This window comes from Bos javanicus, chromosome 9 (genome assembly GCF_032452875.1).
Source record: "Bos javanicus breed banteng chromosome 9, ARS-OSU_banteng_1.0, whole genome shotgun sequence".
Classification (NCBI taxonomy): domain Eukaryota; kingdom Metazoa; phylum Chordata; class Mammalia; order Artiodactyla; family Bovidae; genus Bos; species Bos javanicus.
The window spans coordinates 50781639-50925817 of NC_083876.1; the positions used below are offsets into that span (position 1 = coordinate 50781639).

At 39.3% G+C, this 144179-nt stretch overlaps 2 protein-coding genes across 4 annotated transcripts in view; one reads left to right on the forward strand and one right to left on the reverse strand.

Moving 5' to 3' along the window:
- Positions 1 to 35350: 35350 nt before the first annotated feature.
- FBXL4 (F-box and leucine rich repeat protein 4) lies at positions 35351 to 111150 on the forward strand. Of its 3 annotated transcripts, none has more exons than XM_061427765.1 (9): positions 35351 to 35511; positions 55253 to 55370; positions 56016 to 56599; positions 65601 to 65946; positions 75143 to 75387; positions 82063 to 82276; positions 101904 to 101975; positions 104640 to 104952; positions 110593 to 111150. In XM_061427765.1, the coding sequence occupies exons 3-9, from the start codon at positions 56088 to 56090 to the stop codon at positions 110754 to 110756; spliced, it is 1866 nt and encodes a 621-aa protein (XP_061283749.1). In that variant the 5' UTR covers positions 35351 to 35511; positions 55253 to 55370; positions 56016 to 56087; the 3' UTR covers positions 110757 to 111150. The 3 variants fall into 3 exon arrangements, with proteins under 3 accessions (XP_061283749.1, XP_061283752.1, XP_061283750.1); XM_061427768.1 differs by having other exon boundaries at positions 35353 to 35511; positions 56000 to 56599; XM_061427766.1 differs by having other exon boundaries at positions 35353 to 35511; positions 55253 to 55341.
- Positions 111151 to 141083: 29933 nt separating this feature from the next.
- Positions 141084 to 144179, reverse strand: part of POU3F2 (POU class 3 homeobox 2) — a 7435-nt gene continuing 4339 nt past the window's right edge. Inside the window, exon 1 of the mRNA XM_061427769.1 lies at positions 141084 to 144179. This exon is cut by the window's right edge and continues 4339 nt beyond it. The gene's annotated coding sequence lies outside the window, so the exon portion shown is untranslated.

Here is a 144179-nt window from a genome sequence, read left to right on the forward strand (position 1 = left end):
GTCAGTTCCGTGCCTGGTTCTCACCATTGCTTCTGGAGTCTCCTGAATCGCAGGCAAATTCTTTATCATCTGACCCAGCAGGGAAGCCCTGTCTAGTTTGTTTCTCCCTCAAATGCACATGTATGTGCATGTCTATGCACATGGGGACCCAGATGTGTAAGTATCAGCATGTGTGTGTGCATGCATGTACATCTGTACATGCATTTAGCACTTCATGGAATACTGCAAGTCCAAGGGCCTATGTCCAGGACCTTAACAATCCTACTTTTGCACCACTCTTCTATTTCTCAAGTTGGTGATTTTCCATTCGTAACAGAATGCATTTTTCCATTAAAATTGGGCAAAGTAGAGTTCAGTGCCAAACTTGTTAGCCCTTGGCTGTTGGTTGCAAGAGTTTGACCTCAGGTTTTCCCCTTAGTGCCATCTGATGTGTCATGACATTCTGCTGCTGCTGCTAAGTTGCTTCAGTCGTGTCTGACTCTGTGCAACCCCATAGACGGCAGCCCACCAGGCTTCACCCGTCCCTGGGATTCTCCAGGCAAGAACACTGGAGTGGGTTGCCATTGCCTTCTCCAATGCATGATAGTGAAGTCGCTCAGTCGTGTCCGACTCTTCGTGACCCCATGGACTGCAGCCCACCAGGCTCCTCCACCCATGGGATTTTCCAGGCAAGAGTACTGGAGTCGGGTGCCACTGCCTTCTCCAGTCATGACACTCTACTGAACCCAAAAGAGGGGGGTGGACCAGGGCTGCACAGAAGAAAGTCTTCCTAGAGAAAGTGTTGTCTAAGTTAAGGACTGAAGGATGAGTAGGAGTTTGGCTGGGAAAAGACAGAGGGGAGGGAGCGCTTTTCAGGCAGAGGCCTGGGCAAGGGCTATTTTAGAGGTTCAAGAAAGGTATACATTGAAGGAACTTGTGTTAGTTGGCTAAGGCTGCCGTAACAAAATACTGCAGACTGGGTGGCTGCAACAACAGAAATTTATTTCCTCACAGTTCTGGAGGCTGGAAGTCCAAGATCAAAGGGCTGGCAAGGTTGGCTTCCTCTGAGGCCTCTCTGACTTGTAGTTGGCAGCCCTCCTGATGCCTCTTCAAGTGGTCTTTTCTCTGTGTGGTAGCATCCCCGGTGTCTTTTTTTGTGTCTAAATTTTCCCTTCTTATAAGGACAATAGTCAGGTTAGATTAGGACTATGCTGATAGTCTCATTTTAAGATAATCACATTTTTAAAGACCCTGTCTCCAAACACAATCACATCTGAGAAACGGGGAGTTATGGCTTCAACCTATGAATTTGGGGAGGGGAGACACAGTCCAACCTATAACAGAGCTTAAAGCAAAATTTAATATCATTTGACCATTTATGAAAAAGGAAGTACTTGCCTGAATTCTACAAGCAAACCACAGTGTCAAATGCATCAGTATTTTGGGGAAACTCAAGAGAATGCATTGTTTCAAATGGCCCTTTGAGGCTTTCTCCTCTTCCTTCCAAATGGAACTGAAGACAACACTTTGCTCACATGAGTTGAAGAGCTGGGCTTGAAAAATCTCAGCAACTCGATAGGAGAAGTCCCAGGATTATTTTGTTAAACAAACAAATGGAAATCCTTGCTATTTATTTATTTACTTTTTTGTATTTGTCTTAAAATGATTTTATTGGAGTATAATTGCTTTCCAATGTTTTGTTAGTTTCTGCTATACAAGAAAGTGAATCAGCTATATGTATACATATATGTCCTCCCTCTTGAACCTTCCACCCACCTCTCAAGATCATCACAGCACACCAAGCTGAGCTCCCTGTGTTGTACAGCAGCTTCCCACTCTCTATGAGGTCAATTCCAGACAATTCTTTCTGTCACTCAGGGTGAACTGACAACACTATGGTGAATGATTCTTGTCCCAGAATCTGGAGTGACATCAACACAAAAAGACCTGTTGAGCTAGGGTGGCACTGTGTAGAATCACTGTTATTAACATGAAAGGAAGTTCATGCATGTTTAGGGCATGTGTCTGTGTAAATTTGTCGTGAGAAAGGTCCTCACAGGTGAGGTTCAAGGCTTAGCAACACATGATTATGGTTTAGCTCTAAGAGAATGACCTCTGCCTATGCTGTCAAGAGCCTTGGATTCAAGAACAAGTTTTCCTGCTTTCTGTGATGCTTCCCAGGTGGCAGTAGTGGTAAAAAAAATAAAATAAAAAAGCCATCTGCCAAGGCCGGAGACACTGGAGAGGTAGGTTCGATCCTCGGATCAGGAAGATCCCCTGGAGGGGAGGACATGGCAGTTCACTCCAGTATCCTTGCCTGGAAAATCCTATGGACAGAGGAGCCTGGGAGGCTACGATGCATAGGGTCACAAAGAGTTGGACACAACTAAAGTGACTCAGTACGCACCTGATGCTGGCGTCGCTCCTGACGCAGGCATTCTGTGGTTCTATACCCCTCCTCCATCAAGTCATGTCTGAAAGGGATCACAGTTAAAGAGGTAAGGCTGCAGTTACTCCTTGTCCACATCGCCAGTCATAAATGATGAGGCAGTGTCAGAAAGCCATCTTCCTGTGCCCCCAGCCCTGTGATCGTGAGGATAGAACTCTTAATGCGAGGACGCCTGCTTTTGTTTTCTGGGCCTCTAGGCACTAGGCAGTGAAACCGTGCAAAACTTGGAAAGCTCTCGTCTGCATGATTTATGGCTGGAGCCAGTTCTTTATTCCCTCACTTTTATAAGGACCAAATTCCGTTAGAAAACTGGGGGGGAAATCTGCCAATCCTGGGCTATTTTGGGGTTTCTTCATCATCTCTTGACCTTTGATTTGACAAGCCAAATAACAAAATGAAAAATGGGCTCTGTAGTGTTGACCATGATTGCAACCAGAGCAGGCGGGGGAAACAAAAAGTCACACCGTTTGGTGCAAAGGATTCCCAGCTAGCGGCAAAGGAGAAACTTGAGGATTTGTGCACAAAGTCCCAGTAAAGTAAATTATTTTAGGTATGACAAAGTATGCTTCTAATTTGCACCTATCTTTGTGGGATAGAAATGCAAGCTTAAGGAATTGTATGCCATTTTAAGTGGCCGTCTGTATAAGGCACATCTCAAAGGGTAATTTTGATGTCCTTGGCTTCTATGAGAGCATGGCTATAATATAGCTGGTGTTACTAATATCCTTAAGCTAGTCCACAAAGCTAACATTTAAAAATTTTGCTTACCAATGATCCAGATGTTCTTTACTGAGTTGTAATTGTGTATGAACATCAAGGTATTTCAGTATTGTTGACGGTTTTCCATTCTTGCTATATATAAAATGTCTAAATTTGAAAGTGAAAGCAAAGTAATGAGGAAATTTGCAAAGTACAGAAATACATTCCCCTCGTTCCCTTCCTGAATTTTTCTTGCAGGTAAAGAAGAAGGTGCAATGTGCAAGTTAATCTATTTAAATGAAACTGTAGCTTTTTAAGCTTCGAGGAAAACTATTTTTCAGACATTTACATGCATAAACAATTGCCCTATGAAAGCTAAACTTAGTCATACAATCTACCTAGATCTTGAGAACATGCGCATACATTAAACCAGCTCAAAATTAATAAAACTCTCTAAATTATGCATGGCGCAGAGGGTGAAAAAGTTGATAACAGGAACTGCTGTCTGCCTGGTGCTATGAACTTGGTAATGCACAGAGAGCAAGCCTATGGCTATGCACTAGAGAAGATCATAATAAGGTATAATTGTTGCTTGCTCATTTGTTTGAACTCCAAAACTATATCAAATAACACTTAATTATACACATAGAATACCATTACAGCAAAGAACTCGCACTTGAATTGCTCAGCATAAGTGAGGACATTTAATATTATTTGGCTCCAATAGGTGCAAAAAAAGATACAAAGTAACAGCTGCTAATTAATCTGGAGTTCTAGGTTTGCAACCTCAAAAGAAAATCTAAAGAATATTTCCTGGAGTTTGAATATGCAAAGTTTTAACAGCTCCATCTGGTGCCCTGCCCTCTGATTACCCAGAATGTTGGCTGGCAGTTTGAGGGACGCATTTGATAGCCGGCCAAGTTTAAAGGTCTATTGGAGGTAAAACAATGCCCACCCTTTAACAAGAGCGCCATTGTTCCTTAACCATGAAGCTCTCTGGCTTATTTGAATGTCAACAATTCAGAAAAGTTGATGTTTGGAGCCATCAAATAAAATGTTTTTGTGAAACAGTTTATTATTTCAGTGGTAATTATTTGAATCATTCATGGTAAAGGATGTTTGCTAATGAGAGCTTGGCACTGGAAATTCCAGAGAGACTGAATGCTCTTTGTGCTGACAAAAAGACCCAAATCACTGGAGAGCGACTGACTGGACAAATCATTCATCTATGCAAATGCCAGCCGAAATGGTCAGATGCATTTATTACCCTCCTCATTATAGTAAACAAGGCAGGAATCGTGACTGGCAGTTATCAACTTGCCCTGAAGTGTGATTTGTTCTCCTACCACTATTTAAATGAGAGGAAAAAAGGCATGCCACCAGGGGCTTCATTGGTTTATAAAAGAGTAAATGTCACATAGCCCAGTGCTTAAAGACTTTTGATTGACAAATGTTTTATTTGACATATCAAACAATGATGGTTTTCATATCAAATAGTCCATATTTGTTAGCAAAAATCTTAACCCCTTGAAGTTTGGCCAATGCTTTTAGCTCACTTCTGCCAAAGCTTAGAAACTAGAACACAGATGGCAAGTTACATTAAAGGCAATACCAAATATCTCTACACATAATGTGCAAAGACCTAAAAATACTCTGCATTGGGTGACAGAAATGACACAGTGTTTTATCACAACACATATAGTGTAAAATGTTCTTCTGAACTGATAATGCAAATTAGAGTGATGTTGACCTACTTGCACTTACTAAGTATTCTTCTGCTGTTTAGTGCAAGATAAGCTAAACATTAAAGAATTTATACAGCATATGTCACAGTGAAATCTAAATTGTCTGGTGTAACTCTTCTTAAATGTCACAACAATGTCACAACATACTCAGGGTTTCAGGGCTTATAGTTAAAGCCACAGTACCCTCATATAACCTCTAGTTCTTATGTGTTCAAAACTTTTCCCTTCTTGTTTCCTGGGACTTGAGTCTTGTGTGCATTTCCACCCAGCGAATATTTACAAGTATACCTCAAAACACCTGAAACCTGCCAGGCGGATATGTGAGCTTATGGAATCTGTAAATCCAGGTTGTGAGTTGACAAATGCCTCAGGACGGCCTGCTTTCGGGACTTTTAGGATGGTGTATTCTTCCATGTGCTTTCCTTCCTTTGTTGTTTTATTTTCAGCTGTCACCACGGCTGGCAGTGAGGGTCTCCTCTTTCTTAGAACCAAGATGGAACTGTTCATCTTGAAAAGCCAGGAAATGACTGCAATCACGAGAAGAGGTTCTAAACACACCCCAAGCTGTGGTGTGCTCTCCTTGCACAGAATACAACACTAAATTATCGTTTGAGAATCAACTACTGGTTAGTGGTTTTCATTCCATTGTTTTTCAGTTGAGTAAACTGACACATTTTTTGACCTGTATATTATTACCTTAAACATAAAAATAAATTTAAGTCATTTTCATTGATGTAATTTGAGCATCCCAATGAGCGTTTTATTTAAAGAAATAGTAGTGTTCTTCCCTTTAAATGTATGGTTGTAAAAGTAGAGGTTCTCGAGTAAAATCATTCATGTCATCTTGGATCTAAACTTTCTCTACATAAGTATTTCCACTTCTGTAAGATGCAATCACAAAAAGAAAACATGATTATTAGGGGAGAACACTTTGTCCCCAAAGCTGCTGTTTCCTTCTATGTGGCGTGTGTGCTCGGTCACGTCCAACTCTTTGCTAACCTATGGACTGTAGCCCGCCAGACTTCTCTGTCCACGGGATTCTCCAGGCAAGAATACTAAAGTGGGTTGCCATTCCCTTCTCCAGGGGATCTTGCTGACTTGGAGATGGAACCCATATCTCCTGCGTCTCCTGCATTGCAGTCAAATTCTTTACCGCTGAGCCATTTGGGAAGCTCTTGGCCTCTATCATCCCCATCACTTAGGGGTCTCTCTGGGTGATGCACTTGGGAAAAAACTGAGTTTCTTTCTCTGCTTATTGCTTTGGGGGTGAATCTCCTGGGGTGCATCTTTCTGGGCTGCCTGGAGAGTGCATGAGCTCTGATGTGCCCCTAGAGTGGGTGGGTTGGATCTCCAGCCCCTCCTGAGATTGAGTAAATCTTCCTCATAATTCAGGCTGTAGCATGAGGAAGCCCACTGTTGAGTTCATACATGAATGTTTTCGCCTTCAGTAGTTTTATCAGAAATGTTGTCACCTTCCCCTGACTTCTTTTTTTCTTAATCAGTTTTGAACTGGAGGGAGGAGGGGAAATATGTTAATATTAAAGTGCAATAAAGGCCATTACATTAATGAGATTGGGGGAACATATTTCTTCTCAGTGCAAGTGTACAAATGCATTAGGAAAGCTTGGAATTCAGCTGACTATTCAGAGGGGCTGGAGTTGAACACAGAAAGGATAGGAACACGAGAGGCCCACAGGAAACTTTACTGAGGGGTGCTTGGACAGGATGGTGAGACAGGGAAGCCCCTCCCAGCAGGAAACTTCCCAAGATAGCAGCACAGAGTCCACCACCTACAGGGCACGAGGGCCAGAGGGGAAACTGGAGGGGTGCTTGGTGTCTAGTGATGCTCCTCAGCTTCCAGGCGGGGAGTTTCTGAGTCTGGGAGCTATGAAGGGCAACAGTGGAGTGAAGTCTTTTAGAGTTACAGGCTTTGTCTTATTCATGGTTAGCAGATACTGGGTGCAGTTTTGTGGGGTGTGTAAAGTAGGTAGGCTCCAAATGGCTAAAAATACGGTTATGTGGACTCTATTTAAAGCAACTGGATGTGTGAGAATTTGAGTTTGGCGCCGGCTGGCTGATGGTCTGAGTCTGCAGTGAAGTCATAACTTTGGGGCCATTTTAGGTGAATGAGTAGGGGCTGTATCTTGCTCATTGACATAACTCTGACTCCATTAGTGGAGACCTGGGTTCGATTCCTGGGTTGGGAAGATCCCCTGGAGAAGGGCATGGCAACCCACTCCAGTATTCTTACCTGGAGAATCCTCATGGACAGAGGAACTTGGTGGGCTGCAGTCCATGGGATCACAAAGAGTCAGACATGACTGAGCGACTAAGCACACAGCACACAGAGGTAAAAAATACCCCTTTAGGACTAATGCATTAGCCTTTGTTCTCTAATGCCCAGGAATGTCTCTGGGGGTGGGAGTTTGGGGCTCAGGCGGGAGTGCCTATAAAAGACCCAGAGTGAAGGCACTTTTCTCTTCAAATGAAGGCTACTCCTGAAGTCACACTAAGTCATGGCTGTGATTTCCCTTTTCTTCTTTCTGACTGGGAAGCTTCCTGAGGACAGGGACATTTAAACAGATGCCCCTTTTCAAGCTATGATTTTTGCTTGGCTTCCGTTAATGACTGCAGTTCTTCTTTGACATAGAGATTTACATGTGTGAATTTGTCTAATCAAACCTGGGTTAGTCAAACCCTGCCTTTTGGTTTGGAGCTATCATAGCAATTTCTTGTTTGCAAGGAATAATTATAATCTTTGCCACAGAGCTTTCAGCAAAGAGATGGTTTCATCTTGTCTGACAATCACTGCTGATTGCTTGATGCTATGTGTTATATGATGTTGCTGTTCTAGTTTGCTCCCCAAATCCCACCCTCATTTTCCAACTACAAGTTTGTCTTCATCCAGTTGACTCTGCCTTTTGAAATTCTGCCTCCTGAAATGTTAGCCTGGTCATCTCTTCATGATAAGGCTATGGCAGCCTTGTTTATGTTGTCTTTATGCTTTGCCATGTTTGTTTTATAATTAGGAAAAGACTGTAAATGTACACATGGAAAATATGCAGATTCAAATGATCTCATCAGTTGCTTTCTGGTTTCCCTCTTTTTGCTACTGAACTAGGAAAGAGAGAGAGAGAGGTATAATTTCTATACAATGTTGTGTTAGTTTCTGTTGTACAATGAAGTGAAGCAGCTATATGTATACACATATCCCTTTCCTCTCGGACTCCCTCATCTGCATTCTACCTATCTTAAGTCATCACAGAACTGAGCTGAGCTGAGCTCCCTGTGCTGTACAGCAGGTTCCCACCTGCTATCTATTTTATGCATGGTAGTGGATTTATGTGAAACCTGATCTCCCCATTCATCTTACCCTCTCCTTACCCCACTGCATCCACATGTTCGTTCTTTACATTTGCCTCTCTACTACTCCCTGGAACTAAGTTCATCTGTACCATATATTTTATCTCTGTTGATTTTACTTTCAAACTTGTGACTCTTCTTGTCAGTGCAAGATGGTTGCCAAATGCCCTTGGCTACAAGATTTCTGGCTCATGCCTACTCTGGAAAGTGTGGGAGTATTTTTTCCAATGCTGTCCTTTAAACTTCTGACATTTATTTTGATTAGACCAGTTTATATTATGAGCTTGCCTTTGAACCAATCACAGTGATTATGAAGTTTGCCATTTTGATTGGATTACACCTGGGTCTACCCCTTAGGAGTCTTCTCTAACCAGTGACAGTGAGAGCTAAGTGTGGAGAAGGGGTGCATCACTAATCAAAAATTATCCAGGCAGGGTAACAACAAATGTCCACTCTGTCTTTCTGGCCATCTTCATGGGAAGTGACCAAAAGAAGAGTTACTAAAGTCACAATATTGATAGTAGTCTCAGGACTCTCTCAGCAAATATCTGAAACACCTTTCTTGTGTTGGCTACATAGATTTTCATCATGGAGACTTTTGAAAATGATTTAATTTTCCATAAATTTCATATTGTTTAGCATAGAGCACCCTTGAGTTCACTACAGTTTATTTCCTTTTAGCCTTTGAAGTATATGAATACATATATGATCAGCCTAACTTATCTTTGGAGGGCTAAATAACAATGATAAAAATGGTAATTATCAATGGTAGTAAACTCTTTAGACTACAGCAATGATTTCTCCATCATACTTATATTTTTGTTGGAGTGTGGTTGCTTTTCAGTGTTGTGTTGGTTTATGCTGTACAGCAAAATGAATCAGGCAAATGTATACATATACCTCCTCTTCCTTGTTTTTCCTTCTCATTTAGACCACCACAGAGCACTGAGTAGAGTTCCCCATGCCATACAGGTCCCACCTTACTTATATTGTCCAATAAATTATGATAGAAATTTTATGTCACATTTGGAATATTTAGCTAAAATTTTTGACAAGAGAAGTAAATACTTAAATTATTACTATATTAAATTTAATGAGATTAATGCTTAGAAAATGTGGTGTATGTATTCTAGATGACTCTGGGACTAAATTAAAAAGTAACAATTTATTAAAACACATATAAAGTTCTGTAAATCATAGACACCTGCTAAATCAACTATTGATAGACCTATAGTAAGAGAGAGACTGACTATCCAAAAAGATAATGGCCAGGTTATAAATACAAATAAAACTCAGACCCCAAAATCTGCAGCAACCAGAGCAGGAAACCAATACATTATCTGCAGTAACTAGTCTATGAAACCAGCCCACTGTAAGTTAGGCTTGTACTCAGACCACTATCTCCAGTAACCAACCCAGAAAGCCAAACGCTAACCTCTGTAATGAAATGGCTGGGGCGTGATTAATAACTGACTTCCCCAGTAGTTTCCCCAATTGTTGTCCCTACTCTCAAATGAAGATCAATCAGAGAAATATATACTCTTATCCAATCTCACAGGATTTTGAAGCCCCCTGAGGTTTCCCATGCCAACAGTCTTCAGTCAAGGCATACCTGAAAGTTCTTTCCTTTTCTGCTATAAAGTTTTCCCACTCCTCTGCCTGCCTTTGCCTCTCTGCCAGAATGTAAATAATGGTGGCTGACTCTCTTGGTATATAACAAGTTTTTGCATAATTATCCTCTGTTCTCATTTGAATGGTCTTAGTTTTTTCCCACAACAGTTATCTGAGACGTCACACAATTAATGAATGCATGTATCCTTTAGTGTTTGTTAAGCACGCAAGGAAAACTGTAATGCTGCCACTTAACATTTATTAGCTGCATAGTATCAGTTATTTAAAAAATATTTATTACTTCTATCAGGGTCTTCATCTTGGCATCTCTATTTTATAAATGGAACAATTTAAAACTGCTAAATTGAGTAACCTATAATAACTAAAAGGCAGACTAAGAATTCGAACTTGACATTTTCGTTTCACAACTTATCTTTAAACAAACATATAATAGGGATTGTAAGAGAAAAATATAGCTAGAACTAGATTTAATTTTTTTTTTTAAATCAAAATCCAAGGAGAGACAAGATTGAAGTTTATAAAATAAAGAGAAGTATGTTTACCAGGAGCATCCTTTGATATTTGAAAGACAACGTAAGGCAAATGAAAGAAATCGCTATTTTATTTGGCTGGTATGAAGCATATTTCTTAGTTGCTGTGTTCTTTGCACTGGGAAAGGATAATAGGTAAGTGGAAGAATTGTGTACTTAAATGAAAACCAAAGGCCCAGTTCCTGTCCCAGGACTGATCTTGTCTACCTGAGTAACCATGGTCAAGAAACTTCACCTCTCTGGACCTCAATTTCCTCATCTTCTGAAATGAGGTTTCTAACCTCCATCTGCCAGTCTATCGTAAGAATTAAATGAGATAACGTGTGGCATCTGATCCATATTGGTTTCTTTTTTCCTTTCTGTTCATAGTGCTGTCACTCTCAGAATCATAGCTGTACATTGATTGTATAGTATCATCTTTATTGACTTGCCAGTCATCCTTTCCGGATTGTACTCCTCTAAGATAAGCATGGAGTCTTACTCATCATCTCTGTACAACCAGTGCCTGATGTGATACAAACACTCTGCTAGTCAAGGGCTAGTCAAATACAGGTGAATGTGTGATGTGTGATCTGGGACTTCAGGAAGCATATATATATGCTTCCTGAAGTCCCAGATCACTTAGAGAGAGAAAGTAACCTTTATATATATATATATATATATATATATATATATATATATATATATAAAACCTCTTTATATATGTATATATATGTATATATATAAAGAGTAACATGCATGATTGAATGACTAAAAGAATGAGACAAGATAACAAATACTTAAGGGATAAAATGTGTGGCACTGAGTACATTAAAAAAAAAAAAAGTGAAGTTAGGGAACACATAATTGAGAATGAATGAACCATGAGGTAGATCTTGGCAAAGAAGAGGAATTGTGGGGCCAATTTCTTAAAAAAATGAAGTACAATTGTTGTACAAAATTATATGTTACAGGGGTACAATATAGTGATTCACAGTTTTAAAGGTTACACTCCATTTATAGTTATTATGAAATATTGGCTGTATTCCCTATGTTGTATATGTCCTTGTAGCTTATTTATACCTAGTACTTTGTACCTCTCAGTCCGCCACCCTTATCTGGCCCCTCCTTGCTACCCTCTCCCCACTGATAGCCAGTAGTTTGTGCTCTGATCTGCTTATGTTTTGTTATAGTCACTAGTTTGTTGTATTTTTTATATTCCACATATAAATGATATCATACAGTGGTTGTCTTTCTCTGAGGGCATAATGCCCTCCAAGTTCATCCATGTTGGTGTGCAAAGAAGAGGATTTTACTACTAAAAGAAAGGTGCAAAATGTAATGCAAGAGCAAATGCGCATGCATAGAGGTAAAAAGAGACAAAATGTCTTGGAGGAATGGTGAAATATGGTATTAACAAGCAGACTAGCCATTAGGGACTGAAAAAAAAGATTGCATAGTTATAGCCAGATCACATGGGGCCTTCAGTTTGTCAACAGGTATATTTCTGAGTACCTATCCATACCTATGGTTGCAACAGCCTACAGACTCTGCTAAACCCCCTACACCCCAATCCTTGCTGTTTCTTGAACATTCTAAGCACCATCCTGTATTAAGGCCTTTGCTTTTGTTGTTTCCTCTGCCTGAAATATTCTTTCCCCAGACATCTTTTTGGCTGTTTCCCTCACATCCTTCAGGTTTATGCTGTGTCACCACCTCCATGAGGCCCACCTTGATCTCCATATTTAATACAGCAACTCCTCCACCCTGCTTCTTTTCCTAAATCCTCCAGAGCCTCCTCTGCACTTTCTTATTCTCAAAGCTCTAATCATCTCCTCACATACCATAGATTAATTTATTTATTATGCTTATTGTTTTATATCCTTACTCAAGGGTAAACTTTATGAGTAAAAGGTCTTTGTTTTGTTCACAGATGTAGGCCAAGTGTCTGGCACACAGTATCCCCTCAATAAGGACTCACTGAATGAATAAATGAAGAAGTGGAAAATATCCAATTTTACTACAATGAAAACAAGATTGAGGATTCAAATTGAAGTAAATCCTTTGCCAACCAATGTTAGGAATATTGATGTTTTAGCTTCCCAGTTTAGTATTCTGACCACTTTGGTAATACATTCTCAAACCTAAACAGAATTTCAGTATTTACTGAAAGTCACTTGAACTCTATAGAGGTAAGGGTAAAAAGAGAAGGTAATGGAAGGTAATGGTGGCTCAGCGGTAAAGGATCTGCCTGCCACTGTAGGAGACGAGGGTTCAATCCCTGGGTTGGGAAGATCCCCTGAAGAAGGAAATAGGTACCTACTGCAATATTCTCGCCTGGGAAATCCCATGGACAGATGAGCTTGGTGGGCTACAATCCATGGGGTCGCAAAGAGTCGGACATGACTTAGCAACTAAACAATGCTGGGTGAAGAGCCCGAGACTTCACACTGCATTAGTTGATGCAGAACAGGAAACTGCATCAGTGAACTTTGTTTCAAGAATGTATTAAGAAAGCCTGGAGTCTTAATTCCTTTCCTCAGGAACGCAGAAAGGTCAGGAAACTGACAGAAGTTTTTGATCTCCCAGATGAAGTTTCCAAATGTTTTTCAGATATTTAAATGTGGATAAAAGGTCAAACTTCTCGAACAATAAGTTACAATCGGAACTTGGTGCGTTGAACAGTTATACAAACTAAATCACCATTCATCAGGGAGCAAGAGTAATGAAGGAAGAAAACTATGGCACTTAAACCTTGTTGGCACAAATGGCAATTTGGCAGTCAGCTCAATTCTGGACAAGAAAACTTATTTTCCCAATGATAATGGTTGTTGTAAGTATAATGAGACTTTTGTGCCAAATGGAAAAATAATTTAGTCATACAATGAAAATTCAAATTGAAGTTTCTTATTAAAATTAATAATACTATTTATTCCTGTCATATGACACTGGTACTTTACCCAGGAATTAAAGTTGGAAGACAGGAATCATCTTAGCTCTTCCCCATCTTCCCCCATCATACATTGTATTCTATTAACCAATCAACAGAGTTCGTAAGTTTTCTTTTATTTTAGATTCCACATATAAGTGAGATCACACAGTGTTTCTCTTCTGTCTGACTTATTTCATTTAGCACGATGCCCTCAAGGTCCACTCATGTTGTTGCAAATGGCAATATTTCATTCTTTTTTACTGCTCAATTTTGATGGTGACTGCTTGCTCCTTGGAAGGAAAGCTATGACAAACCTAGAAAGAGTATTAAAAAGCAGGGACATCACTTTACCAAGAAAGGTCCGTGTAGTCAAAGCTATGGTTTTTCTGGTAGTCATGTATGGATGTGAGAGTTAGAGTGTAAAGAAGGCTGAGCACCAAAGAATTGATGCTGTCAAAATATGGTGCTGGAGAAGACTCTTGAGAGTCTCTTGGACTGCAAGGAGATAAAATCAGTCAATCCTAAAAGAAATCACCCTGAGTATTCATTGGAAGGACTGTTGCTGAAGCTGAAGCTCCAATACTTTGGCCACCTGATGTGAAGAACTGATTCATTAGAAAACATCCTTATGCTGGGAAAGATTGAAAGCAAAAGGAGAAGGGGGTAACAGAGGATAAGATGGTTAGATAACATCATGGACTCAATGGACATGAATTTGAGCAAACTCTGAGAGATAGTGGAGGACAGAGGTGCCTGGTGTGCTACAGTCCATGGGGTCACAAAGAGTCGGACACGACTTAGTGACCAAGCGACAGTAACAACAATATATTTATATGCGAGGCTATGGTTTTTCCAGTGGTCATGTATGGATGTGAGAGTTGGACTATAAAGAAAGCTGAGTGCCGAAGAATTGATGCTTTTGAACTGTGGTGTTGGAGAAGACTTTTGAGAGTCCCTTGGACTGCAAGGAGATCCAACCAGTCCATCCTAAAGGAGATCAGCCCTGGGTGTTCAATTAGAAGGACTGATGTTGAAGCTGAAACTCCAATACTTTGGCCACCTGATGCGAAGAGCTGACTCATTTGAAAAGACCCTGATGCTGGGAAAGATTGAAGGTGTGAGGAGAAGGGGAGGACAGAGGATGAGATGGTTGGATGGTATTACCAATTTGATGGACATGGGTTTGGGTAGACTCCGGGAGTTAATGATGGACAGGGAGGCCTGGCGTGCTACGGTTCATGGGGTCACAAAGAGTCGAACATGACTGAGTGACTGAACTGAACTGATACATTATATTATCAACAATATATGTATATATACATTATATTATACAATATAATGATTATATGTGTGTGTATGTATGTGTATAAACTTTCCTGGTGGCTTAGTGGTAAAGGGTCTGCCTGCCAATGCAGGAGATACAAGAGATGTGGGTTTGATCCCTGGGTTGGAAAGATCCCCTTGGGAAGGACATGGCAACCTATTCCAGTATTCTTTCCTGGAGAATCCCATGGACAGAGGAGTCTGGCTGGCTACAGTCCATGTGGTCACAAAGAGTCAGACATGACTGAGGACATTCACTATATGTATATGTATATGTATATGTATATATATATATATATATATATATGTAAAATCACTTTTTCTCTCTCCATTCATTCATAGATAATGAACACTTAGGTTACTTCCATGCCTTGGCTATTGTAAGTAATGTTGCAATAAACATGAGGATGCACATATTTTTTCAAGTTAGTGTTTTCTTTACTTCAGATAGATACCCAGAAGTGGAGTTGCTGGATGACATGGTAGTTCTATTTTTAATTTTTGAGGAATCTCCATACTGTTTTCCATAGTGGCTGCACCAATTTACACTTCCATCTACAGTGCTCCAGAGTTCTCTTTTCTCCATATTCTCCCCAACATTTGTTCTTTGTAGAATTTTTGATAATATTCAAAGAGAAGGGGGCGACAGAGGATGAGATTGTTAGATAACAGCGTGGACTCAATGAACATGAATTTGAGCAAACCCTGGGAGATAGTGGAGGACAGAGGAGACAATTGCATAGGCAATATCTCATTGTCCTTTTGATTTGTATTTCCTGATGCCTAGTGATGTTGGGCAGGGTTTCACAGGGGGCTCAGTGGTAAGGAATCTGTCTGCCAAGCAGTAGACATAGGTTCAATCCCTGGGTTGGGAAGATCCCCTGGAGAAGGGAATGGCTACCCACTTAAGTATTCTTGCCTGGAGAATCTCCATGGACATAGGAGCCTGGTGGACTATAGTCCATGGGGTTGTAGAAAGTCAGATATGACCGAGCGACTAAACAACAGGAGCGACAGGAATGTTTGAAAACAGCCCATGTTTTCTTCTAGGAGTTGTTATGGTTTCAAGTTAGTGATTTTTCTTTCCTTTCCTTTTATCACGGCTACACTCTAACTGGGGTCTCTGGCTTTTGTTTCTTGTTTAACCAGGGCCTGTGACTTGTGGCTTTCAGAATAATCTTCTTAAAATTCCTATTCCAACATTCAACTTAATAAAGATGTGTTAGCCCCTTCTAAGTGTAGTCCACCATGCTAGGTGTTACTTCTTTGTATTTCCTACTAGCGAATTTCGGACTAGTGGATTCTCCATCCTTCTCTCATTCAGCCTGGAATATGGGCATCTTGTCAGCTTCTTTCCAGCACATGTCAGTTTTGTCTGAATATCTCTTACCCCAAATCCTTTCCATCCCCACTGATACTATCTTAATCCATTCAGTTTTGCCTTAATTAATGCACTAATCTCCTAAATTGGCATGCATTCTTGTTTCCCTCAATCCTCATTGTGTGCAGAGCAATATTTTAAAAATATAAATATTAGTCTGCCATGGCCCTTGTAAATTTCTTCAATAGCTTCCCATTAACTCCAGGATAAATCCAGCCTTCTTAACATGCATGCATTATGTTTCTTGCTTTGGCCTTGTCTAAAGTTGATATGTTGAGAGTGGGTCCTTAGGTGTTTTTATGAGGGGCATCATTCTCATCTCCTCTCTGTGTCCCAGACCCAAACATTCTGGCTAAGAGAGAGATGGAGCATTGCTAGCCCAGAGCACATGCTTCCTTCTATAGCATCACATCCTGGCCTTACAAAGAACTGTCACTTTTCTAAAGTAGTCTAGTTAAAGATTAATATTTTACTGAATTCCAGAGTAGGAACTGAGAGCAGGTTCTTTTCCTCTAACCAAATGGATTCTCTAAGAACTGCACCTCACCAATGCCAGAGCAAACTCAGACAAGTTTCAGTGCTTCTTTCCAGCCTCCCTCAGACCCCATGAGTAGGGAGGGGCTGCATTTTCAGCCCAGAGAACAGTAGAGGGTTTTATTTTTCATGTCTCCAGGCAAGATGCCGTACTAGCTAGAGGTGATGGTGAGAAAAGAGATTGAAGTAGCATCATCCCAGGAATGATGAAAATGCCCCTTCTGAGCAGAGCCAGTGGGCATTGCCTGTTACTTAAGGATGTCTGGATGAAAATCGCAGTGTTTACACTCTTCTCATGCTAATTGGGTGCAGAACATGTTCTTTTTTTTTTTTTTTAAGTCAACCTGTATGACTGGTGTCCAGTATAAACCCTAAACACCAAGATTCAGTAGACATGCTTTTTTGGGAAACATTTTGTATGTGTTGTCAAATATCATTGCTGGGAAAGTTAAGTGTGTCCTTGTGCAATTCCACTGGAATGAGACATTTAGAAAATTGTGCCTGGTGTTTCCTGGACTTCACCCTATGCACCTTTACCCTTTTCTTGTCTTCTTTATATTTTCTGTGTAATAAATCATAAGCATGAGTACAACGCTTTCTTGAGTCCTTTCAGCAAGACATTCACCCTGACAGTAGTCTTGGAACTTGTGACATGGCTGCCTAGGCATAGAAACCACCAAAGGGTATTTTTAAAAAGTAATCACATGTATATTGTTACCCTGCTTATTTAACTTATATGCAGAGTTGCTGCTGCTGCTAAGTCGCTTCAGTCGTGTCCAACTCTGTGCGACCCCATAGACAGCAGCCCACCAGGCTCCTGTCCATGGGATTCTCCAGGCAACAACACTGGAGTGGGTTGCCATTGCCTTCTCCAATGCAGAGTACATCATGAGAAATGCTGGACTGGATGAAGCACAAGCTGAAATCAAGATTTCCGGGACAAATATCAATAACCTTAGATATGCAGATGACACCACCCTTATGGCAGAAAGCAAAGAACTAAAGAGCCTCTTAATGAAAGTGAAAGAGGAGAGTGAAAAAGTTGGCTTAAAACTCAACATTCAGAAAACTTAAATCATGGCACCGGGTCCTATCACTTCATGGAAAATAGATGGGGAAACAATGGAAACAGACTTTATTTTTCTGGGCTCCAAAATCACTGCAGATGGTGACTGCAGCCATGAAAGTAAAAGACGCTTGCTCCTTGGAAGAAAAGTTATGACCAACCTAGACAGCATATTAAAAAGCAAAGACAGACACCTTTGCCAACAAAGGTCTGTCTAGTCAAAGCTTTCGTTTTTCCAGTAGTCATGTATGGATGTGAGAGTTGGACTATAAAGAAAGCTGAGTGCCAAAGAATTGATGCTTTTGAACTGTGTTGGAGAAGACTTTGAGAGTCCCTTGGACTGCCAGGAGATCCAACCAGTCCATCCTAAAGGAAATCAGTCCTGAATATTCACTGGAAGGACTGATGCTGAAGCTGAAACTCCAATACTTTGGCCACCTGATGCAAAGAACTGACTCATTTGAAAAGACCCTGATGCCGGGAAAGATTGAAGACTGGAGGAGAAGGGGACGACAGAGGATGAGATGGTTGGATGGCATCACCTACTCAATGGACATGAATTTGAGTAAGCTCCAGGAGTTGGTAATGGACAGGGAAGCCTGCTGTCCTGCAGGGAAGCCCTGCAGTCCATGGGGTCGCAAAGAGTCAGACATGACTGAATGACTGAACTGAACTGAATCATATGTTTAGTTCAAGCATCATCTTTTCATTGAAATTTATTGCATATGTAAACAATTTTCATCACCTCTTATAGTTTAATGCCTGGTTCATGGGTCCCCCTCAAAGGCTGTCTTTGCTTCACATACAGTCTTTTCCCCAGTTAGCAGTGGCCACAGTGAAAGGTTGTTTTCACATGAAGTTGAAGCACATCTCATCCCAGCTTTTAAAGGGAGAAAAAAACAAAGCAAAACAAAGCAGTTCAGGAGACTTTTTTTTTAGAAGCGGGCAAAGTACACTGTAGACCCTGCAGTCTTCATGGGCTTGTGTAGCATGATCAGTAAGTACCTCCCTCTTCCTTCATCCTACGAATTGTATGATGAACTCAGCTATAAATAAATATCCCAGACTATAGCACATCCCAGTGTGGTTCCAGGTATGATGAAGGTAACATATTTCTGTCCTGCCCCAGTTTGGGTGCTCTTCTTATATTGAGCTGGATCACTGAATTTTTTTTTCCTCTCTCCCCCACTGATCAGGTCTTCAGTCATCTATGTTAAATGAGCACTTCTCTACACCAGATCTGTGATGCCAGTTCCAGAGAATGAATAGACTTCGCATTAGCAGTTGCTTCATCAATTATATTTTTTCCTGACATCATTTCTTGAAATGCCTGCTGTGGCTGCCTGCTTTTCCAGGAGTGGGGCTTTCATACCTGTGCAGTGCTCTCTGCTCCCTGCCTTGCCTCCCTGTGGTCTGTCTATTCCTACTCTGGTCCAGGGCAGTTACGTGGGAAGCACTTTACATCTCATGCTACATTTCTGGGGGGAGGGAATAGCCAGAAATGGACTGAAACAGGCTCTGCACAAAATGTATGGCGTTTATGATACCTTGTGGCATCTCAGGGGTTTATTGTTTAACCATTTCATACCCATTTTAAGAGTAGGTGATAGTTATACTAAAAATGGATTGTCTGCATTTTCCTAGTTTAAGTGTATCAAAATAAATGCTCTTTTTTCATTACAGAACTATAATATGATTTTCCTCTTTTGATCTATTAATACATTTTTTACTATTGAACTATCCTTGTATTTTTAAAATTAACTTTGCTAGGTCATTCTGTAACATTTAAAAATATTCAAAGTAAACGGGCTTATCTTTTACTTAAGAGTTTTGTGTCAGTTCTTTTAAGGGCAGTTGGTTTGAAGTTTGTATTCTCCTTGTTAGAATGGATGCTAACTTCATATGAGGGAGAGAAACAGTTTCTTTCTTTATCTATGTTCTGGACCAGTTTATATAACATGGAAAAAATTTGTTCCTGGAAAGTTTGAAATAATTCATCTGTAAAACCATCTGCGTCCTGCACATTTTTGAGGAGTAGTTCTGTGACAACTTTATTTTTTCCATGAAAATTGATTTATTTAGATTTTCTACCTCGTCAAGGGCCAATTTTGGTAATTTATATTTTCTTAGACTACTGTTCATTTCTTTCTGATTTTATTATTATAGAGATGTGCAAAGCATTTTCTTGGAGTTCTTTTAATATCCTTTCTGTTCTCTTTTTCATTTCTATCTTTGTGTAGGGGCATTTCTGGCAGCATAATTGCTTCTTGTATGATTGTTACGAGTCAAGTCATTTTTAGATAAATTCTTTAGATAAAGTCCTGTAGAGAACAGTGTTAAGAATTAGAGCTCTGGCTCTAATCGTACTATACAATGTTCATCATAAAAGTAAAGGCAAGGAAATTACAAAATATAGGTAATTAGAAGCAAATATTTATAACTCCATAAAACAAATATTTAGAATAAAATATATATTGCATATATCCCTTTTTGAGAATTTTTCTCTGTGGAATTATACTAGGTAAGTGTTCTTAAAATGAATTCAGAAAGTTTGGATTGAGATTGCTTTTCTCTGTTTCTTGAAAGTTTCCTTGAATCAAAATACAGGTGCTTTTTGTTGATCAGAGTAAGATCTTCTGCCTTGAGAATTCCATTGTGCAGAGTTTTTGAACAGGAAATTCTGGACAGTAGAGTTATTTTCATGATAATTCTATATGACTGATCATAGGATACAAGGGGTAGAGATGAATCTGGAGAGAGAGGCAGAGAGCTTATTATGATGTATCCTGTATGTTATGTACCATCTACAAAAATTTGGGGCTAGATCCTTATAGGCAATGGAGAGCCATTGAAAAGTTTTAACCATTAGTGTAAATGATCATATTGCATTTTATAAATATAACTCTGTTAATGTGAGACATGGATTAGAAGGAAGAAAACATGAAGGCAGAGATATGAGTTATGAAGTAAGTTAGAAGGCAGAAGGGATAGATTCAAACAATATTTAAAAGATGAAATGGCAAGTCTTAAAGACCAATTGAATGTGAAAAGTAGAGTAAAAGAAGATATTTTTAGATTGGTTTCCAGATCACCCATGGCCTGAGTGATTGGGTAAATGATGGCATCATTTGTTAAGGTAATTTGGAAAAGGAACAGATGTTAGTGGGAAGATAATAAATCACTTTGCACATATTGAATGTTCAGTGAATGTTCTACGGAACCTTCAAGAAGAGCTATGTGTGGGAGCCAGCTGTAAAAACTAGTCTAAAATTCAGCAGAGAGGTTTGAGTTGGATCATGAATTTTGGCACGATCAGAATACACTAACCAAAGGTATGAGATGAGTTTGCCTAAAGACTGTTTTGTGGAAGAATGAAGAGGGCCCAGGACCAAATCCTGGGAAATACCAAATTTAAAAACAGTTATATTTAAATATAATATTTCTCCACTCCCTTCCCACATTAGGTCCTCTCTTCTGATGAATATATTTTCAAATTCTGGGGCTCAAAATTTTGAGTCATACCCCCTACTCTCCTCTTGAGTCCCCTCTCATTAAGTGTCTCCTCTCTGTCCCTAACTCTCCATTCTCTCGGCCCCTTCCCTAGGGCCCTAGCATCAGCCACCTGGCAAGAGCCCTCCGGATATCAAAAAGCTCTTTTACCTGAGATTGTTTGGGTCAATGGCTTGTCAATGTTGTTTTTAAGTCTGTTTAAGGAATTATAAAAATACAAACATTCATATACCTTAAGAACCTATAAATTTATACTCATTCATCTTTTGATGTAGCCATGATATTTTCCTGACTGTTGATCCATTTATTACTGTTTTTTATTATCCTCTTGAAGCCATATCCATAGTGAATACTAATAACAGTAATAATAAGTCTTTTTTGTAACACTTTCAATGTAGCAGAATCTTTTTATACCCTTTTAACTCAATCCTTACTGCAGTCTATGAGGTAGGTACTATTATAACCCTATTTTACAGATAAGGAAACTGAGGCACATAAAGGTTTATGCAAATTACCCAAAGTCATAGACGACAAATGGTAGAATTGGAATTGGATTTACTAAGTTTAGCTCTGTAGGTGCTTGATTACTGTGCTGTATTCCGAAAGTGGAAAACTCTTACAAAGTAACTTGACTATAGAATCTTTCTTGATGTTCATTTCCACTGGTCCCTGCCCAGTCTTTTACCTGTCTCAGCCACCCTTAATCCTACAGTGTTTATTACACTCTTCAGTTCAGTTCAGTCACTCAGTCATGTCCAACTCTTTGCGACCCCATGAATTGCAGCACGCCAGGCCTCCCTGTCCATCACCAACTCGCGGAGTTCACTCAAACTCATGTCCATCAAGTCAGTGATGCCATCCAGCCATCTCATCCTCTGTTGTCCCCTTCTCCTCCTGCCCCCAATCCCTCCCAGCATCAGAATCTTTTCCAATGAGTCAACTCTTCGCATCAGATGGCCAAAGTATTGGAGTTTCAGCTTTAGCATCATTCCTTCCAAAGAACACCCAGGGCTGATCTCCTTCAGAATGGACTGGTTGGATCTCCTTGCAGTCCAAGGGACTCTCAAGAGTCTTCTCCAACACCACAAGTTCAAAAGCATTAATTCTTCGGCGCTCAGCTTTCTTCACAGTCCAACTCTCACATCCATACGTGACCACTGGAAAAATCATAGCCTTGACTAGATGGACCTTTGTTGGCAAAGTAATGTCTCTGCTTTTGAATATGTTATCTAGGTAGGTCATAACTTTCCTTCCAAGGAGTAAGTGTATTTTAATTTCATGGCTGCAATCACCATCTGCAGTGATCTTTCCCAAAGCAAGTAGTTTTGTTTTCACAGAAACAACCACTCTCTTTCATTTTGTACTCGGTTAACTTTGTCTTAAAGTATTTAATTAAATAAAACAATAGCAATTAAAGTTCACACACATTTAGTAGCAAACATCCTGACTCTTGGTCAGCAGGCAACTTATCTGGAAGGAGGAGGAGGAATACAAGGGCGTGTTAGAATATGTCTTCCTGGCCTCAGCATCCAGAGATTTGAGAAGCAGCATTGACAGCAGGGCTTAATGAGGTGTTTCAGTTAACAGGGGTCAGTTAAGAGAACTTCTACTTTTTCTCAATTTCCAGTCTCTTGCCATTCTGATCCATTCTGCTCAGGGCTTTCATTCTGAGTCATTTTTCTGAATGGTTATGTTGCTTTCTCGATCAAAAATATGCAGCCATTTCTCCAATGCCATGAAACAAAGTCCTGAGTCCATCAGAAAACCTAAATACTCAGCATGGCATTTAAAATCCTCAGTGATTTATCCCAAACCATCTCTCTAAATACATTTTCCTCTTCCATGAGCCAGAAATACTAACCTATACTGAGCTTGGATTTTGAAAACTCATAATCAATTTTATTAATAATTCCCTTAAGCAGAGTCAGGGCTTTCCCAGTGGCTCAGTGGTAAAGAATCCACCTGCAATGCAGGAGATGCAGATTTGATCCCTGGGTTGGGAAGATTCCTTGAAGGAGGGCATGGCAACCCATTCCAGTATTCTTGCCTGGAGAATCCCATGGACAGAGGAGCCTGGAGGGCTATGGCCCATTGGATCGCGAAGAATAGAACACCACTGTTGTGACTGAGCACACACCCACGCAAGCAGACTCCAGGTTTCTATTAAGTTCTCTGCCCCTCTGTATATTCTAGAAACTGCAATAGCTATAAGGGGTGTAGGAAAGGGTCAGAGAAAGGGAGAAACAAAGCATGCAGGATAGGTTGGTTCTATGATCTCTCCAAGGCTTAGGGGCAGATCTTCCTGGTATGACTACGGTAAAATTTCTGGTTCAAATATGCCCTTCAGAACTTTGCCATTCTTTCCTCCAAGAGGTAGGATCTCTGTTTTCTGGTCATAAATTTGGGCAGGAACTTGTTAACTACCTCTGCAAATAGTATATGATAGAACTGATGCTATATAACTTCCAAAACCAGGGAATAGAAAGGATATAATCTCCATTTGACTCTCTCCTGTAGGATGCTTGCCCTTTGAACTCTGCCACCATATTGTAATGAAGTCAGACTAGCTTTTTTTGGCTAAGAGACCACATGGAGAAGCCCAAGTGGAGAGGAACTCCAGCCCCAGTTGACAGTGTTAACTGCATGACATGTGAGCAAATGAGCCTCCAGAAGATTTCAGCCCTCAGCTTTGAAGTCTTTCAGCTGAGACCCAGAAAGTATAGGACACAGGCAAGTTGACTCCACTATACTCTGTCCAAAAGCCCAACCCACAGAATCTGTGAGCATGATTAACTGTTGTTTTTCTCCATCAAATATTGAAGTAATTTGTTGTATAATCACAGTAACTGAAATAGGCCCTTTGTACAAATAAGTAAATAGTATGTTTAGGGATCCTTGTCTCAGAATTTTAACTTAGAAATGGTTGAAGAAATCCCTTCATTTGAGGACTACTTGCTCAATGTTCTTATCCCCAGCTCCTACTCTCATTTACTACTGGGTTGCACTGGACTGTGAAGTGGTACCAGGGCCAGGACTGGCAGTCTCAGTTGACAGCCCGTCACCCCAGGGCCCTCCTGTGACCCCCTTGCCATCTTCCCTGTGCTCTAAGCTTGTCAGCTGGCTGCCAGCTCAGTATTGCCAGATGATTCTTCTTCCCTCTTGGGCACTCCTTAGGCTCCTAGTCAATGCTGACAATGTCAGTTAATGCCAACCTCAGTCATCTTGGGCCATTTGAAGCTCTGAAATTATTGTGTATGTGCTTTCTAGAAAATCATTCCTGCTTTGGAATTTCTTCACATACTAATCTGCGTTCAAAAACGTTTTCACATCATGGATAAAAAGGAGGTAAAATGATCACAATATGCTGTAAACAAAAAAGCAAAAAAAGGATTGGAGATATTTTGCTTCTCTTGGCAGCTCTCTCCCATCACCAGTGCCAAAATGCTTCCTGCCTCTTTATTCCTCTGCAGGCTTTTCTTCATGTCCTTGCCTTTGCCTGGAAATCCCCAGAATTGTGAGTGAGTGAATGAGTGAAAGTCGCTCAGTCATGTCCGACTCTTTGCGACCCTGTAGACTATACAGTCCATGGAATTCTCCAGGCCAGAATACTGGAGTGGGTAGCCTTTCCCTTCTCCAGCGGATCTTCCCAACCCAGGGATCGAACCCAGGTCTCCCACATTGCAGGTGGATTCTTTACCAGCTGAGCTATTAGGGAAGCCCCAGAATTGTACCTATCTTTTTATCTCAGTTAAAAACTTGTTGTTTATTCACTAAGTCATGTCCAACTCTTTTGTGACCTCATGGACTTCACAAGACTCCTCTGTCCATGGAATTCTCCAGGCAAGAATACTGGAACGGGGAGCCATTTCCTTCTCCAGGGGATTCTCCTGACCCAGGGCCTGAACCCACAGCTCCTGCTTTGCAGACCATTTCTTTACTGCTGAGCCACCTGGGAAGCTGACCAGCTCAAGTAGCCATGCTTGGTTTCATCTTATCCAACTTTATGCTCCCTCAGAATTTTATTAAAAAAAAAGTATAATACTTTAAAATCTTCTTCTTGTGATTAAGATATCTGTACACATGGATTATGTCCTTGACTAGAAAGTGAGTCTCCGTTAGTGTTTATTTCCTTTGCATTTAGCAGAATGTCTTTCACATGAGAGATCCTCAATACAAGCTTGTTGAATTAAATTTCCGAGTTAAATTTCTAAATGACAAGGAACAGTGAAATAATATAAGGTTATCATATTGTAATAAAGTTTATATGATATGCATGTATTTCTTATATATTATAATAAGCTTCAGAAATTTAAAACCTATCTGTCATACACATATATACCAAACTCAAGTCAAGGATCTGTCCTTGACTTGAGTTTGGTATATATGTGTATGTGTACATAAGTATAAATATATATATATATATTTATATATGATATAAATCAGTGTCTCATTTCCTTCACATTTCTGTAAATTATTGTTCTTACTATTGGGGCTTAACTTTGGATTTAATTTCAGAAATGAATTCAAAGGACTTACCTGGGAGGAACAAGGAATTTTAGTGATGGCAAATTATTACACACACCTGGTGTTTAGTTTGGATTGTTGGTAGAAGTGTACTCTAATTATTTGGTTCTGATCAAGAATTAATAAACCCTCACAGCAGCTAAATGTGAAAATTTGACCATGGAAAGTGATAGAAAATATGATAAGAAGAAGCAAGAAAAAATTTTCTGTGTTTTAACATATTTTAACTTTAAGTTAAAAAGTGTTATTAGCATATTTCTATTTCAAAATATTTGCTAGATATATTGAATAGCTTATATTTTGGAAGTGAGATAAACTACATAAAATAATTGCTTAGAACAAGTACACATGAATGAATTGTTCCTTACTAACAATATGATATACATCTTCCATTCAAAGATATTAATATCAATCCTTTCATTATGCAAAATTTTTTCCAGCTACAGCATTTCAATTAACATACCCATCTATTTCCATATGAACAGGGATCTGTGCTAATTTTATACTAATTCCTAAGATGAATAATTGAGATATTGGATGCAATGTCTCAAAAAACTGAATCTTGTTTGGTGCTTGAAGTAACAAGTCCTGAGCCATGAGTTAATCAAGAAAACTATACATAGGTCCTCATTAACATACCAAGAATCAGCCCACCAATAACAAAATCACTGAACATGCACATTTAATGGTGCAAAATTCAATCACACTTAACTCAGTCTGAAAATATCAGTATCTTAATAATTCCTTGTGTTTATATAGACTAGAAACTTTCCTGTGGAGAGAGTGAAGTTCTTTTGCATATCTTTGATTAACCACATTTAAGAGCAGATGCCATTATCCACACTTGACAAAATATCAAAAAGGTGAAGTAACTTAGCCAAGGTCATAGTGCCAGAGAGAGATCTAAATCGCTCTAGACGTCTTGGCTTCAATTAACACTCTCCTGAAGTCAGAAGTAAACAGGACAAAATATATTTCTACACGTGGATGCTTCCAGGATATTATATGGTCTCAAATGGTGCTGTCACCAACCTCTGCCTCCCTCCCAGTGCTATAGGCAATGAATGAGGAAGTGTGAAAAGGGAAGGGGGCACCTGAAAGCAGTTTTGAAGCCTTGATTCTGGAAAAGGATATAAATGGAAACCAGAGATGTATCTATGCATCCAACTACTGTGAGCTGTGACTTGGTCATAAACATTCCATAGTATGATTCAAGGACTGCTGTAACATGAACATTTGTGATCATGGAATCAGGCACAAAGCACTCAGTTATAATACAGACCCCTTTAAAAATGCTGGAGGATGATGGTTGCCATGTATGTGGTTCCGGGGAGCCCCGGATGCTGGTCAGTCATGCGATAAAGGGTAGAGAAAGTGTGAAGGGGAGATGAAATTGCAGAGTTGTCCCAGGCTCGCAGTATGTCTCCAATCCTTCCTCAGATGTTACTTTGAGGCCTGGTTAGTATTTGTATCTGGAAAGAGAAATAAAACAAAAAGAGAGAGAGAGAAAGAAAGAAGGAAAAAATAGAAAAACTCAAAAGTTAGGGTCACACTGTTGTATGGGAGAAACCAATACAACATTGTAAAGCAATTAGCCTCCAATTAAAAATAAATTTAAAGAAAGAAGTTAGGGTTGATACTAGATCTGGATTGGAAAATAAAAGGCATATCTGCCCTCACTCCTCTGTCCTGTGACACTGGAAGGGAAACTCGTTTGTCACCCTGGATTAGATGCTCTTTATAAATCCTTCTAGTTCTATCATTATTGTATCCTGCTTAAATAAAGAGGTTTTGACAATTATAGAACAAGAAAATTTATTTCCCCAATGCTCTAGTCTGTTAACTGCCCTCCCTGAATGCGTGAAAGTGTGGTGGTTCTCTTAAAGGGATAGCTTAAGGCACATAAAGTGCTACAAGGTCATCTCAACAGCAACAGGTAAAACAGCAAGATGTGCTCTGTTTAGATTTGTCAACAGCAAAGCTCACAGAGAACGTGAACTGACTTGATTCAACCCATTTCCAGAAGATGAAGGTATATTAGAATCCTGAAGGAAATAAGGCAGGGAAAACTTTGCCCATAAATCAGAAATAAGGCAGAGAAAACTTTGCCCATAAATCAGCAATTACTGGTAGTTGGTCAATACCACAGGTTTGATAAAATGCCAGAGCCCATTAATGATATGAGACCAGTAAGTCTTTGGTCACAAAGTCACAGCAAGACCTTGCTCAGATTTACCCTGAAGCTTTCTGGGCTTCGAGCTGTTGCTGTGAATAACAAATCTTTTTCTTCTGCTCTCATTTCTGTGCTGTACTTGGACTTGGTAAAAACAAAAGCAGGCCAGAGCAGAACAGCCCCTAGAGACTGACATTACTGGTTGAGAACTTTGACACACAGAAAGCTAAACTCCTCCAGTTCATTCAGTCTTGGCCCATGCCAGAATTGTATCTACAAAACTCTGCTAATACTGGCTGCTGGCTTCCTCAGTTACTTTGCAAGATGGATCAGAGACCGTGTTCTGAGACTGTAGGGATGCCCACTTGTGGCATCACTTATAGATTTTTCTCTTGCATTGACTCTTTCAGTAAAATGAAAATAGAATCTGGACTTGGTTGTTATTATTTAGTTGTTAAGTCATGTCTCGATTCTTTTGTGACCCCATGGATTGTAGCCCACCAGGCTCCTCTGTCCATGGGATTCTCCAGGCAAGATCACTGGAGAGGGTTGACATCTCCTTCTTCAGGGGGTCTTCCTGACCTAGTGACTGAACCTGCAGCCCCTGCACTGCAGGCAGATTCTTTAACACCGAGCCACCACTACTTGGCCTATTCCCAAAGAAATTTAAAACCATCTAAAGGAGTCACACACATGTTTAACAAGATTCTATCCATTCAATACCTTGTTTAAGACTTCAGTCAAAGTTGAGATACTGCTCTGTAATATTGGTACTTGGTCTTGCCAAATCCTCATCATTCAGATACAATATTCGCAAGTGAAACGGCCTAGAGCGTTCTCTTCAAAGTGTAAGTCAAGCCTCAGTAGCATCCACATTGCCTGGGAGCTTGTTACAAGTTCAGAACTCAGGATCCACCCAAAATCAGAATCTATACTTTAATATGATTTCCAGGAGATTCAAATGCTCAGTAAAGTTTGGGAAGTACTGGCATATATGACTTTTACTATTTTTACTACAAATGGTATTTGTCAAGCATTCCCTGAAAAGAATGCCTACTTAGATTCCTACTTACAGTAAGAGGCACAGACAGAACTGAAATAGAATAAACCACCAAACACAATTTCTATGTGAGGTCCAACTCTCAGTCTAAATGAACATAAATGCTTATTAGTGAGAGAATAAATACTGATATTGTCCTTCCCCTCAAATGGCCCCTCCCATCCTCAAAATATGACCTTCACAAAAAGTAGCTTAAAAACCCACTCTTTTGAATTTCAAATACTTGTGTTGTTTCCCTAAGGAGGTACTTTTGAATGATTGCATTAAGTTTGTTTTCTTGCTGCACTAAAGACTATGAAAAAATATTCATTATTAGGGAAAGAGGACATCCAAATATGAAATTAGCTCAAGACCTCTCATCCTACAAAATAGTCCAACACTATATGAATAGCAATCTACTTAGGAAATAGTAAATAAAGTGCTTGGTTCCATAACAGATCGATCCTGCTGACCATTGTTAAATCTTGCTTGGCCCATCTCCAAGATGTTTGTGCTATCCTGGCAGCCGCAGGCATTCTCATGGGGCAGGAGGCCAAGAGGCAGGTGGAAGGGGGACCGCTGCCAGCAGATCATCCTGGCTTTTCACCTCTTCTTTTAATGACTTGCTTTGTGAGTTATTTGATTTGGAGGAAAGACCCCCTACTCTAAAGCAATCAGATCGCTCACCATTAAAGGGTGAAATGATAAACAAGCAAAAAAAAAATAGCAAAAGGATAGTGTATAATAGGGAACTTTATCCTTGGTAACATTTTGAGAAACCCTTTAAAGAGGAAAGTCAATTTCTCCTCAAAACTTGGAAAACTTCTACAATTTATAATCAGAAGAAAGAGAAAGAAGGAAAGCTATTTTTTAAATTTGTTCTCCTATATTTCTTTGACATGGAGGAATTTTTCCCTGTAAGGTACTGAGGATTCTAGTTACAAAATCCCAAACAGTTATAGCATCATAAAGAAGGATACTTAAAAATGCACTTTTAGGGAGCTTCTTGTCAGACGATGTTTGTCCCTTTACACACTATCCAAAAAAGAAACATAATCTGTTGCCTCTATTTTATTACATCATAGACAAATGGGCTTCCTAGCTGGCTCAGATGGTAAAGAATCTGCCTGCAATGCAGGAGACCTGGGTTCGATCTCTGGGTTGGGAAGATCCCCTGGAGGAGGCCATTGCAAAGTATTCCATCATTCTTGCCTGGCAAATCCCCATGGGCAGAGGAGCCTGGGGTCTACAGACAGTAGGGTTGCAAAGAGTTGGACATGACTGAGCAACTAAGCAGAGCAGAGAGGTGAGAGATACCGCTGGATGAAAGAAATGCATCGTCAAAGGGTACTGAGTTTGGGAGAAGCTTTATAATAAAGATTCATCAATTATAAATATTTCATTTTAAATTATGCAGAATAAATTATTCTTGGGGCATGTGTACTCACTATATAGATGACATTATTTATATTAACTTGATGAGGAAAATATTAGGAATCATTGGTAAAAATAGGATATACTTCTTTATGTGCCAATGGATATAACCTAGAAAAAAATTTTTTCATATTTTTCTTTTAAATAAATACACACATTAAGTTACAGGGGGGCCAGGATATTCACACTTGTGCCAGGGCACGAATAAATGAATGAATACTGAGTGTTTATCTGGATAGTTCAGTCCCCCCAAGTCTTCTACTGAGGACAAGTCTTCTACTGAAGATTAAAAACTTTGAATTATATGGAACATTACTACTGAAACTTCAGAAAGTCACATGTTACTTTTGCTTTATCAGTATGGCAGAGAAACTGATCTTTTTCTATTGATTACTATTTCACCCTATGTATAGACCACAGGGATCTGCCTAATGCAGACACACATGGACTCTTTCAAAAGCACCTCCACTTAAAACAGGAGTAAGTTGGAAGGAGAGAGATTGTAGCTTCATTTGGGCTCAGTGGAGGTCCTGACCACAATCTTCATTTTCAAGCTGTGTGTTCCATCTATCACAGAACCATAGGTGTGAAGTTACCTCAGGAAGAGATCTATTTTGTCCACTGCTTCCAGGTGGAGTTTCTCTTTTATTCTCCACCACTGACAATCTTTTATTAACGCTTAAAATTTTAAGTAAATGATCCAAGCTACAGAAGAAAGAACAGTACACGTGAAAACATTAAAAAAATTTTTGGGGGTGTTGCACTGAGTCTTTGCTGTGATTTTCTCTAGCTGTGGTGTGCAGGCTTAGATGCCACATTGTATGTCACTATACCTTAGGGAAGTCCCCTAAAATATTTTTTTTTAATATTTCAAGATATCCCTTCTAGGCCTATGTAAATTGTCTAAAGGTTTATCTGGTTATTTTAAGCCATGTTACTGGTTTGTAATTAGTATTCACTTATTATTGGGCTTCCCTTGTTGCTCAGATGGTAAAGAATCTGCCTGTGATGTGGGAGACCTGGATTCGGTCCCTGGGTTGGGAAGATCCCCTGGAGAAGGGAATGGCTACCCACTCCAGTATTCTCGTCTGGAGAATTTCATGGACAGAGGGGCCTGGCAGGCTACAGTCCATGGGGTCACAAAGAGTTGGACACGACTGAGCAGCTTTCACTTCACTATCAAAGACATTAGCAGTTGTAAGTTGCTGCTGCTGCTAAGTTGCTTCAGTCGTGTCTGACTCTGTGCCATCCCATAGATGGAAGCCAACCAGGCTCTCCCATCCCTGGGATTCTCCAGGCAAGAACCCTGGAGTGGGTTTCCATTTCCTTCTCCAATGCATATAAGTTAGGAGACTTATATTCAAGTCCTGGCTTTGCCAGAAATTTACCATAAGCCTTTGAATCAATTATTCACTTTTTCTAGGCTTTTCTCTCTTCTGATGACAATGGGAAGGGTTAGACTAGAGTGAATTTGAAGGTTCTATTCTGACATTTTGTGAATTTGAAGGTTCTATTCAGACTCAATTTCTGATCTTCAATACATTTTACTAAATATTAATAATATTCATATATTTGCATACTACTTTATAATTCACAAAGTGCTTTCACATATATGATTTCTTTTAAACCTCTCCACTGCCTGTGAGTTAGGCATATTTCATAGACCCGAGGACAAGCTCAGATAAGTTGTAGCCTACCCAAGATCACAGAGTTACTTACATAGAGGAGCAGGATAGTCAGGTCTTCCTACTCCCAAGTTCAATTTTCTTTATATTGTATTCAGCTCCTTCAAGGTTATGATAGTAAGATAGAAGCATGATTAGTAAAGGTTTTGTTAAATCATAAAATAATAACGTGGTATCATTAAACAAAAAAGACTCTGGATTTAAAATCACAGAAGTAGGTTTCACAGACAGTTCTGACACTTTGATTTGGGGAAGTCACCTAACCTCTCTGAGTCCCAGTTTCCTTATCTGTAAAAAAGGGATTTGGACATGACTTTGGGGCTTCTTGCTTAAAATTCGTATTTTCTTTTTAATGGCTGTGTCTATATCTAGACTAATTTTGTGACACATTAATGCTAAATTGAAGCTTTTTACTAGATTGTAAGAAGTTAAAAAAAGTACACAGAGAGAACACATCTACTGCTGATTATTCATGCTCTTTCACCAGCTGCATATTAAAAACCTTGGACTAATATTACTGAGTGAAAGTCATTTTCCAACAAACTAGTTAACTTAAAATTTCACAGAGGGGTAAATTATTTTGGCTGAGTTATGTAAGAAATGTATAGGACTGCATTTTCTGAGAGGTCTTGACAGAAGAGCTTGTTTAGGAACCAGTAACAGAAAACCTAAGGGTTTTCTCTTCATCTGCCTGTGAAGACATTTTGGGTCCCTTGGGAAGAATGATGAATGAGATCTCTGCCTCTCTGGTATATTATCTCATTGCCACGCTTACTCCTTGCCATGAAAGCTTATTACAACTGGTAGACATTTCTTTCTAAGATGAAGAAAAATCGCTTGAAAATAGAGGTTATGATGGTGAGTGCTTCAAGAGTTAGAGACAAAGAAGAGTTTTGAACCTGCTGCTTCTTTGCCCGCCTTCCCATCTGAGTAGAACACTGTAACTTTTGAAGCTAACATAGAATAGATCATAACCAGCTTGCTGAGCTGGTGACTTTAAGCACAATTAAGCTTTGTTGGGACTTTATTTATTTGTAATAGCACTGTTATGGCGTGGGATGCTATTCAGTTGCAAACAACAGTCCATTTAATAACCAGGCATTAGTTCATCTATCAAATCAGCGCCATCACGAACTGATAAGTATCACCCTTTGCCTTGGCCTCACTTGGCTCTTCTGCCCAGCAAACAAAGCATACAACGGCATGGCCCATGAGATGAGAAGGTTGGAGGGAGAACAGATTGAACAATGATGATCAAAATTCCATTTACTCACAGAAATGGAACTTTGCCCTAGTCTTTTCCTTTCTTTGAATATAACCTTATATACACTCCAAGCAGGACTTCAAATGCCTTTAGAAACAAAACTAAACCAAAATACTGCATGAAACAACAGCACCAACTACTACATTTCTTACTCACCAAAAAAAGAGAAAGGTATGGGAGGGCATGCAGAAGATAGGCACTGAAAGATATGAGTAAGAATTTCATGGTATCATCACTTCTAATAATCAAAACTAAAAACAACTCAATGTTGATCACGAGTAGAATAGGTAAATAAATTAAGGCATATTTGGGCAACAGAAACTCAATAAACTACCACACTTAACAACATAAATAACTCTCCCAAATCTAATGTTGAGAGAAAGAAGTCAGATTCAGAAGAGTGTATCATGTATGAACCTAACTATATAAAGGCAAAAGTTAGCAAAATGCCTCTCTGGTATTAGAAGTCAGGAGAATAGTTACCTTTGAGGAAGTATAAACAGTAGTGATAGGGTTCTGAGTGCTAGTAATTAATTTTTTTATCTGAGTGGTAAATATATGTGTATGCTCACTTTTTATTAAACTCTTCACTTATATTTTGTGCCTTTTCTGAATATATTTTAATACTTCAATGAAAAGTTTATTTAGAAATTAAATGAGAACCTGTTTTAGGAAGACTGAGTCTGAGTACTTCATGGACATCAACTCAAGTCTCACTGGCAACCATAAAAGGGTCAGTTTCATTTACTTGTAATTAATTTATTATTTGCAATCCACTCTTTATTTTAGAATAGATCTAGATTTACAGAAAAGTTCCAATGATGGTACAGAGAGTTCCCTTATACCACTCATCCATTTTCCCTTTATTGTTAATATTGTATGTTAAATAGTATGTTTGTTACAACTAAGAAACTAACACTGGTATATCACTATTAACTAAACTAAAATTCATTCATTACTCTACTACAATTAGTTTTCCCACTAATGTTCTTTCCATGTTCCAGGATCAAAAATACCATGTTACATGTAGTGGCCCTGTTTCCTAAGGCAGAGAGCTCTGGTCTGTGAAGATTTCTCAGTTTTTTTTCCCATGAAAAAAATTTGGCATTTTGTTCAGGTATTTTATTAGGATACCTGGACTTCCTGATGCTTTCTCAAGGTCAGACAGGGTTTATGGGTTTTGAGGAAGACTATCACAGAGATGAAGTACCCTTTTCATCACACCATGTCAAGATATATGCTATCAACTTGGCTTATCACTAATGGTGTTAACTTCCATCTGACCAAGATTGTGTTACCCAGCTTTCTCCACAGTATAGCTACTTTTCTCTCCTTTCTATATTCTTTGGAAGCAAGTCACCAGGTGCTGGCTACACTCAAGGAGAGTTGAGGGTAGAATGGGGATTAAACTTCAATTTATTTAAAAAATTTCCAGTTTTGTATACAATTTATACTGTACATCATATATTAGTTCTGTTCAGGTATATAATTTAAGAATAAATATACTTATTATTTTGCCTCTTTAGGAGTAATTAGATAGCAAGTAATGTGTAGTTTTATTCATTATTAAATATTTTTTCATCTTAATGGAAACCGTGCAATATGCAAGATAAATATGCAAACTAAAAAAAGGGTAATATTGTATCTATTGAAAATACATTAAAATGATTAAGGGAGACCATGAGATCATCTTCTTCAACAGAGGTAATAATCATGGGCTTCGTAATGTTGGGAGGGAGATGAGCCTGCAGAAAGGATTTGTCTGGGACAGAAGAGTTTTGCAAACTTGGTGAAGTATCCCTTTAGAACACCTATTACTTTTGTTCCCCTTTTCTTCTGAGAACATTAACACCCATAATCCTTGTGCATCCTTTGACCCAACAACTCTAGACTGAAGAAGCCCTAGCTCTGCTACATTACTGATGGAAGGCCGATTAGAGGAAGAAATTCTTTCCACAGGACATGTGCAACCACTGCCCCTTGAGGAGTAACTGGCAATTCGTAGGGTACCACTCAGGCCAGGACCGCAGTAGGAAGCTCCTCCCCTCGGCCTGGGAGGGGGCGGTCCAGACGCCGACGTGGCCCCGCCCCGTCCCTGGCTCCGCCCCTCAGCGCGGCCCGAGCGTCTTCCTTCCGGGTAGCCCTGGGCCGGGCTCGCCGCGGTCTCGCCGCAGCGCGGGAGCCTGGGATCCGCCCCCGCGCCCCGGCCTTCCCGCGCCGTCTGGTCGCTGGTGAAGCCCACGGCGTGCGCCTCTCCCGGACCCTACAGGGTACGGCCCTTCCTTTACTTCTCCCTCCTGGGTGTCTCCGTCTTCTTTCGGCGCTGGGGCTGGGCCGGGCCCGGGCGGAGGCGCTCTTTGGGGAGCCCGGGCGCCCGGCAGAGGTCCCCGCTCCGGCTTTCCGCCCCCCGCCGCCAGCTTGCGTTTGCTGGGCTTGCTGGGGACCCTGCAAGCATCTAACTTACGTCTGGCGCCGCTTCTCTGCACGGCTGTCTGCTAGGCGTGAGGCGTCGCCCAATGCGGGCGGCGCAGGGTTGTTTACGCTGCGGGGTTGGCAGGTAGCGCTGACCCTGCAACCCCGAGTTGGCCACCCTCCCGCCTGTATACTTGTTGCTCCTGCGCGTGCTACTTTGATTTCTCTTTGGCACCCGATGGTTTTCGCCTAGTCAGGCCAGTGTCTTAATTCAGGACTGCCACGAGATGCCCGGCAGCAGCCCTGTTTCTGTGTTTAGAGCTATCATTAGAATGCAGTGAGATGGTGAGCGTTCACTTGGCCTCCTTGTCAGCCTGTTTGCAGTGGGAGCGGTTTTGGATTTCCTTCATGGTTTCCCAAATACTCGTTGCCACAAAGCCTCTCATTTAATCACTAGTTAAAATATACAAGTAATTAGAAAGTCAAGATGCTATAAACCTGTGATCAGGTAGTTGAGGGGGCGTCTGGCTTTATGCCTTGGAGGACTCACAAAGTGCGGGGATCTTGTTTGCTTTGATGTATTAGAGGACACAGTCTGCCTTTACTGCTTCTTGGCATGCACTCTCTGGTGTCTTAAGTTCAGAATATAAGTACATTTCCCCCCCTAAAGGTCACTGCATGCTTGTGTTGTCCTGTATTACATATTGTACCTGTTGGCTGAGTAGAGGGAGATTTTCCTGAGACACCAAGGCTTCTCTAGTCCTTTATTAGATACTAAGCTCTTGGGGGAAAGGGACAGTTATATTTACTCTTTCTAGTGGTACTGTGCGGAGAAGGCAATGGCACCCCACTCCAGTACTCTTGCTTGGAAAACCCCATGGACCAAGGAGCCTGGTAGGCTGCAGTCCATGGGGTCGCTAAGAGTCAGACACGACTGAGCGACTTCACTTTCACCTTTCACTTTCATGCATTGGAGAAGGAAATGGCAACCGACTCCAGTGTTCTTGCCTGAAGAATCCCAGGGACGGAGGAGCCTGGTGGGCTGCCGTCTGTGGGGTTGCACAGAGTCGGACACGACTGAAGCGACTTGGCAGCAGCAGCAGCAGTGGTACTGTGTGCATCACCCCATAGTAGACACTCTACTTGTTCATTGAATTGGATCCTTCTTTCTGCACTTCCTTTCAGAGTACAATTTCTTTTCTTCCCTCTTACTCCCTTTTTACTACTACCCCCAGAATCCCTCCAAAGCAGATTTTGGGCCCTGCATTTTCATACTCTTCCTTTTATTATGGACGTAAAAATCAGAGAGGTCAAATCAGTATAGATAGTTATATCCTTTTTACCAGCACCCATGATCCAGTAATGCAATTATAGGCCTGTGTATGAGGCATCTTAAAATGTTGCTATTTATCTTTTACTTCTAACCATGGCCAGTAAAGGGAAAACTCCCTCTTATTTCTTAACTGTGTTAGTTTCATTGCCGCATCCTCTTTAACTTTTGCTGTGATGAACGTAATCAGTTTTAACTTCATGGGTCTAACTCTGGTATCCTCTTAAGAATGGTGTTTTGCCACATGAATTGTATATGAATATACTCCTTTATTTTCTTCTAGTACTTTTAATAGTCTTATTCTTCATATTTGGGCTTCCCAGGTGGCTCAGTGGTAAAGTATCTGCCTGCCAATGCAGGAGATACCGGAGATGCAGGTTTGATCCCTGGGGTGGGAGGATCCCCTGGAGAAGGAAATGGCAACCCACTCCAGTATTCTTGCCTGGAAAATCTCATGGAAAGAGAAGCCTGGTGGGCTAATCCATGGGGTTGCAAAGAGTTGGACATGACTTAGTAACCAAGCATTCTTCATATTTAAGTCTTTACCTCAATTATATTTAATATAAGCAAGGAAATAAAGCACCCCTTTTTCTCTCGTAGTTGTTAGCCATTGTCCCCATCAGCAATTGTAGAATTCCATTTTCCCCTACTGATAGCAAATACTGTTTTTATCTGAGGCCCTAATTCTAGTATATTCTTGAAACTTTTACTGATTAATGTTCAGCAATCTCTGGCTTCCTGTGCTGATACCATGCTGCTCTTATTACTTTAGTTTTATAATGTGTTTTCATGTCTAGTGCTTCAAACAGTGCTTGGCATTTGTAGACATCTCTAAATAGTTTTGAAATGAACCCATTTAGAGAGAGTAACTTGACTCCCTTTTTACCCCTTCCTTTCTGCCCCACCCCTTCCTTAAAGTGTCTTGCCTCTTGAAATTATTTTTTAGCTTGCCTTCCTCATGGTCAGTTGAATTATTAACCATTGTTAAATAAATCCCTTCTCTTGCTAAGTTAGAACTTGCCCTGTTAGAGTTGCTCCTCAGAATTATACCTAGAAAAGCAGCTTGATTCAAAATCTGGGTGTCTTTTGACTTTGTGTTGTGTACTAGTGAGTGTGTCTCTCCTCTTCAGTTAGGACTCAGGATGTTCTGTAGCTGGTTTCAGTAGCTCTAAGGGGTAAATTGGGTTTCCCTGATAGCTCTGTTGGTAAAAAATCCACCTGCAATGCTGGAAATAGATAGCTCAGTTGGTAAAAAATCCACCTGCAATGCAGGAGACCCCAGTTCAATTCCTGGGTCAGAAAGATCCACTGGAGAAGGGATAGGCTACCCACTTCAGTATTTTGGGGCTTCTCTTGTGGCTTAGCTGGTAAAGAATGTGCCTGTAATGCGGGAGACATGGGTTCAATCCCTGGGTTGGGAAGATCCGAAGATTCCCTGGAGAAGGGAAAGGCTACCATCTCCAGTATTTTGGTCTGGAGAATTCCATGGACTATAGAGTCCCAAAGAGTTGGATGTAACCCAGTGACTTTCACTCACTGACGAGGGATAAATGCCTGTAGACGTGATCCCTGAAACTGCCCCATGTCCATTTTTTTTTTTTTAAATGATTGAACAACTTAAATATAATGAATTTTCAAGTGTTGTTATAATAGATACTTAGAAATGTTATTAGATCATAAAATAAATGCATACATTCTTTTAGAGAAGCAATACAGAACTAGCCAAAGGATAAAGTAAAAATGTTGTGTGTCCATCTCTCTAGTAACCCCATTCCCCAGAGATCGTCACTTTTAATCATTTGTTCTCTTTTCGTTCCAGACATTAAAAATACATGTGTGTAAGTCTATGTGCGTTTCATAACTAGCAGTATACTATATATAATGTTAAGTAACTTCCAGTTAGTAATAATTGATGAACATCTTTCTATGTTGATGCGTATAACTATCTTTTAAAAGTCTTTTTGATATTTCATTGTAGGAATAACCTAAAATTTAACCAATCCCCTGGTTATATTTAGGCTATTCTGAATTTTTTTCTATTAGAAACAAAGCCTCACGGATTCCTACTGTGTGTATATATTTGCACATTTATTTAGTTCCTTAGTGTGAATGCTTAGACATGGTATTGCTGGGTCAAAAGTTATATACCTTTTTTAAAAAATAAAAAGTTACATATGTTTTAAATTATGATAGATCGTTCCATATTTCTCTTCAAAAGGTTGTTGTCAGAGTCAGTTTATACAGTTTCTGAAAATGTTGCCTACTGTTGCTGTATCATTGCCGGGAATTGTCAAGATTGAATTTTACCCTATTTGCAAGCTCACAGTTTCACGGATGCTGGTAGAAGACAGGAGCCAGCAATAACAGTAGCCAGAGATAATTATTTAAACGAATAATTATTTAAATTAGATAAGTTTAGATAATTTTATCTAATTAGATAATTAGATAAAATTATCTAAACTTTAGAAAGTTTAGATAATTATTTAAACTTTTTATTTTATATTGGAGTACAGCAGATTAACAATTTTGTTGTAGTTTCAGGTAGACAGCAAAGGAACTCATTCATATATATACATGAATCCATTCTCCCCTAAACTCCCCTTCCATCCAGGCTGCCACATAACATTGAGAGAATTTCCTGTGCTATACAGTTCTTGTTGTTTTTTAGTTGCTAAAGCCTTTCTTGGTTATCCATTTTAAATATAGCAGTATGTACATGTCAGTCCCAAACTCCCTAACTATCCCTTCCCCCAGCAACCATAAATTCATTCTCTAAGTCTGTGAATCTGTATCTGTTTTGTAAATAAGTTCATTTGTGTATTTTTTGAGGCTTCCCTGGTGGCTCAGTGGTAAAGAATCTGCCTGCAATGTAGGAGATGTGGGTTTGATCCCTGGGTACAGAAGATCCCCTGGAGAAGGAAGTGGCAGCCCACTCCAGGATTCTGGGAAATCCCGTGGACAGAGGAGCCTGGAGGGCTACAGTCCATGGGGTCCCAGTCCATAGGGTTTCAAAAGAGTTGGACACAACTTAGTGACTAAACAACAACAAATATTTCTTTTTATATTTTGCATATAAAAAATGTCCTATGATATTTCTCCTTCTCTGTCTGACTTCACAATCTCTAGGTCCATCCATGATGCCGCAAATGGCATTATTTCTGTATTTTTAATGGCTGAGTAATATTCCACTGTATGTATTTACCACATCTTCTGTATCCATTCCTCTGTCGATGGACATTTAGCTTCCTTCCATGTCTTGGCTATTGTACACAGTACTGCAGTGAACGTTGAGGTGCGTGTATCCTTTCAGACCATGTTTTTCTCTGGATATATAATTTCCCTGGTGGCTCAGATGGTAGAGTCTGCCTGCAGTGCGGGAGACCTGGGTGCTATGCCTGGGTTGGGAAGATCCCTTGGAGAAGGGAATGGCAACCCATTCCAGTATTCTTGCCTGGAGAATCCCATGGAGAGAGGAATCTGGCGGGCTTCAGTCCATGGGATCACAAAGAGTTGGACATGACTGAAGTGACCAACACTTTCACTTCACTTTCATGTGCCCAGGAGTGGGATTCTGGGGTGATATAGTAGCTTTATTTTTAGATTTTTGAGGAACCTCCATACTGTTCTCCTGGAGAAGGCAATGGCACCCCACTCCAGTACTCTTGCCTGGAACATCCCATGGACGGAGGAGCCTGGTAGGCTGCAGTCCATGGGGTTGCTAAGAGTCAGACACGACTGAGCGACTTCACTTTCACTTTTCACTTTCATGCATTGGAGAAGGAAATGGCACCCTACTCCAGTGTTCTTGCCTGGAGAATCCCAGGGATGGAGCCTGGTTGGCTGCCGTCTATGGGGTCATACAGAGTCGGACACGACTGAAGTGACTTAGCAGCAGCAGAAGCATACTGTTCTCCTTAGTGGCAGTACCAATTTACATTCCCACCAAGAGTGTAGGAGGGTCCTCTTTTCTCCACACCCTCTCCAGCATTTATTGTTTATGGATTTTTTTGATGATGACCATTTTGACTGGTGTGAGGTGATAACTCAATGCAGTTTTGATTTGCATTTCTCTAATAATTAGTGATGCTGAATATTTTTTCATGTGCTTTTAGGCCACCTGTCTTCTTTGGAGAAATGTCTGTTTAGATCTTTTGCCCATTTTTTGATTGGGTTGTCTGTTTTGATGATACTAAGCCTCAAGAGGCTATCTAAAATGCAAGCTTCCTGATGGGAGGGACTGGCAGTGTGAAGAACTGGTTCTTGCTCTGGTGGTTAGGGCCTTGCTCAGTAAAACTTTAATCTGCTTGTCTGCTGCTGGGTGGGGCTGTGATCCCTCTCTGTTAGTTGTTTGGCCTAAGGACCTAGCCCTGGAGCCTACAGACCCTATGGTCCCGCTTACGGTGGCCTCCAAGAGAGCTCACATCCGTTGGTACTTCCTAGAACTGCTGCTGCCAGTCCCCTTGTCCTTGAGGTGAACCACTGCCACCCCACACCTCTGCAGGAGACCCTCCAACACCATAGGTAGGCTTGGTTCAGTTTCCTGTGGGGTCACACACAGCTCCTTCCCCCTGCGTCCTGCTGTGCCCAAGATTTTGTGTGTACCCTCTAAGAGTGGAGTCTCTGTTTCCCCCAGTTCCATGGAAGTCCAGCAGTCAAATCCCACTGGCCTTCAAAGTCAGATTCCTTGGGGGTTCCTAGTCGCTTTGCTGGACCTGCAGGCTGAGAATCCTGATGTGGGGCTCAGAACCTTCACAGTAGTGGGAGAACTTGTGTGGTTTAATTGTTCTCCAGTTTGTGGGTCCGCCACCTGGCAGGTATGGGATTTGATCTTATCCTAATTGCACCCCTTCAGCCGTCTCATTGACTCTTCTTTGTCTTTTAACGTGGAGAATCTTTTGTGTCAGTTTCAGCATCTTTCTGTTGCTAGTTGTTCAGCAGTTAGTTGTGGTTCCAGTGCTTTCCCAGGAGGAGGTGAGCACATGTCCTTCTCCCATTCTTTTCTTCTGTCACTTCCTCGAACCCTGATTTCCACAGGGTGATGTGATGAGGGCCAGGTAGTTCAAGCATATGCAGTAGATTACATTATAGGAGTGAAACCCTGAGTTTAGGGAACCTGACTGTTCATAATAGGCTGCAAGCAAGTCTGCCTAACCTTTACCCTAGAGAGAGACATTATCTTTATTATGCTGGATAGTAAAAAAAAGATCTGCCCTCTACTGCAGAGGGAGACTTCTCTATCTGCCAACAATGTTCGCTGTATAAAGACCTTTGATAGGATAGTCTGGAACAGAGATTATCAGTGTCCCTGCTTATGAGATGTGCAGAAATGTGAGAGACCTGTGAAGAATTGTTCTGAAACAATCACTGCTAAAATTATCATTTTTTACATTTTATGATTTTATGGATGACAGGTGCTTTTACTGTTTTAATTTTGCATTTGTTTGCTTATTGATGGAGTTGAATATCTACTTGCCTGTTCATATTCTTTGCTTAATTTTCTGTTGATGTTCCTCTTTTTCATGTTACTTTGTAATAGCTCTTTATATGTCATGGCTATCAGTGACTTGGTACACCATTGCTAGTATTTTTTCATAGTTTATTCTTTAAATGCTTTTTCTGGGAGCTTTTGCCATATTGTTTTTGTTGTTCAGTCACTAAGTCTTGCCTGACTCTGCGACCACATGGACTGCAGACACCAGGTTCCTCTGTCCTTCTCTACCTCCCAGAGTTAGTTGGTGATGCTATCTAATCATCTAGAAAGTTTTAATATGTATGTTGTCAGTTCTGTATTCTCTTCCTTTATGACATCCTGAGTTTCCATCCCAAGGTTATTAAAATGCTCTTTGTACATACTCTCTTACTGGATATTTTGTGTTACTTATTTAAATTTTAAAAAATAGTTGCTTGGATAATACAGTTGACCCTTGAATAACATGGGTTTGACTTGCAGGAATCCATATACATATGGATTTTTTTCAGTAGTAAATGCTCAGTACTAAACAATTCACTGTTGGATGAACCTAGGGATACAAAACTGTGGATAAGGAGGAACTGTGTATATGCATGGCCAGTTGTAAGTTATACATGGGTTTTTAGCTGCACAGAAGGCTGGTGCTCCTAACCCCTGCATTGTTCAAGGATCAACTGTATTCTAAATTTACTTTTCTAAGTGTGTAGACATTCTCCCAAAATATTTTTGATAAGCTGTCATTTCCCTGTTTTTTGGCTTGACACATTCCTTGTACCATATCACTATTTACTGTTTTCTCAAAACTGATAAATCAGTAAGCAGAATATATTAGTCTCTTACCGTGACTATGAATTTGATTGGATTCATCTTTATAGATGTTTGTTCTTAGTGGATTTCAATCTTACAAAATATAAAATATTTTTTGCTCTGTTTGATGATTTCTGATATTACTGTTGCTATCTCTGTCAGTTTTGTGTGTACTGGATAGATTTTTATTGCTCATATGTTTCTTTCAGTTACTTACATCATTTTGCTTTACTCTCTTATAAATATCAAGCATCATTTAGTCAGACTTTTATTTTTCCTTCCAACCTTTGCTCTCCCAACCTGAAAGTTTGTGTTTATTATTTATTTTGCTTTGTTAAAGAACTTTTTATAAAAGACAATTATAGGTTCACATGCAATTGAAAGAAAGAATAAAGGAATATCTTAAGTGTACTTTGCCCAGTTTCTTCCTGTGGTAACATCTTGCATGACTGTAACACTGTAGTACACCTGGAGAATTGACATTGACCCAGTCTACACGCTTTACTCAGGTTTCCTCAGTTTTCATACCTTTGTGTGTGTGTTCTCTGACATTTTATGTAGATCTTGTCACCACCACCATAGTCAAAATGTAGACTCACTCCATTACAAGGATCCCTTGTGCAAAGGGACTTACTTTTTCACAGGAAAATTTAACCTATTCGTATTTACTTTTTTTCTCCCCTGAAAGTTTGGAAATTCTAAAATGATGTAGAACTGACTTTCTTTTGCCGTTATTCCTCCATTTAATGAGACAAGACCTTGACTCTTTGCCTTCCCCACATTCTTGGTTCTATTGATTTGATTTCCTTTCATATCACTTCTGTTTTCCCCTAACCATCCTTTTCAACTTTACTAGTACTGCATCTGTAATGATTTAGATTTAACTATAAGGTCACTGGTCACTTGAATATTGTGTCTTCCTCTTTTAAAGTTTATTTACTTTAATTCATTTGTTTTTTGACTGGAATACTTTCTTGAGTAATGTTTTTAAGAAGAGTTATGGGAGGAATACTTGCATGTCCAGAAATAGTTTCTGGCTTGTTTTTCTATGTGAATAAAACTTTGAGTCAGTTCTTTTTCCTTTGTAATTTCTAAAATGTTCCATTATCTTTTAGCATTTTTTTGAACTTTCATCAGCCTCATCTTGAATTCACTTTATATAGATGTTGGGTTTCTTGCATCTGTGTTCCTATTTTTTCATTTAAATTTTCAATTTATTTCGACTACTATGATTTTAATTTCTAAAAATTAAAAATTTTTAATTAGCTTATACTTGTTTTATGGAGCCTATGCCATGTTAATTCACACTAAAGATAATAGTTATTATTTTAAAACACTTCTTCTATTTTTTGTGTTAACTTTTGTTGGAGACCGGTTGCTCTAATTGCCCAAGTTGCTTTTAGGTCTTTAGGATGGATGTCTAAGGCCAGGTGAGTTGGCCGGGGCTCTGAGATCAGGCTTTGCCCTGAGCATAATGAATGAGCAGAACATGTCAACTAGTAGATATTTATCAGGGTGTGCTGGTCAAAAACTGACTAATAAGCTAGGATGCCCATGAACAACCCAATTCTGGGATACCAGATCTCTAACCTGTCTTGGTCCACAGCGAAGACTGAAAATAAAAGCATACAGAACCGTTTCATTGCCATAAGAATTCCTTTGTGTGGCCCCTTTGTAGTCATCAGACTCAATCCTGTCTTCTTCCCTAACTCCCCAGTAAACACTGATCTGCTTTCCTTCCCTATAATTTTACCTTTTCCAGAGTATCATATACATGAAATTAAACAATTGTGTAGCCTTTGTGTGTGTCTTCTTTCACTTACAAAATGCATTTTAAGTCGTCTTTGCTGTTACCTGAGTTAGTAACTCATTCTTTGTTATTACTGAATAGTATTTCACTGAATAGGTGTAACACTGTTTATCCATTTGCCTGTTGAAGGACATCTTGGACATCTCCAGATTGGAATGAGAATGAATAAATCTGCTCTAAACATTTGTGTACAGGTTTTTGTTTGAATATAGGTTTTAATACATTTGAGTAAATATCCTAGGAGTGGAATGCTAGATGGTTTGGTAAGGGTATATAACTTTATAAACTTTCAGACTTACCCAGAGTGACTGTACCATTTCGTATTCCCACCACAAATGTTTGTAGCATCCAGTTTGATATCATCTTAGAACTGATTAATCTGTATTTAACTGTTCTCAGATTTAAGATATTAAACACTATCTGTCTTAGGGTTTAATCTTTTGAAACTGCTCCTAAGTAAAACATTTGCCAGGATACACAAAAGTATGTCATAAAAGAAAAATAAACGATAAATTGGACTTAAAAATTAAAAACTTTTCTAAAGAGAAGCTATTTTCTAAAGATAAATCTGTTATCAAGTAGATGAAAAGGCAAGCACAAATAGGGAGAGACTGAAAGAAGCCATTTGCAAAACATATATCTAGAAAAGATTGTATCTAGAATGTATAAAGAACTCTTACAACTCAATAAGAAAACAAAAAAAATGATTAATATAAAGACAATTAAAAAATGGGAAAAATACCCATTTTACTAAAGAAGATACATGTGGCAAATAAAGACATGAAAATAGGACACATCATTACTAGTCAATTGAGAAATGCAGACTAAAACCACAAGGTGTCATGACCCACCCACTGGAATGGCTAAAGATCGACAATAATAACTGTTGGTGAAGATTTGGAGCAACTAGAACTCTCATACATTGTTGGTGGGAATGTAAAATGTTACACTCATTTTGTAAACATTTTGGTTCTCGAAACAACCCAAATGTCTATCAGCAGGGGAATGAATAGGTCTTCTTAATAGAGATGATTCAGCAATAAAGGAACAAATGACTGATAAACATAACGAGGGATAAATCTCAGTTATGCTGAGCAAAATAGACATAAAAGTACAGACATTTCACTTTATGTAACTAGAATAAAAGGTAGTCTAATTTATAGTGACAACAGCAGTATGTTTTTTTTTTTCCCTGGCACAGGGAATGGATGGGTGATTCAGTTTAGTTCAGTCACTCAGTCGTGTCCGACTCTTTGTGACCTCATGAACCGCAGCACACCAGGCCTCCCTGCCCATCACCAACTCCTGGAGTCCACCCAAACCTATGTCCATTGAGTTGGTGATGCCATCCCCTTCTCCTGCCCTCAGTCTTTCCCAGCATCAGGGTCTTTTCCAGTGAGTCAGCTCTTTGCATCAGGTGGCCAAAGGATTGGAGTTGCAGCTTCAACATCAGTCCTTCCAATGAACACCCAGAACTGATCTCCTTTAGGATGGACTGGTTGGATCTCCTTGCAGTCCAAGGGACTCTCAAGAGTCTTCTCTAACACCACAGTTCAAAAGGATCAATTCTTCTGTGCTCAGCTTTCTTTATAGTTCAACTGTCACATCCATACATGACCACTGGAAAAGCCACAGCCTTGACTAGATGGACCTTTGTTGGCAAAGTAATGTCTCTGCTTTTTAATATGCTGTCTAGGTTGGTCATAAATTTCCTTCTAAGGAGTAAGCGTCTTTTAATTTCATGGCTGCAGTCACCATCTGCAGTGATTTTGGAGCCCAGAAAAATAAAGTCAGCCACTGTTTCCAGTTTCCCTGTCTATTTACCATGAAGTGATGGACCGGATGCCATGATCTTAGTTTCCTGAATGTTGAGCTTTAAGCTTTCACTTTCATCAAGAGGCTCTTTAGTTCTTTTTCACTTTCTGCCGTAAGGGTGGTGTTATTTGCATATCTGAGGTTATTGATACTTCTCCCCGAAATCTTGATTCCAGCTTGTGCTTCCTCCAGCCCAGATGGGTGATTGGGAGAAGAGAAATTTTTTATTGGGTTGGTAAAAAAATTTGGGTTTTTCTGTAACATCTTATGGGAAGACCCAAACTAGCTTTTTGGCCAACCATTATATCTTGGTCCTGGTGGTGGTTTGCATTGTTATATGTCTTTGTCAAACCTCATTGAACTGTACACTTAAAATGGAGTACATGTTTTAGAATGTAAATTATACTCCAGAGTTAATTTAACAGTATTATGCCATTTTAATTAATTGCTCTTTAGCTTGAATGGCTAGCAGTGAGTGACATACCTATGATTTTGTACTTGGATTTTTGTTAGGAAGGCTAACTAAATTCAGTTATTTTTTTATTAGGTAAAATACTTTTTATTTTAATGTACAAATGTATCACTGCTACTGCTGCTAAGTTGCTTCAGTCGTGTCCGACTCTGTGTGACCCCATAGACGGCAGCCCACCAGGCTCCCCCGTCCCTGGGATACTCCAGGCAAGAACACTGGAGTGGGTTGCCATTTCATTCTCCAGTGCATGAAAGTGAAAAAATAAAGTGAAGTCGCTCAGTCGTGTCTGACTCTTAGCGACCCCATGGACTGCAGCCCACCAGGCCCCTCTGTCCATGGGATTTTCCAGGCATGAGTACTGGAGTAGGGTGCCATTGCCTTCTCCGAATGTATCACTACTATTTGGCTAAAATAAATTTACATTTACCTTGCGGTTTTAAGAGCTAGAGAGGTTTTTTTTCCTTTCTTCAGTGCGTCCATTTAAAATTATCTGCAACCAGATATTCTTAAGTTTTAATACTGTAGGTTTTAGCTAAATATACATCATGTGTCTGTTAAAGGTTTCGGGTTATTCTAATTTATAGTTCTTCCAACTCAGATGATTTATTCCTACTCATCATAAATAATTAAGAAAAATGTAAAACAGATAGCATTAGTGGCATTTGTAAGTAAGGTACTTTATAGTATCATGCCTGTGTGACTAGAAACTTCCTTATTTGTCACTTGTGAAATAGTATCTTTGGTAGAAAGAGGGTTTCCATGTCTATTGTGTCAGAAAATTACAATTCACTTATCCTACCGTTATGTGGCCTTTTTTTTTTTTTTTTAACATTGACTCCTAAATTCCTTTTTCTTGCTACTAAGATTGCTTGTGAAATATTTCATAAATTTAGATTTGCTTGTTAAAGTATAGGAAAGAAAGAGAAGAAATAAAGCATTGTACAGAACTAACCATTGTCAGTTCCTAGTTTAAGTTGGTTCTAAACCTCATCCTTTGTTTCTGACAAGTTTATTCCTAGTTTCACTTGTTAGACATTTCCTGCTTCATTCTCACCATTTGGGTGTTAACTCAGCAGAAATTCTGAAGAGCCCATTGTGTTCCATAGTTTTTGTATTTTCAAGGCCTACCTTGATTTCTGGAAGATTTTTGTTTACCTCTTTGGTTTTGAAGTATTTTCCCTGGCCTTCAGGTTTTTCTTCCTGGTTGCTTCTCCTTTTACTTTATTTGCCTGGGTTTTCAAATAGCCATGAAGCTGGTCTTTTTCTTTGTTCATCCACATGGTTCGGTTAAACTCTACCTGTTTATTCTGTATTGGGACCTTGTTGATTAAAACCTGTAGTCATAATAAAAATGTTGCAACTGGAGAAGAATTTACATAGAGGAAGAGAGAGGCACTTAATGTCATAATATTCCGCCCACAGTAGTCTCCTTACTGACACTTCCGTGTGTTTTCAATGTAGTGCCTTGTGAATAATGATGGAGGAAGAGGGATGCTTTTGTAAGACTCGACCTTTGGTCCTCCCTCGTGTATCTAATAGCAGAAAAATACTAACCTGCCTTTTTTACCCTTATTCTTATTTACTGCCCTTTTTGGCCTATCTCTTCTCTTTTACTCTGAAGTTATCTCTCTCTCTCGCTTTTTAAAGAACTTTTTCATCCACAGTTTTTTCCAGTCCTCCATAATCACCATATGGTCTTAACATAGATTTGGAGTGTTAAAAAAAATCATCATATTTGAGAAAATAGCTTCTTTTACCTCTCCAATCATGTCTTTCATGAATCTTTCTTTAATTTCAATCAGAGTTTCTTTGTGGCCAAGGTTAGGTCTCTTTTATGTATTCAAGGCTGCTTTTGTATTAACAGAAGTTACCACTTTTTTACATTCTCTTCAAATAGTAAAATTTCAGTATATATATATACCATTCCTTATTGGATGGCTTCAAGGAAGGTCATATATTTGATTCTTACCTATTGTGTTTCTGTTTTTGTTGTCCATTTTTCTCTTTTTCTCTGTATCAAGATGTGGAACATTGTTTTTTGCTTCTTTTTTGGGAGGGGGTTCTACATGTGCCTTATCTTAGAAGGGTCACTGGTTTATTTTTGTGTCTGTTTTAAACTTATTTATTTTAATTCTCTTCTGCCATCTACTCTGCTGATCTCAAAAAAATGAATAAATGTTTACTGAACATATATTGGCATGTGCTAAGCCATAAGGATATACTTCTCATTAAGAAACATTCTTTTAACTTGAGGACTTTGTAGTCTATTATAGTAGAAAAAAATATCTCAGCATGTAAGAAATGGTGGGCTTCCCAGGTGGCGCAGTGGTAAACAATCCATTTGTCAATGCAGGAAATGCAAGAGATACGGGCTCGATCCCTAGGGGTTAGGACCCCCCCCCAACCCTGCAAGGAATAGGAGGTGGCAACCAACTCCCATATTTTTGTGTGGAAAATTCCATGGGCAGAGGAGCCTGGCAGGCTATATACAGTCCAGGGGGCCATAAAGAGTTGGACGTGAATGAGCACACACACACGTAAGAAATGAACACGAAAGATAAGAGCAAGGAAAAAGTGAGTAGTGGTTAAGGTCTGAACCTTAAAGGTGAGTAAGAGGGTGTCAAACAGAGGAAGAGTAAGGGAATTTCAGAGCCACAGAGCCTCAGTGCGAGACCTGGAGATGCTGAGGTGTGAAAGTACTGGTGCAGCTGAGCCCTGGTAGGTGTTCTGGGTCTGTAGGAAGAAGGGTGGGGTGTGTGAAGTGGAAGACACAGGGAGAAGACTAGTCCAAGGTAAGTGGGAAGTTATTAAAAAGACAGCTTTCCTTTAATGGAACCTCTAAATATTTTAGGAGAATGAGGAGAGAGCAGTCTGAGGGAGGACACAGAAGTTACCAGAAAGGCAGGAGGAGATAGGAGAGCATGTGATTGCGTGGAAGCCTACAGAGGGCAGGCCAGGGGAAGAGGGCTGGTTGGGAGTGTCAGCTGCTGTACCAAGTTCAAATATAACCCCTTTCTTTTCTTGACTGATATTTTCCCCCATTCCGCTATGTCTGGATTTCTGGACTCAACCTGGAAAGTCCTTTCCTCAAAAGAGTGTCTCTTGATCAGTTTCAGCAGGATTCAGAAATGACAGCATTTAAAGTTCAGCTTTTTTTCTGGATTTGTTACCACATTCCACCCTCCATGACATTTCGGTAACATCCTGCAAGGCTGCCGAAACTCTCAGTTTTTTTCTGTCACTTCGCTGACATGTCTCTGTGGGCTATTTTGCAAGTACGTATTGTTATGACTTGCCTTCAGTGTAGGACTGTGCCTTTTTGCCTAGCTTTTTTATCTTTTCCCATATCTTTTCACTTTAAAATAAGTTGAGAATCCTCTGGAGTTTTAAACTTGTTCTCCAGGTTCTTCCACTGTACCATGAACCTAAGCTTTCACGTTCATCCCAGTTACCTCCTTTTGTTGATTTCATGAAAAGCCCCCTTTCCTTCCTCCTGGTTCCTCTGCCCTCTTCTCTGCAGTTCCTGCCATCCTGTTTCTCTCCGCCTCATCGACTCCCCATCTCACTTCAAATCTCAGTAGTAAACATATGTTCTCCCTTGTCTATACCTCTTAATTTCTCTTTTCCACTGTTATTGCCTTCTCTGTAATTGTATTATTTAACTTTGTTAAACATTTTATAATATGAAAGATGAGGTTGAAAATAAAGTTGTATTATAATAAAATGATGTCGCATAAAGCAAGTTGTTTCCCAAGGAGTATTAAAGTCTCCTGATACAGTTGAAATAGCTGTTGTTTTGTATTCCTTGATTGTGCTAGTATAAGCGTTCAGTGTGTTGTGGGGAATTTTTTACTTTGTAATCATTGTTGACAAGTTATTGGATTAAATGAATAAAGATCATTGTATTTCTAATTCAGACATTTTTGTTAAATGGAAAATCGTGTTTTTATATGTTGTGTTTAATAGTAATGTAGTTTTTTGAATGAACTGGGAAAGAAAATGTCTCCCCAAAGGTATATATTCTAGTCACCCTCTTGGACAAATTTAGTGTACCAGACTAATGTTTGTTTACTTGCATCTGGGGGGAAAATCATTTTGTCTTTGAATTCCATTCTCCTCCTAAAGGGAAGTTACTGTATCTTTCACATTTGGTTCATTGCCCATTGGGATATTCATTGGTTATCACAAATTGCCTCAATGCCTTGGCAGAAGTCCAGACAGTACATGGACAATTTGAACTTGTGTATTGGTCGTTGCTGCCCACATGAGTCCTGAAACTGCGGCTCTATTCCCCTTTTCAGCTTCATTTCCCAGGGAAAAGTAGAGTGAGCTATCCTTTCTTCTCCATATGTTCGTCCTCACCCCCAGACACTGTTATGTGTCATCTTAGTTGACTGGGAAGGAGTTTAGAATTAATGAAGGATGTTAACAATGGACTTGTACATTTTCCTTTCTTATTTCTATGCCATGTTTATTAAAAAAAAAACAGGTGTTAGCTGCATTATATTTTTCTAAATATTATGGCTGGTAAAAGAATAAATATATTAGGTTTTCCAGTGCCTTTCCTTCTTTTTGTCAGTATAGCTTTATCTCATAGAAAATTAACCCTGTAGATTATTGTTATCCATAGTTGAAAAAAATAAAGCATCTTTTCTACACCAAAGTTCGTTGAACATATGTATATTTATAGCATATATATAACACATGTATTCATAACTCTCACATATAATATGTATATTTATAACTCACCTTTATGTATGTTGCTGCAATGCAAAATTTTACTTAACACCAGCTTAAAAATGATACTGCCCACATGATAGTCTTGCTGCTTTTGATATTATCCCATAATCTGATGGTAAAAGCTAGCTGGGAAACAGTTATAAAGTTTGTGGTTCAGTAGGTCAAATAGAATTTGTCTCAATCTTTTTGCCAAGAATGATTGTGCAAGATCACATGAATGATGATATCTTATTTTGCAGATGTTTCTTTGGTTTTATAAAACTATTACTTTCTGATAAATGCAGTTTTATAAAGAAAGTAAAAGGAGCTCCATTGCAGCAATTTATAGACTGTGGAGGGAGAAGTGATATCTAAAGATTATAGAGTCAAACCCATCCATCCACCTTGACAAATAGGTTTCTGTCCTTCCCTTGAAGATTTCCAGGAATAAAACACCCACAGTCTTCCCAAATTAGCTGAGATGTCAATTGAGTGGGATTTTCTGAATTTCACTTTTGCAGTTTAACTTTATTTCATTAATTCTTTTTCTTTCAAGAAAGAGGGGGACCAAGTAACTTCTTTGGGAAATTATGCTTCTTAATTTACCTGGGGGCCTATTTTGAAGTAAAGTATAAGTGGTAAAAGAAAGAGCTATGTCTTTTCAGGTTTTGATGTTAAAGATTAGATTGATATTTGTGCATTGGTAAATTTTTTTCTTTGACAGATTTATCCTTGTGGTGGGTGGAATGTTTGAATAAAGAGGTGATATTCTAAATCATTATTTTCCCCACCTTTACAACCTGTCCTATACTTCAGCACTCCGTGTTGTCTGTCCTGAGATGAATCTGATTCATTGATTCATGGTTTATCAGGACGAGAACATGTAACATGTTGCAAAAGTACCTTATTTATTTCAATACGTGTTTTTGCTACTCTTTCCCAAAAAAATTCTTGTCCAGAGTGTTCTATTGTTTCTTGTTCTTAGGGTGTAGGTTCTTCCATTTAGTGAGTCTGCCTACCGACTGTGTCATAGTGGCTCATTTTCTGCTGTGGTCTGTAAGTTTGTGCTGTGATGCATCTCTTTAAGGGTTTAGTCAGTCCTGTGTGTGGAAGCATCCCTGCAGAGAGGTTCCCATCTGCCTCTACCAGTTCAGGACCACTGTTTCTTTTTAGATCTTTTGGCTTGGGGATGGTATAGCGATTCTCAGCCATGAAGGCAGTGTGAATCTAGGCCCATACTCTGCGTGGTACTTGCCTAACAGGGTTCTGACTTCCCTCCGCTGACTTTCTCCCCACTGCCCACGTTGATGTCAAGTATCCTTTGGCTTCCTGGCCAGTGAGCTAAGCTTTCATGTTCCTGGTTTCACAGATAGGGTGATTTCTCCTGAATTTTGGCTTTAGGAAGATTCTTCCAAATGGGACCTGTGGCTTGAAATCACCTCTCTGCATGGATGTGTTGAAAGTCCTCTTATTACAACCACTGAGACCTATAATGAGTTCCTTGAGCCATAGCTTCAGTTACTGTTGTCTGCTTTTTGATTTTCCTCTTTGTTTCTCACAACCGTAGGTTTTCCTCATTTGTTTCTAACTCAGCCCTCTATTTCCTGTTTTACTGGTTATATTTTGTCAAGCATTTCGGTGTGTTTGGATCTGGCCAGGACTGAGAGGCAGAAGATGCCATTGTATGTGCTGTGCTAAGTCGCTTCAGTCATGACTGACTCCTTGTGACCCTATGGACTGCAGCCTACCAGACTCCTCTGTCCATGGAATTCTCCAGGCAGGAATACTGAAGTGGGTTGCCATTTCTTCCTCCAGGGGATCTTCCCGACCCAGGGATCCAACCTGTCTCCTGCATCTCCTGCATTGCAGTCGGTTATTTACCGCTAGCATCACCTGTGAAGATGCTGTTATCTAGTTTTAACTTATTTTATATTTTTATAGTTTTTTTTCTCATCATCTTCCTGTCAACATGTGTCATATTTCATGTACTGAGTACTTTGATAAATGAAGTCTTTGGCTATATTCCTTCCTCCAAGAAACTTGGTCCTAATGTAGGCCCTTGTGGAAACAAGAGTACGTACGTGATACAAAGGTGGTGCCAGATAATAAGCCTATTTGTGGAATAAAGGGGCTGGAAAAGAAATGGTAGTCAGGGAGATTAAAGTAAAATATGAAGGATGTGTAGAAGGTGACAGAGTTTACTGCATTAGATGTAAAGAAATGGGTCTGTCTAGCTTGAGGAGAGCCTTGAAATGTCAAACCAAGAGGTTTAGATTGTATCTGGTATGTAAGAACAAAAAGCTGTGAGAGGTTTTGGATAGGAGAGATGTCTAATATTTTATAATCTTTGTATACTGTTTTGAAAGGCTGGCACATTGCTCTACTAAAGAAAAATTGCTGTATTTTCCTTCTTTTACTTAGGAGAGGTTAAACTCAAGGCTTCGTAGGTAGAAAAATGAGTATGCTTGATTGCCTTGTTTGTGTAGCCAAGAGGTTAGCTAGTCAGTCCAGACAGGGGCCAGGTCTGTCGTGAACTAGGAGAGCTGGCTGAGAACAGGAGTGGCCACCAGGGAAGCCCAGGCCTCTTCTCACGGGGTCTTCTTGACTATTAAAAGTTACAAACTTCTTCAACTTTACAAATCACTATTTGGTCCTATTAAAGTATATCCACCCAGGGACACGTCTTACCCTTGGGCTTCCCTGGTGGCTCAGATGGTAAAGAATCTGCCTGCAGTGCAGGAGATTCAGGTTCAGTCCCTAGGTTGGGAAGATGCCCTGGGGAAGGAAATGACAACTCACTCCAGTAGTCTTGCCTGGGAAGTCCCATGGACAGAGGAGCCTGGTGGGCTATAGTCCATGGGGTCACAAAGAGTCAGACATGACTGAGCAACTAAGCACTTAACATGAGTATATCTGCTGGTGTGGTTTGACCATAAGCTGTGGGTTTGTAACCTTCATGTAGAAAGGGTTCATTTATAATAATTTTGTTACATTCTATCATAAAATTAAAAAAATATATTATTCAAAATTGTCCATGCAATTCAGAAAAACGTGACTGTTCTATTTGAGTGTTCTGTATCTAATAAGTAGCTGTTTCTCTATGATAATAATCTTGTTGGGATATTTGGCTTCCTAAGTTAGAAATAAAAATATTTTCTAAAACTCTTGTCTTACAGGTAAAAGAATGTCATATTGCAATATTTGCACCTGAAATCAGGGTGTAACTGTTAGGCCACATGGATGAGTGCCAACCTTTGCATTTCCGGTGTGTATCCTGTGACCGATCTGTCTGGGGTGAGTGATTTCTAAGAGGAGCTGGCAACCAACCAGATGCCAGCCAGCCATGGACTGCCCTCACAAATAATGCTGGGAGTTAGAATAAATTAAACACTGTCTGGTGATCTGTGATGTGTAAGGCAGTTAATTTAGTTGGTCTGGATTAACTGTCAGCTCTAGAAAACTATATTCCCATAATGTGAAATCTGTACTTAGCATGTTCAGAAGTGAGTCATAATTAACAATAGGGAATCATTTGTTAAAATGTGAAGTTATAAAATGCCTAAGATCCTTTTGGATTTACAGCAGTATTTTAGTGGTTTGCCATATATTTTAAATAATTTTAATTTTAAAAGTTCAAGGACTTAGTATTTCTTGAAGGATAGTTATAATTTTGTACAAAATGGGTTTTTTTGGGTTGTACGTCTTCCATTGCCTTATAATATCAGTTTGCTTCCCATATAGCATAAAAGTGTATACATTTTCAATATTCAGGTTTCTTAAAAGTACATTAGATTATTTAGAGATTCATATTTATAGTGCATTTTTTGTTTGTTTCACTCTGGGAAATTACATTGGGTAAAAAGCCTGTTTGTTACCTTATCCATGTATTTTTCTACTTATTTAAATTATTTTATTTCACCAAGCCATTCATTTTTTTAGAACATCCTTCAAAGAGTTCATGCGTCTTACTGAGGACACCTGACCTTTTGAAGCTTCATAATTCACACCTAGATGTCACCGGTCTTTCCCATGTTAACAGTTCTGACTATGTTTTATTATATGTGCCTTCGGCGCCGAGCCAGGACGGCTACAAGAGGAGAAATAATGAACAGCCATAGAACTGTAGAATCAAACAGCCGGACCTCCCCTCTGAATGCAGAGGTGGTCCAGTATGCCAAAGAGGTAGTGGATTTCAGCTCCCACTATGGGAGTGAGAATAGCATGTCCTATACCATGTGGAACTTAGCAGGTGTCCCAAATGTATTTCCAAGTTCCGGTGACTTTACTCAGACAGCTGTGTTTCGAACTTACGGAACATGGTGGGATCAGTGTCCCAGTGCTCCTGTGCCATTCAAGAGGACACCGGCAAATTTCCAGAGCCAAGACTATGTGGAACTTGCTTTTGAACAACAGGTGTATCCTACAGCTGTTCACGTTCTGGAAACCTATCATCCTGGAGCAGTCATTAGAATTCTAGCTTGTTCTGCAAATCCCTATTCCCCAGGTCCACCGGCTGAAGTCAGGTAAGACTCATTTTTTTTAATGACTACATTTTACTGCTGAAAGATGGTGGTGGTTTCAATACTGGAGGTCTTTTTTCATTGAAAGCATTCTCTTAGGTAATTTAAACAAATTCAATTTTTTAAAATTTCCCTTACTTTTCTGATAGGGAAAGAAGGATCAGATAAATTTAATGCATTCTTTATACCTATAATACCTCACTCCATAATAATCATGGATTGTGAGATTTTTGTGTGAGTTTACTGTAAATGAAAAGCATGATTTGAACTAACTGGAACATGAGCCAATCTGAGAAGTTAGTTGGAAGTATGATTTCTAACATATTTTCAAACAGGCATCATGTTATTGCTTTTAAACACTTTGGTTAACTCAAAGTCAGCCTACAGAGTAATACTTTAGAGGAGGTCCTTAGGGGATTAGCTTTAATGTTAAATGGATGTTTTTGTAACAAGTATATTCATTTAAAAATAAATGCTGCCTTAAGTGTTCATGCATTCTCCCTAAAAACCTATTTATTTACATCATTGATTTGCATCATGGCGCCTCTCTCTTCCTGTCTTGTTTCTGTAGTTCAACCTTCTGATTTTTTAGAATCTAATTATTTGATTAGGTAATTATATTCAGTAATCTAAAAAGTACATAATGCATTCTTACACCCTGTTCTCCATGTGCCTAGGATCCACTCTACACTCAAAATAACCACTTTCATCCACTTCCTTTGCATTGTTCTAGAGTTTTGTTATGCAGATATAAACAAATACAAATATATTCATTTTACTTGTCTTTATACACAAAAATAAGCACACCATTTACATTGCTCTACACCTTATTTGTTTCACTTAGTGGTATTTATTGGATCTTTTCATATAAATGCAGAGAGCTTCCTTATTCTTTTCTACAGTTGCAAGTAATGTACAGTATATGTATACGCCAACTTATTAACCACTCCCCTATTGATGGCTTCTTAGTTGTTTCCATACTTTGCTATTGTTAGTGTTAATACAATGAATAACCTTGCTGTTGAGTCACTTTGCATGTGTACAAGCATGCATGTGGGTAACTTGCGAGAAATTTTGCGGGGCCAAGGGTCTGTGTATTTGTAGTGTTAACACGCACCAGATTTCCCTTCAAGGAGGCTCTACCTATTTATATTCCCACCAGCAGTACATGCATGTGTGTTGTACCAAAGCCTCACCTGTAGAGTGTTTTAAGAAATTTTAGCATTTTTGTTAATTTGGTAGGTGAAAAATGTTATCTCATGTTAACTTTAAGTTAAAATTATTTTATCATCTCTGAGGTTGAATGTTTTCTCATGTTTAAGAGCCATTTATATTTCCTTCTCTTTGAACTGTCTATCATGTTATTAATTTGTCCATGTTCTATTACTTGTTGATCTTACCAGTTTAAAATCTTTTTCTTGCTTCATCTATTCATTCATTAAATATTTGAGTGTCTACCATGTACTAAGCATTGTTCTCTGTGTTGAGGTACATTAATGAACAATGAACAAAATAGATAAAAATCTCTGCCCTTATGAGCTTATTCTAGGCCAAGAGCAGTTTGTGGGCACTTGTTAAACTGTAGGAGCTCAACTGCCCATGGAGGAGGAGTAAGCACAGATCTGGTGTGGCTTAACACTCTCCTCCCTTTGAGTTGAGAAGAGGTCCTTGTCTCCTCAGCTCCAAGGAACACCTCCCAGGCTACCAGGAAGCAAATGCAGAATACAGCTCAGCTCAAGCTGGACACCCCTGGTATAATCTTTATTCATTATTATAAGAACAAGTTTGATAATTCATTGTTAACAATGTTATTAATGAATCAGTTTTTTAAAACACAGAAAACCGGTATCCTTTATTATACATATCCTTTATTATATTTTTTCTTTTTTTCTGAAAGGGGATGCTTTGAATTTCTCTGAATAGGATGCTTGCTTATGTGAAAATTGTTTTGTTGGAGTCTATCATTCTCTGCCTCTTTCCCACAAAGCTATCTAGTTTTTCCTTAAAAAGATGAATCAGTATCTGGATAAGATATAAAACTTAATTTCTGCATAACTGATTGTGACTATAAATCATGCTCTTGGGTTCCTAGCTGAGAGTTGTAGTGTGTGATTGTGATGAAAATGACAACTTTATATTTACAGATGTAAGTCTACTTTGCTTAACTGATTTTTAGCCTTATTCCACAGAAAACACCATTAGCTTTTGAGGAAAAGAATCTAACTAATATATATTACTGCAGGATAGAAAAAGGGCCTAAAATTTTTACTGATTATGAAATCAGTTTCATTGTGTAAAAAACTTGTTAGAAAATACCCCACAATTTGTATAAAAAACCCCACAATTCTTCTGCCCAGATTTAGTAAGTGGTAGCATTCTGGTGACTCTGTCGGCAGTCAGAAACATTGATTGAACACCTTCTCTGCCCACTCACTGCTGGGAACAAAACAGAGGACTGGACTGATGTGAGTCTTGTTCTTTGAGTTTTACAGGCCAGCCTGGAAAAGGGCTGGGGTACTGCCGGGTGCCTGTGCTGACAGAGGAAAGCCTGTGGGGCTCAGAGAAGTCCTCCCAGAGGAAGTGACTTACTTGGGACTGAGGGTTAAGTAAGGCTTTAATTTGGATAGGAAAGGTGAAGTGAGAACAGCACGTGCAAAAGTGGAATCATAAGGTGAAATCCTGGTGTTCCAAGAAGTGAGACAAGTCCCAAAGTGGAGAGAACAAGCTGTCAAGGAGTCACAAGCTGTGGGAATTCGTAGAGCTCTTGGATCCAGTTTCCCAGAAGCAGACCTGAGAAGACTGTTCTAACAAACCACCAAGGGTTTGTTAGGAAAGTGCTCCTGGAGAAACCAGTAAGGGAGCAGGAAAAGTGCTGTAAGGAAGGGAAGAAGGCAAGGAATGCAGTGTCTGTGAAGGCCCAGTTAGCCTGGAGGCTGAGTTGCCAGGGAGCTGGACTCAGACACCCCTGCTGGTCTGTCTTGGGCTGTGAGCTGGGGGAGTGGGACGGGGATGGAAGTCTTCCAGAGACCTGCCACTCTCTGATGAAGAGGCTCTCGGAGCCCATGTAGTTCCCTGTAGAAGGCTGCAATTAGGAGCCCTAAGGAGCAAGGCTGCAGATCTGGGGTATGAGCATGGAACTACCAGGAAATAAGCTGAGCATAGGTAGAGAAAGTCAGCTCTAATACACTGGTAGACACAATATATTGATAATAAAAGAGAACTGGTACAGAGTTGTCAGATTATTTACTTTGCTACCAATGTCATTTTCATCACTGTCATTTCGTAAAAGAAACCCCAGTTTATACGGAGAAATTAGCATGCTCAGAATCTCAAATAAAGAGCAGTTGGCAACTTTACATGTATATGTGTGCGTGTATGTGTGTGCTCAGTCTCTCAGTCGTGTCTGATTATGACTCTTCGTGACCCTGTGGACTGTAGCCCACTAGGCTCCTCTGTTCATGGGATTTTCCTGGCAGGATTACTGGAGCAGATTGCCATTTCCTTCTCTAGGGGATCTTCGCGACCCAGGGATCAAATCTGAGTCTCCTGCATTGCAGGCAGTTTCTTAACCACTGAGACACCTGGGAAGCCCTTATTTCCACCTTAAGGCTTAGCAAGTAATCGAGTGTGTTGGAGTAGTTCAAGAATTTGTTGATGGGAAATGAATGTGTCCCAGAAAATTGAAAAGCAATCTTTCCCCATTTTGTCTGATTACATTTCTTATATTCGGTGAGTGAAATGGGAAAGTTACAAGTAGTCCTGTAAGATCTCAAAGTCTTTTGACTTCTTGCCTAGTGTTCTACCAAGAGAAAAGAAAATCGTATAGAGTGTCCTGGTCCTGAGGATAAGATCTTAATAGATGCTTATGTAAGAGTCAGAAAAAAGGCAAGTGCAGGGTTACACATTGGAAGAGAGAGAGACAGGGAAAAGAGAAGAGAAATTGAGGTCATATTAAATAAACTGATTGGAATAAAGCTATTTGGGGTTAAAATTTAGTGGTACTCTTGAGTGTTGAAAGCATTTTCACTATATAGTATTGAAGTTAAGAAAGCAATGAGAAAGAAAATGGCTGTCACAGGATTTGCTGCCAAAGGAAGTTGCTTAAGCAGTGATTTCACGAATTGGTCATGATCTGGTCCCCTTGACTTTGTGAAGCATGATTTTGTCATTTAAGTCAGAAATAATCAGACCCTTTACTGGTTCTTTTTAAAGCAGATGCCAGTTTGTTATAGTGCCCATTAGCAGGGGCTGAGAAACACAGAGTGAGTTAAGTATACCTCTTAGAATACTTTAATTTTATTCTTGTTTTCCTATTCTCTCCTTTCACTTTCAGCTGGTAAAATGGAAGTGTTGGCAAGAGATCTTTCTTTGTGCTGACTACTAGATGTGCTTAGTAACCAGGAAAAATTTTGGTTACAGGGAAGTAATTTGCATCCATGTGCCTGGCTTCCAACCTGAATATGTTAGAAAACTTGCTTTATCCAGTTTCTATTGATAAACATCTCTCTTCCTCTCTTGTCCACCTGCTGCTTCCTGGGAGCCCTAGAGAGACTTTCTCAGTGGGTAACAGCAGGTCAACATTTAGAGACAGAGTGTCTAGTGTCCAAGCACTGGACACATAGTGGGCATTCAGTGCAATCAAGAGAAGGAAAAATAAGTGGACTGGTGAAGAGAATGCTGATAACACCCCGGAATTAAGTGCTTCAAGTGCAGACGAAGCACAGTCTGATGGGGATTCCACACTAAATTCTTTACATGCAACTGTAGATTTAAAACAATTGTTTGTCAGATTTGTCCAGTAGAAGAATGTACTGTATGGGCAGATAAAGTTAGCATGTAAATGTGCAGACTACAGAAGCCATGACTTGGAGCAGTTTAATCTCATCAGTGCAGCTCTGGGTCTAAAGGATTAAGAGGGTCAGGGCTGTCTCATGGAAAATTATGTGCAAGTGTGCATGTTTGTGTGTATTATGTGTACACAGGCATGCACGTGTGCATTTATTTGTATCTGCGTGCTTGCTTTCACTCACTAGTTTTTAAAGTTCAGGCTTTAGTTTTCTAAACAGAAAGATTTTGGCATAGGAAATACAACCAATATTTTAAAATAGTCATTATTTTGTAATATAATAACATTTTATAACCTATGAAAATATTGAATCATTGTGTTGTACACCTGAAACTAATGTTATAAATCAACTATAGTATAATTTTAAAAAGATATTGATATATTCTCTTGTTGGGTAGATATTTTTCTAACTTTAAAATAATATAGTCTAGTTCTGGTAGAATTTTAAACAAAAATTCACTTTAGTGCAGATACTCCTAAATCAATTGTATTGGTCTCATAGTTAATGTTAATTTAAATGGCCACAGACCTATAAAATAATTTTTCATCTTTTTAGCACTTTTCTTAGTTACTTTTTAGGTTATCAAGAAAAATCAAAATAAAATATAAGTAATGATACCTGAATTTTTTTTATGTTTAGACATTTAAAAATATTTCTAAAAACTGATGATTTGATATTATTCTACTTCTATCATATTTAAACTTATGATTTATGTATAACTAAATATATAATATTTATACTATCTAAAGTCAGAAGCAAAAGTGATACTAAAATAGCATTAACCCTTATATGTTTAAACATGCTAGAAATGTTAAGGAAGTTGTTTTAAAGTATCATCTTAACCTTGTCCATTTTGCAAAGTAGAGAGAGAGAGAGGGGAGACTTTAGTAGATTAATACATTATTTCAATAGAATATTTCTGCTCTAATCAATGCTTGTTTTCAAGCTTATATTTGTAATTTTATAATGTAATTTGCATTATAATACAGGTCCAGCTCTGCATAAAGAACATGTTTTGTCTGTGTCTTTATTTATTGCAAAGGACCTGGCAGAGGTGATTTCTGTTTTACATTTTCAGTGTTTCTGTTAAGCTTCATAAAAACTTCTCATTGACCCTAAACAATAAACGAGGCTGGTTTTGTCCACATGTTCTGTGAACCAGCACAGGCAGTTATTTCACAGGGTCCTGAGTGGTCCTTGCTTCTTCGACATGAGAAAAACTTCCAACATCACTTGATGTCATTTTCCAGCAGCAACAAAAGGATGAGCAGAACCGAAGTCTGAGTTTTCTCATACCTTCTGCCACGTACCCCAGGATTCTTGGAAACAATCTGTCCAAAGTTAGGAATGCATTTCCCTACGAACATGGTTTTAAATATTTCATACTTCTGTTCCTGTACGGCTAGCTCTGTTGAACTGCCTGGATCTTCAGTAGAGTGTTCAGATCAATACCATTGTTAGAAACCCTCAAGATTTTTGCATTTAGACTTTAGGAGCACTTCTTAATCTAGGCTGGCATTTCTAATTTGCTGTTCTGCCTGTCACAGAAAGTGAGAATGCTCATCCTGCTTTCGTTTGCTCCTTAAATCTGCCACAACCTGCTGTGTTCCTTGAACTCTTCCCCTGCCTCCCAAGGCTGGTTATACAGCGGGGCCAGTCTCTCTATTCCTACTTTCAGTTTGTCTCTAAATACACATACTCAGAGTCTCTTTATATGTTTGATGGGTTTTATTCCTAGTGTTCAGGAGAGAAGTAGCAAATCTCACAAATATGGGGTGATTATAAGGGTTCTGTTAACTGTAAAAGTTCCTACTGTTATTGTCAGTGATATGTTTACTGGAATCCCCATTGAGTTTGTGCCTTATGCTTTTATTCCTAAAGGTAGAAATTACCAAAATTCCCTTCTCCTGAAATTGGTGCTGTATGCATGCCCCATCTTGGCCTAAAGACCATTATGGTACTTGTATGTCGATGACTTCTATAGTCTTGGCTCAGATTTCTTCCCTGAGTTTCACAGTCTTTTGTATATTTCAGTTTCCTAAATGCTTTGCTGTAGTCAATTTTTACATAGGTATCAGTAAGTCATTGGGGCAAGGAAATGAACTGACAATATACTGGAAGGAAGAAAATTTGATATGATCAATAGGCATATGAAAACATTTTGAGTATTATTAATAGTGAACTATAAATTATGTCACAGAGATATGGGTCACTATGAATTTAGAGATTATTTTTTTTTTTAAACAGAGAATACTGGGAACTCTCTGGTGGTCCAGTGGTTAAAACTCCAGGCTCCCAAGGAAGGGCGCCTGGGTTCAATCCCTGGTTGGGGAATTAGATCTCACATACCACAACCAAAGATCCTGAATGCTGTAACTGAGACTTGGCACAGCCAAATAAATAAATATATAATAAAAATAGAGGATGCTTTCAGTGGTTATTCTTATATACTGTTGGCCTAAGCTCCTTTGAAAATAGTTTGCAGTATTTATTGGGAGACTTAAAAGTGTACTTAGACCTTGACATAAAATCTTTATTTAAAAGTTCTGCCAGCTAAAGTAAATTTAAACAGCAAAAGAAGTATTTATTGAAGTATTTCTGTCCATGTTTTTAATTTTCTCTGATAGATTAGAAAAATGTATTAGAAAAAAGGTTATTTATGCCGTATATGTGAGAGTATATATATTTAATGATGCTTTGTTATGAAGAATCTTTAAATAATTTTGGAAAATAATTTTATAAGAATATCTATGTAAAGACATGGAATATGAGTTAGTCCTTGAAGAAAAGATGAGCTGATGATTGTAATTTAGGCATTTCATTGAGAGGAGAGGCAACATGAGCAGATACCTTTCTGTGAAAATAAATTTATTATCTGGAAAGTAATGAATAACCTGGCTGAATAGTAAAAGTTCATTTTGAAGAAATAGGAGAAAATGTTACTTACCTGTTAACGTGTTAGCTAGTTGCTAGGTATGGAGGATACAAGGATGACTCAAAGATGACAATAATGGAAATTTAGGAGAAGGGCATATGTGAGACAGTTTCATGAAAACTTTGATAAAACTTAATGACTGGGTAAAAGAAAATCAAGAATAATGAAATTTTTTTAATTTGTATGATGCCAATAATAGAAATGGGAAAGGAGACCTTTATAAGGCAAGGTGGTCAGTTTAGTTTCCACAGTTGGTTTAGGGCACACACACAGGAGTGCTTGCTTTCTTTTTTTTTAGGTTAATTAATTTATTTATGGCTGCAGTGGGTCTTCATTGCTCCACAGGCTTTCTCTAGTTGCGGCAAGTGGGGGCTTCCCTTTGTTGCAGTGCTCGGGTTTCTTATGGTGGTGCCTTCTCTTGTTGCGGATCACAGGCTCTAGGCATGTGGGCTAGGCAGTTGTAGCACATGGGCTTAGTTGCTTCATGGCATGTGGGATCTTCCCAGACCAGGGACTGAACCTGTGTCCGCTGCATTTGCAGGCAGAATCTTATCCACTGCACTGTCAGGGAAGTCCAGGAGTGCTTTCTTTCATGTGCTTTAATACTTGGAGTTTACTTTTTCTGTAAAACTGAATGTTGTTTATGTACCTCTGACTGCTGCTGCTGCTGCTAAGTCACTTCAGTCGTGTCCAATTCTGTGTGACCCCATAGAGGGCAGCCCACCAGGCTCTCCCGTCTCTGGGATTCTCCAGGCAAGAACACTGGAGTGGGTTGCCATTTCCTTCGCCAATGCATGAAAGTGAAAAGTCAAAGTGAAGTCGCTCAGTCGTGTCCGACCCTCAGCGACCCCATGGACCGCAGCCTACCAGGCTCCTCCATCCATGGGAGTTTCCAGGCAAGAGTACTGGAGTGGGGTGCCATTGCCTTCTCCGGTACCTCTGACTAGTGATTCCAATTTTTAACTAACTGTGAAATATGCCTTAAATTACTTTCTAAGGAGTTTTAAAAATAAGTAGTAAAAATATTTTAAGTATAAGGTCTATGGCATTTAGATTTAAATTTTTTTCATGTCCTGGTAATAATTATTGGTTCGATTGTATCTATCTGCTTTGTTTAATGGTTTTGCTTCATAGTGGAACATATTGGGCATGGGGCCCTAACTTTATAGTAACAGAAATGTCATTCTAAATGGTATTATAGAGAAATTTCTTTCTTTGGCAGATGGGAGACTCTTTGGTCAGAGAAACCTACAAAGGTGAATGCTTCTCAAGCTCGCCAGTTTAAACCCTGTATTAAGCAGATAAATTTTCCTACAAATCTTATACGTCTGGAAATAAATAGTTCTCTTCTGGATTACTACACTGAATTAGATGCAGTTGTATTACACGGTATGAAGGACAAGCCCATGCTTTCTCTCAAGACTTCACTTATTGACATGAATGATCTAGATGAAGATGACTATGAAGAAAAGGATGATTGTGAAATCGACAATCTGAACAAAAAGTTTAGCAGTACTGCTCTCAGGGAAGGGCCAAGTAATGGATATTTTGATAAACTACCCTATGAGGTAAGCCAAAGATATTCAGTAGCAATATTGGACATACTATCATTTAAAAATATTTAGATATTAATGTTTATTTTGCTGAATGTCAGAGAAATTGGAGCATTAGTGAAGTATACATAATCTGATGTATTGTGTGTTTTGACTTTGGAAAAACCAGACAAAATTGTGTTCAGTAACTTCACCAGTTTTGTTTTGGATTGACTTCAGTGATTTTGGACAAATTCTTAGATATATGTTGTTTTATCACTGATTAATAATAACCAAAATACATAAAGCAGTAATAAATTACACTCCACTTTAATTCACACTTCCACAGCGTAAGCATGGGCAATATGTGTTTAACGTGATGCCAGTTATTTTAAAGATGATTCGTTGTGAAAATAGTATTAATACAGTTGTGAGAGGAATCCTCATGCTGTTTAATAGTGCACAGTGTCTCCAAGTGTAACTTATTCTTCTCTACTAACTCTATTCTATGTTCTTCTAACTAGCTGTAATTTTTGGTCTAGGCAGGTTCAGGGAGGTTTACAGTGTGTCTCCGCAGGGTTGTTTCTGGGGTATATTTAGCACTCCTGGCTCCCAGGCATCCAGTGCCATTGGCACATCTCCTGGAATGGGGGTGGGGCCAGGCATTTCTGGCCCCTGCTGAGAAGAGCTGTGTGTGGTTTAAAATATTAATAATATAATCAGATCTTTTAAAGAAAATTTTCTAAACTCAAACTACCATGGAGAGGGCTATCATGTAGATGAAACTGACCAGGAAATCTCTGAGGATATTCATACTCTGAGGATCTGAATAAAGGATCAAGAACAGAATTCTGGAATTACTACCATCTAAGAGTCAAATACAGGCGGACAAGTCAGAAAAGGCACTTGGGACAAAGATGAGAGTGTCTTAAAAGCAGCGATAGGAAGCTAAAGAGGCATAGAGAACATAAAATGGGTGTGGTCAGCCACACTACTGCAGAGCTCAGTGACGGTGGCCCCTGCTCTTGGTCATTGCGAGAGCTTTGGTAATCCTTTACCATTATCAGTTCAATGGAACTATGACCATAGGTGGGAGATGGGAAAAATTTACCATATCTGGTTAAGGCATCAAGGGGTGGGGAAGAAGCAGAGACAAAAATATTTGCTGTCTGAGCATAAGCAGAAAAAACCCTTCTGTTAATATACTCTAATTATGGGCTATAACATGGATAAGACTGTTCACCAATAATGAATAATACTTGGCATCCTGACTAATACTCCAGTCCTTCATGTCATATTCAGAGAAGGGCATATCAAAATGAGGGAGAGTATGACATTTTTATAGATATTATTTGCTCTAATTTGTCACTTAAAAGGCGAAAAGGTGGGTGGCAGAAGATGCAACAGAGTAGGAAGGTTGCTCTTTGTAACACAGGTTGGGAGAGATTTCAGCATGTTTTTATGCTGTAGGGAAGGAGACTGTAGAGAGTTAAAGCTTCTAGTACATGCAGGGGGTTTAGTCAATACAACAAAGTCATGTGGAAGAACTGGGAGATGGAATCAGTCGTCTTAAAGGACATTAAATAGCCATGATGGAAGCAGTGCAATGTATAGAGAATTAATGTTCCAAAACACCAAGTGATTTCACAGTGAGTAAAAGGAGAAACTGTTTTCTAAAGTTACCCAAATTATAGGTACTTCAAGTTATTTTAAGGGGGGAAAAACCCACATTGAAATAATAAGCCAAGTGATATCTTTCCATAGTTGAAAATAATTGTATTATGAGTAAAATGAATTTTGAGAGCAGGTCAACTTTTTTGAGAGTCCTTTCCTACATTGCATGGTGTCAAATGGTACTTTAGACTAGAATGTTGTTGTTGTTTAGTTGCTAAGTCGTGTCTGACTCTTTTGTGACCCCATGGACTGTAGCCCACCAGGCTCCTCTGTCCATGGGATATCCTAGACAAGAATTACTGAAGTGGGTTGCATTTCCTTCTCCAGGAGATCTTCCTGACCCAAGGATTGAACCCACGTCTCCTGCATTGGCAGATGGATTCTTTACCACTGAGTCACCTGAAAAGTCTCTTAGGCTAGGATACTCCCATATAAAAACATGGTTGACAGACACTAGCTATTGGATGAGTAATGATTAAAGGGTATTGTGGGCCTAAAGCCTGTTATTTTTCACTTAATCAAAATCCAAAAGTGCTTTTTCACATGCCAATGTCATGGTCTCAGTAATTTCACTGTTCTTTTTTTATTTTGATATTTGCTTAAAATATAACATTAGGGGGCTTCCATGGTATCTCAGATGGTGAAGAATCTACCTGCAATGTGGGAGTCCCAGGTTTAACCCCTGGGTTGGTAAGATCCCTTAGAGAAGGGAATGGCTACTCACTCCAGTATTGTTGCCTGGAGAATATTAAGGATCAGGAAATGTTTTCACACAGTATACATCTTTTAATATGACTTTTGTTTGGAATGATGCCAGCAATTGCTGGGAGTTATTTAAATTACAAATCATCTGGAAAAAAATCAATTATTTATCCTCTGGTACAGGGATACATTTAACTTTTAATGCTTCTTTGTACTAACTGCTTTAAAATTTTATTGAAATAACTTTTAATATTGCAGTTAAAACAACAAATATTTAAGGTCCTACTTTTGCCAAGCCTGGATGGATCATAGGTTCCTTCAGACATTTAAGAAGTGATCACTTTCTGTATTATTTAAACTTTTTCATGGAATAAAGAAAAAGGAAAGTTTTTAACTTCTTAATGAAGCTGATACAATAGTATAGCACATAAAAATAAACTTACAGACTAATTTTACTTCTGCATCAAAATATAGTGAATAGAATTACCTAAAAATAAAAAAATCATTCAGGATGTAGTCCTGGAATTAAGGGTATTTAGGTATTAGATAATATATATGATAATATACAGTACTATAAAATGGTAACATAGTCAAAGGAGAAAAATTCTACGGTCATCTCAGTAGATGTGCAAAATTGGTTGACAGATTGCAGCTGGATAGAAATCCAAATTTTTACCAGTGTCAGTTTAAAAGTAAATATTAAGCTAGCTATGAACATTTCATGCAAAGATGAGCTCGATAAAGGACAGAAATGGTATGGACCTAACAGAAGCAGAAGATATTAAGAAGAGATGGCAAGAATACACAGAAGAACTGTACAAAAAAGATTTTCACGACCTGGATAGTCACAATGGTGTGATCACTGACCTAGAGCCAGACATCCTGGAATGTAAAGTCAAGTGGGCCTTAGAAAGCATCACTACGAACAAAGCTAGTGGAGGTGATGGAATTCCAGTTGAGCTATTCCAAATCCTGAAAGTTGATGCTGTGAAAGTGCTGCACTCAATGTGTCAGCAAATGTGGAAAACTCAGCAGTGGCCACAGGACTGGAAAAGGTCAGTTTTCATTCTAATCCCAAAGAAAGGCAATGCCAAAGAATGCTCAAACTACCGTACAATTGCACTCATCTCACACGCTAGTAAAGTAATGCTCAAAATTCTCCAAGCCAGGCTTCAGCAATATGTGAATCGTGAACTTCCTGATGTTCAAGCTGGTTTTAGAAAAGGCAAAGGAACAAGAGATCAAATTGCCAACATCCGCTGGATCATGGAAAAAGCAAGAGAGTTCCAGAAAAACATCTATTTCTGCTTTATTGACTATGCCAAAACCTTTGACTGTGTGGATGACAATAAACTGTGGAAAATTCTGAAAGAGATGGGAATACCAGACCACCTGAACTGCCTCTTGAGAAATTTGTATGCAGGTGAGGAAGCAACAGTTAGAACTGGACATGGAACAACAGACTGGTTCCAAATAGGAAAAGGAGTTCGTCAAGGCTGTATATTGTCACCCTGTTTATTTAACTTATATGCAGAGTACATCATGAGAAACGTTGGACTGGAAGAAACACAAGCTGGAATCAAGATTGCTGGGAGAAATATCAATAACCTCAGATATGCAGATGACACCACCCTTATGGCAGAAAGTGAAGAGGAACTCAAAAGCCTCTTGATGAAAGTGAAAGTGGAGAATGAAAAAGTTGGCTTAAAGCTCAACATTCAGAAAACGAAGATCATGGCATCCGGTCCCACCACTTCATAGGAAATAGATGGGGAAACAGTGGAAACAGTGTCAGACTTTATTTTTCTGGGCTCCAGAATCACTGCAGATGGTGACTGCAGTCATGAAATTAAAAGACGCTTACTCCTTGGAAGGAAAGTTATGACCAACCTAGATAGCACATTGAAAAGCAGAGACATTACTTTGCCAACAAAGATTCGTCTAGTCAAGGCTATGGTTTTTCCTGTGGTCATGTACAGATGTGAGAGTTGGACTGTGAAGAAGGCTGAGCGCCGAAGAATTGATGCTTTTGAACTGTGGTGTTGGAGAAGACTCTTGAGAGTCCCTTGGACTGCAAGGAGATCCAACCAGTCCATTCTGAAGAAGATCAGCCCTGGGATTTCTTTGGAAGGAATGATGCTGAAGCTGAAACTCCAGTACTTTGGCCACCTCATGAGAAGAGTTGACTCATTGGAAAAAACCCTGATGCTGGGAGGGATTGGGGGCAGGAGGAGAAGGGGACGACAGAGGATGAGATGGCTGGATGGCATCACTGATTCGATGGACGTGAGTCTGAGTGAACTCCGGGAGTTGGTGATGGACAGGGAGGCCTGGTGTGCTGTGATTCATGGGGTCGCAAAGAGTCAGACACGACTGAGCGACTGATCTGATCTGATCTGATGAATTGTCTACTACCAGGTATTAGTAACCAAGAGCTAACATCATATTTAATTATCAAACACTAGAAATGTTCAGTATGGTAGTCACTAGCACATGTACTATTGAGTACTTTATGTCTAATCTTAAGTAAAATAAGCTGAAAATATACACATAAGATTTCAAAGACTTAATATGACAAAAAAAGATTTAGTTTCTCAGTAATAATTTTTAGGTTGAGCACATGTTGAGATGATCATTTTAAATATCTCATCAAATAAAATACATTAAAATTAGTATCACCTATTTTTTAATTTATTTTATTTTTTAATTTCATTGAGGAATAATTGACAAATATAATTATTTGTATTTAAAGTGTACAACATGGCTTGATATACATTGTGTATAGCAACCCACTCCAGTGTTCTTGCCTGGAGAATCCCAGGGATGGCGGAGCCTGGTGGGCTGCTGTCTGTGGGGTTGCACAGAGTCTGACATGACCAAAGTGACTTATTAGCAGCAGCAGCAGTGATTACCAAGATCAAGATAACTGACACATATATCACCTCCCGTTTTTAACTCTTTTGTGTGAGTGTTTGTGGTGAGAATGCTTAAGATCTACTCTAAGCAACTTTCAAGTATACAGTACTGTATTATTAACTAGAGTCTTTTGACTTCTAACAACTGTAGTTACTAAAAAAATTTTAAATTACATATGTGCCTCACATTTTTGGCTCACATACAAATTAGAGTCAGGAACAAGACAACAATTTTACTTAACATTGTTCCGGATATACTATCCAGTGCTGGAAGATGGGAGAAATAAATAAGAGGCGTGATTTTTGAAAAGAAAGCTGTAAAATTATTGTCATTTGCAGACAATATGATTATGTATTAGAACACTCAGGAGAATAGACCAAAAACTATTCAGAACAATAAGTAAGTTGGCAGGTTACAAAATTAATAGATTAAAAAAATCAATAGATTTAAGAACTCTAGGATCAAAAAAGATAGTTAAATGATAAATTATGTCATGCTCTTGAGTAGGAAGACACAACAAAGAGATCAGTTTTCTTTAATAAAATCTATGTGTTCAATGAAGTTCCAGGTAAAATGCAAACATAATTTGTTTACTTTTTAATATAAAAGTTCACCTAAACACTATGAAAATACTCAGGAAAATTTTGGAAAAGAAGAGTGATGGAGGGAGCCCTAGTCCCACCAGAGAATAAAATATATTATGAAGCCATAGTACTGATATTTGTGGGTGAACAATGAAGGTAGATTCTCACATAAACTTTTTTTTAATATATTTATTTTAATTGGAGGCTAATTACAGTATTGTGGCGGTGTTTGCCATACACTTACATGAATCAGCCACGGATGTACATGTGTCCCCTCGTCCCGAACCCCCCTCCCACCTCCCTCCCCACCCCATCCCTCTGGGTGTCCCAGTGCACCAGTTTTGAGTGCACTGTTTCATGCTTTGAACTTGGACTGGCGATCTGTTTCACATATGGTAATATACATGTTTCAATGCTATTCTAGCAAATCATCCCACGCTTGCCTTCTCCCATAGAGTCCAAAAGTCTGTTCTTTACACTATGTCTCTTTTGCTGTCTTGCATATAGGGTCATCGTTACCATCTTTCTAAATTCCATATGTATGCATTAATATACTGTGTTGGTGTTTTTCTTTCTGACTTACTTCACTCTGTATAATAGGCTCCAGTTTCATCCACCTCATTAGAACTGACTCAAATGTGTTCTTTCTTATAGCTGAATAATTTTCCATTATGTATATGTACCACAACTTGTTTATCCATTTGTCTGCTGATGGACATCTAGGTTGCTTCCACGTCCTGGCTATTGTGAACAGTAACAGTGCTGCAGTGAACATTGGGGAACACGTGCCTCTTTCAGTTCTGGTTTTCTCAGTATATATGCCCAGCAGTGGGATTGCTGGGTCATATGGCAGTTCTATTTCCAGTTTTTTAAGGAATCCCCACACTTTTCTCCATAATGACTGTACTAGTTTGCATTCCCACCAACAAAGTAAGAGGGTTCCCTTTTCTCCACACCCTCTCCAGCATTTATTGTTTGTAGACTTTTTGATGGCAGCCATTCTGACTGGCGTGAGATGGTACCTCATTGTGGTTTTGATTTGCATTTCTCTGATAATGAGTGATGTTGAGCATCTTTTCATGCCGCATGTAAACTTTTAAAAAGACAGAACAGAACTTACTTATTTGACCCAGTGGGCTATTGCTATGGGAGAAATAAATGGAATAGAATAGACACCAACAAGAAAGAAGGAAACATTGGGAACTCCCTTGGCAAGAGTTACGTTTCTGTAGTTAAAAGCAAAACAAACAAAACTCTAAGATGACAGTGCCCTACTATTTTTGTGCTTTTTTTTGTTATTATTATTTTTTTTTAATGTTTTTCCTTTTCCTGCCTTTCAGGATGGCAACATTAAAAGTATTGATACTAGTCTGGATAGGTTATGAGTGAATGGGTACTTTTATACACTGTTTGTGTAAATTGATGCAAACATTCTGAAGGGCAATTTTGTGTTTATATCAAAACTTTTAAGTGCATGAAATTTACCCTATGATATATTTGCAAAATTTATCAAGATATGCATACATACACACAATGATATTGCAGTGTTATTTACAGTAGGGAACAAACCAGGAAATACATCAATGAGAAATTAGTTGAATTAGTGTGTCATATCTACAAAGTGGCATGGGGTGGATTTGTGTGTGCAAATGTAGAAATATCTGCAAGATACATCATTCAATGAGAAAAGCAAGGTGAAGAACAGTGTATAAAGTATCATTCTTTTGGTGCAAATCCAGGAATAGAATTTCATGCATATTTATCTGGAAAAGAGCAGAAAAACTGTTAGCAGTGTTTACCAAGGGGTTGAGGGATTACTAGATTTGAGGGTAGAGAGGGAAGAACTTATCATTTTATACCTGCCTGCAGTGTTTGGGTTTTCTAATATTTTACCTGAATTTTCTCTTGTTATTTGTTTAATATTTTGCGTGTCGACAGTTTGCATGTCATCTGGATGGTGAGAGTTTAGACTAATTTTTAATTTCCCTGTGTTTCCCTGTTTTTATAACACAAACACCCACACCCCTTAATGTTATTTTCAAAAGTCAAGTTCACATGTTAAAAATAAATAACAAAACACCCCAAGCCTTCTTATACTTAATATGTGTATAATCAGTGTGCATTTTTATATGTACTTTTTAAGCTTATTTTAAATATATTGTTGTCACTCTTTTTTGTACTTTGGCCTCACACAGAGTTACTCTGACCTGAAAATAACACCGGGCTTACATAGTTAAATAAATTGATGAAGAACATTTAGGTTAAAGGGCATAATCACAAATCAAAAAGTATAGCTAGATAAGTGCACTGCATTAAGTGAAAAAGTCATCCTTCTCTCTCATCTAGAGGTTTCTTTTTTTACCATTCAGCAAAGACTCGATTTTTTTTTCTTTGTGTTTCTTGGTTCAGAATAGGCTACTTAGCTATGATTCTTTGAAAATTAGTTTAGAAGCCCCCAACTGTTCACCATTAAGAAAAAACAAATCTTGAACTACTAACAGTTCAAAGAAACTATTAGAATTAGAGATAAATATCTTTTTGTTTCCTCCTCCTTAATACTTTGTTTGGTATTTGTTAGCTACCCCATCATCATTGCCAGTGGCTTTAAGCAGGCTCCTGATTCCTCTTCCCTGGAATTCTGCAGTTGCCCCCTGGCTGGTTTCCCTTCCTGCCTCCAGGAGTGCTCCCTGCAATGCTAAAACACAAATCTGACTCTATCACTCTGCAGCTCAAATCCCTTAGAGACTCCTCACTGCTTTTTGTGTAAATCCAGTCTCCTCTGTGAGGCTCTCTGACCTAATCCACCACTAACTAGTCTTTCCTCTCCGCAGTTTTGCCTCAGTCTTTTAAAGTAGAGCCTTCGTGGTCTAAGTCTACTTTTACTGCGGTTAAGCTTGTATCTTTTATCAGGCTCTAGTGGCAGTCTATGCTCCTAGCAAAGTTATTAAAACAGTCATTGTCCTTATCAACATACCACTGAACTCTGAAAACCCTGAGAGGGGGAGCTCTTCTATCACCAGTGATAGATGTGTAATCGATGTTCAGTAAAGGTTAAGTCTGTGAAAAATTGTATTATTCAATAGATTACCAATATATACTTTTTGCACTGTTAAAAAAAAAGAGTAACTAACGTGAATTGAGTATACAGTGAACGCTCTTGAAATGTAATATATATAGGCTTATGTATGTATGGGTACTACTGATGTGGATAATTCTGTTGAATATTGATTTATTTAGTATGTGAAAATACTGTTATAAAATGTATGATACTGTTCTTTATTAGATCATATCATATGCTTCATAAAGTGATACTATTTTTTCAGTCTGGGTGAACTTGGTTTCTCTGTTTTATGTAGCTCATTCAACTGATTCTGAATCATCTTACGCTACCAGACCTGTGTAGATTAGCACAGACTTGCAAACTACTGAACCAACATTGCTGTGATCCTCTGCAGTACATCCACCTCAATCTGCAACCGTACTGGGCGAAACTGAATGACACCTCTCTAGAATTTCTGCAGGCTCGCTGCACTCTCGTGCAGTGGCTTAATTTATCTTGGACTGGCAATAGGGGATTCATCTCTGTTGCGGGATTTAGCAGGTTAGTGCCAAACCTCGTTGAGGTTATTTTACCAGCAGACTGTACTTACTATATAGTAGTTAACATAATAAAAGTTTGAAATTATGTACCATGTACTTTATAGAAATCAAGAGAAATACATTTGTGTATCTTGTTCAGAATGCTTCTGCTTACAAAAGTGGATGAGTTCATTTCGCCATCCTCTTACATCTCAGCTTCATAAGATGGAGGGGAAATTATGTCCTTTACCTCAAATTGTTCAAAATCCCAAGTAACTTTCAACAGAGCTCCTTTTTTTTCCTTTCTCATATTTTCAGCACAGATGATTAACACATTTTAAGAACTATTTCCAAATCAAAATCTACCTCTCTAATGTGATTTGTCAGAAATGGAAAACAATTTATTATAGAACATTTTTAATTAAATCTTAATTACATGTGCAATACATCACCCAAATTTAGAAGCTCATTTAAACTAATTATGTTGAAAATGCAATTGCATGTTAAATAGGCGACCACACTTGCAGACCTGCCCAGGTGTTTCTGCTCCTTTCTATTTAAGCGTTTAGTTTCCTTACTATTAAATGTCACCTGTTAAACATTTGAAAGCCTGCACGCGTGCATATTCATTTAGCAACGCCATAGTCATTTTTTCTTGTGATACAAACAGGTGTTTTTCTCTTAACCTTGATGATGGTTATTCTCATTGTAAGTTACAGTATAATCCATTTCATTAAGTTAAATAATGAAGAAATAGACACTTTGGGGAAATTACCTGTTATTTTTGATTAACGAATAATCGCCTATCGTGTTTTTAGAAGTTAGAATGAACTACAGCTTTCCCTACACACATCCCCAAGTGGATGCATTCCAGTGGCTTATGAATTAGAAATTTGTATTTTGAGCTTTGTTTCTCCTTGACTTAGAGTATAAAATTAAAGATGCAGTTCCAGAAATAAATATTTGATACCTTAGATTCAGATGAAATCATGTTTGAAATAGCACCAATGTGTTCAAAATGCTAATATTAATAGTTTGTGCATCAAATTAAAAAAACACAGGCAATAATGGCTTACAGCACATGTTGAAACCATGGACGCACTGGGTTTCTTTCTTTTCTGCCAGAAACAGAACTAGAGGAAGGGGTTCTTAGATAAAGTGTTCTGGGATTTGAGGGTCAGAATCTAAAGATTCTGTAACGTGCTGTGTATACAAAATTATTTTTTATTATGTAAATTTGCTTAAGAGGGGATATATATATATATAAAATAGTAGGTATTATCTATATGTAAGAAAATGAGTTGTTTCTTTTTGGCAGTGTAATTTTGGTGAATTTTGATAGAATCCACATTTTGAAAATTGCTGGATTTTTGACAGCTCTCCATTGGAACACAGCTTAGTCCTTTCTGTTTCCCTTTCTGCAAACACACCCTTCATTGGCAAATTGTCCTCACTGCTAATGGGACCAAGAAGAACTGAAGCTAATGATGACTGTGGGTATTCAGAGAGTGCACTATGGATCATAAACCAAGACTAACCGAGAGCAGATAGAACCGTTGGTATCAGTAAGCATTATTTTACCTTATAAGGACTTTGGGGTATTTTAATTCCCCTCATAGCTCTTTCTTAAATGTTTCCCACTATTTGGGACTTCTTATGTGTGTGTTTTCACTGTTGGTGTGTAGTGTGTAAGGCATTATGGTGAGTATTGTGGACCATGTGAAGAGGTAGATGATATAGTTCCTACTACAAAAACAATACAGATATAAAGATAAACATTTAAACATATCATTCCTATATTTTTATAAATAAAATAGCAGGGAGGCAGCTAATGAGTAAAGACATTAAAGAAAACTTCGGTAATGAATGACCAAGTCCAACTTCCTAGGCAAAATGTGGCATATACCCATAGTATAATGAGTAAAATATAAAGATAATATTAAATCAGTTTTTAGAAATTCTCTTTTTGTAGCTTCTTCTGGTGCATTAGCAGAAACATAAGTTGTTAGAAGAAAACTTCACAATGCTATTTTAAGAATTTTAGACGTGCAGTGGATAAAGATCTTCTTTTATAAGTTTAAAGCTCCAATCTACTTTCTCACCAGCAATTTCTCTTCCATTTTCAATTTGCCCCTTTAGTTGCTGTGGATCTGTTTGAATAATCACAAAAGTACATACATAAATTTAAGTTTTCCGTATTTCACAGGAGTATTTCAGCCTGTAAAACCATGTATCTTGATAGCATTCCTTTGAGCATAGTCATTGTTCCCATTAAGAAAAGAAAAAGTTGAAATAACAGAGAGAGAGTCTTTTTGGGGATGGGAGATACTGGAGCTTTGCCTACTGATTACTGTTGGCCCCCTTGACTTGACTGCTGAATTGATAGTCATTATGGCTTGTAGGCAGCATTCCCAGAATAAACAATAAATATTCATGGCTTGATTATTAATGAATAATCTATGAGTAAGTGTGGTCTATTTATGCTCGTTACTGTGAAGAAGGCTTATTTATAATACTTTAAAGGGAAAAAAAGTACATTTTTGAACTAGAAACCGATGATGATGAGTTGCCTTTTGAGCAAGTCTTTGGGAAAAGTTTGATATAGGTAATTTTTGTTGCCTAAAAACCTTATCCTCACAAACTGAAACTGTTTCACTGCATTTTAAAGAAGTTAGAAATTTATTTTATTCAAAATAGCGGGGGAAGTGGAATAATGAGAACTTAAAACTTTTAATCAGGTATTAAAATCCTATTCTATCTACAGATTTGTGACTTGTAACTTCAAGTCCTGCTCATGTATATCATTATTCATTAAAGTCACATCTATTGTAATTACACTTTCCTCTTGCAATACACTCCCTAAAGTCTTGGATATTCCTTTGCCACCCTGTTTGTTTGTGCTCTGAGGCTTAATTATACCATTTTGATGTTCAAAAAGCCTTAGACTCATTTTTTTCTGCTATAGTTTTTCTTCAGATAGTTGCTCAAACTAATCACCTTGAGCGCCACCTCAGTTATGTAGAGATTTCTACCCCCAGCCCATCTACTTGATCCCTTCAGAAAACACTGTTGGATGCTTTTTAGGCTTAAGGACTTGATGTTTTGACACAAAACTACAGTTTTATGGAATAGAGAGCTTTTTGCATATTCATATATTTGTTTATTCAGTTGCCTGCCAATGTTTTACACTGTTGTATCTTTTAGATGGTCAACTCCTAGAGATTAAAGACAATTTACAACAGTTCCTTTTCATGTCCTTCTACCATTGCTGGATGGTGCCGTACACAGTTAAGCAAGAAGTTTTGTTTTTAACAACTTTATTTTGGATCTGATATAGTAAATAATGCTCCAGCTATTTGGAATTAAAAATATCTTAAATATACTGTTTTATAAAACTCAGTGACGGCCAGCTACAAAACATGAGATTAGGATTCAGAGCCATGGATATTTATACCTAATTCTCCTCTTTACCTTGAAACTTCAGGCAGGTTGTAAGGTTTGGTGCCTTTTATTTTGTGATGAATAAACTCAGATTAAATCATTCATTCACGTAATGTTAATTATTTTAGGGTACAAATTACCATTTAGTAAATTACTTCTTATGTACCTGTATTACTCTGGACAAATTAATTCACCTTATAAGGATAGGCAATTTATTTCTCTCTCCAGAGACTCCTTTTCTCATAGCAGGAGACCTAGTTTGGGATTGTTTATCTGAACTTAGGTTTTCTCATAATACCCTCAATATCAAGAAGTACTTGATGAGAATTCATAAGATGAAATGAACAGGCTTCAGGAAATAAACAAACTATAGTTCTCTTTTCAGGTGACCAGTATTACAATTGAGATGAATAAATAGATGACTAAGATCTGTAATTATGTGTTAAAACTTTATGAGGAACATTAAGGAAGGAAATGAGTTGTGTTCAGCTAATTAATTGATTCTGCTATTTCTGCCTTCTTGTAGTGGAAATATGAAAAAGCCGGTGGTGTACATCTCATAAGTTAAGGAAGAGTTGACTATGGGGATATTGACTAAATAACCTACTCAGTAAAAATATAGGATATAGAAAAAGGGAGAGAGTCATAAAGGTGATATAAGCATGATCATTGTCATTATTGTGCTTCCAAATTCTATCATTCATTAAATCAATTTGGGAAGTTTTCTAGTCTATTAACAGCTTTCTGATGATTGGCTTGCTATCTTTAGAAGGGAAGAGTTCATTAATGAGAGAAAAGAGACAAGGGGTGTCAAAGCATTCCAAGTCTAATACTGAAAAGAACTGTAGAACAAAGTGCTTTGCCAAATAATGAAGACCTTCAATAGATAAGATGCCTAAAGATTTTAAGAGTTAATATACTCATTTAACTTTTGTAATCTGCAAATAATTTTAGAAGCATCAAATCCAAATAGGATACTCTAGATCTCTGGTGCCCTACATTCATTTCTAGATTGCTAGCTTCTAAATGATGATGAACTAGCCATACCTACAATGTATATTCAAAGTAAGGTAAAAATGTTCATTTTGTTATATGTCCTAGTTTGACCCTCTTAAAGGAAAAATACTGAGTCCATAGAACCTAGTCTGCTCCAGAGTAGAGGAAATTTAAATTTCTCAAATGCATTTTCATAATTGGAAGAGTTATTAAGCAAATTCATCAAGTGTTTTTATGCATCTGACATCATGCTAAGTACTAAGTATACCACAGATAGACTCAATGTAAACAAATCAGTAAATAAGGAAATTATGGTTAACAGAAAAAGGAATTTTGGTTGAGAAATAGAGGAGCTGAGTTCATTCAGTTCAGCGTGTAGAAGATACGTTGTTAATTTAGTACCCATTGCTTCCCTTTGAAATAGATCCCCAGTCTGAATGTTGAGCACCACAATCAGTGCCACCACCTCCATCCAGTGCACCATCCCCTCTTCCCTGAATATGGTTATGGTGTCCTGATGATCTCCCAGTTTTCACCCCTGTTCCCCTTCAGCTTATTCTCCACACAGAAACCAGAGTGATCCTGTTAAAACACAAGCAAGTGGTGCCACACCTCTGCTCAAAAACCCTCTGATGTCTGAGAATCCTGTCTCCCTCAAAATAAAAGCCTGAGTCTTTATAGGATACACACTGTATGACCTGCCCCTTACCACTCCAATCTGCTCCCATCTGCCTCTCACTTTGTGCCTGCTTGCAGTTCCCAACTCTAGGCATTGTCTGAGGTGCCCTGCCTCTGAGCTGTCATCCTTGCTGCTGCCGGCTTGCCACTTCTCTGGGGAACTGCTTTGCTCACCCTCTCGCTTCTCTTGACTCACCTCAGTGAGGCTTCCCTGTCTACTCTTCACACTTTCTGTTGTCCTTCTCTGCTTTTCTTTTCTTCTTGGCACTCTTCACTCTCTAATATACTATTAATTTTACTCATTTATTTGTTCATGGTCTGCCTCTCCTACTGAAATGTAAGTAAGCTCCATGAGAGCAGGGACTTTGCCCACCGCCAACTTCCCAGTGTCTAGAGTAACGCAGGGTCATAGTAGGAGCTCAGTTAATATTTGTTGAGTGAATCCCTGAAGGTGCTTGATGTAAACTGTCCTTTTAGCCAGTACAGTAGCAGAGAATAGTAGTGAAACACGTGGGAGGAGATCAAGGTGAGGGAACAGCTTGAAGAGTGCCCGAGAGTTTGAAGGAAGGGGAGGGCGTGTGAAATGGTGTGAGATGCCCCAATAAATCAAGTAATACAAGGGCTGGAAAAAAAGGCCCTTTGATTTGGCATTTAAAAGGAAAGGATGAATTTAGGGAAAGCAGAACATAGACTGCAATGGATTAAGAATAAGCAGATGTTCTTGGATGTTTGGGTGTAAATAAGCTGTGTGGGCTACTGACTTATATGCAATATTTAAAATAAATGTGTAGCGATTACATTTTTTATTGTTTGTGTGTTGGCTAAGATTTCATTGTTAATATTTGTGGGGTACTCTGGCCTTTACAGACTTCTTTCACGTTATTGTAGAATGTTCAAAACCACAAGCAGTGTGGTGAGTGCTGTTACATGTTTCTAGTCTGCCTTCTACTGCTGAGGGAGTGCTGTGTGTGTGCGGGTCACATCGCCTCTGCGACCACATGAACAGAGGAATCCACCAAACTTTTCTGTCTATGGAGAATCCCTTGGACGGCAAGCCTGGTGGGCTGCCGTCTGTGGGGTCGCACAGTCGGACACAACTGATGGAACCCAGAAGTTTTCTGAGTTGAGAGGAGGCTAGTCTGATCTGTTTTGAGGTCTTTTAGTTAGAGCGGTCACTTTGTGTGCCTTGTTCAAACTAAATTATCCAGTACTGTGTAGGAAGAAATATCTTCCAGAAGTTGAGAGTTTTGTTATATTTTGTTTGTTGGCTCTACCAGCTCAGGTGTGAATTACAGGTAAGTAGAAGAAATACACCCTCTTGCTTTCTTAATTTCCCACTTAACAGTAGCTGACTTTTTATGTGATATGAATCCATTTTATCTTCTCAGGTTGATTTATTGTAGCCTAACCATGCCTGTTTCGGCAGGCAGTAAATGAGAATTTAAGTGAAACAAGTTTTTTTTTATTTTCCCTGATAGAAATCTATTCTGAGGGTGTCTGCTTAGAGTTGATATAATTCCAAAGTGCTTGCAAAAAATATGTTTTAGTTTTATGAAATTCACACGGAGCATTGTGTTTACAGGTTTCTGAAGGTCTGTGGATCTGAATTAGTGCGCCTTGAATTATCCTGCAGCCACTTCCTTAATGAAACTTGCTTGGAGATTATTTCTGAGATGTGCCCAAATCTACAGGACTTAAATCTCTCCTCCTGTGATAAACTACCACCTCAAGCTTTCAGCCACATCGCCAAGTTGTGCGGCCTGAAACGACTCGTTCTCTATCGAACAAAAGTAGAGGTAAGATTTATACTTTTAGTAATATAATGACCAACGGAATGATCAGTTGCCTGTAATTGCTCATAATAATGATTTATGATTTTTAAATAAATTAAGTTTATGACACCACCTGACTATCCTAAAACAATTAGAGCTGATTCAGTCATTTCATAATTAGTCTATAGTATTTTTTTTGTTGTTTCTTTGTTTTTCAATTTAGGAAAATGTTACCCTCTGTGCTCTTAAAATTTTTGTAATGCTGTTCATGTTTCTAGGTAAAGAAGCAAGCAATAGGCTGAGGTGAGCTGAAATGCTGGCAGGGAATTAATTCGTGAAAGTGCTGGGAGGAAAGTGTGTAGGAGGACGTTTGCTTGGAGTGAGAGGAAGCAAAGTGGAATTCATCCAGGAGCGAACTTCACAGTTAAAATTCCTAATACATAGTTTGGGAGTCTCATTAAAGAAGAGCGGAGTCACGTAATATTTATTGATCTCCTTGCTTTTTTTCCACTTAGCTCTAGGACATCTTACCAGACCATTATATATATTACCACCTGACTCTTTTCATTAACTGTGTAGTTTATGTTTTACCATGATCAACTCAGTTAGTTGTTCCCCAAATGGTCAACATTTCAGTTTTCCCAGCTGTTTTTCTTTTACAAACCATCTAGCATTAGCATTATTTTGCACAGTTTTCTATATACTGGCTATTGTTGCTATAGGATAGAGTTCTGTAAGTGGTACTGCTGGTCAGAATGTAAACATCCACTTACTGCTGTACACCTGTTTCCTCTATTCCAGTCTTGTTGGCCTTCTTTCTGTCCCTTGAACATTCTGATCCAGTCCCAGCTCATGGCTTTTTGTCCTATGCCTGTCTGGAATATTCTTCCAGCTTGTTATATGGCTGTCCTCTTCTCAACTCAGTGTCCTACTTAAATATTTTTTTTTTTCAGAGATGGTTTCTTAGGCATTGATAAAAGGTAGCCTCCCCACCCTCTTCTGGTTGGCTCCTGTCATATTATATCACCTAGTGTATTTTCTAACAACTTTAGACCATCATGTTGGTTTTCTTATGATCATCTGTCTCCTTATACTAGGATATATGTTTCATGACAGTAGGATATATGTTCTTATGATCATCTGTCTCCTTAGACTAGGATATATGTTTCATTCAGTTGTCTATCTTTTTCATTGCCATGTTCCTGATATCTAGTATAGTACCTGGTAAAGATTGGCCATTCCGTAAATATTTAAAGAAATGAATAAGATAGACAAATTACTTTTCCAAAATGATGTACCAGTTGCCTCTCCACTCTAGTGAACCCTTGCCTGCTTTGAATGTTGCCTTGGCCAAATATTTTGAGAAGCATTTACATGAAATGTACTTAGAGGATGCCAAATACATAATAAACTCTCAATAAATATTATCTGCTAAAACAGTAGTAAGAGTAATAATCATTATTATGGCAATTCTGTATATGTTTTGCTGTGTGGTAGGGAAGGTCTTCTCTCTCTATTCTTTTTAAACTTAAAAGAAATCCTTGTGTATTATTATTCTTCCAGCTATATCTTTCAGCAAAGATTTTGTTGGGAGTGCCTTTATTATATTTCATTTTGCTCTTTAATAAGATTTCATATCTGTTCATATATGTCTTATTTTACATTCAAGAGCATGTTATAGTTTTCTTCATTTAGATTTTATATCCTTCTGGTTAAATTTATCCCTTGTCTTTCATAGTCTCAGACACTATTTTCTTTCATTTTAATTGGTTATTTTTCATATAAAGAAAAATTGAGTTTTGTATATTTATCTTGTATCTGCTCCCCTACAGTTCAGTTCAGTTCAGTTCAGTCGCTCAGTCGTGTCCGACTCTTTGCAACCCCATGAATCGCAACATGCCAGGCCTCCCTGTCCATCACCAACTCCCGGAGTTCACTCAGACTCAGTCCATCGAGTCCGTGATGCCATCCAGCCATCTCATCCTCTGTCGTCCCCTTCTCCTCCTGCCCCCAATCCCTCCCAGCATCAGAGTCTTTTCCAATGAGTCAACTCTTCTCATGAGGTGGCCAAAGTACTGGAGTTTCAGCTTTAACATCATTCCTTCCAAAGAAATCTGAATGCTTATAATTGTTCTAATAACTTATATCTTTTGAGTTTCCTAATGATGTAATTGTATAATCTGGAAATTAATATACCTTTTCTTTCTGTTCCAATGTTTAAAGTATTGCTACACTAAGTAGAACTTCATAAATAATGTAGGATAATAGAGTCACAATAGGTATACCAATCTTATTTCTAATATGGAGGGAATTTTTTCTTTTTTAAATATTTATATGACAAATATGTGGCAGGTACTGGTGTAGGCACTGAGACTTCATTAATGAACTAGACAACTCCTCATGTAACTTACTAGTTTTATCTATTGTTTGATGTTATTTGTGATAAATATCATTTGAGTAAGACTATTTTTATCAAAAATGTGTATTATATTAAAATTTTTTAAAGCCTCCATTACCACCCTGATCTTTTTTCTTCTTTTATTTGTTAATATAATGACTTATGCTGGACAGTCCTTATATTCCTGGGATAATTCCTACATGTTTTAGCTTAATACATAGCTAGGCTATTTTCCTAATATTTTTGAGCCAAATTGCCTGGATTTGGATTCTACTTTGGATATCACTTACTAATTATATTACCTTGAGGAAATTTCTTGATGCCCTGTTTCCTTCTATATAAGTGGATATAATGATAATGTACCTTTCAAATGGTTGTTGTGAGAATAAACATGATTTAATATACATGAAGAGTTTACAACAGTACCTGTTTCACAGTAAACATTCTTTAAGAGTTAAGACTTATTTATCAATACTTTTTACATCTACTTTCTTAAATGAAATTGAGCTGTGTTTTTCCTTTTCACGCCATTTTATCATGTTTGGAGCTTGGAGTGTAACATCTTGTCAAAAAGGATTTGTGACATTGACATCTTCTTTTTTGATATTTGTTATTCAGTTGCTAAGTTGTGTCTGACTCTATGCAACCCCAGGGACTGCAACATGCCAGGCTTCCTTGTCTTTCACTATCTTCTGGAGTTTGCTCAAACTCACATCCTTTGAGTCGGTAATGCCATCCAATCGTCTCATCCTCTGTTGCCCCCTTCTCCTGCCCTCAATCTTTCTCATTCCAGTGAGTCAACTCTTCGCATCAGGTGGCCAGAGTATTGGAGCTTCACCTTCAGCATCAGTCCTTCATGAATATTCAGTGTTGATTTCCTTTAGGGTTTATTGATTTGATCTCCTTGCTGTACAAGGGACTCTCAAGAGTCTTCTCCAATACCACAGTTCGAAGCATCAATTCTTCAGCACCTTCTTTATAGTAACTCTCACACCCATACATGACTACTGAGAAAACCATAGCTTTGACTTTGTCGGCAAAGTGGTGTCTCTGCTTTTTAATACACTTTCTAGGTTTGTTACAGCTTTTCTTCAGGCAGTAAGCATCTTTCAGTTTCATGGCTGCAGTTACCATCTGCAGTGATTTTGGAGTCCAAGAAAATAAAATCTGCCACTGTTCCACTTTTTCCCCATCTATTAGCCATGAAGTAATAGGACTGGAATGCCATGATTTTAGTTTTATGAATTTTGAGTTTTAAGCCAGCTTTTTCACTCTCCTCTTTCACCTTTCAAGAGGCTCTATAGTTTCCCTTTGCTTTCTGCAATTAGAGTGGTGGAATAACTGTAATAAATGAGTATTATCTGTTAGATAGAATTTACCTATAAAACTATCTGGGTGTATAGGTTTTTTATTGGTAGATCAGAGTAGATATCTTTAGCTTGACATAGTTTTTAAACTAATCCACGGAAATGTGAATATAGTATTCCTGACTTGGGACAGAATTTTAGCTAGAGTTTAACTGGTGATTTGGTGGAAAGAAGACTTTGATGCTAGTTCTAGCCCTACCAGTAACAAGCTTAGTGATCTCTTGGTAATCTCTTTCACATAGTCTCTCAAGTTCCAGGATTCTTTATCTGTAAAATGAGAAGACTTTTGTCCCTGAATGCCAGTTTAAAGATAGTGTTAGTCCATGTTTTCATTAGTCCATGGTGAAGTGACTCACTATTTATGAGGGTGTAAAATTGTCAGCTAACTTTTCTTGAGTAGATTTTGCATTCTGAAATTATGACACACCTGTGTTTTACTGCTATATTTACTGTTTTATATTGCCTTGTGTGCTGTAAAGTTTGATACCCTCTGAGCAAGATAACACCTCATTTAAAAAATATTCTGATTAAATTTAACTTTATGAAGAAATGTAGCTTCAGTTCAGTTCAGTTGCTCAGTCATGTCCGACTCTTTGCGACCCCATGAATCGCAGCACGCCAGGCCTCCCTGTCCATCACCAACTCCCGGAGTTCACTCAGACTCAGTCCATTGAGTCAGTGATGCTATCCAGCCATCTCATCTTCTGTCGTCCCCTTCTCCTCCTGCCCCCAATCCCTCCCAGCATCAGAGTCTTTTCCAATGAGTCAACTTTTTGCATGTGTGGCCAAAGTACTGGAGTTTCAGCTTTAGCATCATTCCTTCCAAAGAAATAACAGGGCTGATCTCCTTCACAATGGACTGGTTGGATCTCCTTGCAGTCCAAGGGACTCTCAAGAGTCTGCTCTAGCACCACAGTTCAAAAGCATCAATTCTTTGGCGCTCAGCTTTCTTCACAGTCCAACTCTCACATCCATACATGACCACTGGAAAAACCATAGCCTTGACTAGATGGACCTTTGTTGGCAAAGTAATGTCTCTGCTTTTGAATATGCTATCTAGGTTGGTCATAACTTTCCTTCCAAGGAGTAAGCGTCTTTTAATTTCATGGCTGTAGGCACCATCTGCAGTGATTTTGGAGCCCAAAAAAATAAAGTCTGACACTGTTTCCACTGTTTCCCCATCTATTTCCCATGAAGTGATGGGACCAGATGCCATGATCTTCGTTTTCTGAATGTTGAGCTTTAAGCCAACTTTTTCACTCTCTACTTTCACTTTCATCAAGAGACTTTTTAGTTCCTCTTCACTTTCTGCCATAAGGGTGGTGTCATCTGCATATCTGAGGTTATTGGTATTTCTCCCGGCAATCTTGATTCCAGCTTGTGCTTCTTCCAGCCCAGCGTTTCTCATGATGTACTCTGCATATAAGTTAAATAGGCAGGGTGACAATATACAGCCTTGACGTACTCCTTTTCCTATTTGGAACCAGTCTGTTGTTCCATGTCCAGTTCTAACTGTTGCTTCCTCACCTGCATACAGATTTCTCAAGAGGCAGGTCAGGTGGTCTGGTATTCCCATCTCTTTCAGAATTTTGCACAGTTTATTGTGATCCACACAGTCAAAGGCTTTGGCATAGTCAATAAAGCAGAAATAGATGTTTTTCTGGAACTCTCTTGCTTTTTCCATGATCCAGCGGATGTTGGCAATTTGATCTCTGGTTCCTTTTCTAAAACCAGCTTGAACATCTGGAAGTTCACGGTTCACGTATTGCTGAAGCCTGGCTTGGAGAATTTTGAGCATTACTTTACTAGCGTGTGAGATGAGTGCAATTGTGTGGTAGTTTGAGCATTCTTTGGCATTGCCTTTCTTTGGGATTGGAATGAAAACTGACCTTTTCCAGTCCTGTGGCCACTGCTGAGTTTTCCACATTTGCTGACATATTGAGTGCAGCACTTTCACAGCATCATCTTTCAGGATTTGAAATAGCTCAACTGGAATTCCATCATCTCCACTAACTTTGTTCGTAGTGATGCTTTCTAAGGCCCACTTGACTTCACATTCCAGGATGTCTGGCTCTAGGTCAGTGATCACACCATTGTGATTATCTGGGTCATGAAGATCTTTTTTGTATAGTTCTGTGTATTCTTGCCATCTCTTCTTAATATCTTCTGCTTCTGTTATGTCCATACCATTTCTGTCGTTTATCGAGACCATCTTTGCATGAAATGTTCCCTTGGTATCTCTAATTTTCTTGAAGAAATCTCTAGTCTTTCCCATTCTGTTGTTTTCCTCTATTTCTTTGCATTGATTGCTATGGAAGGCTTTCTTATCTCTTCTTGCTATTCTTTGGAACTCTGCATTCAGATGCTTATATCTTTCCTTTTCTCCTTTGCTTTTGCTTCTCTTCTTTTCACAGCTATTTGTAATTTGTAAGATTAAATTTAACTTTAAGAAGAAATGTAGCTTAGTTCATTATTAAGTAAACCTTCAGAAAGAAAAGTAGGGTAAAAACTAATAAATTATATAACTTGCTAGGCATCTTACATCTGGGTTGATTTGTAAAAACGTTTCCCATGATATGCTTTTGAAATGTTACAAATTCACATCATCTAAGTGTGAGGGAATCATTAAATAGTCTACAGTTTTCTTCAATTTACCTCCAGAAGCTGATAGTATATGATTATATATTTCATAAAAAGTTTGATTTTATGGAGATTGAGAAGATTTCATAGCTCAAGACTGGAGACCTTATACATATGTATCCAAGTCTAAATAGCATCAACTCTGCTTCCCCCAGTCACTTAAACATAGATGTGAAATCACTGTATGATTTCATTAAGTAAAATTTGGTTTGTACCATATGTTACTACCTATTAAAGTTTGTTTTTATTAATCCAGCTGCCAAAAGACCATAAAATCATTTTTAAATTTATTCTAGATGATTTTTCTGACATTTAGTACATAGAAAAAATTATAAAATTGATTTTCATTGATCTGCATTGGACTTACAATAAAATAAAAAATAATCTCATTTTAGTGATACAAATGGCAAAATTCAAAATGGAGAAAAACCTACCCAGGCAGTGTTGACTTTTAACAGCTTCCCAGCTCTGTATTCAGTGCTCTCTGCCTATACTTTATTTACATCTGTTATCTTGTCATTCTCGGGATCTGCATCAGACTCCCCTATAGGCACTAAGTGACTCAGAGGAATAAAGGGAAAAGACAACACAATCAACTGGTCTCTTTTAAAACAAACCAAAGTGACAACACTGGTAATCGTATCAATCTGTAAGCACCTCCGTTGTTACTTAAGCAAAACATTATGGGCTTCCCTGGTAGCTCAGATGGTTAAGAATCTGCCTGCAATTTGGGAGACTTGGGTTTGATCCCTGGGTCAGGAAAATCCCCTGGAGAAGGGAATGCAGCCCACTCCAGTTTTCTTGTCTGGAGAATTCCATGGAGAGAGGAGCCTGGTGGGCTATTCTCATGGGGTCACAGTTAGACAATGGCACCCCACTCCAGTACTCTTGCCTGGAAAATCCCATGGACGGAGGAGCCTGGTAGGCTGCAGTCCATGGTGTTGCTAAGAGTCGGACACGACTGACCGACTTCACTTTCACTTTTCACTTCCATGCATTGGAGAAGGAAATGGCAACCCGATCCAGTGTTCTTGCCTGGAGAATCCCAGGGATGGGGGAGCCTGGTGGGCTGCCGTCTATGGGGTCACACAGAGTCAGACACGACTGAAGCGACTTAGCAGCAGCAGCAGGGTCAGAATTGCCCTATATGCTGGTAGGTAGAGCCTGGTATGCTGACGTGGCACCTCCCTGAGCCAGTGGTGAAACAGTGGGTCCAGAGCACTACGCTTCTCTCTACCTGACAGATTTTACCAACAAGACCTGCTGCAGTGACCACTGAGCCTCATGTATAACCTTGTTAGAAACTGGGGTTGTATCACAATGCATTTTGTGTGTACTGTCTGATTGCTGCTTTGGTAGTCAATTAAAATGAAAGCAACCTTAAAACAAGCCCCAAGTGTCATTTTGAAACCCAGCCTTTTATGCCCTGGCCTAGTTCATTAAGATTTTTCTCCCCAGCTCCACTGCTTTTGATTATACCATAGCTAGTACCCTACTGTGGAGAAGGCAATGGCAACCCACTCTTGCCTGGAAAATCCCATGGACGGAGGAGCCTGGTGGGCTGCAGTCCATGGGGTCGTGGAGAGTCGGACACGACTGAGCGACTTCACTTTCACTTTTCACTTTCATGCATTGGAGGAGGAAATGGCAACCCACTCCAGTGTTCTTGCCTGGAGAATCCCAGGAACGGGGAGCCTGGTGGGCTGCCGTCTATGGGGTCGCACAGAGTCGGACACGACTGAAGTGACTTAGCAGCAGCAGCAGCAGCAGCAGTACCCTACTGTGAGAAGAAACAGCAGTAAGATCTTTAGCAGACTTTAACTATGGTTAAAACTGCTCAGCAGCAAGTTCTGGGTATCTGATTCAGACATTATTTTATAATGTAAAAATTGGGAAGATATTTGTTTTTTAGTCTGTATCAGAGACCCACATCATAAAACAGTTCTCTTGGTTTTCCCACTTTAAAGATTTATGTGCTTGAGAAAGTCACTTATACTAAGCTGAAAGTTTACCTGTTAAAAAATTTACCCTATCACATAGGCTATTGAGAAGACCAAATTAGATCGTACTTGTAAATAACATCACACTGTAAATTAGATAGACTTGTGTACATGTGAAAATGATAGTATAGATTTTTTCAGCATAATCCTACAAATTATTCCCAACTTTGTGAAGTATTCTTATAGATCCTCCTAAATAGGAATATCTTTTCCATCATGTGCTATGGGAGAAGGCAATGGCACCCCACTCCAGTACTCTTGCCTGGAAAATCCCATGGATGGAAGATCCTCATAGGCTGCAGTCCATAAGGTTGCTAAGAGTCGGACACCACTGAGGGACTTCACTTTCACTTTTCGCTTTCATGCATTGGGGAAGAAAATGGCAACCCACTCCAGTACTCTTGCCTGGAGAATCCCAGGGATGGGGGAGCCTGGTGGGCTGCCGTCTATGGGGTTGCACAGAGTCAGACACAACTGAAGTGACTTAGCAGCAGCAGCATGTGCTATGAGGGACTTAGGTTACATTACTGCTTTCATGCTTCTGATCTGTTTCTGGTAAAAGGAAAGTACATTCCTAACTATAAACTCCATAATGAGAGGGATCATGTTTGACTGTTTATGTCTTTACAGCTAGTATGTAGAACATTGTCTGGTATTCACTATAGTGAATATATATAGTAGATACTTGGTAAACCTGTGTTGAATGAATGAGTGATAGCTCTTGCTTGTCAATTTCTCTTTTCTTTGTTCGATAAGTTCATAAGCATCAGATAAGTTTGTCTTTCTACAGAATAACCACATCAGCTAAGCAGATGGATGGGAGATCTACAACTTGGAAAACTTGTAAAAAAATTTTTTGAACTTGTATTTGTTCAGAATTTTTAGCTCTAAAAAAAGATAGTGAAATATATTTCTATTTGTTTTGTTTATTTTATCAGATCTTTTTCCTTCCTTAGATATGTTTAGGATTGTGATGAAAAATTACTTCATCAGAGATGGCAAGTGTTTTTTTTGAAACATCAAAAAAAAAAGAGAGAGAGAAAAAATCATTAGATAATCTCTTTTTGAGTTACGGGTATATATACATTGATTGAATTTCAGTAGATGCAGGGCTGTAACTGTATGCCTGATGAAAAGATAGTGCAAAGGGATGGAGAACAGAAATGACCCATATGCTGAGGTTAAGACCCTGTTTAATGCGTGATCTCAGAATAACTAGTGAAACGAGTGGTTAAATGCAGTAATTTTCTTTTTACTGAATTTGGTAGGTCCTTGATGATTGTATAGGCAAGACTTAAGGCAAAAGATGGGGACACAAACATGAAGAAGACTTTAATTGTAGGTAGTTTCTTCTACCATTAATGACAAGGAAGTTAGGATAGTAGAGTGAGATATGTAAGATTGGAAAGACTTTTAAGTTCTTTTTGTTCTTTTTATCTCTATTCACAGGATTCTTGTTACTTATGATAAACATTAATTACAAGTCCTTCTTTAGCCATACATGATGATATATTTTTGTGAGAGAGAGCTGTAGAAATTTAACTCATGAAATAGACTCTTAAATATTTACAAGGAAAGAGCTTTTATTTTGAAATAATTTTAGACTTACGAAAAGTTGCATACAAAATAGATTGCTCTACTTTATGCATATTTTTTCCTGAACCATTTGAAAGTAATAAAGATATAACTCTCCTTTACCCCTAAAGGGGCATATATCTGCAACTATTCTTAAATACTTGTTCCATGGGCTGAATTGTGTCTCCCCAAAATTTATTATGTTGAAGTCCTGACCCCTAGTACCTCATAATATGACGGTATTTGGAGATAGGGTCTTTCAAGGGATGATTAAGTTAAATGAGGTCATTAGGGCGGGGCCTAATCCAATATGAGTGGTCTCCTTATGAGCAGAGATTAGGTCACAGACACACAGAGGGGAGACCATATGAAAGCACCAAAAGTAAATGGCAGGTTTCAAGCCAAGAGGAGAGGCCTGAGAAGAAATTAGCCCTGCTAACACCTCGATCTCAGACGTCTAGCCTCCAGAATTGTGAAAAAATTAATCTCTGTTGTTTAAGTTACCCAGTCTACAGCATTTTGTCATGACAGTTCTAGCAAACTAATACAACTTGTACAGGATAGCTTTTTAACATACTGCACAAAAAGTGACTTCAAGAGAAGGCCTTCACATTGTCTAAAGCAATCTGGATTAATGTTAGGAGTTTCAACCTATTTACCTTTTCTTTGTTTTGGGGGAAAAAATATCTGGAGTTGGGGGTGAGTTGGGGTGTGCAGGTTGCTCAGTAAGAATGTCATTCTGTTGCTTAGCAGCAGACAAGAGAACCAAGAGTGTTTTTTTAAAAGTTGGAGTTATAAATGGAACACCTGCATCCAGTTTTGATTGCCTCACTTCAAGAATGATAGAGCATAAATTGAAAGAATTTGAAGAAGTGAAAAAACTGATTATAGGTTTTGTAGGGGACTAGTATATGACAGTGACCCGTAAGTGTGGTACAGCAACTGTTTACCTGGCTCACTGCGCTGGGACAACAGTTTCAAGGGCCCCACTGCCTTCATCTTCATGGACTAGAGGACAAACAAAAGCAGTTAATCTTTACTTCTGTTGAATATCAAAACTCACTTCCTGTTTTCTTTTTTCTGTGCTGGTTTATATATAAGTGAAATGTGTACCACTCCCATCTGTTGATGAGAGCACCTGGGCTTTCCTACAGAAGATGCATGTCTTTTGAAAATAGTATGATTTGATTTAGTGCCATGAATTTGCTTTCTGACACATAGATAATGATGTTCTTCTGGCTGCATTCTTACTTGATTTAAAGAACACATTTATGTATATTGGTAAGTAGAGCACACATGGCCTTTATATTGTTTATTTATTTTTAAAAGCTTTTGGCCAAGTCACAGGACTGTGGGATCTTAGCTGCCTGACCAGGGATCGAACCTAGACCCCCTGCAGTGGAAGTGTGCAGAGCCTTAACCACTGGACGGCATGGGAAGTCCCTGATCTTTCTTTTAGTAGAGCGAGTGCAGCTAACAAACTCAGAGGAGGAATGGCCTCTTGCCAAAACCAGTGCTGATTACTAACTGAGATCAAAGGAACACTTGGAAGTAGGAAGAACCTACCTTGGTCACTTCTGTTGACTAATGCAGGCTGTTGTTAGCTGTATCTAAAATGCAGTCCATTTTAGATAGCTTCATTTACCTAGATAACATGTAAACAATGGAAACAGAGTCAGACTTTATTTTTTGGGGCTCCAAAATCACTGCAGATGGTGATTGCAGCCATTAAATAAAAGACGCTTACTCCTTGGAAGGAATGTTATGACCAACCTAGATAGCATATTCAAAAGCAGAGACATTACTTTGCCAACAAAGGTTCATCTAGTCAAGGCTATGGTTTTTCAAATGGTCATGTATGGATGTGAGAGTTGGACTATGAAGAAAGCTGAGCGGTGAAGAATTGATGGTTTTGAACTGTGGTGTTGGAGAAGACTCTTGGGAGTCCTATGGACTGCAAGGAGATCCAACCAGTCCGTCCTAAAGGAGATCAGTCCTGGGTGTTCATTGGAAGGACTGACGCTAAAGCTGGAACTCCAATACTTTGGCCACCTCATGCAAAGAGTTGACTCATTGGAAAAGACCCTGATGCTGGGAGGGATTGGGGGCAGGAGGAGAAGGGGACAACAGAGGATGAGATGGCTGGATGGCATCACTGACTCGATGGACATGAGTTTGGGTGAACTCCGGGAGTTGGTGATGGACAGGGAGGCCTGGCGTGCTGCGATTCATGAGGTCGCAGAGTCGGACACGACTGAGCAACTGAACTGCACTGAACTGAAAACAAAAGATATTAATAATTATTTGTTTTTAAACAGAATCAAGAATTAAGATTTTAATAACTTCTCATATATTATATTCCAAAACTAACAGACTTTTTAAAGTCCTTAATATAGGTCTCCAGGAAAGAATTTGTCTATACTTCTTTTCTATCTTGGATGGGTTTATAGAAGTGCCAGTGGAAATATGAGGCTTTTGGTGGAGGTGAGTGTTTGTGACCTGTGTGATTGGCTATGATTCAGCTACGGTGAGAAGCCTTTTGGCTTCTTGGGGGTCAGATTCGTTATCATCCCCAATCATTACAGTAAGCAATATACCAGGTATAAGCAATCTACCTGGTAAGGACACATTCATTAGAGACAGCTGATTAACACATTCTTTCACTGTTAGCACATCACAGGGGAAACCAAATTACAGTTATGAGACCTGTATAGTGAGTTTAGAATGAGAACCATGAGTGTTACTTATGTGACTTAAATGCTTCAAGACTTCAGCACAAAGCAGATCGATAACTTCCTCTTAACAGGAAGGAAAGGTTTGCTTTTGGAAGAAGATAGTCTTTGGATGCGTGTACCCTCTTCACCTGAGCATCATTTAGATGAACAGTGTCAACCAAGTGTGCTTCAGACTTGTCTCCAGTGCTCTCTAAATAATCCAACCCTTAACCCTCAGATCAAAGCATTCTTTCTCTTAATGTAGGCAGTAAGGTTACAGCCCAGTTCAGTTGGTATGCAAAGTGCTATGACTTTTTGACTGTATATCTCTGCCATCATCCATCATGGGTTGATATGGAAAATGATTGGTTTAGTCATCTGTGACCAAAGATGTGTTCAACTGTGTTATTATAGGAGAGATTCACTACCATAGTAAAAATAAACTCTGAAATGAGACGTTCAGTTCAGTTCAGTTGCCAATTCAGTTGCTCAGTTGTGTCCGACTCTTTGCCACCCCATGAATCGCAGCACGCCAGGCCTCCCTGTCCATCACCAACTCCCGGAGTTCACTCAGACTCAGTCCATGGAGTCAGTGATGCCATCCAGCCATCTCATCCTCTGTCGTCCCCTTCTCCTCCTGCCCCCAATCCCTCCCAGCATCAAGAGTCTTTTCCAGTGAGTCAACTCTTTGCATGTGTGGCCAAAGTACTGGAGTTTCAGCTTTAGCATCATTCCTTCCGAAGAAAGGAATGGATCTCCTTCAGAATGGACTGGTTGGATCTCCTTGCAGTCCAAGGGACTCTCAAGAGTCTTCTCCAACACCACAGTTCAAAAGCATCAATTCTTCGGCGCTCAGCCTTCTTCACAGTCCAACTCTCACATCCATACATGACCACAGGAAAAACCATAGCCTTGACTAGACGGAACTTTATTGGCAAAGTAATGTCTCTGCTTTTGAATATGCTATCTAGGTTGGTCATAACTTTCCTTCCAAGGAGTAAGCGTCTTTTAATTTCATGGCTGCAGGCACCATCTGCAGTGATTCTGGAGCCCCCCAAAAATAAAGTCTGACACTGTTTCCACTGTTTCCCCATCTATTTCCCATGAAGTGATGGGACCAGATGCCGTGATCTTCGTTTTCTGAATGTTGAGCTTTAAGCCAACTTTTTCACTCTCTACTTTCACTTTCATCAAGAGGCTTTTTAGTTCCTTTTCACTTTCTGCCATAAGGGTGCTGTCATCTGCATATCTGAGGTTATTGATATTTCTCCCGGCAATCTTGATTCCAGCTTGTGCTTCTTCCAGTCCAGCGTTTCTCATGATGTACTCTGCATATAAGTTAAATAAACAGGGTGACAATATACAGCCTTCATGTACTCCTTTTCCTATTTGGAACCAGTCTGTTGTTCCATGTCCACTTGTAACTGTTGCTTCCTGACCTGCATACAGATTTCTCAAGAGGCAGATCAGGTGGTCTGGCATTCCCATCTCTTTCAGAATTTTCCACAGTTTATTGTCATCCACACAGTCAAAGGCTTTGGCATAGTCAATAGAGCAGAAATAGATGTTTTACTGGAACCCTCTTGCTTTTTCCATGATCCAGCGGATGTTGGCAATTTGATCTCTGGTTCCTCTGCCTTTTCTAAAACCAGCTTGAACATCTGGAAGTTCATGGTTCATGTATTGCTAAAGCCTGGCTTGGAGAATTTTGAGCATTACTTTACTAGCGTGTGAGATGAGTGCAATTATGCGGTAGTTTGAGCATTCTTTGGCATTGCCTTTCTTTGGGATTGGAATGAAAACTGACCTTTTCCAGTCCTGTGGCCACTGCTGAGTTTTCCACATTTGCTGGCATATTGAGTGCGGCACTTTCACAGCATCATCTTTCAGGATTTGAAATAGCTCAACTGGAATTCCATCACCTCCACTAGCTTTGTTCGTAGTGGTGCTTTCTAAGGCCCACTTGACTTCACATTCCAGGATGTCTGGCTCTAGGGCAAGGCAAATGTGTGTGATTTAGTCTTAGGTTTTGTTGTTTCACACACATTGGTTTTTGGAATTTGACACTGGAAAAGGTCAGTTTTCATTCCAACCCTAAAGAATTGCAGTGCCAAAGAATGTTCAAACTACCACACAGTTGCACTCATGCTAGCAAAGTAATGCTCAAAATCCTTCAAGGTAACCTTCAGCAGAATGTGAACCGAGAAATTCCAGATGTACAAGCTGGATTTAGAAAATACAGAGGAACCAAAGATCAAATTGCCAGCATTCATTGGATTATACAGAAAGCAAGAGAATTCCAGAAAAACATGTGCTTCATTGACTATGTGAAAGCCTTTGACTGTGTGGATCACAACAAACTGGAAAATTCTTAAAGAGATGGGAATACCAGACCACCTTAGCTCTCCTAAGAAACCTGTATGAAGTTCAAGAAGAAACAGAATCTGACATGGAACGATGAACTGGTTCAAAATTGGAAAGGAGTATGACAAGACTCTATATTGTCACTCTGCTTATTTAACTCGCCTAAGATAGTTTCTTGGGCAAACTCTGGGAGATGGTGAGGGACAGGAAAGCCTGGTGTCCATGAGGTTGCAAAGAGTCAGACTCGCTGAGCGACTGAATAATGACATGATCTTGAACATTTTCTTTTTAGAGCTCAATCACAAGTCTAACTTTTCTACCACAATGTTGATCTTCAGGTTTAACCTATTAAAGACAATATTATTTTCAAGTTGTGGTTATATATCAGTATATAAACTGTATCATATTATATATTTAAACAGTATAAAAGAAACAGTTTATAGTAGGTGATTTATACAAACATCTATAAAGTAATTGAATTTAAATATCCTAAATATAGTTAGTTTCAAGTACTTTAAATAGTTCTTAAAATACTTCAACTTTTAGTTTATATTTCCCTTACCCAAATTTATTGATATTGGAATGCTGGGCCCCCAAAAAATTAAATAAGAGAAAGAGAAATTCATACATGTATGTGTATCTTAAATTTCAATAATTGAGTTATTGTGTTCTTAGGATTTCTTTGGTGGTATTTCTTATGTAAATTTATAAATATTCATTAGTGAATACACTTTTCTAACATCTCATCTCATTACTTGTAGTTACTGCTCTGATGTGTTTGAAACATCATCAGTGAAAGCACATTTGTGATAAGGTGATGTCACTAGTCTATTTTAGTTAATGTATGTTTGTGATATATAGACTTGTTATCTGTTTCATTAATATGCTGTCTAGGAATCATGTTTTAGAGTAGAAAATGCTGATTTAAAAAATTCTACCATCCTATATTAAGAGTGTTGTAAGTAAGGGTTGTATTCATTATTAAAGATAAGCAACAATTTTTAACTGTAAAAAATTTTAATTGTAAAATGTATTAACTAGTTAAAATAATTATAAACCTACATTAATGTAAAATAGTGATCATAATATTGCAGATGTAGATTATAAGGTCTCATTATATTATAAAATGTGCATGATGTATATATAGTTGTTATTCTACTAAGCTCTAAATCTGGACTATCTAAAACTTATATGTGAGTATAATAAGCATCAGTTATCATTTTATTAAGTATTTTTGCTTAGCACATTAGAAGTCTGGAAGAAAGGAGATTATGATAGGAGATTACTTTATGGATAGCATCACTTAAAAAAACCGTCAATGAAAATTTGAATTTCTATCTTCTTTCATCTTTTACATATGCTTTTTAAAACTTTTTATTTATTTATTTTTGGCTGTGCTAGGTCTCCATGGCTGCAGAGGCTCTGTCTAGTTTCAGTGAGCAGAGGCTCTTCTTCAGGGTGATGTGCAGGCTTCTCATTGCAGTGGTTTCTCTTGCTGCAGATCAGGCTCCAGAGTGCTAGGGCTTTAGTAGTTGTGGCATGTGGGCTCAGTATTTGGGACTCCTGGGTTCTAGAGCACAGGCTTAATAGTTGTGGTGCAAGGGCTTAGTTGCTCCACGGCATGTGGGATCTTCCTGGACCAGGTAATGTACCAGTGTCTCCTTCACTGGCAGGCAGCTTCTTTCCCACAAGCCACCAGGGAATCCCTCCTTTATTTCTTAATAAATTTCCTTGTAACAAGTAGAGGCAGTAATAATTCCCTGTAACCTATAGTTATCCATTGGATTTTGAAGCTGCTGATCAAGGCCAGTAGGTAGATTTCAGGTAGAATGCAAAAGGATTCTTTCTTTATGAGTGGAAATCCTACTTACCAGGTGCCAGCATTCATCTAGAGCAGGGGTCCCCGACCTCTGGGATCTAATGCCTGATGATCTGAGGTAGAGCTGATGTAATAATAGAAATAAAGTGCACAATAAATATAGTGTACTTTAATCATCCCCAAACTGGTCCCCCCAACCCTGGTCCGTGGAAAAATTATCTTCCAGGAAACCTCTCACTGGTGCCTAAAAGGCTGGGGACTACTGACCTAGAGTATGGTTTGAAAATTCTGTAGAAGGAATTAACATGGATCCAGTCATTTCTTAGTAACTCCCTTCCACAGTGATTTAAATAACGTTGACCTTTGTTTAAAAATTGCAAACTCATTTGAAAATGAATCTGCTGCTTTGCATTATTAAAGCTACTAACTATTTAAATTGTATTTTAATTTTATAGAGCTACTCTTATGCTTATATTGAATTTTACAGGACTAACCAGCAGAATTTGTCAATTTGGGGACCTTAAAAGTATCTTAAATCTTTTAAATGAGAGGTTCATAAAATTGTTCAGTTTTTATTTCTGAATACCTTTTTTGTAGTACCCTTAATGTAGCTTTAATCCATCTGTTTGTGTGTTCTAGAAGTGTAGAAGTGCTTCAAATAGTCATTAAGGTAGAATTGTTTTCTTAAGTTGGAGGTGGGCCCGTTCATTCTGAGGATAGTAAATATTTTCGACCTTGCAGGCCATATGGTCTCTGTCTTAACTACTCAGCCCTGCTGCTGTAGAGTGAAAAGTTATAAACAATACAGAAAGAAATGGGTGTGCCTTGTTTCAACAAAACTTTATTTATAAAAACAGACAATAGGCCAATGAGCCGTGTTTCATCAACTCCCGCTCTAAATCATTGAGTCTGTGGTCTCTCTAAAATCAGGTCATTTTATGCCTGGAAGTGAAGAGGCAGTTTCTGCTTTTTGCTTTATCATCAATAGTAGTACTTTCATTCTGAATACTAATAGAATAGAGAAAAGAAAAGATACTAAAGATACTCTGGATTGGTTAACTGGATTTGGAGAGATTGCCGGCTGATCTATAGAGGTGTGCTCTATACCTGGGAAAGATTGAAAGCAGGAGGAGAAGGGGACAACAGAGGATGAGGTGGTTGGATGGCATCACTGACTCGATGGACATGAGTTTGAGCAAGCTCTGGGAGTTGGTGATGGACAGGGATGCCTGGTGTGCTACAGTCTATGGGGTTGCAGGGTCAGACACAACTGAGTGACCGACCTGAACTGATACCTGGGTATTCCCACAGTCTCTGGTTTATCATGAGCTCTCCTGGAGAAAGTCAGGAAACTGTTAACTTGTGCTTGCTCACCTCAGTGCTACCAGTCAACCGTTTTATTTATCTCTATTTGACTCCTTGTTACATTCCTCACAGCATCTCTTCCAAGGTCATTCTTATCCCCTCATAGCTTGGTATCAGCATTTGATCTCTCATCTCTTATTTAGGAAAGATGTGTGGTATCATTCAATATGAATCTCTTATGTTCTATGTTAGTTCCTGTTTTAAGGTAGGAATGAAAAATGATCATTTTTATCTACAATTAAATGAAGTTTTAATTCTCAATTTAATATGCAGACTGTGTAAGTTATTGTAAAATATTTGCCTAAATAAGTAGAATTAGCTGTGAACAGTGAAGGAACTCAGCCATACATATACATGTATCCATTCTCCCCCAAACACCCCTCCCATCCAGGCTGCCACATAACATTAGGCAGAGTTCCATTACTATTCAGTAGGTCTTTGTTGGTAATCCATTTTAAATATAGCACTGCTATTTTTTTTTTTTTTTGGTTTTGTAACACTTGAAATAGATTAAACAGAAGTTAAATACTATCATTTTAATTTTGTTAGATGTTATTTATTTAGCTCAAATATTTAGAAAGTTTGCCACGTTTGAGTAGTAGTTTTTTTTTAGTTTATAAAAGAAAAAACTAGTAATCTGAATGTTTTGCATTGTTTTAAAATTTGTCACAGTGGGCATGTAATCAAGTGAGATTTTGATTGTTTAGAGATGTTTCAGGAACCATGATTATGTAGCAGTCTCGCACACCTTTGGGTTTCTTTAGTGGTGAGACTGTTTTCACTGCCCAGGATGGATGGGCTGAAATGGCAGGAACATGACTAGAAAGCTCACGTTATATACGTTTCAGTCAGCATGTTGCTAGTGACAGGTGCTCGATGGTTGTTGGGATCCTTGTCAACAAAGAGAATCCTTTGACATTAAAGTCACTGGCTCCATCCTGATTTGGGGTGGCTATTGGCAGTTCCATCAGGCTGCAGCTGATCAGTGAATGTCAAAGCTGTGCTGTTCTACACTGTCACCAGCTCTCGGTGTGTGTGTGTGTGTGTGTATGTGTGTTTTAGGAGGGATGGTTTGGCTTATCTTGTTATTTCGTCTTCACCAGGCTTTCAAATTGCTTACCTTTGGGAAATGCACTGAGAGGTCATAGGGAATATAAGTGTCTTTAGGACATGCAAAATCATATACAGAGTGACGACTTATGTGGAGACGAGTAATGATTACCTTGACTCCAAGCCAATCAATGGTGTGAACACCTGGGGACTCATTAAATGGCATTTGTGGTGTCTGTAACTGAGGTTTTGAGCTCTGTTTCAGGAAAAGCAGTGACAGCCCCTAATGTCTAATTGACCTCTTTGTTTCACTTTCTTTCTTTTTCCTTATTTGCGTCTGATGTGGGTCCCAATGGCAGCAAACAGCCCTGCTCAGCATTTTGAACTTCTGTTCAGACCTTCAGCACCTCAGTTTGGGTAGTTGTGTCATGGTAAGTATTGGAAAATTATTTTTTCTTCCCATAGGTGAATTTTATCCTGACTCACCCCACACCCACCCGCAGCTTTTCAGATTTATGGTTAACAACTGTGCACCCCACTTTCAAACATTTTTCTTAAATTGAAGAGTTTGTCTTTGAAACATGGACATTACTTATCTGTGAGAACAAGGAGAGAAGTATAGTGTGGTGTAAAGTGGGTGGTTCTGCCTCAAGTAATATGTTATCTCAGACAAGCTATTTACCTCTCTGGGCTTCTTTACAAAATAGTGCATCAATCATACCCAAATGCCAGTAGTTTGGTAACTTTTTCACGAGGCTAATTTTAGTTTTTGAGATCTGAGATTATTTCCTGGAAATGTTGATGATAGTAGATAAATTTATTTTGTTTGCTTCTGTGTTTGTTTTAGTGCCCTTATTGAGTAAGATAAAATGATGGCCACAAGCCTATGTTGATGCTCACATATTTTTTGAAGCGTCACTGGTCTGTGAAATCCAAAAGTCTAGCGACTCTTGGAATAAATAATCTTGAGATTTAAAATTGTAGTTTACATGCCATTAAAAGAGTTCATGGCATGAATTAAATGTTTTTCAACTAAATGGCATGGTTAGTAGAGAGTGCTGACACTTAAGGGACAGCAGAGCCCTTGGTGTGTGTATGTATGTGTGTTCTGTGTACGTGTGTGTGCATACACACTCAAAGGAAATGCATCTCCCAGTGTAACTAACTGTAGAGCAATCTCTTCCTTTTTATTTTCGTTTCCTGCCCCTGCCCCCCACCTCCACGCACACACTCAAAGCAGACTCAGGAAATCCTAAATCATTCCAGTTTTTCATCCACTTATTAGGAAGACCTTAATAAGCAGGATGAAGGTAATGGCACCCCACTCCAGTACTCTTGCCTGGAAAATCCCATGGACGGAGGAGCTTGGTGGGCTGCAGTCCATGGGGTTTCTAAGAGTTGGACATGACTGAATGACTTCACTTTCACTTTTCACTTTCATCCATTGGAGAAAGAAATGGCAACCCACTCCAGTATTCTTGCCTGGAGAATCCCAGGGACTGGGAAGTCTGGTAGGCTGCCCTCTATGGGGTCGCACAGAGTCGGACACGACTTAAGTGACTTAGCAGCAGCAGCAACAGCAGCAGGAAGCCATTTCATGGGCTTCTGTTGGGTCCTTCTAGTTTCTCTTCTACATAAGCTCAGTGACATTCTGTGGCACTTTCTGTGACAACACACCAGCCAGTTACTGTCACTTGGATCTTTGCCTATTGTTAGCTCGCCTTCTTTAGATTGGTAAGAACCCTATTTTAACTTTGGCTACAGGTTTCTGCCTGTTAATTACCTCCCCATAAAGTAGAGCAGCATTCTCTAGAAAAACAGGCCTCTGATCACAGGCACTTTAGAGTTGGAATTATGTATGTTTATAGTTGGAATTAGGTGTAGTAGCAGGCAACATTTTCCAAAGTTGACCTATGGAACGTTAGTCCTAAAAGATATTCAATTTAGAAAGTTGTGTATCTATGGGAAAGAGTAGGGCAGATAGGAATTCTGGGTCAAAATTAGGAAACAATGCTCCTATATCCTCCTCCTGACATTTTCAATAGTATGTCCTACAATAGACAGTTTGCCTTTTCTTAAGCCAGGATTTTCTAGCTTTACCTGACACTGAACCTGTTTTTCCATATCACATCTATGAACATGTCCCACTCACTCCCAGAGACCCCGGCAGCCGCTACTCCCTCCTTCAAGCCCTGCCACTGTACTCACTGTCACAGCACCTTGTTTATTATTTTACTTATCACTCTCTGAATTTATTTTGCTCACTTATCTGTCTGTATGTCTTTCCAAGGAATGTGAACATGGTATTTTTTTTTTTTGGTTCACTGTTGTTGCTGATATCTGGAATAGTGCTGGCACATTGTAGATGAAACTATGAATAAAGAAATAAAAGGAAGTAATCATTGGAAATGTTGGCTGTTTCATTTCCTTTTGATGTCTGGTGATAATGCCAATACCTGATTATAACAAAAGCAAATAAAACTCTTAAAAGAATCTGTTTAAAGAAACATCATTAAAACAGTCAAAGTCCATGAACAATGTTTAATTCTTGATTAGTAGAAGCTTATCCCATGATCATGAGTTAAATCACTAGACACCTCTGGTAACTGACAACAGCTAATGTATCACCATCTAAATTATTTTCAGGTTGCATTTTCAGTCTCCAAGGACCTCATGTAACCAAAACTAGTATCCTTATTAGTACTATCAACATATTCACTTACTATTTTAGAGCCTATCAAAGTACAGGCCTTTCTCAGGGAGATCTTACATTCCTATCAAAGCGGCAACAGCACTGTCAGAATGGGAGGCATACACGAAATAATCCTGAGGATTTCAGGCTGCCTTTGGATTTAATTCATTAACATCCTGTCTGGAATTCTTTTAAGTGGCTTTTTAAGGACGTGATTACTCTTGCTGTTTTATGAAACAGCGGCCGCTCTGGGAGATGAGCGAGCAGATCTGTATTAACCTCAATGTGGGAATGTTTACATGGAAGCAAACAACAGGAGGTGATTAAGGATGTTTGAACATGCTCCAGACAGTTTCTGTTTCTGAGCATAGTATGGGAAAGACTGAAATTACTTGATTTCCAGATTGAAGACTACGACGTGACAGCTAGCATGATAGGAGCCAAGTGTAAAAAACTCCGGACTCTGGATCTGTGGAGGTGTAAGAACATCACTGAGAGCGGGATAGCCGAACTGGCTTCTGGGTGTCCGCTTCTGGAGGAACTTGACCTCGGCTGGTGCCCTACTCTGCAGAGCAGCACCGGGTGCTTTGCCAGACTGGCACGCCAGCTTCCAAACTTGCAGAAACTCTTTCTAACGGCTAACAGGTCGGTGTGTGACACAGACATCGAAGAACTGGCCAGTAATTGTACCAGATTACGCCAACTGGACATATTAGGTAAGGTGCAGTCTGTAAGTTTTGTTTTAAAGCCTTGACATAAAAGCTAATCTCAGACATTTTATAAAGAAAAAAAAAATCTTGGATGCAATCAAAATGTTGTCTTGATAATTATAACTGTCCTTAAGTAAGAGAGGGAGGGCAATAACAGAATTTTATCACTGAACTTATCAGAAAGCTCTGAATAATCCTTAGTTCTTGGTCTAGTGAGAAGAATGAGAGTTTGGATGAGCCGTGTTCTCCATTTTTATTGACAGATAAGAAATAATCTGTTTGTGTAATGAATTCAAGACACACACACAGCTTCTTGATGTTAAATTCTTGATTAAAGAATACGGTCTCTATCCCTGATGATTGTGCTTTTAGGAGTAGTTCTACCCTAAGGCAGAGCTATTGAAAATCCTTCCCAGTTCTGGGATTCCTTGTGTCTTTATTGCAATTTACAGCCAGAAACTGTGTGATATTTTGTTACTTCTGATGTTGGCCAGAATTGCTAGGATGCCACAGTTATAATTGCCCACACAGTTGTGAACCCAAAACACTTGCACTGTGTTTCTGGTAATCTATTAATACTAATAGAGTAGTCCTTGAAGTGCTAGTTATATCTTTTACTGTTTATTCAACATTTAACCAAAGGGAAACCTGAAGATTTTCAGCACTGGTGTTTCTGGTTTCACTTAAAATCTCTCCACAGTCCAGGCTTATGGTACCTTTGTAGGTGTTGCTTATATAGTCACATGTTACTTATCAAAGTTACTTATAAGGCAGAAATTGTTTCTTAAAAACTTAGGAATAGAAAATTAAGCATATGGGATTAATAGTTACAAACTAAGCAACAAAGATATATATATGCTAGAATTATATCCAGTATCTTATAATAACTTATAATGGAATATAATCTTCAAAAATTACTGAATCATTATACCATATACCTGAAACTAATACAATATTATAAATCAACTATACTTCAGTAAAAGTAAATACATTTTTAAAAATCAGTAAAAAAACAGTTGATTAAAAAAAATTTAGGAAAAACTTCTTGTTTATTATATACACACTTTGGGCTAGATTCTTCGTCTGTGTTATATTCTCCTTCATCTTCATAGCTCAGAAAGCTGGATATCATTTGTCTTTTCATAGTTGAGGGTGCTGGAGCCAGCAGTTGACATGTAGCAGAGCAAGGGTCAAGCACAAGGATTTTGACCCCAGGATCAGTACTGTCTTTTCAAAACACCACGCCCGCTTAAGTTGCTTGTTTCTTTTCCTGCCTATTCACGTTCTCCCTTGCATTAGCCTAGACTTTTTTATAAGATAAATATTTTGGAATTTTCAAAAAAAAGTCAGTCACAGAGACAATGAGAAAAAGCAGCCAAAGGCCTTTATTTATTTATTTTTTTCTTTAGATAAACCATTATGGTTTATTAGTGAATTCAGCAAGATTACAGAAGTCAACAGTATATATACAAAAATCAACTATTCTTATTTATCAAAAAATAACTGGAAAATTACCACCCAGAGGGATGGTATGGGGAGGGAGGAGGGAGGAGGGTTCAGGATGGGGAACACATGTTTTAAAATTATTTAAAAATTAAAAAAAAAAAAAAAGAGCAAAGGCCTTTAAAAATAATCATGCTGTGGTGGATTCATGTTGATGTAGGGTAAAACCAATACAATATTGTAAAGTAATTAGCCTCCAATTAAAATAAATAAATTTATATTAAAAAAAAATAATAATCATGAATTCCATCAGGCTTCACTTCAGAGGATGGTGCCAGTGTTGTTTAAAATCTATTTTACAGTTTCCCATCCAAAAAAACCCTCAAATAAACCCCGAAACATACACTAGAGATGGAGAGTAGCCAGTATCTGAAAGAGATGCAACCAAACTACAAAGACACAAGTAACACTGATCCCAAAACAAAGCACAGTTGTTATGGACCATGGGTTCTGTTGTCAGGTAGTGTAAGTTTGGTCTATGAATGTATGAATTACTTGACGGAGACATAAAAGAAACACAGGTAAGAAGTATCATGACTTCTTTTGAAATATTTGTGACTTGTATGAGCAAGGGAGTATCATTATTTATTTTGCTGAGTATAATTATATAATTTTCAATGGAAGATGACCATCATGCAAATATATTGGAGCATCTTATTTCAAATATAAAGAGCACAGTAAAAGAATATCACTAATAATAACTAATAATGTTAACAGTTACCAAAGTGACTGTATGCTTTATACTGTTCTGAGCATATTTTAACTTATTTAATCATCACCATAACCTCATGAGGTATTAATAGATTTATTAGCCACAGAGGAGAAAACAGGTGGAAACAGGTTAAATGATTTGTCCGGGGCTCCTGACTAGTAAGGAATCTGGACTTGAACCAGAGTCTCTGCTTCTAACCACTGTGCTGTATTTTTATTGTTTTTTGGTTTCTTTTCACCATTTAGCGTTAGACTCCTTATTGTTTTCTTTTAAAAGGGATTCTTAGTTAAACCATGCTGATATTCATTATTTTATTTGTCATTTTGTGATTAGCACATATGAATGTTAAGTGGCATAACTTCTTCTTACTAAACGTACTTATCTATCAGTACAAAGCTGAATAAGATAGAGTACCCGTCTTCAGAGAGTTGATAACCTAGCAAGAAGGAATAAAACAGGCATATAAATAACTGTAATGCAAGCTAGAAGCAAGTCCATCTTGATGAGGCTCAAAGCAAAGAGAAATATATATATATTTATATATATATCAGAGCCATGGAATCAGAGAAATATGGATGATCAGAGAAATAAGGAAAGGCTAATTCAAAAGGCTAATAGGGGACTGCCCTGGTGGTCCAGTGGTTGAGAATCCGTCTGTCAATGCAGGGGACACTGGTTCGATCCCTGGTCCAGGAAGATCCCACCGGCTGCGGGGCAGCTGAGCCCATGTGCCACAACTACTGAAGCCCAGTTGTCTTAGAGCCCATGCTCTGCAAGAAGAGAAGCCATTGCAGTGAGAAACCCACAACTAGAGAGTAGCCCCTACTTGCTGCAACTAGAGAAAACCCGTGCTTAGCAACAAAGATCCAGCATAGCCCAAAATAAATAAATATATAAAATAAAAATTTTTTTAAAGGCTAATAGGTATTTTAAAGATAGACTTAAAAAATGAGCAGGAAATTGGGGGAGGAGGGCATTTTAGGCAGAAAGAATAGCATGAAGCAAAAGCAGAGGAGTTGAAGTCACAAGACTATCTTTAGAGAATAGGCAGTCTTATTTGATCTAAAATGTTGGTATAATGGAGAGTAACATGGGGAGTTTTGAACACCAGGATGAGGAATCTGCACAAAATTAAACAAGGAAGAGCTCTTACTGGGCTTCAGTTAGGGGTATGAGTGATTTATTTAGAGCTATGTTTTAGGAATCCTTACCTGGAAGTGAGTAGTAGGTGACTTGGAGAAGGAAGAGATCAAAATCAGAGAGATTGGCTGCAATAATCCATCTAAGGAGGGTCTACACCAGGGCGATGGCATTGGGAAATTAGCCAGCACCCCTTCATCCTTTTGTTGAGTACACACCTATTGAGCATATACTGTTTGGCCTTGTTCTCAACACTGGAGATACTCAGTGCCCTGAAAGAGCAAGCTGCCTGAAAACAGGACTGTGTCCTAAGGAGACAACAGAACAACAGCACAGAGTGCCCTGGAAGAATACGACAGGGGACACCAGCCCAGTTAAACGTTCAGTCTCTGACTTCCTTCCCTGAAATTCTCTTGGGCTTTAGGAGCTCTGAATTTATCAGGAAAGTCTTCCCTAGTGGCTCAGTGGTAAAGAATCCAAGCTGCAATGCAGGAAACATAGGTTTGATCCCTGGGTCCAGAAGATCCCTTGGAGGAGGAAATGGCAACCCACTCCAGTATTCTTGCCTGGGGAATCTGATGGACAGAGGAGTCTGGCGGGCTACAGTCCATGGGGTCACAAAAGAGTTGGACATGACTTAGCAACTGAACAACAACAGTTTATCAGGAAACTCAGATTCAAATGACCAAGACTGGCAAATAGACAATGGTCACAACCCTGGGTGAAAAACTTCACAGGCTTCGGTGAAGTTTTCTGATCTTATATAACGAAATCCCCATCAGGATAGCTTACAGTATAGTGTTAATCTCTCAGTTGTGTCTGACTCTTTGTGACCCCTTGGACTGTAGCCCACCAGACTCTTCTGTCCATGGAATTCTCCAGGCATGAATACTGAAGTGGGTAGCCATTCCCTTCTCCAGGGAATCTGCCCCACCCAATCTCCCACATTGCAGGCAGATTCTCTACCGTCTGAGCCACCAACTAAAGCATATGAAAAAGACAATTATCATGAAGATACAGGTGTCCATCTCAGATCCCTTGGGTAGAAGCTGGCTGTGGTCAGACCTCAGAAGGGACCGAAAACCATCAAAAGGCGAGGGACCTTTTTCTCTTTTTCCTTCCTTCTCCTGTCTTGCCTGCTGAGGCCCCCGTCCCCCATGCCCTCCCTCTGCTGCCTTAGGCGCTGTGTCTGCATCTCCCTCTGGTCTTGCTTTGTTCTTCTTTTGTCATGCTGGCCATCTCTGCTTCTCTGGGTACACATGGCCAAATATAGCAATCCTGACCCAGTTTTCCATGTCTTTAGTTCAAGAGATTGAGTGGGCACTGGAGACTTTACTGAATCCCAATTCTGAATTCCCAGGAGGATCTGCATTGGTTTGTCACAGGGTTGGTTACAGTCAGGATTGCAGTATAGTCACAGCTTCTAGAGTCTGTGGCAGGAAGGGGAGGAGATAGGATTTCTCAGAGCAAAAGGCATAGACTACTGTTTCAGAAACTTTAATCCACATCCCACGAATGTATACGCAATACCATTGTGGGTTGGTTTTTTTTTTCCCCCTTTAGAAAACCTGTAGTTACTACACGTGACATCTTAGAGCCTAGTCATATTTGGTATATATTGAGTACCTGCCATGTATCGGGTGCTTTACATGATTTATATGATTTATATTCCATCTGAATACCCCATAATCACTTCAAATTTATTATGAGCTAAATAGTACTCATCAGCCATCATTTGTCTTCCAGTCATGCCATCTTATACTTACTGTAAAACTTACCAAGTTGTATTGTACTTATTTGCTTTCAACTCTGGTCAATGAGTTCTTTTAAGGCAGGTACGTGTCTTACTCATCTTTGTATCTCCAGTGCCCTGAGACAGAAGTTTCTACAGGGTAGTCGCTCAGTAATTGCACTGCATGGAATTAGAGGTTGAATCATTGTAAGTATTGAGGCCTGATTTGACCCACGGGTTCAGGAAAATGAGATGTGCAAACAGTTTTGAACTGGGGTGAACAGAAATAGGAAAGTCTGGAGAAGCTGATTGGAAAGGGTAGGAGGTAGGAATGAAAATCAAATGGGTAGGTTATTGATGAAATTCAGGTCCTAGATTGACCAGCCTGGCTGGAAAAAATTTTTTTACAGGACAATTTCAACATTAAGTCTTTTAAGAAATGTTTTTAATTTTTAAAAGGCTATTTTAAATGTATTTTAAATAATTAGCAAAAGGAACTCTTCATCAGGATATTATATAAATGTTGTGTAATGTTTTGTTTTGTATTGTTTTTAAACAGGAACAAGAATGGTAAGTCCAGCATCCTTAAGAAAACTCCTGGAATCCTGCAAAGATCTCTCCTTACTTGATGTGTCCTTCTGTTCTCAGATTGATAATAGAGCTGTGCTGGAACTCAGTGCGAGCTTTCCGAAAGTGTTCATAAAAAAGAGCTTTACCCAGTGACTTCATACATGTCCTGTAATAAAATGAATGTGCTTTTGTAGGATTTTGTTTTGGGGTTGGTTTTGTTTAGTTTTTATAATGGTGGGCATGTCTTAATGTCCTGTTAAGACATTTGTGGATTTTAAAGAAAAATGTGGAATTGTCCCTTAAATCACTGCATCAATGATTTAAACAAATGTTTTCACAAAATAATGTAAGCACTTTCCTTCAAGAATATTTGAGTGGCTCATATTATTTTTATCTTTGGTTAATCAGTGGTATAATGCTTTAGTCAGTAACTACATGTTTGATAAAAGTAATATGGAAACATTTTAACTTATTTTGAAAGGAGCACTTTGGACAATAAAGTATCATGATATTTATGCAAAAATAAAATTAATTTTTCACACCTCCATGTAAGGATGCCTTATTAATAATGAGTCTTATGACCTGGCCAGTATTCTGTTTGGTATGTACAAAATTGTCAGAGTTGTTTGAAAGAAGAATCTTATTTTTCATCTGTTAAGGTTATTTTTTAAGTTGATGTACTAATTATTCAAGTTGAAAGTTTTTAGTTTCTCCACTTTTCTGATATATTTATCTATTTTACTGTTGGATAGTAAGAGTATAAAAAGATGGGCAAAGATAAGAACAAGAGGTCCTAAATGAAATAATTTTACAACTGCTCAGCAGATGCCTTAAAAATTTGCCAGAGGGAAAGGTTTAAGTCATCTGAATTATATGTGGATTTTATTTATTTGTTTTTTCTGTGCCCCAGCACCTTAAATAATCAGAAACCAGCTATAGTGGAGGAAACAAAGAAAAGAAACATCGTTTTGTTAATTGTAAATTGATTTAGTTCTGCTGCTAAGAAAGTAGACAGAAAATATTTTGTGGAATGAAAAAGCAGGGCTGTTCCAAATACCAAACTAATATTAAATGTTTACTGTAACAAAATTTATTTTCCCACACAGGGCAGAGTGTTAATTTCCAATATCCACACATCCTAGAGTGATCCTATAGAACTCTGCTGTCCAACACAGCAGCCACTAGCCACATGTGGCTGTTTTATTTAACTTGAATTTAATTAAAAATTCCATTCCTAGGTTGTACTAGCCACATTTCAAGTGTTCAGTAGTTCCCTGAGGCTAGTGGTTATCATGTTGGACAGCACTACTCTATAATTTCTTGTTATAAGATGTAGTCATTTAAGAAGAAGCATATTTGGGTTAAAAATTAGCATAGTTAATATATATCTCTAGGAAATTTTTGAAGATAATCTCAATAGCATGTATAGGAAAGCATTTTTACCCCTACCAGAGTTCTTAAGCTAGTGAATTTATACATGTGGGAAATAGTAGGCATTCAGTAAATAGTTGTTGAATGAATAAGAATATATTATTGAATTCAGCCATATGTCAAATTTTAAAATTATAAATTACAAGTAGTACTGTGCCTATTCTTTTATAGAATATAAAGAATGTAGTATGTGACATTTAAAATATTAAAATAGTAATCCAGTCTCCTCCACATAAGAAACCATTGTATGAGAGTTGCTGTCCTTTTGATACGCCCCACATCTTCTGTTTGATGGCAGAAGCAAAGGGCAGTAAGAAAAGGGCTTGCTTATTCTCCATTACTATCTTCAAGCACTTGCTTTTCACTCAGGAATGTATGTAAGCATCTTAAATGTCTTTTCCAGTGGAGGATGGGATTTATAATTTGACTACCAACTGGGTGAAGTAGTGCTTTTCTGTTAAGCTAACAGCTATCATTGAATTAATACTTCCTGTGAGGCACTGTTTCCTGTGGATTGCATTTATAACTCATTTAGTCTTCATAATAACCCTGTATGATAGATATCATTGGTTACTCTCATTTACAGGCGAGGAAACTAAGACAAAGAAAGATCAAAGAACTTATCTCATGACCATAGCTGCTACTGGCAGAGCCAAGCATACACACTCAAGCAATCTGGCCTTAGATACTGTACGGTCAGTCTGTGCTTTAAAAGTGTCCAGGTGAGGCATCTGGTTCTAGGGCAGAGGTTGACAAACATTTTCTGTAAAGACCTGGATACTGAATATTTCAGGCAGTATTTCAGGCAGACTTGGAGACTGAATACTGTGGGCTAAGAGGCAAAAACTTGAGATTATTTTGTAAGTACATATGTAACTAAAGAGAAAATGAATTTCCACAAAATTTTTATTGACAGAATTCAAAACATAAAAATAATTGAAGTTTTCTGTATTGTAGTTCTACTAACTGAAAGAAATACTTTGGAGGAGGGTAACGTTTCACTTATTTGGAGTCAGTGTTAATATTTACTGTCATCAAAATAGAAAAAAATTGATTGTACATATTCATCTGTTAATGTTCATCTGCAGTAAGATTTTACATATTTTGTCTTTGAAAATATCTTTTCATATAGATAAGGATTGCCAAATACATTAATCCATAAGAATATGATTTTCATGGAGCAGATTTATCACTTGGAAGGCATTAATAGAATTTCATTAGGTTCTTTCTTCCCTTGATATTTTCCTTTCAGGATATTACATTGCAGATTATTCACTTCCCGACTCACTTCCTGATTGAAGTTTAGGTGGAAGTTCCTCAATTGCACAATTGAATAGATTTTGACAAGTAGGTATTTTCTTTATACTTACATTCAGAGATCCAGAAAACACTGCCAGACCTCCTGTTGGAACTCAGAAAATACATCTGCTGCAAATTCATGTGAGAATGGAGCTCCTGTCATTTGTCTTACTAACTTTAGGATTCGGTGTTAGTTGTCATCAGTATTACTTTGTTGTATTAAGTTTCATGTAGAAGCACTCTTTTGGTGGTTTCACCTCCAGAGCTTCTGATTCAGTTGTTGTTGTTTAGTCACTAAGTGGTGTCTGACTCTTTGTGACCCCACGGACTGTAGCCTGCAAGGCTTCTCTGCCCATGGGATTTCTCAGGCAAGAATACTGTAGTGTGTTGCCATTTCCTTCTCCAGGAAATCTTCCTGACCCAGGGATGAAACCCACATCTCCTGCGTTGTCTGGCAGATTCTTAAACACTGAGCCACCTGGGAAGCCTTCTGATTGAGTAGAATTTGCGTTTATAATACTAGTTACGCATTGCTGCTCTTGCTGCTCTTGCCTGGAAAATCCCATGGATGGTAGAGCCTGGTAGGCTGCAGTCCATGGGGTCAGTAAGAGTCGGACATGACTGAGAGACTTCACTTTCACGCATTGGAGAAGGAAATGGCAACCCACTCCAGTGTTCTTGCCTGGAGAATCCCAGGGACAGCAGAGCCTGGTGGGCTGCCATCTATGGAGTCACACAGAGTCGGACATGACTGAAGCGACTTAGCAGCAGCTCCTGCTGCTCTGAGAGCCACGCTTTGAGAAACACTGCTCTACAGTTCTCCTTAAGTCTGAATCTTTCCCTTAATCCCAGTGAATCCAATATAGTGGGAATAACTATTGTCATATTGTTGTGCACTGTTTGAATTTTTGGTTGAATTCTTTACAAAACATTATCAAGCCTGCAACAAAAGCTAAATTCCAAAGCCATTCAGTATTCTGTAATAGTGGTTGAGGGCATTTCTTCTAGTTCAGAAAAATCTCAGTATCAGCTCTGATCTCAAAAACTCACAATAAAACTACCACTGTTTAGCTAACTGTTGTATGAGAGGACAAATAAGGATACTCAGCTTCTTTATCTGATGAAAAATAGCAGAACTAATGATGGTTAGATGAAGTTTTCCACTGACATTGCTATTCCAGTAGCACAATAACACAATATTAAATCATATATATTTCATGAAGTACTTGTTGATGAATAATACAGTAAACAATTATAGGTTTTAAACTGCATTTTCACAAGCTTTGTAAATTTGACCAACTAAACCTTTTGTTTTCTGCTTTAGGTTATTCTGATTCTACTTTAGGTTATACTGAATTCATATTTTCTTAACTTCCTAGAAAATATTCTTGTTTGTAATTGTTCCATGCAGACCACTCATAGAAACCAACTCTTCAGTCACTTCAACCTTGGCATTGACTCATCAAATAAATAATGATAACTTGGCAGTATCAGTAACATCTGTTGACATGTCAAGAGCCAAGGAGAACCACTCAGAATCATTTGCTTTGGTTTTGTATTGACTAATGATGTTGTTCCCAGTGTTCTCAATTCTTTGGTCCAAAAGGCTAATTTATTAGTCTTAAGCAGGTTTACTTTGGACACATTTCTTCAGCTGATGAATCAAAAACAATTTAATTAACTCACCATTGGTAAAAGGCTTTCCTTGCTTGGCTAACAAATGAGCCACTTACAAACTTACTTTGCAGCTTTATTTTCATTTTTTAATTATTGCAGACATTCTGCTGTGATAAGATACCTTGTTTTAAATTTTCTAATTTTTCTGGCCATTGCATTCCTATGAATTGAGACTATTGTGGTGAGTGCGTAGTATGGTAATTCCCATGTATGTAATAGTCTTCCAGAGTGGCTACAGTGTCACTGCATTTTAAACACAATGCTTTGCCCTCTAATTTGGTAACAAAATAATCCATACTCCTCCGTGCCTTAAATACATGACACTTGAATTTACTTTTCTCTTTTGTTGTGCCAACTTTATGGGTATGCACTAGTAATAAAAACTTTTAAAATATTGTGGAATGACAATACGTGTGGCTTTCAGAATGTTGGTAGTAATAACTGTATCACTAGGATTTATAATGTGCCAAGCAGCAGTGCAAAATGATGAGAGCATCAGGTAGGTCTCTGTCGCTGCTACTCAACTCTGCCTTTATAGTCTGGAAGCCACCATTGATAAGTGAATACGTGTAGTAACATTCCAATAAAACTGTATTTCTGGACACTTAAAGTTGAATTTCATGTAATTTTCATGTGTCACAAAATATAATTCTTCTTTTGATATGTTTATTATTAGCTTTTTTCTAATGGAAATGGTAAAAAACATTTTTAAGTTGCAGTCTGAATTTGGCTTGTGGGCCTAATTTTTGACCCCTTTAGGAGGAGATTCTGAAATCAGTTAGTGCAGCTTTGCCCATTCCTAATTTTATAAATCAGAATCAAACCTGTTCTCAGCTTTTATCTTTTTCATTTTACCATTTAGATTTTAGAATTAAGAACAGTATTTTGCTAACTTAAGCTAAACTAAGCTAAGTGAAAGTAGCTCAGTTGCGTCTGATTCTTTGTGACCCCATCGACTATACAGTCCATGGAATTCTCCATGCCAGAATACTGGGGTGGGTAGCCATTCCCTTCTCCAGGGTATCTTCCTGACCCAGGAATCAAACCAGGGTTTCCTTTGTTGCAGGCAGATTCTTTACCAGCTGAGAGACCAGGAAAGCCATTTTGCTGACTTAGAGAAAATAAAACTTCTGTCATGACAAGAATTTTGGATCTTTTGATTGAGATATTTTTTGTTGAGGTATATTTGACAATTAAGAATGGTATATATTTTAAGGTATACAATTTGTTAATTTGATATACATTGTGAAAAAAATCACCACATTCAAGCTAATTAATATATTCTCCTATTCAGATAGTTAACACTTTATTTTTGGTGGTGACAATAAGATCCACCCTATTAGCGAATTTTAAGTATACAGCGAAGTACTGGTAACTCTAGTCACATTGTTGTACATTAAGGCTCCAGAACTTACTATGCTTAACTGAAACTTTGTACTTTTTCACCAACATCTCCCCATTTCTTCCTCCTAAGTCCCTGGTAACCACTATTATATTCTCTGTTTCTATGAATTTGACTATTTTAGATTTCACATAGAAGTGAGATCATGTAGTATTTTTTTCTCTGTCTTGTTTCACTTAGCACAATGTCCTCCAGTTTCATCCTTGTTGTAGATAGCAGGATTTCTTTTTTAAGGCTGAATAATATTCTATTTTACACATAGATGCACCACATTTTTTTATTCATTCATCTCTTAACAGACATTTAGGTTGCTTCCCTATCTTGGCTTCTGTGAATGTGTGAATAATGCTGAAATGAATGTGGAAGTGCAGATTCTTAGAAATGGGATTGCTGGATGCTGTGGTATTTCTGTTTTTACTTTTTTGAGAAACCGCCATATTGTTTTCATAAAGGCCATACCAATTTATATTCCTACCAACAGTGTACAAGGGTTCCCTTAATAAAAGTGAATATGTAGATTATCCATTAAAGTTTAAAGCCTGATGACCCATTAGTGCTAGCATTGTCAACTGACTTTTTAAATTTTTTATTATTATTTATCTTAGAATTTTGGTAAGACAAATGACCTTCCTGGTGGCTCTTAATAGACAAAGATATCTCCCTGACTCTGGGAGCATAATTAAAGGATCCTCTCAATTTAAATTGCTTGTATAAAAATATACAATATGCAGCAAAATGTTTAGGCAGTTAAAATTCTTCCTTTCCTTTTGAGTGATTAATTGTGAGCCAATATGTAGCAAAGCAAAACTGATTTCTTGGCAGAATTGTTTTTATTTTTTAGCGTTTCCCTAGGAATTAACTTAGAAACTGAAAACTCATAATTTGCAAGTGTAAAAATACTAACCAAGAAAGTCAGTAAAAATTACGTACCATGTATATTATTAGTGAATTTTCATTTTTTACTTTAAGGTATTAAAGGATGCTTTTTTGCTTTAAGGTATTAAAGGATGCCTATTACTGACAGAGTAATTTTCAAAGCCATTTATCAGTGTTGCATCTTAGTTCTCCATTTAGCACATTTAATATTGATACTTCATAATAACTCTTTTTTTAAGTTACTCCAAAAATTTTGTCAGTGACCCCTAACAGATTGTTATCTATTGCCAAAACACTATTCTAGCAGCTCTGGTTTTATACGTGTAGCCCAGTTCTCTAGCAGTACATTAATGTCAATAAGCAAATGAGGTGATTGGCACCTATAGCTGCAAGTCAAAAGGGAAGAGATAAATTAATCAGAGATGATTTATTATGTATATTTTATATATTGCTTTATGAATGTGGATAGAGGCCAAGATTTTTCCTTTGGCAGAGCAGAGTGTCTTTAATATTTTTGTTTATAAGTCTAAATTTTTGGCTTAAATTTTTGTGCATATGAATACAATTAATGGTTGATTTGATTTTGAAAGGAAAAAGGCTATTATGTTAAAATAGACATTTTCAGATGAAGGAAGATTTTTATCAATGTATTTGGTAAAGTAGATTAGTGCAGTCTTAGCTGTAAAATTTTTAAGGAAAAATTTTAAAGCAAAACAGTCATATGATCAGATAAGTTATATAGATTACACCAAAGGAAAAAAAAAAGCCCTGTTACAAATGAGAAACCTGTACAGACAACTGACTGAGATGTTTAAAATTTTATTTGTATAAAAATTCTGTTCAATGCCTAATGATTTTTATTGTTCATATTATTCTGTACTTTAGAATAATAAGATAAGCTTGAGTATCTCATTAGCTCACTTTCAAAACTGATCATTTCAGGACACTGCTGAATATAATGGAAGGTTTGGGTAAATAGGTTTGTGTCACAGTCTCTATGAAATTAGACGAGAATAAGCCTGGAAGATAAGCTATCATCTATGTGCTGAACGGTAGCAATCCATCCTTATGCTATGAAATGCCATTGGCTCGGGTGCATATTGTAAACTAAAATTACATGAGTCTGCAATTAAACTGTAAACTGCAGTCACACTGTTATTTACTTTTCCTTTATACTTTCTCAGTAGTTACCCCAAATAAGAGTTATTCACTTGCAGTTTGTTTAATTTATTAGTTTTGTATTGTTTGGTATTGTTATTAGTTTAATATAGTGTTTTCCTACTTTTAGTTATAAAGTATTGTGTACTGTGGTACATGCTTTTTGTAGAAGCCAAGTACTTCCCTACCAGTTAGCTCCTAAGTTGTTCCACAGTTTTTAGTCACACCCAAACTACTTCTAGTGAGCTAGACTGGAATAAATGTCAAGATAAAACACATTCATCTGTCCACTTAGTCAACGGTATGTATTGACACTGGTAGCTCAGTTGGTAAAGAATTCACCTGCAATGCAGGAGACTCTGGTTCAATTCCTGGCTCGGGAAGATCTGCTAGAGAAGGGATAGGCTACTCACTCCGGTATTCTTGGGCTTCTCTTGTGGCTTAACTGGTAAAGAATTTGCCTGCAATGCAGGAGACCTGGGTTTGATCCCTGGGTTGGGAAGATCCCCTAAAGAAGGGAAAGGCTACCCACTCCAGTATTCTGGCCTAGAGAACTCCATGGATGTATAGTTAGCTCCTAAGCTGTTCCACAGTCTTTAGTCACACCCAAACTACTTCTAGTGAGCTAGACTGGAATAAATGTCATGAGATAAAACACATTCATCCATCCATTTAGTCAACAGTATATATTGACAACAAAACTATTTTGATATGTGTGCTAGGCAAAGATTAGGGGTGGGGCAGGTTTGCAGAATGTGTATAAAAACAAAGTAATTTTCAAAAATGGTTATGTGCCAAGAAGAAGTTTTATGGTGAATAAGTATGGGATACAATGAATTCAACAAAGTTAGGTTTCTTTACTGCTGAACTTTAGAACCTCTTCTATATAATGGACATGATAAAGGTGAGATAGAGTGGAGATTTGTAGTGATTGCCAATTTTCCAGGGAATACCTGTAAACATCTCTTGGAAACTTTAATTTCTTAGAGCACAGTTTGGAAAATGCTGCTAAGCAGCATAATATAGTATAGTATCAAAAGTATTCACTACAGTAATTTTTAATTATTTGCTAAAGATTATGCATTGTAATTTGTTTCTATGAAAAATATTTTTAATTTTTATTTAAGAAGATTAGGAAGTTGACTAATACTTTGATGATATAAATTAAAAAAAAAATTCTGAGCATGATTACTTTATACTTTGGCCCATAATTTCTAACTCAATTTTTATTCATATATTAGATTTTCAGAATATGTGTTTACCATTGGTATCCTAAAATTCTGTGAAATATGAATCATGGTCTACCCATTGGAAATGCATAAAGGAACTGCTGCAGCATCTGATTATTTTTAATATTTATTTCAGTATTAATAACATTGAATCGCAATAGAATTTCACTGTCAAGTTAATTTGTATGTTATACTAGCCCATAAACTATTCTAATAATCAACTGTGTAGTAACAGAAAAAACTAGAAATTTTAAGTTAACTTTATCAGTGACTATTTTAAAAATATTTATATATAATATATTTTTAAAGGTATAGTAAGAGCATTTACTACTGTCATCTGTTTTGCTAAAGTCTTCAAATAAAGGAAGGTAGTAATTTATTATGAGAACCATTTCTTCCCTAATAGATACTTTTACATGAACCCTATTCATGAATTGGAGAAGGAAATGGCAACCCATTCCAGTGTTCTTGCCTGGAGAATCCCAGGGACGGGGGAGCCTGGTGGGCTGCCATCTCTGGGGTCGCCCAGAGTTGGACACAACTGAAGTGACTTAGTAGTAGTAGTATTACATGTTAGTTACCTATATATACATGTATTTATTTCAATCTCACAAATAAATGTGTGTTTAATTTCTCTTATAAACCTTTTTAAAGTGGGAAGTTATATTTCAGCAATGTGTTCTACAGAATATTTATAAATTGATGCTAAGATTACAACAAAAGCTAGAAAACTGTTAATACTAACACACATTCTGGCATACAGTTGTTCTTACTCGAGAGATTTTTTGCTGACAGACACCTCAAATAAAGAACTGAGAGTGTTGAAGCCCTGCTAACTTGTTTAAAAGTCTTAAAGATAATCATACCCAATAAAGTCTAAAATAAATAGGTATACATTTTTATAATCAGAAATATTTCTAAAGTTGAAAGACCTTTAACTGTGTTTTCAGCATACGTTACTCTTACTATTTGTCAGCAGTATCTGGCCCTGTGTATCTGCCCAGAAAGTAGAAAAACTTGTAGACTATTGAACGACTGTTCAGCTTCTGTCTTCCAGAGTATCTTCTGACTTCCCATCTGTGGGCACTCCTTGTCAAAATCAAGGGTCCCATGTCTTATGCTGGGCGCACCAATTTTCTGTCTCGAGTCAGTGGAGCAGCTCTCCTGGTGCTCTCTCCTCACTGCCTTCTGTTCTTCTCAACCTCGGTACCAAGCCACTGGTGGTGGTGCGGTTCAGTCACTAAGTCATGTCTGACTCTCTGTGACCCTGTGGACTGTAGCCATGCTCCTCTGTCCATGAAATTCTCCAGGCAAGAATACTGGAGTGGGTTGCCATTTCCTCCTCCAGGGTGTCTTCCTGACCCTGGGGTTGAGCCCACATCTCCTGCAATGGCAGGCAGATTCTTTACCACTGAGGCCGCCAGGGAAGACTGTAAAAAGCCACTAGCTCCCATTGTAATTCTGTAGCTTCAAATCCTTCCCCCATAAATCAAATTAGAATGTCTATTTTATTAATGCTTTGAACATTAAAATATGAAATGTTAAAGAAGTTGAATTTATAACCCTATTGGTATACTGATAAGTGTTTAGACACCAACTTTCTGGTGGAGGGGGGAAAAGCCCTGATTTGTAGTGCTTTCCAATTTTTGTCTTCTAAACTCTCCCACTGTGACTGATTTCAGGCTATCAAGGTGAAGCCCTTCAAGGCTGAGTTGGGATGAGATGCGCACACTGTGAACTGGCTTCAGTTCACACCACCACCGGATGATATTATTAAACACTGATAGGCAAAATACACCTATTGCTAGCTTTTTCCCAGAGGTGATATTAATATTATCTGTAATCAAGTGGTCCTTCAAACTCTATGAAAATTTTCCCTGCCACTGAATACACTGAAAGAATAAAATTCAAAAATATTTTGTCTGAGCTGATATTCAGTAATCGGTAGGAGAATGAAGAATATTAAGAAGAAAAACTTTGAAAAAAACTCATAAGGAGAAGCAAGTTGTTTCTGCTACTGTGAAACCAACACTGGCCATGAGATTATAATTTTAAAAAAATATTTCCTTATATTTCCATGGACTCTGAAAGTTATATCCCCAGATAAATTGTGACATTTCCTCTCTGCATGTTGGTGCAATTTTATATTATGAAATTGTCATGTAGATTCATTACACCTATTTTCTGGACACAAATGACCATAACTGAAATATGTACCTATTCATATACTGACAGCTAAACTATGTAAGATCATTCTATCACTAATATATATGCAGGCACATTGATAAGATATTTCCACATTTTTTATAACAAAGATTTGGGGCTTGGGAACCTCAAAACTTTTGATATTTTTCTGCTTCAGGTACCAGATTTTTGCTCTGGATATGGAAGCATTTGTGTGCTAGCTTTATCAGGTTACAATGAATAACAATCTCAAAATGTCAGTGGCTTTCAGTAACATCTGTTTCTCACTCGTGGCAAGTGGGCTTCTCTGGATTGGTTGCTGTGGCTGTCCTTCAAGGTGTGGTTCCGGCTCTGGTCTGCCTCACCAGGACCCAGGCTGAAAGAGAAGGGCTCATTTGGGATATACCCTAGCAGTGGCAGGGGCCACTGATGCAGGAGAATTGGCAGCAACAAGAAATGCATCCCAAAGTGTTTAAGTGTGTATGTGTGCGTGTGTGCTAAATAGTTTTGGTCATGTCCGACTCTGTGACTCAACGGACTGTAGCCACCAGGCTCCTCTGTCCATGGATTCTCCAGGCAAGAATACTGAAGTGGGTTGCAATGCCCTCCTCCAGGGGATCTTCCAGATCCAGGGATCAGATCCACATTTTTTTATGTCTCCTGCATTGGCAGGTGGGTTCTTTACTACTAGTGCCACTTGGGAAGTCCCTTAAGTGTGTATAGTGCTCATCAAGTCTCTTCATATTGTGTTGGTCAAAGAAAGTCATGTGACCCAGCTCAGTCATTGGGCAAGAAGGCTACTCATCCTATTGGAACCATGGTGAGTCATCACCAGCAGTGTTGGGAACAGGTAATTCTGAACACTGATACCATGTGCATGCACGTGGGTGCTCAGTACCTAAGTCATGGTGGACTCTTTGCAACCCCATGGGCTAGACTCCTCTGTCCATGGGATTTTCCAAGCAAGAATACTGTAGTGGGTTGCCATTTCCTCCTCCAAGGGATCTTTACAGCCCAGGGATTGAACCCAGGTCTCCTGCATCTCCTGCAATGGCAGGCGGATTCTTTACCACTGAGCCACCAGGGAAGCCTCGGTCTACCACAAATATTTGTGGTCACTATGAGTAGCCCAAGTATGTCAAAGTAATGTGAAAGAAAATACCATGTTAATGTTTTTAAAGAAGAAATAGATTACTGATTACATTGGTTTGGGTTCAGGGTTTTTGGAAGGATTCTCACTCTTTGTATTTTTCTATTTCATTTTTTGGAAAATAAAAAGATTCCCAAATATTACTATCACTTAAGCCTGTATGAAATTAAAAATATGATAAAAATCACAGGAATATTTATAGACAAGTGATGGTTTGGTGATGGAAACAGCAGAGGCAAAATGGGAGCCATGTGTCCAGTCTGGACTGTTTGGCTATTAATTCAGTTTTTCTGAGTCTCAATTTTCTCATCTGTAAGAAAGTTGTTCTACAAGTTTCCTAAGGTCATTCTTACTGTAATTGTCTCATTCTAATGGTTTCTTATTGTCATCGAATCAACAAAGCATATCCTTCTACAATTTTTTATTATAGTTTAACTCACTTTTTCTTAGAATTAAGAGAATTCCAGAAACATCTATGTCTGCTTTATTGACTATGCCAAAGCCTTTGACTGTGTGGATCACAATAAACTGTGGAAAATTCTGAAAGAGATGGGAATACCAGACCACCTGACCTGCTTCTTGAGAAACCTATATGCAGTTCAGGAAGCAACAGTTAGAACTGGACGTGGAACAACAGACTGGTTCCAAATAGGAAAAGGAGTACGTCAAGGCTGTATACTGTCACCCTGCTTATTTAACTTCTATGCAGAGTACATCATGAGAAACGCTGGGCTGGAGGAAGCACAAGCTGGAATTAAGATTGCTGGGAGAAATATCAATAACCTCAGATATACAGATGACACCACCCTTATGGCAGAAAGTGAAGAGGAACTAAAAAGTCTCTTGATGAAAGTGAAAGTGGAGAGTGAAAAAGTTGGCTTAAAGCTCAACATTCAGAAAACTAGGATCATGGCATCTGGTCCCATCACTTCATGGGAAATAGATGGCGAAACAGTGTCAGACTTTATTTTGGGGGGCTCCAAAATCACTGCAGATGGTGATTGCAGCCATGAAATTAAAAGACACTTATTCCTTGGAAGGAAAGTTATGACCAACCTGCTGCTGCTGCTGCTAAGTCGATTCAGTCGTGTCCGACTCTGTGCGACCCCATAGATGGCAGCCCACTAGGCTCCCTCGTCCCTGGGATTCTCCAGGCAAGAACACTGGAGTGGGCTGCCATTTCCTTCTCCAATGCATGAAAGTGAAAAAGTGAAAGTGAAGTCGCTCAGTCATGTCCGACTCGTAGCGATCCCATGGACTGCAGCCTACCAGGCTCCTCCGTCCATGGGATTTTCCAGGCAAGAGTACTGGAGTGGGGTGCCATTGCCTTCTCCTAGGTAGCATATTAAAAAGCAGAGACATTACTTTGCCAACAAAGGTCCATCTAGTCAAGGCTATGGTTTTTCCAGTGGTCATGTATGGATGTGAGAGTTGGAATGAAGAAAGCTGAGTACCGAAGAATTGATGCTTTTGAACTATGGTGTTGGAGAAGACTCTTGAGAGTCTCTTGGACTGCAAGGAGAGCCAACCAGTCCATCCTAAAGGAGGTCAATCCTGGGTGTTCATTGGAAGGACTGATGCTGAAGCTGAAACTCCAATACTTTGGCCACCTGATGCGAAGAGTTGACTCATTGGAAAAGACCCTGATGCTGGGAGGGATTGGGGGCATGAGAAGAAGGGGACGACAGAGGATGAGATGGCTGGATGGCATCACTGACTTGATGGACATGAGTTTGGGTAAACTCCAGGAGTTGGTGATGGACAGGGAGGCCTGGTGTGCTGCGATTCATGGGGTCGCAAAGAATCAGACACGACTGAGTGACTGAAGTGAACTGAATGGGATTTTAATTTTCTTTTATTCATCTTGTGCCCAATTAAAAAACAGATTTGAAATAAAGTAATAGAATACAGTCCTACTTGCTTTTATCTTAATATTTAAACTACTACTCTTTGGTTACTCTGAGATTTGCTGGTTTAAACATCACTGTATATAAGAATCATCTGGAAACTTGTTTAAAATGTAAATTTCCAGTCCTCAAACCCCTGGAGACTTTGAGACTAGATAGAATCTAGAAAACAATATTTTTAGAAAGCATCCCAGGTGTCCAAACTAGTCTAAGCAGTACAAATCCTATAAATTATTTCGGAAATAATAATTTTTTACAAACCCACATACTGGGATACTATATACTTAGCATAATAATTTAAGATTAGTTAATACCACGCTTCTCAATTATACATTCATTATTTGGTTTTTGTATTTTGTCTTTGGGAATTTAGTTTTTCTGTTATCACATTTAGTGTATGGGACCTCTGTAAGTAGTACAATTATGTTCATATATAAGTTTTAGAGATGTGGAAACCAAAATATCTTAATATTCCTTTGAAGTAAAAGTGCTTTGATTAGTATTAGCCTTGTCTAAATGCATACAGGGCAGATCCATCTCAGGATAAATAGTACCACAAAATGAAATATTGAATACTACAAAATTAGTACTACTGCTGGATTATTACGTCCAGTCCTCTGGTTCTTCCCTTGCTTCCTTTCAGTCTAATCTCGACATCCATATACTTCTTGTAACTTGTACTCGTGTCATTTCTCTGCTTAAAATTCTCCAGAATAACAGCCAAAGCCTGTATTCTATCGGATCTTAGCTCCTCAATGCCCACCACCCCCCCCACTGCCCTCAACATCTTGCTCTTTGACGAAATGCTCTTCCCAATATATCTTCTCTATGCCAGTTCTGACTTTACTTATATCTCTGCTCAAATATTGCCTACAAAAATCAGACCCTTATTGATAATCCAAAATAAAATAATATGGGCTCTTCCATCCATCATGACTATTTGACAAACTGTGGATTGATTTATATTTATCCCCTACAATTTTTAGCTTGATAAGCACAAAGAGTGCTTTGTTCACAGCCCAGTCTTCAGGGTTTAGAATAATACCTGAAACATAGTAGGTACTCAGTAAATATTTGTTGAAAAAAGTTTTGGAGATGATCCACAGCTTAGCCTGTCTCTAGTAAAAGGCACAGCTATTAAGATCCAAGTTTTATAAAATAGGCAATGTTTTAAAAGGCAGTTATATTTTCTCTTAATGTCTCATCTATTTTGAGTCATTTTAATTTATTACTTTCAGATTTATCATCTCTTTTGCAAACTCTCTACTTTCCATCTTTTTCTAGTCTATTGTTTAATTATGCGTGATACTTTATTTTGAATGGTGGCAATTTAAAGTTGATTTTTCATTTCAACAAGTTTTAAGTACTTAATTGAAATATGAAACTTCAACTATGAATTCAGTGTTGGTGAGAGGCATGAGATTTACATTCCCATAAAACCGCACACTTACCTTCATATGAAACATATATGCGATAGTACATGAATGGGTAATAGCATTCAGGATTTCCTTTGAAAACTAGAAAACATCTTGATTAAAAAACAAGAGGATAATTTATTCCTCAGCATCCTCCGATACATGGCCTCTAAAACCAGCACATATACTGGTAGAGGTTTTTGTACCATAAAAATAAGCTGATTGGGAGAGAAATGGGATTATTCAGACAATAGGTCTAAAGCACTTAGAAAACTGAAGGAAAAAAGTAGTTGTTGAAATGTTTACAGCACTTTTAGTAGAATAAGATTAAAACACATTAAAATAGTCTGCTGCTTTGGGCATTTTCCCTGTCCTCACCTGACTTTCCTGCTTGTCACTTACTGCCTGGTCTGGTGCCTAGATATTCCCTATGTGCTAGTGTACTGTCAGGTATTAAGGTTTGGGTCACCTCACCAGGTAGAGAAGCAGAACCAGCAGAGATGCTTGCCAAAAGCAAAGAGAACACGGACTGGGTAGTGGAAGGAAGCAGTCATGAATACCAGCCAGGACCACATGACCAGTTACAGAAACAAGGACTAAGATTGCCGTATTTCCTCCTTATTTTGCTATGAATATGTCTCTGTGTGTATTTGTATAGCAAATAGCTTGGTTGTTCCTTATTCGATCTCCTTATCAGGCAGTATAAGATATATTATCTTTATATCAGGATATTTAAGTATTGTTAACTTTCCACCATAGTATTTAAGTTACAGGATATCAAGGAGAGTAAACATCTAAGGACCCTGTATCCTCTTCTGGGGAAAAGGCTAGTGCATTTTTGGTTGTACGCAGACAACCTTGTATACAACAAGGTACAGTTGTACCATGTTAGGCAGAATTGTGACCTTCTTATTGTCTTTAATAGGGGCTTCCCAGGTGACTAAGTGATAAAGAATCCACCTGCAATGCAGGAGACCTGGGTTTGATCCCTGGGTCAGTAAGATCCTCTGGAGAAGGAAATGGCAACCCAATCCAGTATTCTTGCCTGGAAAATCCCATGGACAGAGGAGCCTAGTGGGCTACAGTTCATGGGGTCACAAAAGTCGGACACAACTTACAGTTTCAGGAGTTATGTATGGATGCCAAGTTGACCAAGAGTGCATTTGTGATGGCTAATTTTACATGTCAACTTGGCACTATGGAATGCCCAGATTTTTGGGTCAAACATTATTCTGGATGTTTTGGGTGAGATTAACATTTAAATCAATGTATTTCAAGTAAAGCATAATGCCTTTCTAATGTAGGTGGGCCTTATACAATCAACTAAAGGTCTGAATAGAACAAAAAGCTTAGCCTCTTCCAAGCAAGAGAGAATTTCTCAAGCATACTACCTCAGACTTCATCAGCAGCACTGGCTCTTCCTCTTTCTCTAGCAGACTGCCTTTGGACTTGAACTAAAACACCGGTTCTCATGAGTATCCAGTCTACCAGTCCACCCTACAGATTCTGGACTCACCAGCATCCATAATCCATGACCCAATTCCTTATAATACTGTGTAAACATATGTACATGCATGAAGTACAAGTGAAAGTGTTTGTTGCTCAGTCGTGTCCGACTGCACCACCCATGAACTGTAGCCTGCAAGGCTCCTCTGTCCGTGGGATTCTCTAGGAAAGAATACTGGAATGGGTTGCCATGCCCTTCTCCAGGGGATCTTTCCGACCCAGGGATAGAACCTGAGTCTTCTGCATTGCAGGTGGATTCTTTACCATCTGAGCCATCTGTTAAGCCCATGTACATGCATACGTATCTACCTACACATATATCCTTTCTCCAGAGAACACTGACTAATCCAAAAAAAGGTTATGACCTATATACAAGAAAATAAAGATATTTTAATAACTATATTCAAAACATTGTATAGTATCAATGACATGTCATATGACCACTTAAAGCTAGCAGAAGTTTCCATTACATATAATTTGTATCATCATGCTCTTGCCTACTTTACAACACCTTTACTTCGTTTTTAATGAACATCATTTTTGTAGGACATTTGTTCTTTTATAAACTTGAGATCCAGCATATATATTTCTTTATCACTAAAGATATTTGTTTGTAAATTCTATAAATTAACAGAACACTGATGCACAATGAAATACATTTGAAACTTTATGTATTACCAATAATGGTAACAATTTATTTCTTATAAAATAGTAGAAAATGTTTTTGTTGTGTATAGTGCCAATATCTATAGGCTGAATACAAGATAGGAAGGGAAATAAAAATTAGATTTAAATATGTTGGTGAGTACAGATGTTAAATCAATTACAGATAAAACTGGGCCACAGAAAAAAATATGAAATTATGAGATATATTTTCAGAATCATTTCAGAAACTTCTATGAGCTATCAGGGCTGTGTAGAACACGTTACAAAACAACATATAAGAAATTAGACTACAGCATTGGTAGGCTTCCTACAAGAAAAAAAGCAATTTTTGAAGTTCCTTCAAGGACAAAAGATAATGGATGTTTTTATAGTTTGCATCTGGGCTAGCTCTATTAGCATCATTAGTGGTAATGTATTCCAGAAGCCATTTAATGTAATTATGCAGATAATATTTTTTCGTTAAGAATGTTGTGGAATTTCAAATAAGTACATTTTTTAGATGAAATCTTCTAATCTTCTAAGAGTAGTTTCCTAGAAAGGTCTATTACCTCTACAGTAAGAAATAGGGAAACTGTAGGTTAAAAGATAAATAACCTTTGTTTTTGCAACTCACTTAAATATTGATACAACCTATTTCAAGTTGTTAAGTCAGGATAGAAGAGAAAGAGTTTTCCAAGTATACTTACTCCAAGTCATAACCAAGAGATGATAAAAATGCAAGTGTTACTGTATTAAAAGTACATTGATTATAGTAGACATTTTTTATTTTATTTATTTTGCCTGTTCAAGCCAAATTTAACCATTCTTGAACCACCACCCTGATTTTCTTTGGGAAAATTTGACTCTCGGACTCTTAGAACATATGATTAGAAAGCAGCTGATTCTTTGGTTTTAGAAGTTAGTGTGTGAACTCAGGACTGACCAGAGCATTGCAACCCTCCTTACACACACCTGTACACACACACACACAGATTGTTTAAAAGGATGGGCAATAAAACTAATTCTGGGCCTCAGGTAGAACTCTTCAAGCTGTGGCTCCTTTTTGTACTGAATACAAACTTACACCATCTTCTGACCAGCAGTTCTGGTCACCAGAATGCATTCAGTTGCCAGGAGATGAAATGAGTCAGACTCAGTCCTGCTGATGCCTTTTGTCCTCCAGGACTGAGTCATTGCAGAAGGGTTATGTTGTCTGATTGAATAAATTCCCTATTTTGTTTTCGGGTTTTGTTTTGATTTTGAGGGTTTTAAAAGCCTGTTTGATTGAATTTCGGTTTAGTTGCAAATGGAAGCATCCTAACCATCAGATCCTACTATGCTGAAGAATGTTCTTATAGACAACTCTTCCTCCCACCCATTTCCTACAAAGGGCAAGTTCTCTTTGTCTTTTCCATTTGTTCCCTCTATAGAGTGCCATCCCACTTCCTGCCAGATCCCATTGCCAGGCTCCTCTGTCCATGGAATTTTCCAGGCAAGAATACTGGAGTGGGTTGTCATTTCCTACTCCACAGGATCTTTCCAACCCAGAGATCAAACCTGAGTCTCTTGTGTCTCCTGCATTGCAAGCAGATTCTCATTTAATAAAATGAGAAGCCTCTCATTTTATTAAAACACTGCTAAATAATTTTCTTACCTTAAACTTCCTAGCTTTGGATTCTCCTCCAACGAAGATTTTTAATTGAGTCAGCTTACACATAATACCTACTGCTTCTATTGTTCTGGAAATTGGTATATATTTGTGTATTTGGATTATAAACTCCTGTGTAAGTATAAATAATACTGATAACAGAGGAGTTCAGGGCTCCCACACATACTTAGCAATAAGTACAGTGTCATATGAGTTGGTTGTGTGAAAAATTTCATCTAGTGTAGTTTCAGTTCATAGACATCCCTCAGAGGACTGTGAGTTGGGAAGGAATGATGCCCCAAGAATTTTAAAATATTTAATTGTACTGTGACATTGAACTGGTAAGACTTCCCTTTGTGAACATTTTCTTATGACTTCAGCTTACTGTCAAATGTGCCTGTCCACTTGCCTGACCAGTACAAGCCCATTCTCATATTACTTTCTTTCAGTTGTTTATTGCTGCATTGTAACCATCTGAGAATGTCTGGTTTTAAAGAATAATGATGTATTGTTTCTCCCGATTCTGTGGATTGTTTGGGCAGTTGGTCTGATCTTTCGTGAGCATTCTTACGGCCACCTTCAGCTCGCTGATTGGCTGGGCTTGCATTCAGCCAGGTTGTTGGCTGAGGCACCTCACTTCTGCTCTCCCATCAGAGGTTCCAAGAGTGCAAAAACAGAAGTTACAAGGTCTTTTAAAGATTAGCCTGTAAGCCATGTAGAGTCAGGTCTATGGCTGCATCTTCTTAATAAAAGTGAGGACTAGCCCAGCTTAGGTAGGAACAGTGGTGGAAGAATAACTCTATCACTTGATAGGAGGAAGAGTGGCAAAATCTCATTGCAGAAAGGGGTGCTGCGTAGGGCCTCTAGTGTGACCATCTTTGGAAACAGTCTACCTCACTCCTGTTTTTATTTATAATGGAGAAAGAAACTAGGATACTTTTTATTTCCTAATACTCTTGACACATACAGCAGAATCCTTCCTGTTGTATTCATAAAAGTACTCCAAATGAAAAGTAGTAATTTTTATTAGAAAGTGTTTCTGAAGGGGCAAGTATTAGAATGTACAGTTATTTAAAATAACATATACCTACTAGTCTATTTTGTTTTTTTTGGCTTATATACACAACTAAGCAGATAGTTTGTAATATATATAGGTTTTGCTCTTATTGAAAAAGGCAAAACATACTGTAATCACTAATTCTGCCTCTTACTGTTTTGTAGAACTTCAATTTTTGAAAATATAACTGGTTTGGAAGAGCAAACAGGCCTTTGAACCAATATCTTACATTATGTAAGCCTGAAAAGTGTAGCAGCATTTCTAAGATGCCTTTTGCATTTGAGATATTTAATATATTTTTTATAAAGTGTGGTTTATTCAAAAGTTTTATATCAGTTACATAAGGTTTTAAAACATGAAAAATAAACTTATGTGTGTAAAAATATCTAGAAAAATATTTTAAAATTCAAGTGGCAAAACTATATTCAGGATGGCAGTTCCTTTGGTAGGGAAGAGAGGAGAAGGCCATTAAGGAGCTATAACTGAGGGGTGAATAACATATTGTTTTATTTCTTAAATGGGGTAGTAGGTGTGCAGGTATTTGTTATATTTTCCCTAGACCTTTCTATATGAAACACTGCAAAATTATAAAAAGAATGTTATCTTTATAGTTATCATCTGATTAAGACAGCATTCAGATCTATGCTACCTGAAACTCTTTCAGAAGTATTTTTACAATTGGTTTCTAAAATGTTGCCTCCCTATACAGATTATGCTGCTAAGGCAGCCCCCATGCACTATCATTTCATAAAACCCTTTTGTCTTCTTTTCAAATTAATTATGTAATGACAAGCAGACAGACTCCATTGCATATATACATCTTCCAACTCAGAGCCAACAGCCTGGCCAGTTTACTTTGTTGTACCTGAGGTTTATTATGTGGTATATTTTATAAAATATTGCACAGGATGGGCCAGGCTTATAGTAGTATGTCTACACCTGAAAAAAAGTGCTTTTGAAAGGACTCCAAAAACTTTAATTCTCTTGATATATTGGGACTACATCTTATTCAGACAACTATTGCAGAAAATAGTTTCCCATTTTTCTTCCAATATCCTCCAAATATTAATTTCTAACAAACATTTTCAGGTGAAAAGTTCTTTTATGAATACCACTTAGGAAGCTCCTAAGGAAAAAAAAAAATAAAAATAAAAAAAGGTCCTCTTTTCAGCTTAGTTTTAAACAGGAAATAGAGCCAGGAGGGAATTCCCTGGTGCTGCAGTGGTTTGAATTTGGCACTTTCACTGCTGTGGCCCCGGGGTTCAATGCCTGGTCTAGAAACTAAGACCATCCCAGAAGCCGCGGTGTGGCAAAAAAACAAACAAAAAACACTGTAGGTTGACTATCTGTGGCATGTAAAAGAGAAAGAGAAATGAATGATGTGGAAGGCAGTTTGTGCTCTGGTGTTTAAGCCAGGCAGTCTCAGTTCCTTTATACTATAATCAGGAGAATGTTGACACACTTGTATTCCACTGGCCTCTACTCAAATTGCCTGTGTTTCTCCTAACAAAAAGCCATCCAGTATACCATTCCTATCTTTTGACAGCTAGGAAATCTGAGAAAGGGGTTTCTGTACCTTAATTGGAAAGTAGTATTAAATGTATACAAATATTATGCTCAAATCTAACCCCTCTAGCTATAGATGACTTGACATGTTAAATAAGGAAAGTTTAATGTATGTCCAAGTTTCTTTAAAATAGACTCCTTTCTTTAACTCCCTTGGAAACAAATAAAGATTTGGATGGAAATACATGGTAGAAGATACATGAAAAAAAGAAGTGATATGGCTCACAGAGGCTTCTGGCAAGTTACAGGAAGCCTGGCTGAGGTCCTTTTGTAAAGGTTTCTCAGTTTGTGGATCCCACCTACTACGTATGAAAAACGTGTGGCCTCTGATATATGTTACTTTTCTCTTCCTTCCTATTCTCTTCAGCTCAGTTACAGAAACACCATTTAGGAAAGAGCCTCACATACGGTAGGTGCTTAATGAAAATTTCCTAATTGAAATTAGGTTGATTTTACTAGGGTCTGCCTTAGAGACAGGTTCAATAAATTGGGAAATGTTGCTGAGAAACCTATCCTGATGGCATGGTGGGTGGGTGGGTGTGGGTGTGTGTGGGTGTGTGTGTGTGTGTGTGTGTGTGTGTGTAAGAGAGAGACAGAGAGAGAAGAAACTAGTGAAATTAGCACATCTGAAACTAAAGTTTTTCTACAACTCCCCTCGCTTCTATTTCTCAATCCTTGTCCATCTAATCCCCCTCACCTGTAATCATGGCCTGGCCATTCTCTCTCTCCTTTCCACCAGCTGCTGTCTCTTGCAGACTTCTTCGACTACTTGGAGTCAGGACTCCGGCAGGCCCCCCAGCTCACCTCCTTGCTTTCTGTTCTCCCCAACCTACCCAATGCATTGCCCCGCCTCTCTTCCTTCTTGAAGCGTGACTGTCATCCGATCACCCCTCTACAATGGCTCTTAATTGCCTTTCGAATCTAATTAAAACTTCTTCAAGACCCTCTTCTAATTAACTCCATAGGAGGCTCCCTTAGCGGCCATCTCAAGCCGGGTGCCTCCTGTGCTCTGGCCCAGCGACCAAACCAGCTACTTCCTTTTCCTGCTTCCGCTCCTCTCCTTGGGCCAATCTCCTCCTACCTAGAGGGACCATTTTTTTTCTTTTTATCTGCCAAAGCACTCTGTTTTTTTTTTTTTTAACAGAAAGAGTGCTCAATTACCTTTCCCTCCCAACTAAGGATCCTAATCGGTGAAACGTGGGTGTGTCCTTTTGGAAATGCGTGTGTTTTCACGTCCAGGCATTAGCAACGCCTTGTTTCAGGGAGCAGCGCCCACACATTGGTTCAGGACTCCATGCGTTTGGTAGAAGGCTTGCGGGCTTGGGGCTAGTGTTTTGGTTTTTCTTGCAAACAGTGACGGTTCATCTAGTGTGCAGTCCTTGGTTCCCGCCCGGAGACTTCCCCGTTCCGCCTTCTCTTCTCTTCCTCGCCCGCAAGGCGCGCTGCCCCTGGGGTTTTCAGCAACTTCCGCAGACCCTCCGCCCGCATCCCGGCGCGGCGGGGCCGGGGAAGCCCCAGGGCTCCCCAAGCGTTCAGAAGGAAACCATCTAGGCTACAGACCTTGGAGCGCGGCTGGGGTCCCCCGGGAGCGGATCGCGGGTCGCGCAGGTCATTTCCCGGCGGGAACACCACCTCGTCTGAGCTGGGCGGCTTCTCCCGGTCCCCGGCTGCAGGATGCTGGGCCCCCCGCTGCTCCCTTCCGCGTGGCGGCTCGGGCCGCCAACCGATCGCCTCTTGCCTCCCCCACTTGAACTCCTGGGGAGACAGTGTTTGTAAAACTTGGCCCTGGCCCAGCCCCGTCCGCCCCACTTTGCCAACAAGAAGAGGGAGGGCAGCTCTGAGCGGCCTCGGGCGAACCTCGCCCCGCCTGCACTTCAGGCGCCGGGCCCAGCCCGCGCCTTCGGGTCTCCAGCCGGGACAGGCGCGCGGACTCCGCTTTGCCAGGGTGCGACCCTCACCTGGGATTCCAGCTCTGGTGAGGCCCGGCGTCACCGGGAACCTCTGTCCCTACCCGGCTGCGCGCCCCACGGGGGCCTTCTGGCGCTGGCACAGGGAGGGACTGGCCGGGCTACTCCCTAAGGTGGTGGAAGGGACCTGAGGGTGGTGGCAGGACTCTCTGAGTCGGATGGGACCCCCCTGAACGGCGGAGTGGGAGATCGGCTTCCGACACAGCCTCTCCGGGCAACTCCGGAATGTCGCAGAGCTCCTGATGGATGCAAACTGTCTTTATTTGCAAGCCTAGTGACTGGATGTGGCCCTCAAGCTTTGGACCTCTCTACAGGTGGGAGGCCTGCATCGATTCAGGATGAGCTGCTGGTGGTTAGTGCTGTTGTTCCTGCTGCTACTTTGTGTGTGTGCCATTGGCTTTAAGTGTACCGTCCCACTATTCCCTTCCTGACTAATGCGGGCTGCTATAAATGACACCCAGAAAAGGACGCAATAAATGTGAAGAGGTTGTAAGATGTTAAAGATATTGAGTAGTTTGCAGGCGTCCTGGGCTAGGCCTGCCATCAGGGTGCGGCTAAAATTGTTGTGGTTACTAATATGTGGTGCCAGAGGTCCTCTTGAGGGTTATAGCTACCAGGGAGGGTCTGTGGCTTGGTGATCAAGAATCCGCCTGCCAATGCAGGAGACATGGGTTCCATCCCTTGGTGGGGAAGATCCCCTGGAGTAGGAAGTGGCAATCCACTCCAGTATTCTTGCCTGTAAAATTTCATGGACAGAGGAGCCTGGCAGGCTACAGTCCATGGGACCACGGAGAGTCAGACACGATTGAGTGACTGAACACGAAGAGCCTGAATATCCTAAATACAAAAAATCGAGTGCAGCGGCAGCCCAGTTTTAAAGCTAACCAGAATTGGTGATGCCTTTTCTGGATAATGCAACTGAGATGGCCATGAATTTCTCTTTCCCCACACTGGTAGACATAAGACTGCATCGTTATTTTTAAGTGAAAAACTTTTCTTGTTGGATGGTCACAGCCGGAGGCTCCACTGGAGTTGGCAACAGTAGCCCTTTCCATTAGGGTTGCACTTTTATACGCATTCATGGACATTCTTTCATTTGAGCCTTACTTAAATCCTGTTGGAAAGAAAGAAGTGGTATTAACCACATTCTGCACAGGAAGAAACTGAGATTCAGAAGTGTCCACTGACTCCCCTCAGGCTGCTCATACAGAAGTGCACAGCTGGTGCACAAATGCAGGTGTTCTGACTGCAGGCCCAGTTCCAGCTCCATCAGTGCCGCCAGGCCTTGATTTCCTCTTTTGCCTCTTGTCATGTTACTTGGGAGAAGGCAGAGGGGAAAATCACCATCCATGATGAACATGCCTACACAGTCAGAGAGGAACTAATACTGTGGGCTCTGAAGGAAGCAAAGTTCAGCTCCAAATGCTGAGCTGGTATCTCTGGTTAGGTGTTTTGGGGAGGAGGAGATGTTTTCCCTATTCTGGAAAGTTCTTTCATGGATGGGTCTCTATTCAAGTTAAATATGGAAACTCTCTTTTGAACCCTAAAACTGAACAAACTTACTAGACAGGAAGAAATCACAAGTGAAACCTGAATTGAAATAGCATTCACTGGGCTCCCTTTCTCCTGCTGTTAACCATTTTGTTTAGCCTGGCTTTCTGGTCTTTGATGGCCCTGAAAATCTGGGGCTTCTGTGAGAGACTGAAGACTTGCCCACCCCAGTCCAAACATGCAGGAACCAAGGACTGGGGGACCTGGTCTTTTATCTTTCTTTGGGAATTTTTCTGGTGTTGAATGTATGGTCTTTGCAGATAGTTTTTCAAACCCCTACTTAGGAACTAAGTGGTATACAAACTATCAATACTTACTTTCTAGAACTGGATGTTTAGAAACTTTTGAGTAAGTCAGATGCATAGAGTCACCTTCACAAGTGTTTGGTTAGAAGGAACTCAGGGAAGGAATATAGACAGAGGAGGCAAAGGAGGAGGATAGGGAAGGAGAATTGTATCTTCAACAAAACATTTGAATAGATTTAGGAGGCTGTAAAATTCAAAGTAATTCTGAGCCGGTGCCACTGTGGGGCGCCAAAGTTCTACTCGGCTAAGGCCTGCGGTCTTCTTGGGTGCGAGGACAGACGTCCTGGAGAACAGATGCACCGGGGGAAGAAAGAGGGGAGGAAGGAGGGAAGGGAAAGGAGGGGTGGGGCTGGGGTGTCCTTTATTCTCCAGTTAAACTCGCCTGGGAGACTTTGTTACATAACAAGTCTGTGCGTGGAGGCAAAAAGACTTTGTTAGAAGGAAGGAAGGAAGGAGGGTGTGAGTTGGGGGAAGCTCTTAGAAAAGATCTCGGACCACTGAGCTGACCAAGGAGCAGCGACGCACCCCTTCGCTTCAGGACTTCTTGGGTTTCTTCTCAAACAGAGGCCACGACCACTTTTAAAGGGGACGTGCGAGGAGGGGCTATAGATTTGGAGAGGCTCCTCTCTCCACTATCACACCAGCTACTCCGCCCAACCTCTCCTCCTCCCAGCCCCCCACCCCCCATTTGGGGGCTGCCGCCTCGGAGAAGCCGGTCCCTTTCTCCTCCGGGACGCCGCGGGGTTGCCCAACTCCATCTGCAGCCCCCCGAGGACTCCTTGGCGGTGATAAAGGGCGGCCACCCCAGCCCCCGAGCGCCCGGGATGCTCAGCCGTCAGCTGTCGGGAGGCGCTGATTTCATTCCCGCGCGGCTATCGCTGCAGGCGGCTGGGGGCGCAGGGCGGGGGCCGGCGGGGGCGGGGTGAGGGCAGGAGGCGGGAGGCTGCCGCCGCAACCCGGGTAGACTGAACGCCCCAGCCCCGCCAGGGTTTATTACATCCCCGCCACCGGCAAAGGTTAGGAACGCGCATTTGGAGATGGGATAATCCGAGTTTAAATATTAACAGTAAAAGCAGAGCCGGTGGAATATTTACCTAGAAACTGAGCAGATCTCCTTCTGCCAGGGGAGAGGAGCACGCAGGAGGCCCCGGTCTCAGGCCTGGGGCTCCGGCTGGGCTTTTCCCAGTGGCATCACGGGAGCCACCCAAGACTCACCTCGGGAGCGTCCTCGGATTGTAGTTAAGTGGGGAGGGCCGCGGACCCCCCCCTCGCTTGGCCAAGTGGATCGGAGTCTGTGGGGCTCGCTCCGAATCTTCTGCTTTGTCATATTCTTCTTTTTAAGGGCCTCCCTGACCAACAAAAGGTGGCGGAAAGTGCGTTGGATCAATAGCAAAGATTGTTATTTAGATAACGAATTAATCTCCCTGTTATAATACTTTTTATAGTGAACTTTTGCACCCCTTCCACAAGAAAAAGGAATTTAAAGGGAAAAAAAGTCTCAAACAGGATTAAGGTTTTAATTACAATTCCCTATCGAAATAGTATGTTTGATGAGCTGATCTTATCAATTAATAGTAACATTAAAGCTCAAGAAACAGATTCACGGGAAATATGCTTCAGGACGTCTCTTAAAAGTAATCGCACCTGGGCAACTAACGAGGCAGCGGGCCAGCGAAGCGGCGTCCGAGCAGGTTTCGGACCCGCGTCTGCTCGGACTTGGTCAGTGCGGGGCGCGCATCTGGGACTCAGGATGGGGTGGGGGCGGCGGACCCAGCTCTACGAGACGCGGCCGCGCGGGTGGGAGGGAAATAATACATAACAGACGCCTCTTCCAAGCCGAGGCTCACATCAAAGTTGGGGCCCCGCAAGGGCCATGCAGTTCACTGCGTTTGGGTCAGCGTTATATTCCAGGGGCAAATAAAGTAATTTGAACATGCACCAACAGTTTTCCATAAAATACGAGTTAAAAGAAGTAATAGAACTAATCACTGTCTCCTCAAATCAAGTAGAAAACATTTCAATGCACTAATTAGAGTAATTAGAATAATAAGCCTCTGCCTATATGTGGTAAGACAATGTGTACAAACAACTTTATTTAATGTATACTGGTAATCAGCGATGCGTGCCTGCTTGAATGCTTAGCGCAATAAAACTACCCTCCGTCCGCCCAAACAATCAAATACAAATTAGTTTAATGATTGTGCCTGCTGAATGTCTTAGAAATCCACAGGCAGAGGCGAGTAAATAGAAGCATCCTTGTTTGCGTGCGTCCCCGCCCGGACCGGCCCCGGGGCCGGGTGAGTGGCCGCGGGCGGGCGCGGCGGGAGCGAGCAGGAGGCCCGCGCGCGGGGCGGAGGCCGGGCCAGGCGCCAGCACCGACCTGAGCCCGCCGGAGCCCCTGCCTCTGTCCTGGCCGCCTTCCCACCCCTCCTAGGCCGGCTTCCCGCCTTGGGGCCCAGTCGCGCACCTCAGGCCCCAGGAACCCCAGTGTCCCGCTGGGCTTCCCCTCCTCCGGAGGCGAAAGGCCTTGGTAGAACTCCCTGCGCCCGTCGACAGGGGTTTTAAGAATTATTTCCTTCCACCAAGCGACGCTTCCCAGGAGCCTTGGGGGACCAAGGGACCATCCGCCTGGGCATTGGGTACCCAGACCCCAGAGGAGAATCTCGGGCCTCGGGTGGTGTGGCGCGGCCCCTCCCCGCTCGCTGCCTTCAGCTCTAACTTGGGATGATGGGGTGTCCAGAGGGGCTCCCAGGTTCCCTTCTCTGGGGAACCGAGTTTCCTCCTGTATAGATCTAAAAGTGACTTTAGGCCCAGCAGGGAGAGATCAATGTCCGGGGGTTTAGAGATTCGTTTTTCTCCCAGTTTCAGCGTTTGGGAGCTGAGGTAACTGGCAGCCACAAGTTTGACGGCTGTGGGCTCAACACGCTACACAAGATCGCTTATCAGCTCTCGGCTCCCCTGCTCCATTCCTTGGCCCTCCCCGTTTCCCCACCCCTTCTCCCCCAAAAGCGACAAACAGGAAAAGGCCCAATTATCTACTTCACAGGCAGCTTATCCTTTTTCCCTCCCCAGTTTTCTTGCAGTTGCCTCCTCTGCCCTCTTCTCTTGGGGCTCCTTCTTCCACGATTGCCTCTATCAAGCAGAAAACCGTGTCCTGGGCCCAACTTTGCAGAGACAAACGGAAAAGCTGCGCAGGCAGAAAGCTAGGAGATTCACTGCCCCTGGACCCTCGACCCTTAGTCACCTCTGTGCCCCCATGGCATCTATGCCCGGGCCAAGCGCGCCCCCGGAGAGACCTCGCCAACTCAGCGCGACTACAACTTCCCCGGGGGCGGCGGTCGCACCCTGGGCATCTGCCCTCGTTCTCCTGACCATCAGATCTCCTCTCGCCAGATAACCAGATCTGCCCGTCGTCTACCCTCTCTCGGCCTCCCAGGATCTGCCTGGACAAGGAGTGTGCTGGAATGGCCCAGAAGGTCTGGGCTGTTCAACCTCCCCCTAAAGGGTTGGGGCGTCCGCCTCTGGAGCCTCAGAGAATCTCCATGTCTGGCGAAAACACTTAGAGGTAGTTCTGCATCCCTCAGCGAAGGCCAGGGCTGGAATCGGGAGAAAGCGGGGCTCCTCTCCCTTCTGTCCCCCAACCGGCCAGCCGGAGGGGGATGAGGGGAGCAAACCGGGTCTACCTTTCCAAGCTGGGCTCTCCGAGGTAGGGGGCGCGCAGCCGGGCTGCGGTGTCTCCCGGGCGCCAAGCCGAGACCCGCGCGCAGGACACTAGTCCGCCTGGCTCAGTCGCTGTAACAACTTGGAAGGAATATTGTTAGGAGAGCAAACAAATAAACACAAAGTTGTTAATGTCAAATCATTCTCTCCAGAATCCAGTGCTGTGGAACACAAAATTCCTCGGACGGAATGAGATTTCTTAAGAGCAGGACGGAGGACTCCCAACACTTTGCACAAGGATTTGCCCAAACAGTAGAGCCCAGTAATTCACAATGGCTGATTTTACAAGCCCGCAAGAAACTTTTTCTTTTTCCCACTCTGCTGCCAAACTTTGGCCATATTTAGTTGTGCGTGGCTTTTTTCTTTCTTTCTTTTTGAACAACAAACCCAGAGGAAACACTGGTGGGAGGAAAAATATATGCTCCAAATCAAAATGGATGCAGATTCAAATTTACTCCACCGCGAGGTTTCCTATCACCGTCATTCTGCACACTGAGAGTTAATCGTATACAATTTATAACAATCAAAATCCCCTCCATATTACTCAGATGGGGTCCAAGTGCTCCCCTGTCTTTCTGAAATCAGTGACAAGTGAGTCTTTGTGGGGCATTTATTTTCTTCTTTTCTCTAGATGACAGCTCCCCATTCTGAGCGCAGAGAGCTGTTTGCTGCCAGCTACACACCACCCCAGAGCCCAGGCTCCTCATACGCGAGGCGCCTAAGGAAGTCCCCCCCACCCCAATCCCAGACAAAGAGCTATAAAAACTCAGAAAAGACGTGGAAGAAATGAAGTTTAAGATATAGATGCACTTTTACTGATGTATTAAATAACATTTAAGACATTAAAAAAAGTAATACATCTTCATGTTATCAACAACCAGAATTCTGGGAACAATGAGAGAGGCCAGGGTTGTTTTGATGCGACATGATATTGTATTTAAAATCTCTAATAGCTAAGCCAAGCGGAGTTGTTATTATGGTAAAGGGAAAGTACTACATGATAAAGTTAATTAACTTTTTTTTCTTAAAAAAAAGGGGGGGGAGGAAACATATTTCCTAGCTTCCCACCAAATACAAGAACAATGTGAAAATATTTTGATTTTTCTTTATCTCCATAACCAAGCAAAGCCTTAAAGAAAACTAAAAAGCCATTTTCTGGCCCTCTGTACTCACATCTACATAAGGGGCATTGAAATAAGTCTGGCTTAAGTTCTACAAAGGTGAGCAAGTTTATTCCATAATTTGCTAGTTAAGTGGCAAGCCCCTGCCACTTGTGCATTATTTCCCATCCTGAATCAAGTGGTGATAGGTACCAGGAACCCTGGTTCTCTCCTACCACCATCTGCCCCCTGTTAAGAGACTATGCATCATTGAAAAAGTAAACTTCCCTGAACAGGGAAAACATTTGTTTAAAATTTAGCTGTAGGTCCCATTTAGTCATGTTGTCAAGATTTGTCCATAGTACTTCAAGATGCATCTTTTTCTTTTCATTTTAAATAAACACCGTCCCTTTTGCCTCACTGAGATATACAAGCAGACCCCAAAAAACACTTATACCTTTGACCTTCCCTTCACCATCCTTCTTCCTTTTTTCTGTATAAGCTCCGTTCTTTCCCTCATTCTTTACCTTGTCTAGGAATTTAATAGAATCTAGAACTGAGTTCTATAAACTGATTGAAAAATCAACAAAGACAAATCACAGAGACCAGTGATAAAAAGATCATTTCTCTCACCCTGCAATCCAGCACTATCCAAGTCGCTGCTTCCACAGTAAGGCAAATAAAAGGCAAATGAATGCAGCATATAGACACACAAGGGCAGGTACCAGTGCCTTCACATACCGCCCCCCCCACCCCCATTGTTGCTGTTGCATCTCTTTATTAGTTGCTTTTGGAGAAATAAAATGATAGAAAGATGAGTGCCTTTATTAAAGCCATTTCACCAGAAAATTTTGCCAACCAGTGTGGCTCCCCCAGTAGGAGCTGGAGGGGAAGGAGAATATTGCTATTGTTGTTGCATCTGAAATATAAAGGAGGTAACTTCGTGGGAACCGAGAATGTTTAGAAGTGCCAAGCATAATATTATTTATGGCCATTCCCTCCAGCTGACCATCACATAACTCTCCCACAGGATTGTTTCTTCCCCATCTTACACCATAAATTTTAAAAGGAAACACAGGAACTCTTTCAGGATGGCTGTATTCTGCGTTATTGTCTTTAGGAAAACGAAAGGGTTGGTCATGGCTAGTCAGCATTTTAGGGATGACTGCCCCACAGATTTCTCTCAGTGGCAATGACGGAGTTTTTCATCTTAGCATGCCATACACTCCCCAAAAGGGCATCAAAAACTGCCAGAGTAGTTCTAGAGTCGGAATGGCAGGCGTGGGTCAAAACCATGGCGTGTCCGTTTAACACGTGACGGTTTCCAGTCAGTAGCCCCTGTGGCTAAGAACAAAAAACACCTTCTCAAGGTCCACTCAAATGCCCTGCAGAGGGCACATGCTGCTTGTTTTCTGCCTACAATGGAGGGGGATATTGACCCAGAACTCAAATCTATAGCCAGCTTAAACATTTTACCCATCAGCATGACTGCGGTCACAAAATACTTCTTCTTTCTGTCACTTCTCTTTCAGACTACTGATAAGGTCATTTGGCTGAATCTGTTTGGGACCTGGGTATTATTGACTAGGAGTTAGAAAGGATGATCACATGTAATAAGCCCAGAAACTACCTTTCAAATGGGCATATATACTTAAACCACTGTTCCAAGGAGGGTTTTAAATACATCAGCAAACTTGTAAACTAATGCAACACTGCTTGTATTTCTCACTAACCTTAAAACTGATTTTGGTTAAGTGTGATGTTCCCTCTAAGACTATCTGAAACAATGTTATTCACATCCCAATCTTGAGTCTCTTTCATATGTTCTTTTCTTTTTCTTTTATTTCCTGTTTCAGATCCTGTTTGCTTGGCTGATGAGAAATAGACACTACCGTATAAACCATTGCAAATCCCATTTTTTTTCTGTAAGCCTGAAAGGAAAAACATATAGCACCCACCTCTAATCACCTGGCAAACACACATAGTGCATATTGCCAGAAGCATTCTTTGTTGAAAGATATTTGTTAATCATGAAAAAGAATAACTCTCTTAACTAAGCCTTGCTCTTCTGTAGGTCCCAAATTATGTGAGGACATGTGGGTAAAGATCAAAGTTCACCTAGTTTCATGGATGCTCTCCAAAAAAGCACAATCAGATAAGGTAAAGCTAACCTAGAAGGAAGATGCAGGGACACTGCAGATATATCAGAGGACAAATATCTCTTTGTCAGACCATGAAATGGAAACAAATTGAAGCTCAAACCCAGGGACCATTTCAATGAAATGCTACAGGCATAGTAACTGCAAGGTTTGGGACCGATAGTTTTTGCAAAGAAAAGTGAACCAGAAGAGTAATTGCTCTTAAAAAAAAAAGCTCCTGAAAGTTATAAACATGAAATCTGGCAGTATATGCATAAAATTTATTCCAAAACTTTATGAAGTATAAAGGAAGGGAAGTGTTTACACACAACTCAACTCAGTCAGTATAAGGTCTAGGGTTTTCCCCCCTTAAAACTTGGCACTATTTTTAAAATAAAATAAAGATATTTCAATAATTAGAACAAACTACGAAGGTATTGTGCATTTCTGTTTTATGTAGATAATAAAATATTACTTTAACATAAATATATAAGGATCTCTGCGTTTTTATTTTCCCCACAAGCACAACCAAATGTACCAAAACAAAGTATTTTTAAAGAGACTGAACAAAAAAAATTACATCCCATATAGATTTTGCTTACCTACTCATTTAAAGCTACAGAAAAACAGTTTCCAGAACCTTTT

Excerpts from the sequence above, each read along its gene's own strand:
- FBXL4 (XM_061427765.1), top strand. The coding sequence starts at position 56,088 with ATGTCACCGGTCTTTCCCATGTTAACAGTTCTGACTATGTTTTATTAT. Across the intron at positions 101,976-104,639 it reads GTTTGGGTAGTTGTGTCATG|ATTGAAGACTACGACGTGAC; the intron begins GTAAGTATTGGA and ends CTTGATTTCCAG. Across the intron at positions 104,953-110,592 it reads ACGCCAACTGGACATATTAG|GAACAAGAATGGTAAGTCCA; the intron begins GTAAGGTGCAGT and ends GTTTTTAAACAG.